Below are 144,179 nucleotides of genomic sequence, written 5' to 3' on the forward strand. Positions count from 1 at the left end.
CATCCCAGAAACCTGGATGAATGCCATCTCGGCTCCTGACATCGCCATAGCTATCCCCGACGGCTACAAGATCGCCCGGAAGGACCGCATCAACCAAAACGGTGGAGGAATCGCCATCATCTACAGGAACTCCATCAACATCACGACCACCACCGAAGACATCCCCCTCGCCGCCGAACACGTACACTTCCAGATCCACACCGACCCCAGAACCACCCTCAGAGGAACTCTCTTCTACAGACCCCCAGGCCCACGCGCCCAATTCAGCGAAACCATCACAGATTTCATCAGCCCGAACGCCCTAGCCTCACCAGACTACATCCTCCTCGGGGACCTGAACTTCCACCTGGAGAAAAACAACGACAACAACTCCGCCACCCTGCTCGACAACCTCGGACTCAAGCAACTGGTGAACACCCACACCGCTGGCCACACGCTCGACCCCATCTTCTCCGCCAGCAACCACATATCCTTCAGCCACTTCTCTGAACTACACTGTACCGACCACAGATGCGTCGACTTAACCTTCAAACAGGAGACCCACCACCACCGCACACAACAAATCCCCTGCAGACACTGGAGAAAAATCTCCACAGAGCAGCTCCTCTCAACACTGAACCAAAACCCACCAGCCATCACCACTGATGCCAACAACGTAGCCCTCAGCCTCACACAGTGGATCACCAACTGTGCCGAAAACCTCGCTCCACTTAAAAGCCACCCAAGCGGGACCAGCATCAGGAAACCCCCGCGGTTCATGGACGCCCTCAAAGAATGCAAGAAATCCTGCCGTACCCTAAAAAAAACCTGGCGCAGAGAACGCACCACAGAAAACATGACAGCCCTCAAGATCGCCACCCGTGAACAACACCAGCTGATCCGCTCCACCAAAAGGACGTCATTCAAAGAGCGACTAGACAACAACACCCACAACAGCAAAGAACTCTTCAACATCGTCAACGAGCTCTCCAACCCCAGCTCCAACGTCATCACGCCCTCACAAGAACTCTGCAACTCCCTCTCTACGTTCTTCCACCAAAAGATCGCAAACCTACATGACAGCTTCGGACCCCAGACCCCGCCGCCCAACACCGAACCAACAGCCCCCACCACTACACTCAACGCCTGGACCCCCATCAGCTCTGAGGAGACCAGAATCACCATGAACACCATCCACTCCGGCTCCCCCTCGGACCTGTGCCCCCATCACATCTTCAACAAAGCCGACTCCGTCATCGCCCCCTATCTCCGGAGCATCATCAACAGCTCGTTCTCATCTGCCACCTTCCCCGAGAGCTGGAAACACGCGTAAGTCAACCGGTGTAAACTGGTTTATGCACGTAGGGCACCAAATGTACCCTTCAAAGCATACCATTGGCTGGGGGGGGCTACCCCTCCCCTGCCATATAGCACCTATTTCCAAAGGGAGATGGATTAACACCCCTCTCCTAAAGGAAATCCTTTGTTCTGCCTTCCTGGGCTTGAGCTGCTTAAGCAACAGGAGGGCAGAAACCTGTCTGTGAGGTGGCAGCAGCTGGGGCTGCCTAGAAAACCTCAGAAGGCTGTGGAAGCAATGCTAGCTGTCTTTTAAGGAGCCCCCAGAGTGTATGGAATCATACAACCAATACTTTCAAAAGTTTTGGGGTATGATTCCAACATGTTTGATACAAAACCTGCCTAGGTTCGGAGTTACCATTATGTAGCTGGACATAGGTAGTGACCTATGTCCAGTACACGGATAAAATGGCATACCTGCACTTACAAAGTCCAAAGGCTTGCAGAACCCCTTGCATGGGCTCCTTATGGGTGGCAGAATAGCTGCTGCAGCCCATAGAGATCCCCTAATGCCCTGGGTACGTTATACTCGAGTATTCCATGGGGGCACCAGTATGCGAATTGTGGGATGAAATAGGTTCCAGCAACCAAGTTTTAAAGGAGAGAGCATAATCATGGGATCCTGGTTAGCAGGAACCCAGTGAACCCAGTCAAACACACTGACAAACAGGCCAAAAGTGGGGGTAACCATGCTAGAAAGAGGCTACTTTCCTAAACTGACTCATGTTGTCCTGCAATTGGTCAAATTTGTAGGAGGTGTAAGGATAAGGGATTCTTTGCAAGAGTATGCAATGTAAGACAATTTCGGGGAAAAAAAGCTAAGGGGGTGATCAATTCTGTGGGAAGTGACAATGATGAAGTGGTTGGTCAAGAATTTATTTTGCAAATTGTGGATGTTTGTTATGCCATTAATTGTGTTTGACCAATGACTTTGTGTTTCACCACTGCGCATATTAGTTGTTCAATGTTCACCGGTAGCACATAACATGTTGTATTCAAGTTAGCTGCCTATTGGCTTTAACATGGCATTAGACATTACATTCTGTATTCAGTTTAGCTGCATAATGGCTTTAACGTGGCATTAGATATTACATTTGGTATTTAGGTTAGCTGCCCATGGGCTTTAACGTGGCATTAGACATTACATTTTGCATTCAGTTTAGCTGCCTATTGGCTTTATCGTGGAGTTTGACATTGCAGTTGAGACATTGCAGATGAGCTGTGTTTTTCCAAATGGTAGACCAAGCTGTGTTTTTCGTATTGTGTTTACACTTAACCCTAGTGTGATAAGTGAGTGTATATTTTGTGTTTTCCTCTCTACTCAGCCTTGGGAAGCTTCGAGGTTTAGGAGATCAGGCCAATCTCCAATGGCTTGTTTACTTCCCAACTCTGCATGTTTTGCACAATGAGACGGTGTCCCTGGGCAGGTGCAAGGGGGAATTTTCCAGGACTTCAGTCAGGAGCGGACATCAGCTGCCTGACCTCCCGTTTGGGTGGAAAATCTCTTTCACGCAGTTGAATAGGAGTCATCAACTTGCAGGCATGAGAAAGATGACGAGCAGTGATGGGCCCTACGGTGATGAATTTTGACTTTTATTCTTTGCTTTGAAGTTATGCTATAATATAATCACATGTATTTGCTGTGTACATTGCATTTGAGAAGTACTTTGACATATTTTGCTTTCATTGCTGTGACTACTTTCAAACATGTGCTTCCAATCTACTAATCTCGTCTCTCAGGAACCTCGTGGTGAAGTAATAATTAATGTCTTCTTTAAACTAAGAAGTGCATTAGAGAGAAGTTTTGTCAGCTCGGTCATATAAAGGAAAGCAAAACAATGTTGGAAGTGTAAATATGGATGCCCGTTACTTTATCATCAGTATTGATGGTGTTGATGTGAGAGTGATGGCTGATTCGGGCACACAATACACTTTGATTGGGAAAGAGTATGTGTCAAGTTCTCCTGAATGCGAAATCAAGCCTCCTGATGTGCGTTTGGTAGCGGTTGGAAATAAGCCCATAGATTTGGAAAGCAAGTTAGAGTTCCAGGGTGTGGGTGTGACATCCAAAGTGTTTTTTATTGAAGATGGAGCCAGTCTTTTGGGTTGGCTACAGCAAAAAGATCTTGGTACAGGTTTGGATCCTAATCATCCTGAACAAGTCCTGGGAGCATGCACGAATGTGAGTATTGTACAGAAATCCACTTTTGTGGAACAATATCCGCAGGTATTGAGGAAGGGGTTGGAAAAACTGAAGGATTTATGCACAAGATCATTCTTAAACAAGGTGCTGTTCCCATAGCTCCTGTGGTGATTGCCCAAAAAATCAGTAGGGAGTTCTGTTTATGTGTGGAACTCTGAGATCTTAATGCAGCCATCTGAGTAGATAGGCATCCTTTGCCAAATATTGGTGAAATGTTGCCTACATTGGGAGGGTGCGAAAGTATTTTCCACATTGGGTCTGTCATCTGCTTATCAGATAATACTACATCCTGATTCTCGAGCGCTAACATCTTTCATTACACCAGAAGGTGCTTTTAGATTTGAGCATGTACCTTTTGGTTTGGCCTCGGTGTCTGCTGTTTTCTAGAGGGCCATGCATCACTTGTTTAAGGAAGTTCCATCTGTGATGTGTTTTCATGATGACATTTTGGGAAAAGCCGTAGTGATCACAATCATGCTATGAGAACAGTTCTTGATATTTTGAGGGAGAGCGGCGTGACTATCAAACAAGAGAAGTGTACGTTTGAGGTACCTGGGGTGTTATCAGTGGATAGACCAAAATGGTATGTCTCCAAAATTAAAATAGGTGTCGGTTATTGAAAATGCACCCTCTCCAAGCAGCAAAGATCAGCTCAGATCTTTTTTGGGTTTAGACAAGAATTATTTGAGATTCATCTGAATGTTTGCAGGCAAAACTAAGTGTATGCGAAAATTGATGTGCAAAAAAAGAGAAATTTGTGTGGTGTGAAGAGTGGGAATCAGAATTCATGAAACTGAAAAGACTTATAGCTTCTGCGGCTGCACTTGAGCCATTTGACACCAAGGATCAAACCATCATTAACACGAATGCCAGTTCTGTCTAGGTGCACTGCTGTTCCAAGGGAGGGAGGGCGGACAAGGAAGTAACTATTACATATGTGTCCAGAACCCTGAAGGAAGCAGAGAAAAACTACTCCACCATAGAAAGAGAAGCCCTTGCTTGTTGGTGGGGTGTTAATTATTTTAGGAAGTATGTTTGATGAACGAATTGTGTGATAAGGTCAGATCATCAACCTTTAAATGATATTTTCTCTACCAGAGGTGCTGGTAGGGCCACTCCTAGAATAGCCCGCAGTATATGCCAGGGCAAAAAAATGAATTAGCCGATTGTTTATCTAGATTGCCTTCAAAGGGTGAAGTAGAGGATAATAAGGAACCTGAAGAGTTAATATTTGCTGTGGATATGGAGATAAGTAGTATTACTGAAGGTAGAATTCTTCATGACAAGTAGTTAATGAATACCACGGTGATTCTGTTCTGCAAGAAGTTATGAACTACATGCGAGATGGGTGGCCATCGAGGTGAGTTGCTTCCATGGAAGCAGGGTATTTCTGTTAAGTAAGTATGAGTTATCTATGGTAGGTGGCATAGTGATGAGAGGGGAACAATTGGTGGTTCCTGTTACACTGCGTGAACGAGTGATGAACCTTGCTCACAAAGGCCATTTAGGCATGAGTGCGATCAGGAGGCGCATCAGGTCAGAGTACTGGAGGCCTGGCATGGACAGAGATGGAAAACATCATGTCAGGAAATGCGTTTTGTGTGAGTGACAAATCTCTGAAGGTGGTGAAAAAGCCTTCTATAGAATCAAACAAGTCTGACGAACCGTGGAAGAAAATAGCCATAAATGTTATGGGACCATTTTATGTTTTGGGTGAGATAACTACGTTTGCTTTAGTGGTGGTTGATTGTTTTTCAAGATGGCCGTTGATAACGTTTGTTGAAAGTGCCACAGCTAAAATGATAGTGGAGTTTTTAATTGATTTATATGAATTTGAAGGCGTACCCAAAGCTATTGTGTCTGATAATGGGGTACAGTTTGTGTCAAATGTCATGACTGGCTTTTTGAAAAGGTATGACATTGAACACATAAGAACATCAGTTTACTATACCCAAAGCAATGGACTAGTTGAGAGGTGGAACAGAACTTTGAAGGTTAGTCTGCAGTTGGCAATGAGCAATGGTGAGGGTTGGCCTAAAGCTGTTAATGATCTTATTTGGTCATACTGCACAACTCCTTACAGTGTGACTGGTAAATCTCCATTTGAAGTCATGAGGGGAAGGAAGCATAGGGCTTTACTTTCGAAGGAGGTGGAGAGAAAAAAAGTAAAGAGAGAAAACGTAGATGGTGATTACGTGGGTAGTGATTGGGTTTGTGCTTTGAAGGGGCCAGGGTCAATCAAATGTGAATCCAGATTTTCTGAGCCTTTGAAAGTTGCAAAACTGCACAAATATTCTTTGTTGTTAAGTGATGGAAATATGTGGAATCATGGCAAGGTGATAAAAGTTCCAAAGTGTATTGATCAAAAAATTATTGCAGGTATTCCTTCCAAATCTATTCTTCCGGAAGACAGAGGACGTGTACCACATCTGCGAGACAAGGCAATGATAAGGTTGCCAAAAAGATTAGAAGCTTTTAAAATGTAAGATTGATTTAATGATTTACATTATTGCTCTGTATTGTGATATTTACTTCAACACTATGTTTTTGTAAAATAATGATGGAAAGGGATGTGTGATGCTTGCCTGGAACATATGTGTAGCCTCATGCTATAGAGCATATGATTTGGTTTGATTGTGGAACTGTGCTGATGGCAGTTGCTGTGAGTCTCCCTCAGGGTAGCACATACTATTAAACTCATTTTCATATTCTTTGGTGCACGGCCTCCAGTTCATTTCAGTCACCCCTTCACTTCCCATCTAATAGGTTCACAAGATGTTTTACATGAGCTGAATAATCACAACTTCATCCAATTGGAGAGGTCACTCAACTCCAAAACCTGTCAATACTCACAACGTTCTGTAGTTTGCATTAGCCACTCATATCAGTTATTTCACAATCTCCCGAAACACTGCTGGGTATAATTCCCAATGCCAAGTATCAATGCTGCAATGCCTCTGGTCAATTCCCTTTCTTCTTTGTTTCATGTGATCCCTTGGTCAGTCCAAGAGATTTACACGCAGTTTACAATTATAAATAATTGTGTACCTGGCTCATAAAGGACCTATTCCTAATAGCATTGATGCCTATTTTGAAATAAATGACCAATCAACTTTATCTGGGATAGAGGTGGAGGCCAGTTTTGTTTTATTATTCAATCTCTTTTAATCTACAAAGACATTTCAAGCCTTATTTAGAGTTTAACAGATGAAATACTCCATCACAAATGTGGAGAATGTCCCGTTTACCATATTACAAGTGCATTGTAGCCTTTGCCAAACACTAAATAAGGCCCTTTGTGACTCAGCTTTACAAAACCCCCAGCAATGGCAACTGCCACACTTGATAAAGAAAATGTAGTAATGTGGGCTGGGACTTACTATTCGATTTACTGAAGGATGCTGGTGTTGTTCCATGTTCTTATCACACAGATAATGAAAGTTTATTAATCCCTGTAGATTCTTCTAAGCCATACACCGTTTCAGATAACTGCCTATGCATGTTTATTAGACTCTCCAATCATGATTTGACCATGGGTGCTCCATAACCTTGGTCTCAATAATTATTACTCATCAGCTTTGCCGTTTTGGGATAATCCAGTTTTTCTTTCCCTTAGAGATAATGTGGCCATTGTTCAGATTCAGCCTTTATAAAAAGAGTCAATATTAATATCTGTTCCACGTCTTTGTTAGTAGTGAAGCATACCTGACTTTTGTAAAATACAAACACTGTAATTTCCACTTGAAATCAAAACATAATATGCAGCAATACTTCATATGAAAAACATATTATTTCTCACTAAACTCCTCCTACAAGATAAACGTCCAAGGATCAAACCATCATTAACACGAATGCCAGTTCTGTCTAGGTGCACTGCTGTTCCAAGGGAGGGAGGGCGGACAAGGAAGTAACTATTACATATGTGTACAGAACCCTGAAGGAAGCAGAGAAAAACTACTCCACCATAGAAAGAGAAGCCCTTACTTGTTGGTGGGGTGTTAATTATTTTAGGAAGTATGTTTGATGAACGAATTGTGTGATAAGGTCAGATCATCAACCTTTAAATGATATTTTCTCTACCAGAGGTGCTGGTAGGGCCACTCCTAGAATAGCCCGCAGTATATGCCAGGGCAAAAAAATGAATTAGCCGATTGTTTATCTAGATTGCCTTCAATGGGTGAAGTAGAGGATAATAAGGAACCTGAAGAGTTAATATCTGCTGTGGATATGGAGATAAGTAGTATTACTGAAGGTAGAATTCTTCATGACAAGTAGTTAATGGATACGCACGGTGATTCTGTTCTGCAAGAAGTTATGAACTACATGCGAGATGGGTGGCCATCGAGGGGAGTTGCTTCCATGGAAGCAGGGTATTTCTGTCAAGTAAGTATGAGTTATCTATGGTAGGTGGCATAGTGATGAGAGGGGAACAATTGGTGGTTCCTGTTACACTGCGTGAACGAGTGATGAACCTTGCTCACAAAGGCCATTTAGGCATGAGTGCGACCAGGAGGCGCATCAGGTCAGAGTACTGGAGGCCTGGCATGGACAGAGATGGAAAACATCATGTCAGGAAATGCGTTTTGTGTGAGTGACAAATCTCTGAAGGTGGTGAAAAAGCCTTCTATAGAATCAAACAAGTCTGACGGACCGTGGAAGAAAATAGCCATAAATGTTATGGGACCATTGTATGTTTTGGGTGAGATAACTACGTTTACGTTAGTGGTGGTTGATTGTTTTTCAAGATGGCCGTTGATAACGTTTGTTGAAAGTGCCACAGCTAAAATGATAGTGGAGTTTTTAATTGATTTATATGAATTTGAAGGCGTACCCAAAGCTATTGTGTCTGATAATGGGGTACAGTTTGTGTCAAATGTCATGACTGGCTTTTTGAAAAGGTATGACATTGAACACATAAGAACATCAGTTTACTATACCCAAAGCAATGGACTAGTTGAGAGGTGGAACAGAACTTTGAAGGTTAGTCTGCAGTTGGCAATGAGCAATGGTGTGGATTGGCCTAAAGCTGTTAAGGATATTATTTGGTCATACTGCACAACTCTTTATAGTGTGACTGGTAAATCTCCATTTGAAGTAATGAGGGGAAGGAAGTATAGGGCTTTACTTTCGAAGGAGGTGGAGAGAAAAAAAGTAAAGAGAGAAAACGTAGATGGTGATTACGTGGGTAGTGATTGGGTTTGTGCTTTGAAGGGGCCAGGGTCAAGCAAATGTGAATCCAGATTTTCTGAGCCTTTGAAAGTTGCAAAACTGCACAAATATTCTTTGTTGTTAAGTGATGGAAATATGTGGAATCATGGCAAGGTGATGAAAGTTCCAAAGTGTATTGATCAAAAAATTATTGCAGGTATTCCCTCCAAATCTATTGTTCCGGAAGACAGAGGACGTGTACCACATCTGCGAGACAAGGCAATGATAAGGTTGCCAAAAAGATTAGAAGCTTTTAAAATGTAAGATTGATTTAATGATTTACATTATTGCTCATTATTGTGATATTTACTTCAACACTATGTTTTTGTAAAATAATGATGGAAAGGGATGAGTGATGCTTGCCTGGAACATATGTGTAGCCTCATGCTACAGAGCATATGATTTGGTTTGATTGTGGAACTGTGCTGATGGCAGTTGCTGTGAGTCTCCCTCAGGGTAGCACATACTATTAAACTCATTTTCATATTCTTTGGTGCACGGCCTCCAGTTCATTTCAGTCACCCCTTCACTTCCCATATAATAGGTTCACAAGATGTTTTACATGAGCTGAATAATCACAACTTTATCCAATTGGAGAGGTCACTCAACTCCAAAACCTGTCAATACTCACAACGTTCTGTAGTTTGCATTAGCCACTCATATCAGTTATTTCACAATCTCCCGAAACACTGCTGGGTATAATTCCCAATGCCAAGTATCAATGCTGCAATGCCTCTGGTCAATTCCCTTTCTTCTTTGTTTCATGTGATCCCTTGGTCAGTCCAAGAGATTTACACGCAGTTTACAATTATAAATAATTGTGTACCTGGCTCATAAAGGACCTATTCCTAATAGCATTGATGCCTATTTTGAAATAAATGACCAATCAACTTTATCTGGGATAGAGGTGGAGGCCAGTTTTGTTTTATTATTCAATCTCTTTTAATCTACAAAGACATTTCAAGCCTTATTTAGAGTTTAACAGATGAAATTCTCCATCACAAATGTGGAGAATGTCCTGTTTACCATATTACAAGTGCATTGTAGCCTTTGCCAAACACTAAATAAGGCCCTTTGTGACTCAGCTTTACAAAACCCCCAGCAATGGCAACTGCCACACTTGATAAAGAAAATGTAGTAATGTGGGCTGGGACTTACTATTCGATTTACTGAAGGATGCTGGTGTTCCACGTTCTTATCACACAGATAATGAAAGTTTATTAATCCCTGTAGATTCTTCTATGCCATACACCCTTTCAGATAACTGCCTATGCATGTTTATTAGACTCTCCAATCATGATTTGACCATGGGTGCTCCATAACCTTGGTCTCAAAAATGATTACTCATCAGCTTTGCCGTTTTGGGTTAATCCAGTTTTTCTTTCCCTTAGAGATAATGTGGCCATTGTTCAGGTTCAGCGTTTATAAAAAGAGTCAATATTAATATCTGTTCCACGTCTTTGTTAGTAGTGAAGCATACCTGACTTTTGTAAAATACAAACACTGTAATTTCCACTTGAAATCAAAACATAATATGCAGCAATACTTCATATGAAAAACATATTATTTCTCACTAAACTCCTCCTACAAGTTAAACGTCCAAGGATCAAACCATCATTAACACGAATGCCAGTTCTGTCTAGGTGCACTGCTGTTCCAAGGGAGGGAGGGCGGACAAGGAAGTAACTATTACATATGTGTCTAGAACCCTGAAGGAAGCAGAGAAAAACTACTCCACCATAGAAAGAGAAGCCCTTGCTTGTTGGTGGGGTGTTAATTATTTTAGGAAGTATGTTTGATGAACAAATTGTGTGATAAGGTCAGATCATCAACCTTTAAATGATATTTTCTCTACCAGAGGTGCTGGTAGGGCCACTCCTAGAATAGCCCGCAGTATATGCCAGGGCAAAAAAATGAATTAGCCGATTGTTTATCTAGATTGCCTTCAAAGGGTGAAGTAGAGGATAATAAGGAACCTGAAGAGTTAATATCTGCTGTGGATATGGAGATAAGTAGTATTACTGAAGGTAGAATTCTTCATGACAAGTAGTTAATGGATACGCACGGTGATTCTGTTCTGCAAGAAGTTATGAACTACATGCGAGATGGGTGGCCATCGAGAGGAGTTGCTTCCAGGGAAGCAAGGTATTTCTGTCAAGTAAGTATGACTTATCTATGGCAGGTGGCATTGTGATGAGAAGGGAACGATTGGTGGTTCCTGTTACACTGCGTCAACGAGTGATGAACCTTGCTCACAAAGGCCATTTAGGCATGAGTGCGACCAGGAGGCGCATCAGGTCAGAGTACTGGAGGCCTGGCATGGACAGAGATGGAAAACATCATGTCAGGAAATGCGTTTTGTGTGAGTGACAAATCTCTGAAGGTGGTGAAAAAGCCTTCTATAGAATCAAACAAGTCTGACGGACCGTGGAAGAAAATAGCCATAAATGTTATGGGACCATTTTATGTTTTGGGTGAGATAACTACGTTTGCTTTAGTGGTGGTTGATTGTTTTTCAAGATGGCCGTTGATAACATTTGTTGAAAGTGCCACAGCTAAAATGATAGTGGAGTTTTTAATTGATTTATATGAATTTGAAGGCGTACCCAAAGCTATTGTGTCTGATAATGGGGTACAGTTTGTGTCAAATGTCATGACTGGCTTTTTGAAAAGGTATGACATTGAACACATAAGAACATCAGTTTACTATACCCAAAGCAATGGACTAGTTGAGAGGTGGAACAGAACTTTGAAGGTTAGTCTGCAGTTGGCAATGAGCAATGGTGTGGATTGGCCTAAAGCTGTTAAGGATATTATTTGGTCATACTGCACAACTCCTTATAGTGTGACTGGTAAATCTCCATTTGAAGTAATGAGGGGAAGGAAGCATAGGGCTTTACTATCGAAGGAGGTGGAGAGAAAAAAAGTAAAGAGAGAAAACGTAGATGGTGATTACGTGGGTAGTGATTGGGTTTGTGCTTTGAAGGGGCCAGGGTCAAGCAAATGTGAATCCAGATTTTCTGAGCCTTTGAAAGTTGCAAAACTGCACAAATATTCTTTGTTGTTAAGTGATGGAAATATGTGGAATCATGGCAAGGTGATGAAAGTTCCAAAGTGTATAGATCAAAATATTATTGCAGGTATTCCCTCCAAATCTATTGTTCCGGAAGACAGAGGACTTGTACCACATCTGCGAGACAAGGCAATGATAAGTTTGCCAAAAAGATTAGAAGCTTTTAAAATGTAAGATTGATTTAATGATTTACATTATTGCTCATTATTGTGATATTTACTTCAACACTATGTTTGTGTAAAATAATGATGGAAAGGGATGTGTGATGCTTGCCTGGAACATATGTGTAGCCTCATGCTACAGAGCATATGATTTGGTTTGATTGTGGAACTGTGCTGATGGCAGTTGCTGTGAGTCTCCCTCAGGGTAGCACATACTATTAAACTCATTTTCATATTCTTTGGTGCACGGCCTCCAGTTCATTTCAGTCACCCCTTCACTTCCCATCTAATAGGTTCACAAGATGTTTTACATGAGCTGAATAATCACAACTTTATCCAATTGGAGAGGTCACTCAACTCCAAAACCTGTCAATACTCACAACGTTCTGTAGTTTGCATTAGCCACTCATATCAGTTATTTCACAATCTCCCGAAACACTGCTGGGTATAATTCCCAATGCCAAGTATCAATGCTGCAATGCCTCTGGTCAATTCCCTTTCTTCTTTGTTTCATGTGATCCCTTGGTCAGTCCAAGAGATTTACACGCAGTTTACAATTATAAATAATTGTGTACCTGGCTCATAAAGGACCTATTCCTAATAGCATTGATGCCTATTTTGAAATAAATGACCAATCAACTTTATCTGGGATAGAGGTGGAGGCCAGTTTGGTTTTATTATTCAATCTCTTTTAATCTACAAAGACATTTCAAGCCTTATTTAGAGTTTAACAGATGAAATACTCCATCACAAATGTGGAGAATGTCCTGTTTACCATATTACAAGTGCATTGTAGCCTTTGCCAAACACTAAATAAGGCCCTTTGTGACTCAGCTTTACAAAACCCCCAGAAATGGCATCTGCCACACTTGATAAAGAAAATGTAGTAATGTGGGCTGGGACTTACTATTCGATTTACTGAAGGATGCTGGTGTTGTTCCACGTTCTTATCACACAGATAATGAAAGTTTATTAATCCCTGTAGATTCTTCTATGCCATACACCCTTTCAGATAACTGCCTATGCATGTTTATTAGACTCTCCAATCATGATTTGACCATGGGTGCTCCATAACCTTGGTCTCAAAAATTATTACTCATCAGCTTTGCCGTTTTGGGTTAATCCAGTTTTTCTTTCCCTTAGAGATAATGTGGCCATTGTTCAGGTTCAGCGTTTATAAAAAGAGTCAATATTAATATCTGTTCCACGTCTTTGTTAGTAGTGAAGCATACCTGACTTTTGTAAAATACAAACACTGTAATTTCCACTTGAAATCAAAACATAATATGCAGCAATACTTCATATGAAAAACATATTATTTCTCACTAAACTCCTCCTACAAGATAAACGTCCAAGGATCAAACCATCATTAACACGAATGCCAGTTCTGTCTTGGTGCACTGCTGTTCCAAGGGAGGGAGGGCGGACAAGGAAGTAACTATTACATATGTGTCCAGAACCCTGAAGGAAGCAGAGAAAAACTACTCCACCATAGAAAGAGAAGCCCTTGCTTGTTGGTGGGGTGTTAATTATTTTAGGAAGTATGTTTGATGAACAAATTGTGTGATAAGGTCAGATCATCAACCTTTAAATGATATTTTCTCTACCAGAGGTGCTGGTAGGGCCACTCCTAGAATAGCCCGCAGTATATGCCAGGGCAAAAAAATGAATTAGCCGATTGTTTATCTAGATTGCCTTCAAAGGGTGAAGTAGAGGATAATAAGGAACCTGAAGAGTTAATATCTGCTGTGGATATGGAGATAAGTAGTATTACTGAAGGTAGAATTCTTCATGACAAGTAGTTAATGGATACGCACGGTGATTCTGTTCTGCAAGAAGTTATGAACTACATGCAAGATGGGTGGCCATCGAGGGGAGTTGCTTCCATGGAAGCAGGGTATTTCTGTCAAGTAAGTATGACTTATCTATGGCAGGTGGCATAGTGATGAGAGGGAAACAATTGGTGGTTCCTGTTACACTGCGTGAACGAGTGATGAACCTTGCTCACAAAGGCCATTTAGGCATGAGTGCGACCAGGAGGCGCATCAGGTCAGAGTACTGGAGGCCTGGCATGGACAGAGATGGAAAACATCATGTCAGGAAATGCGTTTTTTGTGAGTGACAAATCTCTGAAGGTGGTGAAAAAGCCTTCTATAGAATCAAACAAGTCTGACGGACCGTGGAAGAAAATAGCCATAAATGTTATGGGACCATTTTATGTTTTGGGTGAGATAACTACGTTTGCTTTAGTGGTGGTTGATTGTTTTCCAAGATGGCCGTTAATAACGTTTGTTGAAAGTGCCACAGCTAAAATGATAGTGGAGTTTTTAATTGATTTATATGAATTTGAAGACGTACCCAAAGCTATTGTGTCTGATAATGGGGTACAGTTTGTGTCAAATGTCATGACTGGCTTTTTGAAAAGGTATGACATTGAACACATAAGAACATCAGTTTACTATACCCAAAGCAATGGACTAGTTGAGAGGTGGAACAGAACTTTGAAGGTTAGTCTGCAGTTGGCAATGAGCAATGGTGTGGGTTGGCCTAAAGCTGTTAAGGATCTTATTTGGTCATACTGCACAACTCTTTATAGTGTGACTGGTAAATCTCCATTTGAAGTAATGAGGGGAAGGAAGTATAGGGCTTTACTTTCGAAGGAGGTGGAGAGAAAAAAAGTAAAGAGAGAAAACGTAGATGGTGATTACGTGGGTAGTGATTGGGTTTGTGCTTTGAAGGGGCCAGGGTCAAGCAAATGTGAATCCAGATTTTCTGAGCCTTTGAAAGTTGCAAAACTGCACAAATATTCTTTGTTGTTAAGTGATGGAAATATGTGGAATCATGGCAAGGTGATGAAAGTTCCAAAGTGTATTGATCAAAAAATTATTGCAGGTATTCCCTCCAAATCTATTGTTCCGGAAGACAGAGGACGTGTACCACATCTGCGAGACAAGGCAATGATAAGGTTGCCAAAAAGATTAGAAGCTTTTAAAATGTAAGATTGATTTAATGATTTACATTATTGCTCTGTATTGTGATATTTACTTCAACACTATGTTTTTGTAAAATAATGATGGAAAGGGATGTGTGATGCTTGCCTGGAACATATGTGTAGCCTCATGCTACAGAGCATATGATTTGGTTTGATTGTGGAACTGTGCTGATGGCAGTTGCTGTGAGTCTCCCTCAGGGTAGCACATACTATTAAACTCATTTTCATATTGTTTGGTGCACGGCCTCCAGTTCATTTCAGTCACCCCTTCACTTCCCATCTAATAGGTTCACAAGATGTTTTACATGAGCTGAATAATCACAACTTTATCCAATTGGAGAGGTCACTCAACTCCAAAACCTGTCAATACTCACAACGTTCTGTAGTTTGCATTAGCCACTCATATCAGTTATTTCACAATCTCCCGAAACACTGCTGGGTATAATTCCCAATGCCAAGTATCAATGCTGCAATGCCTCTGGTCAATTCCCTTTCTTCTTTGTTTCATGTGATCCCTTGGTCAGTCCAAGAGATTTACACGCAGTTTACAATTATAAATAATTGTGTACCTGGCTCATAAAGGACCTTTTCCTAATAGCATTGATGCCTATTTTGAAATAAATGACCAATCAACTTTATCTGGGATAGAGGTGGAGGCCAGTTTTGTTTTATTATTCAATCTCTTTTAATCTACAAAGACATTTCAAGCCTTATTTAGAGTTTAACAGCACAATCCTATGCTTAAAGATTTTGCTGTACAAATGGCAAAAGACTTTGTCACTATCTAGCTCGGCGAGGATAGCACTGTGCTGATCCTATGCTTAAAGACTTTGCTAGATAAGCAGACATTTGAGGTGAGCAAATATAGAGTGTCGCTGGTGTTGCAGGGTGCTTCTTACTAGAGCAGCTCTCCACCTAAAATTGGGAACTTCCCAGAGTTCTCCTTTGTTTTTTGGATAATTTATGCGTCGCTCTATCCCTGAAAGGGTTTTGGTTTGACTTATACTGGGTGCTCCCTTGTGTCTGGACAAAGCTATACTCCTCTGAAGAGCTCTAATGAGAGCGAAACACGTGTCAGGGGTTGCTTTACTCATTCCAGGTTGGCTTGGATGGTATTTGACCAGTCCAAAGCTGTAATACTGTGCCTGGAGTGGTAAATGGCTTTTGTCATTTTACAGCTCGGCAAGGATGACACTATGTCAATCCTATGCTTAAAGATTTTGCTGTACAAATGGCAAAAGACTTTGTCACTATCTAGCTCGGCGAGGATAGCACTGTGCTGATCCTATGCTTAAAGACTTTGCTAGATAAGCAGACATTTCAGGTGAGCAAATCTAGAGTGTCGCTGGTGTTGCAGGGTGCTTCTTACTAGAACAGCTCTCCACCTAAAATTGGGAACTTCCCAGAGTTCTCCTTTGTTTTTTTTATATATATATATATATATAAACTTCTGGCAGTTGCAAGTAGGTAGTTATAGTTTGGACCTAGTTTTGATAGAAAAATCATTATTTGACTTGCTTGTATCTTTGACACTCTTTGATGAATCTTCACAAACGTTTCCAAAAAAAGTGTCAATTGGGTCTTTTTGTGCATGAAAAGTTTTGGGATGAACTATCAAGCCGGGGCTGAGAAAAAGGGAGGAAGTCAAAAAAGTGTATTTACCATGTTAATTTCCATAGACTTTTTAGACACGACTGCAGCCTGAACCGCTAGACAGAATTACACCAAATTTAGCAAAAAGATCCACAGATCACCCTTTTTTTACTTGGTGTAAATCCATTCAGTAGTTTTTTAGATAATAAAGGGAAGATACATTTGTATATCTAGGCCTACCGCTCCAGGGTGATCTCCTGCTGAGATCTGATTGGCTGCCAATGCTTCAAACAAGAAGTGTTAGCAGCCGCTTTTGGGACTCAGTTTCAGCCGTGTCCCAAAAAAAAAACATAAAAAAAATAAGAGTGGCAGGGTATGCATTTCGTAATCCCCTAGCCTTGGTCCAGGCTAGGAGATCCCAAGGGTTAAAAGTATTTTTTGTTTAAATGTCAGAGAAATCCGTGGCTGGATCATCGTAATTTAAACAAAAAGTGCTGTCCTGCAGTTCTCATTTATTTTGCCCCTTGCTGGGCCAGATCTCAGGGGGATAATAGAGTTAAAATAAGAGGGAGAGCACAGGCCCCCCTCCTAGGGCTTTTAGAAGCCCTGGGGACCACCATCTCCCGGAGCTAATCCTAATAAGTATGTGGGGGGCGCCCGACTCCCCCGTTTCCCAAGAACCGCCTTGTTCTCCAGGGACTGACACCTTCTTGGGGCTAGTTGTAAAATAACATAATGGGGGATCCTGGGGACCCCCAGCACTCCGGGGATCACCACCTCCCCAGGGATGCATATCATAAAATTATTGCGGGGGTCATGCAGACCTTCCTGGGACTGCCACTTTCGACTGGCTATGTCTGAAAGGTATGCCGGGCCACGGCCCACACTTCCCAAGGACCACCACCTCGTCCAGGCAACATGGGGGGCACCCAGGAACATGTGACCAGGCCCCAGGGATGGCAACTCTGGGGCCTATGTCAGACTAGGGAGGGAGGGCACGTGGCCCTCTCTTTTAAAAAATAATATTTGGCCCTGGGGAAGTGGTGGTTCCTGGGAACGGGGGGGGGGTCCTTGCAGCTCCCCCATAAATGTTTTTAATGTTGTTCTGGGGAGGGGATTGTCCCCAGGACCTAGGGGGGATTAGCACAGCCTCCCCTAAGTTATTTTTATTATGTAGCCTCAGGGAGGTGGTAGTCTGGGGGAATCTGCGCGGCCCCCAATATGTTTTTTAATGTTTCCCAGGAAGGTGGTGGTCCCTGCGACCCAGGGTGTCTGTGCAGCCCCCCTAAGTTTCTTTTATTTTGTTGGCCTAGGAAGTGGTGTTCCCTAGGGCACAGAGGGGTCCATGCGGGCCCCTCATATTTTTTTAATGTTGACCTAGAGAGGTGGTGGTGTCCGGGACCTAGGGGGCTACACAGCCCCCCTAAGTTTTTTTTCTTTTAATTATGTGGCCCCCCCAATTTTTTATAAGATAGCCCTCAGGGAGGTCCTGTGAGCCAGTACAGGCCTGTGCAGCCCCTCTAAATACATATATTTAAAGTTGCCCTCCTTAAGCTCCCATCCCTTTCAGCCGTGCATTGCCCAGGGTTTGGGGCTTAAAGAGGGTTGACTGCAGGGCCGGCCACAGTCCCGGCACTGTGGTCAACCCCCCAGCGTGCAAGGCCAATGGTTTTGCACGGCGCAGGGTTGGGTGGTTATATGGGGTTGGCCACAGGACCTGCGGCCAATCTCCGCCGTGCACTGCTGATGGCCATGCACAGCAGTGGTTGGATTCACACATATTAGTTAGTAGTTAAAATTACTTTATGTAAACAATACATTGACATTCACTGAAAAAATCAAAGGTTACAGGGACGTTGTTGTTAGGAAATAGAATTTTTTAAAAAACCCATAGAAATTCACTGAAAAAAACAAAGGTTACAGGAACGTTATAGTTAGGTTCACATTTTAAACATTCAAAACCATAGAAACTCAGCTGTTATAGTAAGGTAACTATAACTCATGCCATCGACATGCACTGCTATTTACCCCACGTTACAGCACTCATGACATCTTTGATAACATCATTGATATTATGAATGTAATATTTGCAGTCAAATTTGTGATGAAAAAACTGTGCTTGGTGGGGGTATATATATATTCACTTAAAAAAACAAAGGTTACAGGGCTGTGGACTGTTATAGTTATATATATATATATATATATATATTTATAGATACATATATAGGTTTTTTTCAGTGAAAAGCCAAAGGTTAAAATAAGGTTATAGTTGTTGTGAGAAAGTAGTCCTAGGGTATGGGCTCCCCGGGGTCGAGATCTGCCTTGGGGGGATTCCCCAAAAAATAATAATTATAAGTCAGGGCCCTGGGAGATGGGGTCCCCAGGGCAGAAATCGTGCAAGGAGAAGAGCTGCATGGGTCCCCTCCCCAAAATTATGAAATAAATTATAAGTCTGGACCCCAGGTGATGGGGTCCCTGGGATGAAATCGGCTAGGGGAGGGGTCTGCACAGCCACACACCCCTACACAATGCACATTTAACCAACAAGGTAGCACTTACCAACTGACCAGTAGAAAGTTCTCCAGTTGAATAGACATTGTGTAAACAATGCACTCTTGTTGGATAAACGAGCAGGTGAACTTACTTTCTGGCCATTATGCTCATTTCACAGAAACTAAGCCTCAACAAGAAACACTTACAAATATGAAAGTAGCAGGTGACCCAGTTGAAACTCCACTTCTGGAAAGGACAAATGATCCTAACTCCTGGGATTTTTGAAGGCAAAGCAAGTTTGCTAACTCAGCGATTCCATATTGAAAAACAATCTGAAATCCTTTGTGGAGGTGAATGCATTTTCATCTACTGGAGCACAATCAGACACTCTCACACCCCTCCCACACTCTCATAGACCCTCTCACAGCCACTCTTACCCAGACAGACATTCCCACAGCCACTCTCACAGCCAGTGACACCCACTCACACCTATTTTCACACTCAGAGAAAGGCCCTGCAGCCAACTCCTGCTTTGCATGACCAGAGACCATGGGGTTGGGTGGATAGGGGGGTTAGCCACAGGGACTGGCCGCAGGCCAGGCACTGCCACCAACTGCCTTTAAACATCCAACCCCATGCTGCGCACAGCCTTCAGTGGTACACGGCGGGGTTTGGCCACAGGACCTGGTCAGACGAGCCAGTCCCTGCGACCGCGACCAACTCCCCCATCCACCCAACCCCACGGCCTTTGGCTGGATTAATGTATAGTCATGAATATTGCTTTACTTTTTAAAAAAACATAGAAATTCAATCAAAAAACCTAAATTTACGTGGATGTTATAGTTAGGAAATAGAATTGAAAACAAACTAGAAATTCACTTGAAAAACAAAGGTAACAAGGATGGTATAGTTAGTCTCAGATTTCACCCATACAAAACAATTGAAATTCAGAAGCTATAGGGTAGGCCACGAGGTATAGATAACTTTTTTAACGTCAATAAAAATATCAGAGAAACATTAGAAGTCAAATTATTGAAGAAAAAAACTGAGCATGGTGGGGGCGCAAGCTATCGTTACCTTAGGGCGTGAGTTATAGTTACTTGAATTAACTATAACTATAACTGCTGAATTTCATTGTTTTTGTACAAGTGAAATCTGAGCCTAACTATAATGCCTCTGTAAGCTTTGGCTTTTTAAGTGAAAATATATATATCTATACCTATATCTATAGCCTTACCTTACCTATATAAATATATATATATATATATATATATATTTTCCCTTAAAAAAATCAAGGTTACAGGGACGTTATAATTAGGCTCACATTTTAAATGTACAAAACCGTAGAAATTCACTAGTTATACTTAGTTACCTCAAGTAACTATAACTTGTGCCCTATGGGAACTATAACTCGCACCCACGGTTGTACAGTTTAAAAAAATGTTTACAGCAAATATTACATTGATATTATCAATGTTTACAGCCCATTTTACATTGATATTGTAATTTGTGGGTTAGTTAGCAGTGCATGGCGATTTCGCCTGAACTTTGCCATGTGGATTTTGTCTTAATAGACACATCCAAGTTTTTGGTTGTAATTTGCGTTGATGGCAATCGTTTTGCTGATTGCCCTGTTGCATCCAACAAATTCCATGCCTTCGTAAACTGTTGTAATTGCATACTTGATGCATTGCATGTAATAGAATGAGGAATCATTTTCAACTATCCAGCCTGCTACTTTTCGTATTTCCTATTTTGTGCTATTTGTAGAGAATATCTACTTATCCCTGACAATAGACTTAAACTATGCTAAACAAAGATGGTCAGAGTGTTTTTTTATCAATTTATCACGTGGTATAGGACAGAAATGGCCAAGGTATTTTTTTTTCCCCAACAGTGGAAAGTAAAGTCAAATTATAAAAGATAAAAATCGTTCAAGTTGACAGCCATATCTCTATGCGAACTGCAAGCATATCATTCATGTATATATATATATATATATATATATATATATATATATATATATATATATATATATATATATATATATAACTTGGTATCGTATGGCGTGGGCCCATTGATAGAGCAATGAATTACTATGAACTAATCGGAAATCAGAGAACGGCTCAGTATTGTGAACAACAGGTGGTGCGTGGAAGTCAATTTGAGAAAAGATAAATAGGGGAAAGGAGGCTGTTTATCGGTGTATCATGAGGTATTATTTCGAGAAAGTTATTTCAAGGACTTTGCTATGAGTGGTGCACAGGGTGAAGTGACCCCGGGGCCCAAGGGAAGGAGAGGGGTTCAGCCAGTCCTGTACCGTGTGCAGATAGATTACGTCATCGCTCTGAGTGATTTAAAGTTTGCGAGAGTTTAGGGCCTTGCGTGAACACAGCAGGCTGGGAGATTAGGAAGCAGTGGATAAGGGGCAAATAGAGAAGAATAAAAGTAGACTGTGGGGGGTGAGGTAGAAAGGACAGAAAAAAGAAAGATGCAAAGAAATAAGGATGGCAGTGAGAGTACACGAGGCAGGAGATGGAAAAGTGAGAAGACAAGTTCTAGCTGTCAGAGACTGGAAGGAAGGAGGTAGAGCGAACATGCAGATTAAGAGGAGGTTGAGAGGGAGAAGGTTAGGGCACAGATAAAAGATAGGAAATAGAGAAGGATAGGGCACAGATAAAATTTAGGTATGGAGAATTGGTGAAGAGAGGAAAGAGCAAAAGGAGAGGATATAAGGAGAGCAAGGACAGAGAAGGTGGAGGAATGAAGAAGGAGATAAGGACGTGTGTGGCAGAAGCAGAAGATACAAGAAGGAATAGTGAAAAGAGAGGGTGAACGGAGGGCAAAGATAAAGAGAGAACGAAAAAGGTAGAATTAATAAAGGGAGGACCTGCGGCTACCAGTGGTGCTGCAGGTTCAGTGGCACTCTGGTACAAAGAGAATATCTACATATCCCTGGCAATAGACTTAAACTGTGCTAAACAAAGGTGGTCAGTGTATTTTATCAATTCTAATCTGCACTCTGGTACAAAGATGTGAGGACCCCCTACACTCTTTCTAGCATTAGGGCCCGCGGCACCCTATTTATGCCATTGGGCCTTTAAACTACACGTGGGCTGGTACAAGCCTGATGAGCAGAGGGATGCCATTCTTGATTTGTGTTCTAAACTTTGGGAAGGTTTTTAACCTTATGCATCAGTCATTGTACAGTGCGTGGTAATTACTGATAAGCTATTAATTTCAGACCTTGTCTTAATGACATTTCACTGCATAAATTTTACAATGTGCAATGCATTTACGACTGCAACGTTCCATACCCAACTTTTTAATAAAATTGAAAATAAAATACGTTGTTTAAAAGCATGTTTGTGCACACTGTGATAGACCACTCTATACAGACTTTAGCAGCTTGACTGCAGCTGTTTAAAAAATCATATTATTTATAATTAAGTTGATGATTTTTGGGGGTTTTTCATCCGCACATCTTATTTAGTCCATATGTCCAGCCAGACACATGCCCACCTGTAACATCTGAGAAATGAATGAAAGCAATGACTTTTTGTAGACAATCGATACCTTACGGATGTGAACATCTTCTTTGCCCTCGAACGAGTCCAGGAGACTCGGCTCGTGTCCCGCCAGGAACAATGCTGTAAAATCTCTGTGCTGAAAATGTACTTTTAATGGCAGCCTTGAGTCATTAATACACTTTAGGTCAGCAAACCCTTTTAAAAGATCCCCGAATCCCCTGCAACCTATTCACATTAATTTGAAATGCATTAAAGAGTGTAATTACCATCTGCTTTTCTGAAATTTCCCAGCAGGCACCAAGCAAAACTTTCTGTGGAAAGCCTATTTTGTTTTTTTATTTAACGTCTATAAAAGATCTTGAGAATTCTCTTCGTTTTCAAGGGCTCGCAATGTCACTACCTTGACACGTAACACTAAAGGGCACCCAAAATAAAAATATAATTTGATGAGACAGATTTACCGAAATTGACAAGTGTCTTTGTGGGCATATGATGTCACAGTCAATTTATTATGCGTGGAGAGTTTTATGTTAAGTCAGCAACAATAGTTCTCAAGTTCTATGAAAGTAAACAATGAAAATGAAGTCCTCAAGATAGAGGGGTTTTAAATGCATGACCAGGGAGCTGGGTCAGAACGAGTTTCGAATGGTTCCGCTATTGATGTTTTTCACTCAGATTCAGCCAATTAACAATATGCTTGTCAAATAAAAGGAATATAAGGGAATTCTGTTTTGACTTTTAGCATAAATATATCACTCCTCTTACCGTTACTGCAAAGGGACAAGAGGCATCTTGTTTATCAAATCTGCATTCAACTAATAATGTTAACAAAGAAACATTTATTATAGACATGCATCTTTAATGACATCACTGATGACATAATACAATTAGTGTGCTTTTTTTTACAGTTTGCATTGTGCCAAGTAACTACCATATTACTTCTACGAAATGTTGTACAGCATAGGTGTAGCTAATGGGTGTATGTTTTACAAAACATGTGTGCTGCTAATGCTTCTTAACTGTGTAGAGGTGTCCAACACATAAATGTTGAGTGACTCTGTGTGTGAGTGACAGTTGACTTGTGTTGGTTATTCTCCACACAGCTTTTTGGTTCTGCAGAAAGAGTTTGCAACAGAGGAAAGATTCTACGAAGTAGATATTAACTTCTGTAAGCAGCCTTGAGTTATTAGAGAGAATCATGTCATCATGATAATTATTGTTAACATGGAAGAGGTTGTGCACCAGATACTAACCTATGTACAAGTGCTTGTTTTGTTTCAGAAAAAGGGCTAGCTGTCAAGTTTTTACCAGAGTATGAAGGCTGCAGGTAGTATGATCTTCAGCATCTTCAGATCTTGGTTATTTTTAACAAATCATTTTTGTTTTCTTTTTTTGACAACTGTTGCGTAGAATGTACATGTTCTTAGTAGTTTCTTTTCAATACACTATGGTCTTTTTTCAATGTTTAAAGAGAAATCGCTCCATAGAGTAAACACTGTTTACAGTACTCACTTCTTTACTGATGTTAACTTTATTTCTTAATGTACATTCTTTGTGTGTCAGGGGATTTATACAAATAAAAGCTGTCAATAGTAGGGCATTTGTTTTGGAATTGGCATTCACTATTTTGGCTTCTTCTGAACTGTTGTATACAGATTGACTACTGTACATAGGGTTTCCAATATATCTGTGGTTGATTTTAAATGTGACGGGCAAAGCCACAGCAATTTATGCAGCAATTTGTGTGATGATGTCATCAGTGATGTCATAAATGATATCATAGAACATATCACGAGTGATGTCATATGTGAGGTCATAAGCAGTGCATGGCAGGGTTCAAGTAATAGTACTGTTAACTATAACTAGTGAATTTCTGTGGGTTTATAGTTCAAAGCATTGACAGTGTCACTGGAAAATTCACCTAACTATAATGGTACTTTATCTTCTAATTTTTCACAAAATTTCTAGGTTTAAAAAAAAAATGTATAAAAATGAATGGACACTAACACTCCAACAATATTTGTGTTCAGAATGTTTACCTTCTTAGGCCCTTATTTATACTTTTTTTGCGCCACATTTGCGCCGCTTTTTGATGCAAAAGCGGCGCAAACTTACAAAGTACACTTGTATTTTGTACGTTTGTACGTTTGTGCCGTTTTTGCTTCAAAAGATGACACAAATGTGGCGCTAAAAATGTATAAATAAGGGCCTTAGGGCCAGATGTGGCAAGGCATTAGCATCTCGCAAATGGCAAAAAACGCCGTTTGCGAGGCGCTAATGCCCGCACGCGATGCAGAAACACATCTTGCGAGTCGGAACCGACTCGCAAAATGTGTTTCCGACTCGCAAATAGGAAGGGGTGTTCCCTTCCTATTTGCAACTCACAGTTACCATCCACTTGAAGTGGATGGTAGCTCATTCGCAAACGGGAAGGGGTCCCCATGGGACCCCTTCCCCTTTGTGAATGATCACAAAATTATTTTTTCAGAGCAGGCAGTGGTCCTATGGACCACTGCCTACTCTGAAGAAAACCGAAACAAAAGGTTTCGGTATTTTTTTCTATTTGCAGCTCGTTTTCCTTTAAGGAAAACGGGCTGCAGATAGAAAAAAAATAACTGCTTTATTTAAAAGCAGTCACGGACATGGTGGTCTGCTGTCTCCAGCAGGCCACCATCCCCGTGAGTGCCTAGACTCACTATGGGGTCGCAAACTGCGACCCACCTCATTAATATTAATGAGGTGGGTCTTTGCGACCCCATAGTGAGTCGCAGAAGGTGTCTGAGACACCTTTCTGCATAGCACATTGCGAGTTGCAAATTGCGAGTTGGAAGGACTCTCAATTTGCAAGTCGCAATTTGCTTTCTACCTACATCTGGCCCTTAGTTTTTCTAACTCACATACAGAGAAATAGTCCTAGCGTTGTTTTATAGTCTTTGTATGTAATTTTACATAAACTTCATATTCATATTTCAAAAACAAACTGACCAGTTTTTTGTATAGTATAAGCTATGTATTTTCACTATGTAGATCTATTTTTAAGGTGTATGATTGCTCTTGCAGGAGACTCACATTTTGTTCTAATGTGACGTACAGAGTGCTTTTTTACCTAGTCAGTTATGCTAATGTTTAATAATGCCAGTGCAGTATGTAGAATGTATTAATGATTTTGTCACTCTCTCTCGATGATCGCAGGAGCTGAACACACAAGCCCCTGCATGGACTTTGAGGTGGGTTTACTTCTTGTCTGGCTCTCACGCTCAACTTGCAAGACTGGACATTTGCGCTCAAGTTCAAAGGAGTGTATTATTTATTATTTTGAAGAAAGGAAGACATGAGATGTGTTTCAAATAGAGAAACATTTGATGTATTGTTGCGGTTGGGATTTTAGGAGAGTTCTCTGTATTTGTTGATCTTGTGGGGCTATGACAAGACAGCCATAAGATGCCCAGAAGGGGGAAAACATCCCAAGGCAGGATTGCCATTGGCTCATAAGGATGTTTTATTGAACAAATAGAGATTCCTTCCTTGTTGCTCTATTTGCGTACTGGATTTTCCTGTGATTAAACCTTTTTTCTTAGCTCTCTGACTTTGCTCATTGTCTGTGATCCTCTGTTTCAGATGAGAACCCTACTCCTGTAAGTCAGCCACCTCAGCCACCCAGGGAGTCCTGGGTCTGGCAGTTTTTTCACATGAGGCCTGGTGGGAAGAATGTGTCTACTAAATATGTAATTTGTAACATTTGCAAAACAGAGCTCAGCAGAGGCAGCTGGAACAAGCAGTATTCCATGAGTTCCACTGAGATGTGTCCACATTTGAGAGCTATGCACCATGAACGCATTGCTCGGACTGAGTTAGCAGTGCTGCGAGCTTGATAAGTCCACAGGGGTGTACACATCTTTTCAACCTTTTGACAGTGTGCCTGCCTAGGTACACACGTCAGAAGCAGAAAACAACCTGGCTTATATGAGCAAAACCCTTTTTTGCTGCTTATGCAATTAGATCATTTTGTCTTCTGAAACAAGCAGTGGTGCACAAGACAGGCTTGTCCAGGATCAGAAATGGGTACCTAGGCAGCAGTTTTTTAAACATTATTGTATACATTTTTCTCCTCTTTGATATGAAGGAGATGTTTTTTACTCCCAGTTTCCTGTTTTTGTTCTGTCCTTTTTTCAAAAACAAAAACACAAAAATGTTAAAAATGTTGAAAAACACACAAAAAACAGTTGTTCAAAATGTTACTTAAGAAAGCTCTTTTCAGAGGAACCCTGTACTGTTTGTACTATGTAGCCCTTTTTTTTCTTTTGATGACTCTCGCAAGACACAAGTGGAAGCCATGAATCTCACATACATAGCATGGGTGATCCTAGCAAGCGTCTTGTGAGAGTCAGCTTCATAGTCCTCCCCGTCCACTGTGATGGGGCACTGTTTGCCTTTGTATGTTTCTCGTGAGACCATACTTTTATAATGAAATTTGCATGTTCACAGAACATATCCTGTTGTAAAAGGTCTAATTTGTATGCACCAGATTTTCGCTACCCTTTTTTAATGTGATCTTACAAGACTTTCACAATATTGTAATGTTTTTTTTTAAGTTACATATTGTACAGTCTCCTTCATTACAATACTCACAACATTTACTTCCTTCTCCTAGGATTTTAGGAAAAAGGTACCACTCCAGTCCCATCTGTCCACAGTATGGCAGTAGTATATAGTAGGGAGTAAGGAAAGACTGGACTCTTCAAAAACACCTCTCCACAAAATACCTACTCTACAGTGTTTGATATAATAGGGACTGGCCATTCCACTAAGACCTCTCCCCAGGATAATAAGGATTTACAATACAGTGTGAAAAAGGACTGTGCTCAACACTGATAACTCTCTTTTGCTGAAGAGTGTGTGTACTAGGGTGTAGGAAGGAACTGGCCTTTCTCAGATCACATGTGCTCAGTAGGATGTGGGGAGGTAATTAGGCCCAGGCACAGAACTCGGCTCCACTGGCAAAGTAGTGCGGAGTTCCCGAATTCCACCTTCTGGCACGGAGAGGAGTTCATTTGTGTGCGCGAGATTTGGTTTTGGCACTCGTTTGAGAGTGCCACAATACTGTCACTCTTGGGCTGCTAGTGTGTGTGTGCATTTCATCACAGCGTGCTGCTTCCTGCAGCATGTGCAAGACTTTGGGCCTCATTATGAGTTTGGCAGTCTGCCGGTAAGACTGCCGCAGTGGCGGCCACCAAAATCCTGTCATGTTGCCAGTTAAACATACTGAAATATTCTGAGTTACAGAGGAAGGACCACCAAAACCTAGTCATAATTCCAACACTGCCAGGACTCTGAAGGGCAGGAAAGAGGCGGCTCCACCACCACCACCGCCAGACCATCAAAAATCCTTCAATCCAATTACGACCCACAAATCACGAAAGCGTTTTTTCCCATGGCAGAAAACCAATGGCAGTGTGAACCTCGGCGGTCTACACAGTAATACACTCCACCACATTGGACAGTTTGAATTCCACACACCTGACACACATCCATACACCCGGCACACCTACAAGCAGCACTATTAAACACACCCCTTCACACTGCACAATCCTTTGCATCAAAAACTCCATACACAGCAAGATAGAGCCCTAATACCGAATTCAGGAACCATAGATTAGGCACCTCTCACCACTCCAAATAGCACTCGTGCCACACCTGCACATCATACAAATCACACTAATTTTTCCCCACACCTCAGACACCACTTGTCACCTACTCACAACACAGCACCACACCTCTTCACCTGTTTTTTCACCTTATCGAGTTATCCACCACTACCATGTCCCCACAAAAGCATCCCCACTTTACAGATGATTTGAGGGTCATGGTGGTTGAAATCATCAGAGTGGAGCCACACCTATTTAGAGCCCAAGTCCAACAAACCTCTATTGCCAGGAAAATGGAGATGTGGCACAAATAGTCGACAGGGTAAATTCTGTCGGCAGCTATCCATGCAAAAGGGAGGACATCAAGAAGAGGTGGAAAGACCTCAGGGGGAAAGTACATTCCATAGCTGCCAGGCACCAGCGGTCCATAAGACTGGCGGTCGACCCCCACCTCCTCCCCCAACGTTCACATCATGGGAGGAGAAGGTCTTAGACATCCTGTATCCTGAGGGCTTGAGAGGAATAGCTGGGGTAGAGGAGTTTGGTAAGTAACAACACTGAAAATGCCACCCTAAAGTTCTGTCTTGCATGCTCACTGATCACCTATTGACATCTTAACGGCCAATACACTCACCACAGCTGTGTCCAACTGTCCAAGTAACCCTTGCTGCCTTACTGCATGTCAACTAAACTCACCTGGGGACACAATGTCTGTGTATGGCATGGGTAGTACAGGGACAGACAGCACTGCAACTCCCAGCAGGCACTGTTCTACCATCAAGAAAACTAGAACAGTATACCATAATGAAAATAGCCCTGCATGTCAATTACACAATCGACTCAGCCCACCGGAATGACCCACATTTATATAGTCTAGGTGCAATGACAGCAACACTTTTGGTATCTTCCGGTACAATACCACCAACACACAGCCACTGCTGTGCCCTCTGCTAAAATGGCCATTTTACTTCCCCTCACCCATTGAAAGATACTCACCTGGCGGAGCACACATATCTGCAGTGAGAAGTACTATCAGGGGATCAAGCAAATCCTTTCCGTACATGGCTCAGAGCACATCTACCTGTCAAAGTTTGATACCACATGTTGCATTACAATCTGTAACAGTCTGTTCCACTTCTTCAACAGGTCACCCACCCATTGTGACCATCAAGACGACACCTGAGACAGCCACCACCCCCTGGGTGAAGCTGTCAGTGAGGACAACACCCCTGGATGTGAGGACAATGAGGATGTCTCTGGCCCTTCTGGGATACCTGGTCAGTCTACAACTGTCAGCCTCACCATATCCACATCGACTCCTCCCAGCCCTGTTGCTTCTACATCCCAGACAACCATTTGCCCCAAACCTGTGTCCTAAGGACAGTTAATACCATCATGTGCCATCCAGCAGAGGTACCAGAGTTACCACTCGAGGACTCAGACAACAAAGGACCTGGCACCAGTGGAAGTGGGCAAACTGTACCAAGGGCACAGGCACATGGGGGTAGTGTGCATGGGTGGGATGGTGTGGGTCAGCAGATTGAGGCGGCTAGGAATACAGCTGGCCAGGACACCATCTTCCAAGTCTTGGAAGCCTACCAACAGTCCCAAGGTGTGATGGGTCAGGTACTTGCCATGACAGGGGAGATAAAGCAGCTGCAGAGGGACAACCATCAGGAAGTCAAAAGTGGGAGGCCCACAATGCCAACATGGCCTTCCTAACAGGGGTGCTGAGAGACATCACTACCACCCTGAGTAGGTTATGTCCAGCAGACCCCATCCATTGGCCATGTTACACCAGGCCCTTCTACATCTGTGGCAGCCAGTGGAATGGAGGCTCTGCAAGAGGAAGAACATGCTTGAGACACCCATCCCTCTGTAGCTGAAGAGCACCCCGCAAACGTGGACATCCACCAAAACATCCAGGAGGAGCAGATTTCAAGACTTCAGACACCGCCAGGTAGTGATCCTCTACTCTTTGGTTACCCTTGTGTGTCACAGATACACCCTGTTGACTGTTTTACAATCACTCTCCATTTTACAATGGCACAATGACACTGGGTTTGAGACTCCAAATGTTTTAGCAGCTACCCTGATGATTAAATCCATCATGACTAAACCCTTCACTGGTTCCATTTCATGATTTGATCCCATTCCTTTAATTTACCTGTGCACTTGTAAGTAAACACAACTGAACTACATATCGTGTTTGAGAGTAATTCGGCAGCTATATTGAATAGTTAACTGTGACAATTGTTGCATACACATGCTAGCCACATATGTTCCAAATCTGTTAAGTCCCATCTCACATGTACTGTTGAATTTGGTCTGATATATGTGCAATTATACAAATGGACACGCTCCTATTTCCATTTAGTGTACTTTCCAGCACATAGATTGACAGCATGCCAAATATCACACAGTGCAGTAGAGCTTCACAATTTAATGCTTCAGCATAGGTGTGAATAACGAGCACCCCACAGACTACTGAAGTTAGGGAAATGTCAGTGTATTTCTATCCAAATAGGTGAACAGATTGGTTCAATGTTTCATCAGCTGAAGCCTTACCACATACCCATAGCATACCTCTCAAATGACCATACCCCATATTACTGATAGAGGTCAGTACAACTGTTCCCAGTCATGGAACCTTCCACTTACCATGGTCAGGTATCTGTAGGCATGCTACTAATCTATGTCAGTATTGAAACACATGCACAGTGGCCTTCAATGAGGAAACACAGTGACAGCTACATACAAGTTAAATAGTATCATTATCAAACCAATGAGAAGGTTGAGGTGATGAAGTTTACGGGGTAACATGTCAGAGACACAAGAGCGACCCTTGACCCAAGGGTAGGTCGCTCCCCCTGCCGCTGCCGCTCCTCCAGGTTCCTGAGTTCCTGAGACCCACCCCACAGTAAGTACCCCCCACCTCCCAGCCCCTCGTTCTGCCCCGCGCTACTCACCGTCTCTCCTGCTCCTGCTTCTTTTCCTCTTTCCTTCTTCTCTGTTCTTCCTCCTCGCTCCTCGTCTGTATTCTTCTTCTGTACTCCTCTTCTCCCCGTCTTCTCTCCTCTTCTCTTCTTCCTCATCTTCTGCTGTGGTATTCTGCACTCTGTTTCTTCGTTTTTTGTGTCTCCCTCCGTGTTCTTCTGTGTTCTTCTGTGTTCCTCTGTCTTCTTCTGTGTTCCTCTGTCTTCTTCTGTCTTCCTCTGTGTTTTTCTGTCTTCCTCGGTGTTCTTCTGTCTCCCTCTGTGTTCTTCTGTATTCTTCTCTGTTCTTCTGTCTTCCTCTGTCTTCTTCTGTCTTCCTCTGTGTTCTTCTGTATTCTTCTCTGTTCTTCTGTACTCCTCTCTGTTCTTCTGTGTTCTTCTGTGTGTCTTCTGCTCTTCCGGTCTTCTGCTCTTCCGGTCTTCAGTCCTTCCGGTCTTCTGCTCTTCTGTTCTTCTTTTCTTCTGTTCTTCTTTTCTTCTTGTCTTCTTGTCTTCTGCCTTCGGCTCTTCTGCCTCCTCCGTCCTCTTCTCCCCGCGCCTGCCCTCCTGCTCCTGCCTCATCCCCCTCCCCCACTCGCATCCCCCCCTCTACCTCCCCTATCTAACCCGTTCACTTTCTACCTCCCTTACTCCTCCTATCTACCTATCTCTCCATCTCTCTATCCCACTATCCAACTCCCTCACTCTCCACCTCCTCCTATCTTCCTATCTCTCTATCTTTTTCCCTATCTATCGATTTCTCTATCTACCTTTTCTCTCTACCTATTTCTCTATCTCTCCCCCCCTCCCGCCACCCCCTCTATTACCTATCTTCCTATCCCCTCACTCTACCTCTCACCCTCACCCACCTCTACAACCCCCCCTCCCCTATCTTCACAACCCTATACCTATCTTTCTCCCTAATCTCCTAAACCTCCTAACACTCTCCCCCCTCCACCCTTAAACCCCCCTCCCCCAGCTCTTCTCACTCTACCTGTCCCCCCTCCCTCGCGCTTTCCCGCCACGACCTCCTGCACGCCCCCGCCCCCCAGCTCCCATTCGCCCCCAGCTGACCCCTCCCCCCCTCCTACCTCATATGGCGGCCGCTGCGCGACAGTGGTAGCGACCCTTGACCCATGGGTAGGTCGCTCCCCCTGCCGCTGCAGCTCCTCCAGGTTCCTGAGTTCCTGAGACCCACCCCACAGTAAGTACCCCCCACCTCCCAGCCCCTCGTTCTGCCCCGCGCTACTCACCCTCTCTCCTGCTCCTGCTTCTTTTCCTCTTTCCTTCTTCTCTGTTCTTCCTCCTCGCTCCTCGTCTGTATTCTTCTTCTGTACTCCTCTTCTCCCCGTCTTCTCTCCTCTTCTCTTCTTCCTCATCTTCTGCTGTGGTATTCTGCACTCTGTTTCTTCGTTTTTTGTATCTCCCTCCGTGTTCTTCTGTGTTCTTCTGTGTTCCTCTGTCTTCTTCTGTCTTCCTCTGTCTTCTTTTGTCTTCCTCTGTGTTTTTCTGTCTTCCTCGGTGTTCTTCTGTCTCCCTCTGTGTTCTTCTGTGTTCTTCTGTCTTCCTCTGTCTTCTTCTGTCTTCCTCTGTCTTCTTCTGTCTTCCTCTGTGTTTTTCTGTCTTCCTCGGTGCTCTTCTGTCTCCCTCTGTGTTCTTCTGTATTCTTCTCTGTTCTTCTGTCTTCCTCTGTCTTCTTCTGTCTTCCTCTGTCTTCTTCTGTCTTCCTCTGTGTTTTTCTGTCTTCCTCTGTCTTCTTCTGTCTTCCTCTGTGTTCTTCTGTATTCTTCTCTGTTCTTCTGTACTCCTCTCTGTTCTTCTGTGTTCTTCTGTGTTCTTCTGTGTGTCTTCTGCTCTTCCGGTCTTCAGTCCTTCCGGTCTTCTGCTCTTCTGTTCTTCTTTTCTTCTGTTCTTCTTTTCTTCTTGTCTTCTTGTCTTCTGCCTTCGGCTCTTCTGCCTCCTCCGTCCTCTTCTCCCCGCGCCTGCCCTCCTGCCTCATCCCCCTCCCCCACTCGCATCCCCCCCTATATCTCCCCTATCTAACCCGTTCACTTTCTACCTCCCTCACTCCTCCTATCTACCTATCTCTCCATCTCTCTATCCCACTATCCAACTCCCTCACTCTCCACCTCCTCCTATCTTCCTATCTCTCTATCTTTTTCCCTATCTATCGATTTCTCTATCTACCTTTTCTCTCTACCTATTTCTCTATCTCTCCCCCCCTCCCGCCACCCCCTCTATTACCTATCTTCCTATCCCCTCACTCTACCTCTCACCCTCACCCACCTCTACAACCCCCCCTCCCCTATCTTCACAACCCTACACCTATCTTTCTCCCTAATCTCCTAAACCTCCTAACACTCTCCCCCCTCCACCCTTAAACCCCCTCCCCCAGCTCTTCTCACTCTACCTGTCCCCCCTCCCTCGCGCTTTCCCGCCGCGACCTCCTGCACGCCCCCGCCCCCCAGCTCCCATTCGCCCCCAGCTGACCCCTCCCCCCCTTCCTACCTCATATGGCGGCCGCTGCGCGACTGCGCCGTTGGCGCGCTGGAGGCGCGCCAGAGGCAAGCCCGTCTGCGCCCGTCTGCGCCTGGCCCGCACCCAGCGCCATGACCCCTGGTCCCCAGCGCTCCCAAGCCCCGATGATCCGCTATGACCCCACCACCCTCCATGCCCTCAACCCAGGACGCTCCAACACCTGCTTCCAAGCTCACCCCAAACGCACCCATGGACCCTTCGCCTGCAACTCCTGCAAACGCATCTTCCACCACGCAACAACTACGACCACAAGCCCACGCGCCATCAACCACCTCAAGTGCATCCTAGTCAACGCTCGCTCCGTTCACAAACACGCCGTTGAACTCTGGGACCTCCTAGACTCCACAGCACCGGACGTCGCCTTCATCACGGAGACCTGGATGAATGCCTCCTCTGCTCCAGACATCGCCACTGCCATCCCCGAAGGCTACAAGATCTCCAGGAAAGACCGCACCAACCAAGTAGGAGGAGGTATCGCCATCGTCTTCAAAGACTCCATCAGCGTCACCACCTCCACTGAAGACTCCCCTCTTGCCGCTGAACACCTGCATTTTCAGATTCGCACCGACCCGAGGACCACCCTCAGAGGATCCCTCGTCTACCGTCCTCCCGGACCTCGCGCCCCTTTCAGCGACACCATCGCCGACTTCATCTCTCCGCACGCCCTCTCCTCACCGGACTACATCCTCCTAGGCGACCTCAACTTCCATCTGGAACAAAACAACGACCCCAACACCACCACCCTGCTCGACAACCTCGCCAACCTCGGCCTCAAACAACTGGTGAACACTGCCACCCACATCGCCGGACACACACTCGACCCTATCTTCTCCGCCAGCAAACACGTCTTCTTCAGCCACGCCTCCGCCCTTCATTGGACCGACCACAGCTGCGTCCACTTCACATTCCGACGCGAGACCCGCCACCTCCGCACTCAACCCATCCCTCGCCGACAGTGGAACACGATCCCTGAAGAGCAACTCTTCGCCGCACTCGCCGCCAACCAACCCACCCTCACCACCGACCCCAACGTCGCAGCCCTCAACCTCACAAACTGGATCTCCAACTGCGCAGACAACCTTGCTCCCCTCAAACGCTCGCAGCGACAGAACAACACCAAGAAACCCCTCTGGTTCTCTGACACCCTCAAAGAATCAAAGAAAACTTGTCGCACACTTGAGAAAGCCTGGCGCAAGGACCGCACCGCTGACAACATGACCGCCCTCAAGAACGCTACCCGCAAACACCACCACCTGATCCGCACTGGCAAAAGGAATTTTTTCACCGACAGACTGGACAAAAACAGCCACAACAGCAGAGAACTCTTCAGCATCGTCAAGGAGTTCTCCAACCCCAGCGCCAACGCCAACGCAGTCACGCCCTCACAGGATCTATGCAAATCCCTCGCCACTTTCTTCCATCGCAAGATCAGCGACCTCCACGACAGCTTCGGACACCAGACCCAACCTAACACCACCGAACCCACATCCCCGACCATCACCCTCAACAACTGGACCCACATCAGCACGGAAGAAACCAAATCCATCATGAACTCTATACACTCCGGCGCCCCTTCGGACCCCTGCCCGCACTTCATCTTTAACAAAGCCGACAACATCATCGCCCCGCACCTCCAGACCGTCATCAACTCTTCTTTTTCTTCTGCTACCTTCCCCGAATGCTGGAAACACGCCGAAGTCAACGCCCTACTAAAGAAACCTACGGCTGACCCGAGCGACCTGAAAAACTTCCGCCCCATCTCCCTTCTGCCTTTCCCAGCCAAAGTAATAGAGAAGACCGTCAACAAACAGCTGACCACCTTCCTGGAAGACAACAACCTGCTCGACCCCTCACAGACCGGATTCCGAACCAACCACAGCACTGAAACCGCCCTCATCTCAGTCACAGACGACATCAGAACCCTGATGGACAACGGTGAAACAGTCGCCCTCATTCTTCTCGACCTCTCGGCTGCCTTTGACACCGTCTGTCACCGCACCCTAATCACCCGCCTCCGCTCCACCGGGATCCAAGACCAGGCCCTGGACTGGATCGCCTCCTTCCTCGTAAACCGCTCCCAAAGAGTCTACCTCCCTCCGTTTCGCTCAGAACCCACTGAGATCATCTGCGGCGTACCTCAAGGCTCATCACTCAGCCCGACACTCTTCAATGTCTACATGAGCCCCCTCGCTAACATCGTACGCAAGCGCGACATCATCATCACCTCCTACGCCGACGACACCCAACTTATACTCTCCCTCACCAAGGACCCCGCCAGCGCCAAGACCAACCTACAAGAGGGTATGAAGGACGTCGCAGATTGGATGAGGCTCAGCCGCCTAAAGCTGAACTCTGAAAAAACTGAAGTCCTCATCCTCGGCAACACCCCGTCCGCCTGGGACGACTCCTGGTGGCCCACGGCCCTCGGCACCGCACCGACCCCCGCAGACCACGCCCGCAACCTCGGCTTCATCTTGGACCCCCTTCTCACCATGACCAAGCAAGTCAACGCCGTGTCCTCCGCCTGCTTCCTCACCCTCCGCATGCTCCGCAAGATCTTCCGCTGGATCCCCGCCGACACCAGAAAAACCGTGACCCACGCCCTCGTCACGAGCCGCCTGGACTACTGCAACACCCTCTACGCTGGGACCACCGCCAAACTCCAAAATCGCCTGCAACGCATTCAAAACGCCTCAGCCCGCCTCATCCTCGACGTACCCCGCAACAGCCACATCTCCGCACACCTGAGACACCTGCATTGGCTCCCAGTCAGCAAAAGGATCACCTTCCGACTTCTCACCCACGCACACAAAGCCCTCCACGACAAGGGACCGGAATACCTCAACAGACACCTCAACTTCTACGTCCCCACCCGCCCCCTCCGCTCCTCTGGCCTCGCACTCTCCGCCGTCCCTCGCATCCGACGCTCCACGGCGGGTGGGAGATCTTTCTCCTTCCTGGCGGCCAAGACCTGGAACTCCCTCCCCACCAGCCTCAGGACCACCCAGGACCACTCCGCTTTCCGGAGACTCCTAAAGACCTGGCTGTTCGAGCAGCGATAACCACCCCCTTTGTCCCTAGCGCCTTGAGACCCGCACGGGTGAGTAGCGCGCTTTATAAATGCTAATGATTTGATTTGATTTGACATATGACACCATTGGACCCCGCGAACATGGCACACAGGTCTATTATATGGAACAGTACACTACCATCCAACTGTCCTGACAGTGTGGGCATGGAACTCAGACACCACCAATATGATGTCACGCAGTACCTGGATCTATCTATGTTCACTTCATATTTGAGACCTACAAATCCCACCTGCCTCTGACACAATTGACTAATTGACTATGAGGATAACCTTGTGAAGAAATCTGCAAAGTAAAAATGTAATACAAAAGGTATAGACAGGTACTGGTCATGAAGATCCATAAAGATATGTCCTAAATGCAATAGTTGCACTGACTGTGCAGTGTGACAAACATTAACAAAGGAGATCATCATAATAGTCACAACTCCATATACAATTTTGCATGCACACCTGATCTATGTACTGCTAAGCAACTAATAACCTGTCTGATGATCATACAAAGACCCTTCACAAACATCTCTAAGCCCCCTAAATACCCATTGAGTCAAGTATTTTGCAGAACAACACATATCTACAGTCAGTTGAAGTACTGATATATAACATCTGCACTGCTGTCTCCACCTTCATCTTGATTACCGTCATCCTCACTTGGCAATTCTGCATTCTCACCCGCTGGAACTGCTGGCTCCCCCTCATCTGGTATATATGGTATCTGACATCTCAGGGCGAGGTTGTGGAACAATGATTTCACCCACTTTGGCGGGTTAGTAGAAGAGGGCTCTACCAGACTTTATCAGTGCAATGAAATCTAACTGTTAGGATCACAAAAGTCCACTACATGACACTCCTTGACCTTCAGTGGGCCTCACTGAAGTGAACATCCCCAGGCGTGGTTGGGTACCACACTGGTGTCAACAATCAGGGACAGTTTGGGTAACCTGAGTCCCCTGTAAGGAATTGTTACATGTGTGCAAACATAAATATTGGACATCCTTACATTTGGCAGCAGACATTAGATACTCACCTATATGAATTACCAACCAGCCAGGCCCTCTATTTATACTGTTGTGTCATCATCTGTGGGATATTGCTATTCTGCATTATGAAGATATTATAAACTGAACCGAGGTACTTTGCACATACATGGGAAATGTAGAGGTCCGCCAAAACAGACTATTTGGGCATTTATGGAGTGGAAGTTTTTCCTGTTTTGATAAACCTGTTCATTGCCACTTGGGGGGACCAAGGCTACATGGGTGCCATCAATGGCTCCCAAAACGTGGGATTTGTGCCAAAGCATAAAAATCAGTATTCACATGTGCCAAATCCTCATGTTGTGGAAATCAGATGTAGCAGTCCAGGTGTTTCAACAGGGCCTAGAGGACATCCTTCAAGACCAAACTGAACATAGACTGAGAAATCCCTGCACTTATGGCCATGGTATTTTGAAAGGAGCCTGTGGCCAGGAAGTGCAGCACTGACATGACTTGTACAATGGGCGGGAATGCTATTGGGATGACAAATGGCAAGCATCAGATCTGGCTCCAACTGACAACAGAGATCCGTGATTGTCTGCCTATTCAGGCAGTAGATCTGGATGGCATGTCGATCCTCCATTGTCTGCAGGTTTGCTAGTGGATGGTACACTGGAGACTGTGTGACCCTTCTCATTCCGGGGTAACTAGATGAAGGAACATAAGAAGGTATGACTATCAGTCATTGAGTCCATTGTAAGTGTGAAAATACATGTCACACATGATGCCTGGACATGCCATGTGAAATAGCAAGAACATGGTACACATGACATACCTAGGGAAATAATGGCTTATTGCTGCAATGTCATCCGCTTACCTCAATAGTGACTTGGAAAAGGATAGGCATGTCACTGAAAGTCTGTGATAATGATATTCTTACCATGTTTCACATATAATAGACACAAATACCATCTATCTAATTGCCATGAGAGTGCAGCTTATGCCACTAATGATAAATTACTCACATATCTTCAATATTACAATCGGATTTAAAAAACTCCAACACTGAAAACTATGGCGTAAATATGTTTCTGACCCCATGATGCATCTTTAATTTAACTTTCCTGATCATCTAAAGACCTTAAAATGGCAGCTGGCTGACCTACTGTACTGGACATCAGGAAATGACCTATGTCTCCAGCAGAGGTCATCATGGTGGTAGGCGGATACTAGCGCAGTGGATATTGTCATTCAAACACATAGCTGCATTTGGCAGTCCTGGTCCAATGACCACTGGTGGGATCACCGCACCGGAACAAATTTCTTACCACCCAACATTCCCCTCAGTCTCCTGGTAAAAATGATACCTCACTTGTGTAGGTGGGCCAAGTGCCTGTGATCTCTAACGTGACGGACGTGACTGCCATTTCATACTTCATCTCTCACTTGACTGCTGATACTGCTGTCAACCAAACCTCCACTACTTGAGCTGCAGTGTACTGCTTCTAGGAGCAATCGCGCCACGTCTTACAGGTGATAGGGCACCAGCCTTCTCACCCGAGGAGCTGGAGAAGCTGGTGGAGGAGGTGATGCCCCTGTATGAACAGCTCTATGGTGCACAAGAGGAGCAGGTAAGTGCACCATGTATACAAATATTTCAGTAAATCAACTATACTTTGTTTTACTAAGCAAAGGCTGATGGGCAATGTTTCAGATTGTGTCCTTAAAGACTGTAGGGTGCCAAAGTTGGAATAGAATGGTATTAGTTCCTGGTTATGTACTTATGTTTGGTGACAGAGTTTGAGTTTTGAGACATTGTGGAGAGTGTTTGTTGTCTTTTCCCTGTCCCAATTTGTGACTGTTGCACAAGGTTAGTAAAATTGGTATACCAGACCCCTCCTGAAATACAGCTGGTGCTGGAGATGCATGTTGTCTGCCTGTTTCCACCTCACATCTAGCATGACTGCAAATGCTTCTCTATCAGTGGAAGGGATGGTAAAGACAGTCTGTGTTTGGCTTGTTGTACTAACTACTTAGTAACCCTGCCTGGTTTAGCATGGTACATGCGGACATGACATACTTTTTTATCTATGTCATCCATGCAGGTCAACTCCCATCAGAAGAAGGGGTTCTGGCATGCCATCACCAAGAAAGTGAGGACCCTGGGGGTCCACAAACGATGGAGCACCCACTGTCAGAGGAGGTAGAAGGACCTGAGATGCCGCGTCCAGAAGATCGCAGAGGACAGTTGGGGATGTCCTCCCAAAGAGGACAAGGTGTCCGTTGGACTATGACCCCCCTAACGACATGCATTTTGGCGGTGGCCTACCCTGAGTTGGATGGGTGTTTGAAGGCAACACAGCAGCCCCAGCAGGGGTAAGTACAGAACTAACTCATGTTTGTCCCTTCATCAGATGATTGAGTGAGGGAACCAAATGTCAGCTCTGACAATGTTGTAAGTGCAAAGTGGCACAGGTCTCCTGTGTACACATTGATGTAGCTTATCCATCTATAACACACAGGTGTGCACATACAATTGTATTTAGAGGCATGCTACTCAACTATGTTGTCCCCTGAGTACAATTGCATATTATGGCGCACATATGACTGGGAGGATTGACCTTTTGTTGGGTATTAATTATCAGATATGAAAATGCTGTGTATTGGTACACATATGACACAATGTCATGGTGGTAAGGTGTGTAGGTCCTTGATCTCTGTCCTCTGCAATGTCTCAAGATTCCTGTCTATGTGCAAAGCAGAGTCAGACCTTCAAGTCATCTCTAGTTATCTAATGCTATCTGATGAGTGAAAGCAGCAGGCTGTGATGTCCATCTGGCATGTCACATAGCATACAAGGTTAACATCTTCACACCTGTTACAAGGTAATCCCCCTTGGTAAGTGAAGAATGTGCATTGAGAATTATGAAGTCTCATCAGCGTAGACAACATGCATGTTGGATAACATTGAGGTGGTGCAACATTTCTATGGGCACACATATATTGGTATCAGAGGCACGGAATGTTACTACTGTGCTAATTTTCTGTTAGTGGAAAGTGGCCACACAGCATTGTTGTTGGGCATACTGTCTGTAGGCATGACACATAGGCAATGGTAGCCTATTCACAGTTACATTCTTGACAGATATGTATCAACATCAAGTATCAATTGAAAAGTTCAGAAATGTATCAACATTGTAAATAGTTATGTCTACTTGCTGTTGCTATGAGGGATGTGGCAAATGAGTCCTGGCTGTATGGGAACCTAATGTTGGCAATGACACCTTTGTGGTGCAGGTGTAGTAGTTCACATACACATGAGTAGTATTGTAAGTGTATGCAGGCTTATGGCTTGCATCATGGTAGGTGTACCTGTCATGTTAGCAACACATGTGCTTTGACCCTGAGAATCCTCCACAGAAAGATATAAGGCTTACCATGTCTGATGTGTGTGTACCAGTGTACTCACTCATTCAGTGGGCCATTGAGGACTAATTGCATGAATTTGTAGTTCCGATTGTCATCTTTCTGCAGAGTATGTTAGTCCATGTGTAAGGTACACTCTTTTTGACATCTTGTAGTTGTGTGTGGGACATAGGTATGATCTTAAGGTGGCTCTTTTTTTATTTATAAAGTGTGTTTTCAGAAGATAAATGACCTAGATGACTTGATCCACATTGTGTTTTCAATCCTTGATACATCACTATTGATGCATGTGTGTGTGTGTGTGACTTGTGTTCTGAGTCCTTTACGTAAAATTGGATTGTATGTCCCTGAGTTGTTTCAAGTTTGCAAATGTCCATTGTGTATGCTGTAAGTATGTGACATGAAGAAGGTATTGCTTGTCTACACTAGGCTTGCTTGCCTTTAGTTTACAATACATGCCATTACCCGGTACATGACATTAGAGTGAAATATTTGTATATGTAAAGTATGTGCTTTTGATTAGTGATAAGCAATTTCACATTCCTAAACTATTGGTTGATTGGCGCTTGACTATGTTGTTGTGGATAGGGAGCCTGTATCATGTGGCAAAGTCACCTTGTCATGGTATGGTCAGTGTGATTGGTCAGCTCCATTCATGGTATTGAAGGTGTCAGTTAGGTAGCTTAGCTGGTGTTTAACAATGTTCATATTGCGGGACATACATCATACTTTGTTGTGACATGATGTTGGTACTTTTCTGGCACTACCTGGGGGTGTTGGTGACCAGGATGCAATGAGACATGTGTACTGTATGATGGAAGTGTTATCTTGTGAATGTGATGACCATACCTGATGTTCTGTTTTTCAGCATCAGCAGGCGAAGGAGATGGGGCACAGCCAGGTGGAGAAGCTTCTGGCCACAAGACCTCCAGTCACGAGAACAACAACAGCGAGGGACACTGTGGCCCGGAGGGTGAGAGGAGTGCCACAGGGTAGATTGGATCCACCACATCTTCTTCTGAATCATCCTCCAGTGGCCACTCCCTAGTGGTTGCAGAACCGTCTGGGACCACCCCAGTACCATATCTGTCCGCCACCCCCATTCTATCACCGAACCCCCCTAAAGCTCCCCACCCAGTTGGCCTCACCTGTCCATCCAAGAAGAAGGCATCTCCTTCACCACAGGCACCTCTGCCACAGCCCCTCTTAGCCCTGCTGCCCTCAGTGAGGAGGCTATTGAACTCCTGAGTTCAATCTCTGAGGGTCAGTCGACCATCGTGAATGCCATCCAGAGACTGGCAACTCAAATCCAACAGAGCAATGCGTTCCTGGAGGGCATTCACAGTACACTGGCTGGCCTACAGAGATAATTTCAGGCTCGGGCATCTACAGTGATGGCAGCCAGTCACCCCTTGTCTACCATTCCCCTGCTACCTTCCTCTTCCCAGTCTGAAAACCCCCTTTCCCAACTCAGCCAAAGCACAGAAACAGACAGGGATGCATCCACATCAACATCCAAGGGTAGCGCAGACACACATAAGCACCACAAGACACACCACCATCACTCACACAGACAACATCTACCTGCAGACACAGCATCAGTCACGACCTGCCCTGACACCCCCCACCGCTCCCAGCATCAGAGACACAACACCTGAGACCTGCAGCCACCAAACCAATATTCACTGATACAGCCACCACACCTATCCTGCCTGAAGACAGCAACCCAGCAGACTCTCAGACTTCCACCCCAGTCACCACACCCGCAAACACCACAACCACTGACACGCCTACATGCAGCACATCCACCATACCTTTAGTCACCACCCCAACAGACTGCCACCCACCCATCATTGCATCCCCCAGCACTGCTATCCCTCCTCAGCCCAAGACACATAAATGTGTTCACTCAACCACCCAACAGAGACCAGCAAGGACACTTCCCACAAACATGGACCCAAAACATCCACTACTAAATGTCATACAACCACTCCCTCTCCCTCCACACACAACCCCACCTTCTCGGCTGACCATCCCTGTGTGTCTAAGAAATGTTTCCTTTCTGAGTTTGACCTTTTCCCAACTCCTTCCCCATGACACCCTTAAGAGATTTGGGGCCAGATGTAGCAAAGGTTTTTCACCATTCTGTGTCTATGGGAAAAAGTGTTCGTACATATGGCCCTTGTTTCTCTCCCCATGGCCATCCCTTCTACTTCAAAGGCATCCCCTACCCCCCCACCAGCAACAATGCTCCTCCCTGCTGAAAAGAAGTCCACCCCTCCCAAAAAGGTCCAACCCCCTCCCAAGCAAAAACACCCCCCAAACCTAGGTTCAAACTCCCCCTTCCCCACCACCCCCTAAGGATCCCTGAGTTACCTGCCTGTCCCCTTGATGCACCTACCTGTGGAGGTTACAAGGCATTCAGGAGTCAAGTTGGGGCACCACATTGTGCCTTTTGTACAACATTATGCATATATGGACTTCTATTTTTTTTATTAACATTGTTATAATACATTATAACCAACCAGTTTGTTTTCTGGGTACATCTTTGTCCTGCATTTCCTTTCCTAGGTTTGAGTTGTTCCTGACTGACATTGGGTGTGTGTCAGTATTTGTGTGTATGTGCTGCTTGATGTTTCCGGTATTCTCTGAGCAGTTTGTGAGTTTGTGTGCAGTGCATTTATCCCCCAGGGACAGGGTGTGTTTTGTGTGATGGGAAGATGGATGTAGCTGAAATGTTTTTTTAATGGTGGTGTTGTGTTTTTGTTGATACACGTTTGTTGTAGTGCTGTGTTGCTTTGTGTGTTTGGACTGTTTGAGTCAATGTGTATTGTGCATGGCATAATCGGCTTGGTATAATGTGTGTGTGTGTGTGATGTGTATGTCGATCCCTAGGTTGTGTGATGGTGTAATTGTGTGTGTTTCATCACAGATGGTTGTATATTGTGCTGTATGTGTGTGGAGTCCCTATCCAGTGTTGGTTGTGAGTGTTTGACATGTGTTTATATTTTTGCGGTTGTGGTGGTGTTGTTACAAGGTTGTGTAATGTATGTGAATATGTGAGGCTCGGTCTGTGCTGTGTTGCTGTGCATAAGTGTGTGTTATTGACATCTGGTGTGTGTGTGCACTGGCTGCAGTGTATGTGCTATGTATGTTTGGCTATATTTGTTATTGTATGTGAGTGTGTGTATCACTGTACTATTACGTGTGAGTATAACCCTCGCACCTCCCTCCTTATGTTATGTTACGTAAGAGTTCCGAATTATAAATTTTACAACTTTAACAGGTAAGTCTGTGTACTTATGGTTCTTGTCTTCCTCGTCAGCAATGATTCTGTTGTCTTTCTGCGAGCAGGAGCAGCAGGATAATTTCCAGTTGTGGTTCCATGATGGCTCTGGACGAGTATGGCTTCCTGGATGCGAGTGACTGCTTTTAAACTGTTAGTTTCTGCCTGGTGTTCTGTGGTGGTCCGACTTGGTGGTGTGCAACCTCAAAATGAGTCCGGTGGAAACATGGTCCCTGCCGGAGAGGTGGTGGCTGCAATCAACCGTGGCTGTCTGACCACACTGGCGGTGGCAGCGGTGCTTTGGCGGAATTCTGTGTGCACCAACGCCAATATCATAATTTGTCAGTCTTCTCCACCAGCCTGTTGGCGTTTGGTCCGCCACCACAAATATGACGGTCCTTGGACCTTCAAAGTCGTAATGAGGCCCTTAGTGTTCAGTGACGTTGCTTCTGGCCACTTGCAAGAGACTTCGGGGGTCATTACGACCTCGGCGGTCTTGTAAAAAGACCGCCGGGGCCGCAGGAGACAGAATACCGCCATTGCCGGTGGTATTCCTGGCTCCATATTATGATATTTCCTCTGGGCCAGCGGACGGTAACAGTGTTACCATCCGTTGGCCCAGCGGAAATGTCACATCATCATTGCTGCCGGCTCGTAATAGAGCCGGAGGCAATGCTGATGTGCAGTGGGTGCAGTAGCACCCGTCGCGCATTTCACTGCCCGAAATTCATGGTGCATGGGCAGTGCAGGGGCCCCCAGGGGCACCCCAAGTCCCCTTACCCCCATCCTTTCAATGGAGGTGTCTACCGCCATGGACAGGCTGGCGGTCAGGGACTCATAATCCCCAGGGCAGCAGTGCTTGCACCGCTGCCCTGGGGATTATGACCGCCAGGCGGAATCCTGGCGGGATATTGGAGGGGCCGGCGGTATGGCTGTGGCAATTCCGCCACAGTCATAATTGCTGGCGGAACACCGCCAGCCTGTTGGCGGTGTTACCGCCACCTTACCGCCGGCCGCCAGGGTCGTAATGACCCGCTTCATGTTTTCTGGTGCTGGTTCCAGCTGTAATGGCGGCCAAAACAGTGCTGCAAGCAAGTGTAAATGCACCTGGAGTAGATTTCCAACTCGATGTGCATCTAAATCTAGTCAAAAAGAGTTTTTTGAGTGGATTTTCTTCTCCAATGAACCCTTCAAGTTGCTTTTTAGTGCGAGAAGCCTTTTTTTCCAAACAGGCAGGAAATGTCTCAGAGACACCAACTACTTCCTGTTCCTTTCAAACAGGCTCCTCCCAGTGCTTTGTCCATCTCCTAGTAACTTTCCACTTAGATTTCGAGGTGGAAGGATCACTCTTTGTCTCCTGGATATACCATTGTGTTGAAAAACTGTAAAATTAGGACTGTACAATCACACAGGTAAGTTAAAAAACTGCTTGGACCTGCACCAGAATTTCTTTGCACTTTAATTTGTTTTGTACATTTTATAGTGGTGCATGGCCTGGAGTTTAAATATGGGCCTATTTATTATTTATTTTGCATTTCTTTGATATTTCATCTTTTGTGTTAAGGAAAAATGTTGGGCAGCTCATTACCTTTTCTACATATTTGAAACATTTGCAGTATTCGTTTCCTATGTGGCCTAGAATTCCAAAGGGCCAACTAGCAAGCAGGCCCAGTACTAGTAGTCATCAGTGCATGAAATAAATGTTTCAGTGGTATTTGTTTTTAAAAGTTCATTTAAGGCAGGGATGGCAGTAGATTAAATTAAAAATATGGCTATTGTTTGCATTTCATTTTTGTTGCAAAAACTGTATGTGATGTGGAGTAATACTTGATGGCATAGGAGGATATGTGTTGTGAAATTTGTATTGCTCAGTTAATTTGTGTGTTTTGCATTGCAGAATTAATGCTACTGTTTTCTTCAGTGTTATCACCAAGCCTTGTTATGGCCTGTGTGTATGTGTGTGTGTGTGTGTGGTTCCACGTGTGTGTTTTTTGTTGTCCACCATTTGTGTCTGTTCTCCATGCCGTGTGGCCAGGGGCCATTTTGTGTAATGTATGTCCATAGGCTTACATGTGTTTTTTATTCTCCATGCCTCCTTGTTCCCAGTTATTGTTTAACCATGTGGCCGCTGGCCATTTTCTGCATCCAGCCAGTGCCTCTTTGCCATAGGCTTTCCTATGTCTTTGTTCCCCATGCCTCGTTGCTCCTTGTTGTTGTTTGACCATGTGGCCGGTGGCCATTTTGTGCATCCAGCCAGTGTGACTTTGCCATAGGCTGTCATGTCTATGCTCCCTCGTATTGTTCCTGATTGTCTCCCAGAACCCACATACCCTCAAGTACTATATACCTCTGAACACTGCATGCTCTGTAATATTGCATGCCCCTGAGCCTGTGTGCTCTGTAATACTGTACACCCCTGAGCACTGCGTGCTCTGTATTACTGTATGACCCTGAGCATTGCATGTTCCCTTGTCCTGGTAATTTGTAAACAGTATAGTGATAACCGTTGGAGAAACACTTTGTTTCCTATTGTTTTCTTCATTTTTTTCTGTTTGCCATGATTGTCATAAGCGTTGATTATTGGGCCGAATGCTGCTCCGTTTTTGAGATTGTCGGCCCAGATCTCATGAAATCTCTGTATTCTTGGTGGCCATCTTCGAGTGTGGCTGGGGTGCCGTCAGGTGTGGCAGACTATTTAAACCACACCTGTGCACTCGCACATGCTTTGCCTCAGGAATCCACCACTGCGAAGGAGTGCCATGCTGTAGTCTCCATCCAGGAGTGGTAACTTTCTGCTACACTTGCACAAGAATTCCTACTACTCATCTGATGAAGATACTAGAAGTCCAGCTTGACAGCTCCAAGTTCAGGCTCACTCATTTACAACCTGTAAGAGAACAAAGAACAAGAATAACAGAGTGGAAGCAGGGACAGCACGTAGTGCGGTTAGCATGCTCAACGTGTCATAAACCCAAAGGCATAGACAATTCCCCTTCAAAATCATAGACTAATGCTCATGAGAAACCACAGACTAATGCTCCTGCAAACAGCCTAAATGTAGGATTAATCCTGCCACGTAACTACTAACATTTCTACACTTGTCTACTTGTCAGTGACTAATCAGTCTATTTAGTGTTCCTGCAGAGAACTGAAAAAGCAAAAAGCAAACAAGGTGAGTGTGCAAAACTTTGTGTATTGATTATGTGTATTATTTGCTAAGAGTGTATAGTATTTAATGTTGGGTCTTGACTGCAACACGCTGCTGTTTCTTCCCTTCATAGATAATATAAATCTCTGTGCATTAATCAGAGATCGATAATACCCTGGTGAGAAGTATCACCACTCATTGTGGATAAGCGGCGCACTCCTTCTAGTGAAAAGTCTAGTTGAATCACAGGTATTTCTTTATTACAACTAGAGACCATCACAGTTAGGGAAAAAACAAGGGGAACTAAAAAATCATAGAGAGATTGGAAGTCACATGAGTGTTTTGTTGTGTTTCCTGACGGTACGACAACAATAGAAGTGGATTTTGCACCTAAGCCTCATTTCCACAATCAGTATCTCCACCCTCAGTCCCATCTGTCATTCTTGCAGTACCCTTACAGTAGTAAGCGGTAGTGCTATGGGGTTGTGTCCCTATTAATTGTGATTTTAATCTTTCAGGTGTCGCTTCAGGATAAATATAGAAGAGTCTATCAGACTGAACAAAAGAAGCGGACCTCTGAGGCAGTCTCTCTTTAGCACACTTCCCTTTCCCCTTCCAGGTTGCTCAAAACGAGGAACTATTTGTTGCGAGTTGCCTGGGCAGTAAGGAAAGGAAGCTTGACTTACTCTACTGCAGGGTAAGGTAGCGAGATTATAGCGGGCAAGTGTAGCTTTTGCTGTAGAATAGAGGGATGTCAATGATCATTGATTTGTCTTGTGCCTAAGTTTTGGCTTATTCAGTCACTGTAACAGTTGAAAGTCAGAAGGGAAAATTCTGAAAAAACATAAAATAAATCTGTTATGGGAACCCATGAAATAGATTTTAGAATCAATTCACATGGCTATGTAAATGTGGCACATGCCAGGATTTGATTATTATTATTTCTTTTTTTTTTATAGGCTGGGACGGAACAACTTAGGGAAGAATAAAGGAGTGAAGTACTAAGAAGTGACTGAGTGGGCAAAGGGAAGCACACCCTGTGTGTTCAGTTTGCAATGCATTGAAAACTTTGTAAATGGTGCATTATTGAAGAAGATGCACATTGTTCAGCCAACACTACAGCACAAATTGAACTATACTGCACTTCTTCGGCCATGGGTGGTGAAATGTCATGAGTAGGGAGGAGGTTGATGAATGATCATGGGTGAGATACATATCTGCCTCACTTAAATTCAATGAGTCAAGGGATTTGAACAAAAATTTGAATACCCCCCACTTTGAACCATCGATTGATAACCATAAAACAAAGTACGCAAAGTAGGTGAGCAGCATGCCGCTTTCCAGAAGAATTCCCTAGTTTATTCATCTGAGCAGTTATTCAGTCATCCATGTACCTAATACATGCCAGCGCATCCTTTCTTCCACACATGCATCCCTACCTTTAACTCATTTCACCCATCCTTTCTTTTTTTGCCTTCTGTTCTTTCCCGTTTCTATCAAGCCATCATCTTTTAGCATTCATTATGAGAGCTTTTGTGGAGTTGCAGATAGAAGAGGCCATGACTCAACCACCGTTGTAGCTGGTAAAGGAGGGGTTTCACAATCACAGATCACGACAACACCCTTGTAGCTAGTGAGTATAATAGTAATCGACAATAAGCAAGCAATGTGACTTACTACCCCCAGTCCCTGCGGCCGCTTCTCCCCCTCCAACCATATCTCTTCCTACATCGGTACTTGAGCTGGAACCACTTTGTGTGGCTAGATAAAAAATATACATTTTTTAGATGCAAGATAAACCTACCCTTCATTTTTTTAATAAAAAAAAATAAAACCACAATACATCACAACAGTTTGGTAAGCACTGCAGTATCTTCCATCAAAATCACTCAGCATTTTGTTGGTTCACATTGTTAGAAAAGCCGGGTAGTCAAGCCAACCAAAAACATTTTGTAATCGAGGGGTGGAGCTGTGCATTATGATTATGATGATGACCGAATCATCATCAGATGGCTCAGGGTGGGGTGAAGAAAAGAAACAGGAGAAGGAAGGAACAAATAAGGAAAGGAAGGAATAAGGAAATAAAGGGAAAAATAAACAAAAATAAAAAATCATGAAAAACAAGAAAAAAATTAAAAAATATAAAACGCATAGACACAAAAATACACACTGATAACATTTAAAAAAAGTGGGAGTAGATTATTTAGGAGGGCGGAGAGTTGAAAAGATTAGGAAGGAATTCAAAAACAGGCCCAGCACCATGAACAGAGTAAGAAAACAAGCTGGTCGCACCCTTGCAAACTGTGTGGTGCCGGTTGCGCATGATTTTGAAGTGAGGACGTACTCTGCATTGTGTTTGCTGTAAAGCACAACATGAACATGCACAACGGGAAACTCCACCCATCCGTGTAACTCTGTGTAGCATGGCAGAGTTTTTTAACCACTTTGCTGAGTTGCAAGTAGCGTGACTCTACAAACTTGGAGGTATTGGCCTCTTCGCTGAGATGCCTCTCTGGGCTGTCGGCTGCATGAAGTAGGGTGTGGGGAGTGACTGGCCCGACCATTATATCTCTCTCTTGGATGATTGGTATTCATAGTTGGTGGTTGGTAGGAACTAGCCTATCTGCTGAGACATCTCTGCTCAGTCATCTCTGTTGAATGGCAGATCTATAGGTATGGTGCAGAGACAAAATAAGCTCTATACCGAGAAGTTTCTCTTGGATGACAAACAGACAGACTAAGGTCTAGACTGACTACCGGGTCAGCTCAGACATCTCTGCAGAGTAGCACATGTGCAAAATAGGCTGCAAGGTAGAGTTTGCTCTCTCTGCTTGTTAGACCTGACAGCCTTAGGGTGGTCTTTCCCCAAACCGTTTGCCTGCTTATCTCCAATTTTTCTGAATTAGTTTTTGTTGGTCTTAGGACTCTGTGCACTGTACACCGCTAACCAGTGCTAAAGTGCTTGTGCCCTCTTCCTAAAACATGGTTTGAATGGTGTATACTAATTGGCACATTTCATGTACTAATAAGTCCCTAGTAAAGTGCACCACAAGTGACCAGGGACTGTAAATAAATGCTATTAGTGGGTCCGCACCAGTGCCTCACACTTAAGTAGGTCTTTAAAACATGTCCCAGGCCTGCCATTACAGCCTGAATTGGGTGTTACACTGAAATGTCGATTTGGCATTTAAAACTCCTTGCCAACCTTTAAACTCCTCTTTTATTACATATACGTCACACCTTAGGTAGATCCTAAGTTGCCCATAGGGCAGGGTGGTGTGTGAATAAAAGGCAGGACATATACTTTTTAGTTTTATATGTCTTGGTAGTGAAAAACTCTCAAATTCATTTTTCACTACTGTGAGATCTACCCCTCTCATAGGATAGCATTGGGGGTTACTGATTACTTTTAATAGGCTGTAATTCCTAGTTGAGAAGAGATGGATGTGTTATGTTTAGACAACGGGGAATTGCAATGATAAATCTTCTTTGATGGTAAAGTCAGATTTATTGTTACAATTCTGAAAATGCCACTTTCAGAAAGTTGGCATTTTCCTGCTTTTAGCCCTATGTGTCTTCAGCCTGTCTCCAATACACATCTGGGGTAGGCAGCAGCTGAGTTCTGTGCATTCCTTCTAGACAGCCACACACAAAGGGAGCTCAGGTGTGACTGATGAGCCATCCATATTCTGATGGGCTATCCTAGGCAGGATGGGAGGGAGGAGCTAGACACCTACTCATACTTACATCCAAAAAGACTGTCCAGCGACCTTCACACTAAGCTATTTATTTTTTCTTTTTTTTTCTCAAGGGCTCCCCTGAGGTCCCTGAATATGTATTTATGTATTTTTTCATTTTTATTTATATTTTATAAAAATGCCCTTACGGGGCTACCTGGCACTGCGGAGGAAACCTTAAGACTTCCCTCGCAGTGGCATTGCTTCAGCAAGCATGCTTTGACAGCAGCTCCGTGCTTGCTGAAGCATTTTATCTCTGTCCCCTGCACATGTGCAGGGGACAGAGATGAAAGCTTTGGATTGGGACAGCAGGACCTGCTTTACAGGACCCGCTGTCAAAACCTGAAGTTTTTTCTTTTGGCTTGGCTGCAGCTGGAGAGCTGCAACCAAGCCATAGCAAACAGCTATATCCCGTGGATGGACACCCCGGGACATATGGGACATAGCAGGAGCTGGCCCTACAGGGTGGCAGTCTCCAGGGCCATCAGAGGCTCCTTGAGGGGGGGCTTGGCCACCCTCCAACGACGGTATAGTCCCCGGGCGTGGTGATCCCTAGGGTGCGGGGGTCCAGAAGGGACTCCCTTTCTTTTTTAATTATTTGCCCTGGGGAGGTGGTGATCCTCAGGATGGGAGAGGCTCACGCCCCGCGCAAATCAATGACATTTTGCCCTGGGGAGGTGGTGGGCCCAAGGGCAGCGGGAGGGCACGTGGCCCCTGGCAAATTTATCACTAGCCCCAGGGATATTAAATCACAGCCCTGGGGAGGTGGTGGTCCCCCCACATATAAATTCTAAGCCCTGGGAGGTGGCAGTAACCAGGGCAGCGGGAAGGGGTGAGGAGCACCCCCGCATTTACAAGCAAATGCCCCAGGACTTGCCCACCCAGGAGCTTTACAGAAACGAAGCGTGGGAGACCGCTGCTTCACCATGACTCTGCTCGTAACATTTTTAAAAAAAATCCTTTTAGCCTGGGGGGGGGGGGGGTGAAACCCTTTGGGACCCCACCACCAGAGCTAAGGGGGTCAGGGTGTTTGTACCCTGGTCCATTTTCTTTATTTATTTTTTTACTTTTGTACTTTTCTTGGGGACTCTGCTTCAGTCAGGTATGGCCTCTCCACACTGACCTCTGTCTCAGATGGCATGTGTATGTAGTAGTGTGTATGGTGGGACAGGCATCTCCAGTAAGACCCCTCTCATGTATGATGGGTGTACATAGTATGGTTTGAGGTGAGGTTGGCCTGAGATTGGCCTTTTCGCTCAGACCTCTCTGTTACATGAAAGGTGTGCATGTTAGGGTTCTGCATTGACTGCCATCTCTTTCCACACCTCTTTCTTAGATAACAAAGTGTATGGTAAGGTGTTACATTGACTGCCCTATCCTTCCACACCTCTCTCTCAGATGACAGATTTGAGTAGTAGGGTGTATATAGAGAGACTGCCTTTCCACTAAATCCTCTCTCATAGATGACTGTGTACTGTGATGAGTAGATGGTTAATTCCTATTTTCAAAAAACGTTACGATCGTGCAAAACTTTCACAGGAATGTGAACAGTGGAAAGGAAGAGGTGATCTTTGAAAAGACCTTAGTATGCATACACTAGGAAGGAGTATTAATGGAGATGGTAATTTTCAGAGATTACTTTATACACCCATCAGCTTTGTAAGAGTTGTAAGTAGGATATAGTCTTATCCCACACCCTACTATGCACAGCCAATGTCAGAGAGAGGGGTGTTAGCAGCGAGGTCAGTTCCTGGACAGAGCATACTACGCACACCTGTCATCCAGGAGAGAGGTCTCAGTGGAGAGGCCAGTCTCTCTCCACACAGCCTATTATGCAGATACATCATCTTGAGTCAGAGGGCTGACAGAAGAGACCACTCCAGGAACACACTGTACTATACACTTCAGCCATCGGAAAAAAAGACTGAGAGGAAAGGACAGTCCCTCTCCACAATAGAGCCACTTACCTGCCTCACACCTGTTTTCTTTCCGAGATCTTCGATGTAGTGTCCTTTCATCTGGAGTTGGTGTCCAGAAGAAAAAAAAAAGATCATACGAACCACTGACTTTACGTTGAAAGCATTTATGCAAAATCCTGCAAGAAATCTCAGAACACTTTAAATGGGCTATAACTATCTCTTTCTGAATAACCCCAACTCTGACATACATATACCTATGATCTGAGAGACACCAGTTTCTCTCCCTACACTCTACTACGCAAATCCGTCATATGAGACAGTGGCCTCATTACAGAGACCAGACTGTTGCCACACAAACTATTATGCACACCCGTCATCTTAGAGTGAGGTCTGGAAGGAGAGACTAGCCCATGTACACCCTACTACAGATACTGATTATCTGAGAGATGGTTTGACAGGATAGGTCAAACCACGTGCACATTCTAATATGCACATCCGCCGTCTGAGAGACAAAGGTCTGGAAGGAGAGGATAGTTCCTGTATACACCTTATTTTGCACACGCATCATCAGAAAGAAAGGTCTGACAGGAGACGCCATTCCATCTACACATTCTAATATGCACACCTGTTATCTCAGAGAGATGTCTTAGCATAGAGCCCGGCCTCTCTTCCTACATCCTACTACGCACACCTGTCACCTGAGACAGAGGTCTCAGTGAAGAGGTCAGTGTCTCAACACATCCTCCTACATTCACTTATAAACTGAGAGAGAGGTCTGACAGTAGAGGTCAGTCCATGTACACACCCTAATACAAACACCTCATCTGAGATAGAGGTCTTACTGGAGAGGCCAGTATTTCTTTGTACCCCCTACTACAGACACCCATCATCTGAAAATGAGGTCTCAAATGAGAGGCTAGTCCATGTGCACATCCTACTATGCACAGCCATCATCTGAGACAAAGGCCAGTCAATGTACACACTCAAATACATATACAATACATCTGAGAGAGAGAACTTAGTGGAGAGGCAGTATCTCTCCTTACCTGGCTCTCCCTCAGATAAACCTGTTATCTGAGGGAGAGGTCTGGAAGGAGAAGGAAGTACATGTACACACATGACTACGGACTCCTGTTATCTGTGGAAGAGGTGAGGAGAGAGAGGGCTGTCCATGCAGACACCCTGCTATGCACACTTCTCATGCAAAAGAGAGGACTAAGGGAAGTGTCTTCATCACACCCTTCTCTGTATAACCATCATCTGAGAGAGGGGTCTGTCAACAGACCATGTACACACCCTAATTACCATACCTGCAATCTGAGAGAAAGGTCTGACAGGAGAGGCCAGACCATGTACACATTCTGATAAGCACACCCATCTTCTCAGAGAGATGTCAGCAGAGAGAGTAGTCTCTCTTAGCATACCTTAACACGTACACCTGTTATCTGAGGGAGAGATCTGGGAAGAAAAGACACTTCATGTGCACACTCTACTATATCGGTGCTTATATGTTAGAGACATCTGTCATTCTAGAGAGACATCTGCGTGAAGAGGGCAGTACCCTCCCATACCCTACTATGCACAGGTATCATCCAAGAAAGGGCTATTGGCAAAGAGGGCAGTCCTTTCCTATCCTACTATGTATGGCTGACATGCAGCAGAGAGATGTCAGTGGAGAGGTCAATCCCTCTATGCACTTTTCTATCAACAGGCAACATCTAAGAGAGAGGTTTCTGTGTGGAGCACAGTTTCTTCCTACATTCTACTACATATAGGCCCTCATTATGACTCAAACCAAGACCGTCAAAGCCATGGGCTCCAGAAGACCGCCGGTGCTGGCAGTTTTCCGCCCACCACCATATGGTTGCTGCCGGATTTCTGCCACATTTAGGGTGAAAATCTGTCAGTAGCCATGCTGGCGGATGATGCGCCTGGGCTGTGCTACCACATGCAATGCCCAGCAGTAGGACGCCGCCAGCCATATTTTGACCATACAGACGGCCTGGCGGTGTCCTGCTGGCGGGGCACTGTGGCGGTAGCAGCGTCCCTTCTGGTTCCCTGCTGTATGACCTCCTTGCTGGACAAGGTAAGTTGGGCGTCCGACAGGGGAGGAGGTGCTGTGTGTGAGTTTGTGGTTTCTGCGTGTGTATGCGTCTGTGATTGTTGTGGTGTATGCGTGATTATATGCATGTCAGTGAATGCGTGTATGTATGTTACAGTGAGTGCGAATGCATGTGAGTATGTGTGAATGAATGCGTGTGAGTGAATGCGTGTGAGTATGTGTGAGTAAATGCATGTGAGTATGTGTGAGTGAATGTATGTATGGAAGTGGTGGTGCATGGGTGTATGCGTGGGACATGTAGGTGTGTGTGTGCATGATTGCGTGGAGGGGGCAGGAGGTGGGGATGGATGATTTGCGGGGTGCTCTGATTCTAGGGGGGTGGGGTCAGGGTTGGGGTGGTAGGTGATTGCTAGGGGTGTGGGGGAGCCTTCTACCAGTGACAGGGAAGGAATGGTTTTTGTGGCGGTGGTACTGCCGCAAAAACCATGGCTGTAGGCTGGCTCATAATATTGCTGGTGGTCATTGGTGTGGGCTGCCGGGTCAGAGATGCACACACTCATAATGTGGCGGCATACACCTCCAGCCTGTTAGCGGTGATACCACCCCATTAACCCTGGGTCCGCCAGGGTCGAAATGAGGGTTAAAGTCTTCATCCAAGAGCAAGTTGTTAGTGTAGGTGCCACTCCTGCACACCATGCTGGAGATCCTTGTCATCGTGGTGAGAGGTCTCAGTGAAGAGGTCAGTCCTTACCATACCCTACTATACAGACTGGTCATCTTTTGGTGACGTATTATTGAAGAGGCTAGTCTGACTTGAGTGGGCACTTTTTGCTAAACCCCTAGGAGAATTAAGTAAACGCTATACTACTGCAATGAAGGAGATGGTACATTTTTTTTAGTAAAAGAATTTACAATCTTGTGAAAGTCTTGAAGACTGTGAAAAAGGTAGGGGGTGGAAGAGGAAAGTGTTCATAGAGAAAGCTTTCAGTGCACAAGATTATGTATTGAATAGTCTACTATGCACATTGTAGGATACAAACCTGTTGTCCATGAGAGGCATATTTGACAAACGTAGCTCTGCACAGTGTGCTTCACCACTTTTCTTGAGCCCTTTACCACCCCTTACTGCCACTATGTGTACACCATATTTAAAATACGACGCACCATGGCGCAGGGAAGGGGCAATAGCGTCATTTTTCATGACGCTCTTGATGCACTCTGGAAGCCCCCATTTAACCTCTGATCAAAGCAGGCGTTAAAACAAAATGACGCAAGGAAATCTGTTAGAAATCCTTGCACAATTTTTTTCGCCAACCCTAATGGGGGAACGCCCCCTTTGCATACATTATGCCTGGAGCAGACATAATGTAGCGCAAAGGGTTACAAAGTGGCGCAATGCATGCATTCCGCCACTGTGTAAATGTGGTGCGAGGATTTTGATCTCGGCCTACATTGTGTAAAAAAAAACATGACGCTAATGTGGCATAAGGTGGTGCTAGGGGCTTATAAATATGCTCCTAAATGTTTATGCTTGTGAGATAAGGAGAACACACACCTGCAAGTAGATGTTTGAGTGCTACTGCGCTCACAAGAGTCTTGCAGGATTGTATTAAAAAAAAGTAGTGGTAGTCAAAATCTGTCCCTAGAGAGAGGTTTCAGTGCACAGTGGTATGTGTCTGTGCAGATTGTTGTACTGACACTCTATTATGCACAACTGTTAACAAAATGTTTGAGCATGTGAGCCTCTTACAAGAGGCAAATATATGAGTGGAAGAAGGCATTTGGGCGCTCCCACTCATTAGACTTGTGTGGATGTCAGTACTACAAAAGGAGTGGGGCCCATATTTATACTTTTTGACACACAACTGCGCCAACGCAGTTGTGCGTCAAAAATTTTACCGCCGGCTAACGCCATTCCAACGCACCATCGGGGCGCCTTATTAATGGAATGACGTTAGCCGGAGCTGCGGACTGGTGTGCGTTAAAAAAAATGACTCACACCAGGCAGCGCCGGCGTATGGGAAAACGGGGGTTGTGCGTCAAAAAATGGTGCAAGTCAGGTCTGAGACAAAATTCAGGCCTGAAACCGGATTTGCAACATTTTTGTTGACGCCCAACCTCCATTGACATGACTCCTGTCTTAGCAAAGACAGGAGTCATGCCCGCTTGCCCAATGGCCATGCCCAGGGGATTTATGTCCCCTGGGCATGGTCATTGGGCATAGTGGCATGTAGGGGGGCCCAAATCAGGCCCCCCTATGCCACAAAAAAAATCGGGAAAAAATACTTACCTGAACTTACCTTTACTTCCCTGGGATGGGTCCCTCCTTGGGGTGGGCAAGGGTGGCAGGGGGTGTCCCTGGGGGCAGGGGAGGGCACCTTCCTTCCGAGCCCACAGGTCCCTTAACGCCTGCCCTGACCCAGGTGTTAAAAAACGGCGCACATCAGGCTGTGCGCCGTTTTTTAAGGCCCACCCCCTCCTGTGCGTCAAAATTACGCCAGAGTATAAATAAGGTGCACAGGCCTTAAAGTCATTTTTTGGAAGGGAATGCCTACCTTGCATATAATTAACGCCAGGCTGGTTCCCCCTTCCAAAAAATGACGCACATGGTGGAATTTTGACGCCCGCGGGGTCGGGCGTCAAAGTATAAATATGGGGCAGGGTTTGCACCAATTGTGCGTCAAAAGTTTTGACGCACATTCAGCGCAAACAGAGTATAAATATGCTCCTTGGAGTTTTAACATGAAAGTATCACCTTTCATAAGCATAGGGTGGCTCTGACAAGAAGAGTTCTGTTTTTAGAGTATAGTGTATGCATAGAACTGAGTGCATCCCTTGATGTTATTAAGGAAGACCCTGTTCCCTTCTGCAGTGAAGTGCACTCCATCACTACTATGGACACCTGGCATTTCAAACTAGATCTCGTACTGATACATAGAGCCAATGCCGTAGTCACAAATGGAACTAGAATATACACAGGCAGTGTGAGGAAAGAGACAAAAATTTAGAAAAGGTCCCCTTCACTTTGATTTCAAGTGCAACACTTGTGACTGTGTCCTGATCATTGCAGTGCACTCTTATCAGGTCTGGGCGCTCACATTCCAAAATGCTCTCAAACAGTGGGAACAATTGATGCCACTTCATTCCTCTATGGCCAATCCAAGTTATGTCCAAGTTTGGAAATCCAAAATTCTTGTCAATACCACAAATACCAGCATATTCTCTAGTCCAGTGGATAAAGCTGTGCCCCAAAATGCAGAGGAAAATTGTGGTGTAGTATGGAGATCTCAGTCCCGAGAAATACTCAGCAGAATGAGTAAACTTCCAGAACAATATGGAGTTATATGAGAACAGAAAAAATGGGAGGGTGGTAATATTACAAATGTAATTGGTTGGTGTTTGCTGTTGGAAAAGTAAGTTAGGTTGTATCCAAGTGCTGTCTGTATGGTGCACAGTTACTTTATAAACAGTATGAGCTTTTCTTTTGGATGACTTGCAATGGTTTTCACAACCTCGCTAGTCATTAACAAAGTTCAGCAGCTGAAGCTTGATGAGGGGTTCCTGTTAAGATCCTGCAAGACACAATTGTGAGAGTCGCATGTAACTTGACCGGCTGGCCTTGGCACATGGTCTTTCCTTTGATCTTGCAAGAATCTTGTGATTCGGATTGTTTAGTGAAAAAAAGAGCTTATATTACCACAGTACCAGTGCCATCAACTGGTTAAATCAACCATAAAGCAACAAAAGTAAAGCACAGGTAGTCAAGATGAACTATAAAGAAAAAATGAAAGCTTAAACAAGCTATTACAGTGGATTAAAGTACATGTACAAAGTTTACTGTGAAATTGATACATTTCTTCTGTGAAGAATCCAATATTTAGGTAATATAAGGGTCAACCAATAGTTGACTTTCCCTCTTAAAAATTCAACAAAGCTTCCATGTAAGTGGCTGGAATTATATGTGCTGCATAACCTCAGACACCTGAGATTGCCCTTTGTGGTTTGGAGGTGAAGGAAGTTTAATTTATTTGACTTGTGCTCACGAGAGGTCATTTGACTTTTGATTACTAGTGATTGGTGCATTCAGCTACCTTCAAGACACAGCTTTATTTTCAGGTAAGTAAAAATATACTGCAATTTAATTAAGGAGCATGTGATTAAATATTAAAATAAAATAATATATTTAGAAACACGTTTTTATATATTTTATAAATGTGCCAGGACTAGATTATTAAAATGCTAAATAGAAATTAAAAGTGATTGCTGTTGAACCTTGGCTGCTTGTATTTTTCAGAGATTCTTCAGTTCATAGCTGCCTATGGAGATAATTTTAATTTACTATTTAAATGCTTCTCAAGTATGGGTGATATTCTAACTTCAGAATATACTGCATATATTGTTGGACAGTGGGTATCCTAAATATAGTTGAATATATAGTAGGGTGTTTGCAGTTAAGAATGTGCACTAAGTGCATTGAGCCATAATTTCAGGTGAGTCAGAGAAACTATGGCCCTCATTACAACATTGGCGGTAAAAGGTGCTTACCACCGTGCAGAAGACTGCCAAAACACCGCCGCGGGCGCGGAATTCCACCACAGCTATTATGACCCACATCTCGGAATCTGCCGAAATTCAGACACCCACACAAGACCACCACACCAAAGGTCAGTGATAAACTGGCGAAAACAAAACCTCCACCGTCACGCCAACAGAAACACGCCCATGCTATCACGACACACGAATCCACACGGCGGTCTTTCAACAGCGGTATTCCATTGGCGGTACACACCGCCGCGCTCAAAATACACACACATCTCCAAAACACCGCCACATTGGACAATTACAAATACACACACCTGATACACATACAAGCACCACTCCCACACACCAAACACAATATAAAACACACACCCCACATCACCCACAGACCCCTACGACAAAAAATTAGAGACGAAGGCCAGATAGACAGAGAGCACAGCAACTGAGAACCCCACCACACAGAGGCACACAACACCATCATCCATACAACATTACACGCACAATATACCACACACCACTACACATCACCACACACATCAACACTTACACCACCCCACACATCACCCACACCACCTCATGTCACGCCAAAGACACCCCAGGTTTTCCGAGGAGGAGCTCAGGGTCATGGTGGAGGAAATCCTACGGGTAGAGCCACAGCTATTTGGCTCGCAGGTGCAGCACACATCCATAGCCAGGAAGATGGAGCTATGGCAAAGAATCGTGGACAGGGTCAACGCTGTGGGACAGCATCCAAGAAATTGGGAAGACATCAGGAAGAGGTGGAACGACCTATGGGGGAAGGTGCGTTCAGTGGTATGCAGGCACAACATCGCAGTACAGCGGACTGGCGGCGGACCCCCAACTCCTCCCCCACAACTAACAACATGGGAGGAGCAAGTCTTGACCATCATGCATCCAGAGGGCCTCAGAAGAGTCGGTGGAGGAATGGACACTGGTAAATTAAATCTCAACTATTATATTCCCCCACCCTACCTGCATGCCATCACACCCCCCCACCCTCACCCCATCCCCTATCACTCCAACTCCTCACTAATGTGCTCATAACACAAACCACCCATCCCAACACCAAGCCCCTCATGCAAAAACAAAGCATGGTCAGCCCTCACCAAAGCATGCTCAGTGCACATACCCCTAACAACCCCCTAACCATCACCACACAAACCCACACACAGGAATGCTTGCACTGTGGTACACAAACACCCACCCATTGCACACCATTACTCACACACATGCACTAATCATGCTCTTATATCCCTGCAGGACCACTACGGAACGTCACCACACCGGAGGGTCCAGACATCTCCACTCCACCCACAGAAGAGGCCCACAGTGACGACAGCAGCTCTGCCCTACTAGACCCTGATGACCAGCCCGGACCATCGTGGGCCTCGGGACAGTCGGTTCCCCTTGCACAGGCACAGCCTTACCTTCCACCCTCTGGTAACATCAGCACAGCACCCACCCAGCAGGCCCATACCTCCGTACCCAGGACATGTCAATCAGCGGTGTGTCCACCACTACAGGAAACCTAGGATAACCCACCACCCCAACAACAACAGGGACCTGGGGGCAGTGGTAGTGGACACACGGTCCAGGGGACGGAGGCACAGGAACACAGGGGAACTGGGAGGGCTGCTGTGCGACAGGGGGCGGACAGGCCAAGGGAACCCACCCTCCACGAGGCCCTCTCCTCCATCATGGGAGCATACCACCACTCCCAGGAGACGATGGCCACGGTACTGGCCAAGTTTCAGGAGACCCAGCGCCTGCAGGACGAAATGTATTTGGGGTTCAGGGAGGAGCTCAGAACCATCAGCTCCGCCCTGGGCACCATCATAGGGGTGCTGAAGGACATACAAAAGACCATGAGGGACACCGTGGCACTCCAAGGGGCCCCTGACACTAGCATGGACGATGAACTGCCCACCACCTCCGCCGGCGCTAGTGGACAGGACGCCCCACCACAGGACCACCACACCAGCACGCCACCCCCTGCAGACGGACAACCACCCCGCAAGCAGGCCCTGAGATCCAGGAACAGGACAGAGCAAGATGGCAAGACCCCCGCCAGGAAATGAGACCACCCTGATTGTCCTCCCACTGTCTCACTTTGTTACCCTGTCCCAATTGGAACTGCCCCATCTCCACTCCCTATGCCCATATGGGCAGTGCACCTGTGTGACTAATGGACTGGACTCTGCCATGGACATTCCTCCACCGTCCCCAATCACCATATCACTACCCCCCTCCATTTTCGAGCACTGAAATAAACACCCTTGAACCACAAAACAATCTGGAGTCAGTCTGTGATTTGGTAAAAATGTATAATCAATGACAGTGTCAAGATGCTTTCCAATTTTATAGCCAACATACCTATGTCACACATCACAAGTCCTTGAAGGATGCAAGCAGATGACACATGTTGCTAACCACATCTGTGAAACCGTAATGGAAAGGTACAACTCAGTGACCAAATACTGCTATGAACTGACAGACAGGATAGAGGTAGAAGTGTGAAAGTGAATGTAATGGTAAAAAGAAAACTGTTCTCACCTGTGTGTCACTGGAAATATTGCCATATGACTGACTCCCTGTTGTCTATGTCTTCTTCCTCAGCGTCCTCCTCATCACTGTCCACAGGCTCCACAGCTGCCACAACACCGCCATCTGGACCATCCTCCTGCAGAAAAGGCACCTGGCGTCGCAAAGCAAGATTGTGAAGCATCGAGCAGGCGATGATGATCTGGCACACCTTCCTTAGTGAGTAGAATAGGGATCCACCTGTCATATGCAGGCACCTGAACCTGGCCTTCAGGAGGTCGAAGGTGCATTCGATCACCCTCCTAGTTCGCCCATGGGCCTCATTGTAGCGTTGTTCTGCCCTGGTCCTGGGATTCCTCACTGGGGTCAATAGCCAGGACAGGTTGGGGTAACCAGAGTCCCCCAATAGCCACACCCGGTGCCTCTGGAGTTGACCCATCATATAAGGGATGCTGCTATTGCGCAGGATGTAGGCGTCATGCACTGATCCAGGGAACATAGCATTTACCTGGGAGATGTACTGGTCTGCCAAACATACCATCTGTACATTCATGGAATGATAACTCTTCCTGTTCCTGTACACCTGTTCACTCCTGTGGGGGGGGGACCAGAGCTACATGGGTGCCATCAATAGCACCTATGATGTTGGGGATATGTCCAAGGGCATAGAAGTCACCTTTCACTGTTGGCAAATCCTCCACCTGAGGGAAAACGATGTAGCTTCTTACGTGTTTCAGCAGGGCAGACAACACTCTGGACAACACGTTGAAAAACATAGGCTGGGACATCCCTGATGCCATGGCCACTGTTGTCTGAAACGATCCACTTGCAAGGAAATGGTGCACTGACAGCACCTGCACTTGAGGGGGGATTCCTGTGGGATGGCGGATTGGTGACATCAGGTCTGGCTCCAACTGGGTACATAGTTCCTGGATAGTGGCACGGTCAAACCTGTAGGTGATGAGTAAATGTCACTCCTCCATTGTCAACAGGTCCACCAGCGGTCGGTACACCAGAGGATTCCGCCATCTTCTCAAATGTCCAAGCTGACGGAGTCTAGGAAGGACAACAGCGACCACAGAGTCAACAAAATCCCAGGTATGTATCAACAGATACACAGAACACGACACCAAAGACAAAAATTCTTCCTGTATGTGTGTCGAGTGTAGGCCCAGGTATGTGTGACGCAGCTGCAAATTAATCCATGTGGACCCCTGAAATGGCGGCTGCCTGACCTCTAAACTGGGACAGTGGGATGTGAGGTAACTGCACTGGCGTTGTACACCGTCGCGGTAGGCGGTCGTAGACCGCGGCGCAATGCTGCATTGGTTAATATTGGACCCTATGGGTCCCAGGAGCCAATGATGAAGTGCGCCGGCGGTGATGATACGCACCGCCGCGGACGTGACCGCCATTTTCTATCTGTTCAATCACTTGATACCTGATCTTCGACAGGAGAGGACCTACACTGCAAGTGCTGCTGTGACCTCGGTCTGGAAGAGACAATGGCTTCTGCGTCTGGGGAAAGGGCCCCTGCCTTCACTGCTCAGGAGTTGGAGAAGCTCATGGACGGGGTCCTCCCCGAGTACACGCTACCCTACGGTCCTCCAGACCAACAGGTAAGTACACAGGGAGCACGTTGTATGGGCTATACCTGGGTGGAGAGGGCTGGTTGTAAGAGGGAAGGGGGCAGAGTGCATTGAACATGAAGGACTGTGAATGCATGTGCCACATGGCAAGGGCAGGGATGGGGGCCACTCACTTCGACGGTGCTCTTGCTAATGACTTCTCTTCTTCCCCAGTGCATTTCATGTAGGTCAGCGCCCACCAGAAGAAGGACATTTGGCGTGCCAACGCCAAGGACGTCCGGACCCTGGGGGTACACCAGGGATGGGGCACCCACTGCCGTAAAAGATGGGAGGACATTCGCCGCTGGAGCAAGAAGATGGCGTAGGCTCAGCTGGGGATGGCCTCCCAATGTGGGAGGGGTGCCCGTTGCCCCATGACCCCCCTGATGTTCCGGATCCTGGCGGTGGCCTACTCTGAGTTGGATGGGCGCTTGAGGGCATCACAGCAGATACAAGGGGGTGAGTACACAATCATTCTGGGGACTTTGGGTGCAGTTGAGGGGTCTAGGTGTGGGAGGAGGGCTGTGGGTTTCCCTAGGCCAGGGCGACTTCCATAGGCTAGGCCCCTCCGTAATGCAGGCCATGTGGCACTCCACCCCACCGCAGTAGAGTGCCAATGACACGTATACATGCCCCTGTGGCATCCATGTGTGCAGATGTCCACCATAGCGATGTAGGCCATATCCCAGAAATTGCATCTGTAGAGGCCAGGAGCACGGCGTAGTGCAGGGGGCTGCTGTGTCTGTTTTGTCCGCCAACAGTAGCGGTATGCCATGCACTCAACCTGTCTTTCTTCTGCCGCCTCCCCCCCCCTTTTTCTGCTCTCCCTGTTCTTTTGTGCATCAGCATCATCAGGCGGAGGTACAGTGGCACCAGAGCACGAGGGAGCTGCGTCCCACATGGCCATGGAGGGCCACACCACAGACTCAGAATGCACCAGTGGGACGGAGGGCGAGGGGAGCGCCACCTCGGGCACCGGATCACCAACCAGCGACACGGACTCGTCCGCCGATGGGAGCTCCCTTGTGGTGGCGGCACCATCTGTGCCCCACACTTCTCCAGGTACAGCCGCCACCTCCCCTACCAGCACCGCCCTCCCAGCAGCCCCTCAGCGTTCGCCCCGTGCCCGCTCACCCAGGAGGGTGGGCATCACCTTCGACCCAGGCACCTCAGGCCCTGCCCCTGTCACCCCTGCTGCCCTCAGTGAGGAGGCCATTGACCTCCTCAGGTCACTCACTGTTGGGCAGTCTACCATTGTGAATGCCATCCAGGGTGTAGAAAGGGAGTTGCAACACGGCAATGCATTCCTGGAGGGCATTCATTCTGGTCAGGCTGCCCTTCATCGAACCCTGCCATCTTTGGCCTCAGCACTGATGGCAGCCATTGTCCCTGTGTCTAGCCTCCCCCCTCCAACTTCCTCCACCCAGACCCAGTCCCCTGTACCCCAGCCTATCCCAAGCACACCAACAGACAAGCATGAACACACCTCAACACACAAAAGTAGCTCAGGCAAACATAGGCCCCACACATCCCACAGGCACTCACACAAGCATCAGCCACATACAGACACAGCAACATCCACTGCCTCCACTGTGTCCCCCTCCTCATTGTCTCCCTCGCAGTGTCGTCTACACTCTCACCTGCATGCACTACATCTACAAGCACTAGGACTCGCACCAGAACACCCAGCACCACACCACGCTCACCTGCACTCACCACCCCCACTCCCATTTACACGTCCCCTGTGTCCTCTCCCAGTGTGTCTGTGACGCCCCCTCCCAAAGTACACAAACGCGGGCACCCACACACCCAACATCCATCCACCTCACGCCAGCCTCCAGTACCTGCACCCAAAAGACCTAAAGTGACACCTCCTACAACCACCTCCTCTTCCTCCACTCCCAGACCCCCTCCAACGACCCATCCCAGTGTTCGTCATAACTCTCCCTCAGCAACGTTGACCTCTTTGCCCCCATCCCCACCCCTCCAATTCATAAGTCCCGTAGTAGCACCTCAGACAAAAAGACTCCAGTACCAGTGGTGCGTGTTACAGGTGTGTGGAGTGCACCGGCCACCAGGGCAGGCAGTGTGACACGGAGCCAAAGCACTGCCAGTCCACCCCCTGTAAAGCATCTCAAGTTGGAAAGTGGCCGACGGGACAGGGTGAAGACTCCGGGCGGCAAAACTGCTCACAAGGGTCCCAGGGGGATTGCAGAGTCAGCAGTGACTCCTCCAAGGTGGTGAAGGGCCAGAGTAAGTCTGCACAGTCTGGTGAGAGCAGCACGGCGTGGAAGGGCGCCATCCTCCCCGGCGGCCGGGACGCCACCGCCAGCACTGTCGTCACTGGTCTGGAGACCACCGCCAGAGTGATTGCCCAGGAGTGCACGAGTATCGTCACTGGTCAGGAGACCACCGCCAGAGTCATTGCCCAGGAGGGCACGAGTATCATCACTGGTCAGGAGACCACCGCCAGAGTCACTGCCCAGGAGGGCACGAGTATCGTCACTGTTCAGGAGACCGGCCCCGGCTGCCACAGCCCCGCTGGAAAATGAGGGACCGTCATGCCACACACCAATGCACAGGTCAGAGCCCACGTGGCAAAGCCCCGCTGAACAAGGGAATCACCGCCATGGTGAAGACCGCTGAACAGGGCAGATAACCGCTGAACAGATCAGAGCCCGCCATGGCAAAACCCCGCTGAACAAGGCATTCACCGCCATGGTGAAGACCGCTGAACAGGGCACAGCACCGCTGAACAGGGCAGAGAACCGCTGAACAGATCAGAGCCTGCCATGGCAAAGCCCCGCTGAACAAGGGAATCACCGCCATGATGAAGACCGCTGAACAGGGCACAGCACCATTGAACAGGGCAGAGAACAGCTGAACAGATCAGAGACCGCCATGGCAAAGCACAGCTGAACAAGGAAACACCGCCACATCAAGCATCGTTATCCCATGTACAGCTGGGACTGTGACGGTACAGGAACCGTCACGGGGAGCTAAATGCACTGTGGGCACCATTCCCCCTCCAGAACCAGTGGAGACTGTTATCCACTTGAGAGACTGTGGATTTTCACTCCCCAGGATTGTTCAGTGGGCAAGCCACCCACTGTAGAGACTTGAGAGACTGTGGCTTTGCACTCCCCAGGATTGTTCAGTGGGCCACCCACTGTATAGACTTGAGAGACTGTGGCTTTGCACTCCCCATGATTGTTCAGTGGGCAAGCCACCCACTGTAGAGACTTGAGAGACTGTGGCTTTGCACTCCCCAGGATTGTTCAGTGGGCAAGCCACCCACTGTAGAGACTTGAGAGACTGTGACTTTGCACTCCCCAGGATACATCAATGGGCATGGAGCCCCGTTGTGGATCTGGCGTGGTGCTGTAATCCGGCTGAGGTGCCCCCCCCTTTCCCTTCCCCCCGAGGTGCCTGTTGTATTTTGATCTGATGCCCCAGCAGTGTTCTCTCCATTTGTGGACAGGTATCTATTGTGGGCCTCGCCCATGCATTTTTGGACCAGTGGTGCACGGACATTGATATGTGCATACCTGCACTGCTTCTCGTAATGTATATACTTTTGAATGTGTATATATATATATCTGTATATATTTGGTAACTGTATTTTGATACATTACAATTTATCGACTGATTTCCTTTGGTCTTTGCTTTCTTCCGGGGGGGGGGTTGTGGGTTGTTACTGTGATGTTTTGACATGCATAGCTGTGCGTGTTATAATGTGCGAGGGTGGGGGTGTTTCGTGTGTGTCCCCCTGACTTTTGCCTCCCCTATGTCGAAGGTGCAGTACTCACCGTTGTCTTCGCCGCCGCCGTTGCTGGTGTTCAGAAATTAGCAGGAAGACAAGGGCAGGTAGGATTTGTCATTCCGGCTCCATGGTGTCCTCCTTCCTCGTGGAGTGTGTAGAAGGTGAGCGTTTTCCCATTGCAAAAGCTGTTTCCGCGTTTTTTTTATCCACGGTGAATCCACCCCGGAAAACGTGGCGGATTGGCGGGTTGTGATACTGTGGGCGGTACATTGTCTTCCGCCTCTCTGTTGGCCGTGACCGCCGCGCTGCTTGTCTGTACCGTCATGATTCCCTTTTTTTGTCCTCCGGCCTGTTTACGGTATTACCGCATGTAAGGAAATGCCTGCTTGGCATGGTTGCCCCCTGACTTTTTGCCTTTGCTGATGCTATGTTTACAATTGAAAGTGTGCTGAGGCCTGCTAACCAGGCCCCAGCACCAGTGTTCTTTCCCTAACCTGTACTTTTGTATCCACAATTGGCAGACCCTGGCATCCAGATAAGTCCCTTGTAACTGGTACTTCTAGTACCAAGGGCCCTGATGCCAAGGAAGGTCTCTAAGGGCTGCAGCATGTCTTATGCCACCCTGGAGACCTCTCACTCAGCACAGACACACTGCTTGCCAGCTTGTGTGTGCTAGTGAGAACAAAACGAGTAAGTCGACATGGCACTCCCCTTAGGGTGCCATGCCAGCCTCTCACTGCCTATGCAAGTATAGGTCACTCACCCCTCTAGCAGGCCTTACAGCCCTAAGGCAGGGTGCACTATACCATAGGTGAGGGTACCAGTGCATGAGCATGGTACCCCTACAGTGTCTAAACAAAACCTTAGACATTGTAAGTGCAGGGTAGCCATAAGAGTATATGGTCTGGGAGTTTGTCAAACACGAACTCCACAGCACCATAATGGCTACACTGAAAACTGGGAAGTTTGGTATCAAACTTCTCAGCACAATAAATGCACACTGATGCCAGTGTACATTTTATTGCAAAATACACCCCAGAGGGCACCTTAGAGGTGCCCCCTGAAACTTAACCGACTGTCTGTGTAGGCTGACTAGTTCCAGCAGCCTGCCACACTAGAGACATGTTGCTGGCCCCATGGGGAGAGTGCCTTTGTCACTCTGAGGCCAGTAACAAAGCCTGCACTGGGTGGAGATGCTAACACCTCCCCCAGGCAGGAGCTGTAACACCTGGCGGTGAGCCTCAAAGGCTCACCCCTTTGTCACAGCCCAGCAGGGCACTCCAGCTTAGTGGAGTTGCCCGCCCCCTCCGGCCACGGCCCCCACTTTTGGCGGCAAGGCTGGAGGGAACAAAGAAAGCAACAAGGAGGAGTCACTGGCCAGTCAGGACAGCCCCTAAGGTGTCCTGAGCTGAGGTGACTCTAACTTTTAGAAATCCTCCATCTTGCAGATGGAGGATTCCCCCAATAGGGTTAGGATTGTGACCCCCTCCCCTTGGGAGGAGGCACAAAGAGGGTGTACCCACCCTCAGGGCTAGTAGCCATTGGCTACTAACCCCCCAGACCTAAACACGCCCTTAAATTTAGTATTTAAGGGCTACCCTGAACCCTAGAAAATCAGATTCCTGCAACAACAAGAAGAAGGACTGCCCAGCTGAAAACCCCTGTAGAGGAAGACCAGAAGACAACAACTGCCTTGGCTCCAGAAACTCACCGGCCTGTCTCCTGCCTTCCAAAGAACTCTGCTCCAGCGACGCCTTCCAAAGGGACCAGCGACCTCTGCATCCTCTGAGGACTGCCCTGCTTCGACAATGACAAGAAACTCCAGAGGACAGCGGACCTGCTCCAAAAAGACTGCAACTTTGTTTCAAGAAGCAGCTTTAAAGAACCCTGCAACTCCCCGCAAGAAGCGTGAGACTTGCAACACTGCACCCGGCGACCCCGATTCGGCTGGTGGAGAACCAACACCTCAGGGAGGACCCCCGGACTACTCTACGACTGTGAGTACCAAAACCTGTCCCCCCTGAGCCCCCACAGCGCCGCCTGCAGAGGGAATCCCGAGGCTTCCCCTGACCGCGACTCTCTGAAACCTAAGTCCCGACGCCTGGAAAAGACCCTGCACCCGCAGCCCCCAGGACCTGAAAGACCGGACTTTCACTGGAGAAGCGACCCCCAGGAGTCCCTCTCCCTTGCCCAAGTGGAGGTTTCCCCGAGGAAGCCCCCCCTTGCCTGCCTGCAGCGCTAAAGAGATCCCTTGATCTCTCATAGACTAACATTGAAAACCCGACGCTTGTTTCTACACTGCACCCGGCCGCCCCCGCGCTGCTGAGGGTGAAATTTCTGTGTGGGCTTGTGTCCCCCCCGGTGCCCTACAAAACCCCCCTGGTCTGCCCTCCGAAGACGCGGGTACTTACCTGCAAGCAGACCGGAACCGGGGCACCCCCTTCTCTCCATTATAGCCTATGCGTGTTGGGCACCACTTTGAACTCTGCACCTGACCGGCCCTGAGCTGCTGGTGTGGTGACTTTGGGGTTGCTCTGAACCCCCAACGGTGGGCTACCTTGGACCAAGAACTGAACCCTGTAAGTGTCTTACTTACCTGATAAAACTAACAAAAACTTACCTCCCCCAGGAACTGTGAAAATTGCACTGTGTCCACTTTTGAAATAGCTATTTGTGAATAACTTGAAAAGTATACATGCAATTGAAATGATTCAAAGTTCCTAATGTACTTACCTGCAATACCTTTCAAACAAGATATTACATGTTAAATTTGAACCTGTGGTTCTTAAAATAAACTAAGAAAATATATTTTTCTATAACAAAACCTATTGGCTGGATTTGTCTCTGAGTGTGTGTACCTCATTTATTGTCTATGTGAATGTACAACAAATGCTTAACACTACTCCTTGGATAAGCCTACTGCTCGACCACACTACCACAAAATAGAGCATTAGTATTATCTATTTTTACCACTATTTTACCTCTAAGGGGAACCCTTGGACTCTGTGCATGCTATTCCTTACTTTGAAATAGCACATACAGAGCCAACTTCCTACATTGGTGGATCAGCAGTGGGGTACAAGACTTTGCATTTGCTGGACTACTCAGCCAATACCTGATCACACGACAAATTCCAAAATTGTCATTAGAAATTGATTTTTGCAATTTGAAAAGTTTTCTAAATTCTTAAAAGACCTGCTAGGGCCTTGTGTTAGATCCTGTTTAGCATTTCTTTTAGAGTTTAAAAGTTTGTAAAAGTTTGAATTAGATTCTAGAACCAGTTTTAGATTCTTAAAAAGTATTCCAACTTTTAGAAGCAAAATGTCTAGCACAGATGTGGCTGTGGTGGAACTCGACACCACACCTTACCTCCATCTACAGATGAGAGAGCTAAGGTCACTCTGTAAACTAAAGAAAATAGCAATGGGCCCCAAACCTACCAAAGTACAGCTCCAGGAGCTTTTGGCAGAGTTTGAAAAGGCCAACCCCTCTGAGGGTGGCAACTCAGAGGATGAAGATAGTGACTTGGAGGGAAATTCCCCCCCTCCAGTCCTACTTAGGGAGAGCAGGGCTACTCAAGCCCTGACTCCACAAATAATAGTCAGAGATGCTGGTTCCCTCACAGGAGGGACCAACAACTCTGAAATCACTGAGGATAGCTCCAGTGAAGAGGACATCCAGTTAGCCAGGATGGCCAAAAGATTGACTTTGGAAAGACAGATCCTAGCCATAGAGAGGGAAAGACAAGAGATGGGCCTAGGACCCATCAATGGTGGCAGCAACATAAATAGGGTCAGAGATTCTCCTGACATGTTGAAAATCCCTAAAGGGATTGTAACTAAATATGAAGATGGTGATGACATCACCAAATGGTTCACAGCTTTTGAGAGGGCTTGTGTAACCAGAAAAGTGAACAGATCTCACTGGGGTGCTCTCCTTTGGGAAATGTTCACAGGAAAGTGTAGGGATAGACTCCTCACACTCTCTGGAAAAGATGCAGAATCTTATGACCTCATGAAGGGTACCCTGATTGAGGGCTTTGGATTCTCCACTGAGGAGTATAGGATTAGATTCAGGGGGGCTCAAAAATCCTCGAGCCAGACCTGGGTTGACTTTGTAGACTACTCAGTAAAAACACTAGATGGTTGGATTCAAGGCAGTGGTGTAAGTAATTATGATGGGCTGTACAATTTATTTGTGAAAGAACACCTGTTAAGTAATTGTTTCAATGATAAACTGCATCAGCATCTGGTAGACCTAGGACCAATTTCTCCCCAAGAATTGGGAAAGAAGGCGGACCATTGGGTCAAGACTAGGGTGTCCAAAACTTCCACAGGGGGTGACCAAAAGAAAGGGGTCACAAAACCTCCCCAGGGGAAAGGTGGTGAGACAGCCAAAAATAAAAATAGTAAAGAGTCTTCTACAGGCCCCCAAAAACCTGCACAGGAGGGTGGGCCCAGAGCCTCTTCACAAAACAATCCTGGGTACAAGGGTAAAAACTTTGATCCCAAAAAGGCCTGGTGTCGAAACTGTAGTCAGTCTGGACACCAAACTGGAGACAAGGCCTGTCCCAAGAAAAGTTCCACTCCAAACTCCAATCCAGGTAACACTGGAATGGCTAGTCTCCAAGTGGGATCAACAGTGTGCCCAGAGAAAATCAGGGTCCACACTGAAGCTACTCTAGTCTCTGAGGGTGGGGTGGATTTAGCCACACTAGCTGCCTGGCCGCCTAACATGCAAAAATACAGGCAGCAGCTCTTTATTAATGGGACAAGTGTAGAGGGCCTGAGGGATACAGGTGCCAGTGTCACCATGGTGACAGAGAAACTGGTTTCCCCTGGCCAATACCTGACTGGTAAAACTTATACAGTCACCAATGCTGACAATCAAACTAAAGCACATCCCATGGCAATGGTAACTTTAGAATGGGGAGGGGTCAATGGCCTGAAACAGGTGGTAGTCTCCTCAAACATCCCAGTAGACTGTCTGCTTGGAAATGACCTGGAGTCCTCAGCATGGGCTGAGGTAGAACTAAAAACCCATGCAGCCATGCTGGGTATCCCTGAACTGGTGTGTGTAAAAACAAGAGCACAGTGCAAGGCACAGGGTGAAAAAGTAGAGCTGGAGTCTGGAAAAATGGCCCAGCCTACCAAGAGAAAAGGAAAGTCAGTTGGGAAACCAACTGCAACACAGTCAGAAAAAGAGAACCTCTCTTCTCAGGAAGAAGTTCTGCCCTATGAGGGAACTGAGCCTTTGGAGCTTGAACCTTATCAGGTTGAGCTCTTAGGCCCAGGGGGACCCTCAAGGGAGGAGCTGTGTAAGGGACAAGAAACCTGTCCCTCTCTTGAAGGCCTTAGGCAGCAAGCTGCTGAAGAGTCCAAGGGCAAGAAAAATGGAACACATAGGGTCTATTGGGAAGATGGACTCCTGTACACTGAGGCCAGAGACCCCAAACCTGGTGCCACTAGGAGAGTGGTAGTGCCTCAGTCGTTCAGAGAGTTTATTCTGACCTTAGCCCATGATATTCCCCTTGCTGGGCATTTGGGACAAACCAAGACGTGGGAGAGGTTAGTCAACCACTTCTACTGGCCCAATATGTCCCAGAAGGTTAAGGAGTTTTGCCTCTCCTGCCCCACCTGTCAATCCAGTGGTAAGACAGGTGGGCACCCAAAGGCCCCCCTCATTCCACTTCCAGTGGTGGGGGTCCCCTTTGAAAGAGTGGGTGTGGACATAGTTGGTCCACTGGAACCTCCCACAGCCTCAGGAAATATGTACATCCTAGTAGTAGTGGATCATGCTACTAGGTATCCTGAAGCTATTCCCCTTAGGTCGACTACTGCCCCTGCAGTAGCCAAGGCCCTCATTGGTATCTTTACCAGAGTGGGTTTCCCTAAGGAGGTGGTGTCTGACAGAGGTACCAACTTCATGTCAGCATACCTAAAACACATGTGGAATGAGTGTGGAGTGACTTACAAATTCACTACACCATACCATCCACAAACTAATGGCTTAGTTGAGAGATTCAACAAGACATTAAAAGGCATGATCATGGGGCTCCCAGAAAAACTCAAAAGGAGATGGGATGTCCTCTTGCCATGTCTGCTTTTTGCTTACAGAGAGGTGCCACAGAAGGGAGTAGGATTCTCACCCTTTGAACTTCTGTTTGGTCATCCTGTAAGGGGACCACTTGCTCTTGTTAAAGAAGGCTGGGAGAGACCTCTTCATGAGCCTAAACAAGACATAGTGGACTATGTACTTGGCCTTCGCTCTAGAATGGCAGAGTACATGGAAAAGGCAACCAAAAACCTTGAGGCCAGCCAACAGCTCCAGAAGTTTTGGTATGACCAAAAGGCTGCACTGGTTGAGTTCCAACCAGGGCAGAAAGTCTGGGTTCTGGAGCCTGTGGCTCCCAGGGCACTCCAGGACAAATGGAGTGGCCCTTACCCAGTGCTAGAAAGGAAGAGTCAGGTCACCTACCTGGTGGACCTGGGCACAAGCAGGAGCCCCAAGAGGGTGATCCATGTGAACCGCCTTAAGCTCTTCCATGACAGGGCTGATGTGAATCTGTTGATGGTAACAGATGAGGATCAGGAGGCAGAGAGTGAACCTCTCCCTGATGTTCTGTCATCAGACCCAAAAGATGGCTCAGTAGATGGAGTGATCTACTCAGACACCCTCTCTGGCCCACAGCAAGCTGATTGTAGGAGAGTCCTACAACAGTTTCCTGAACTCTTCTCCCTAACCCCTGGTCAGACACACCTGTGTACCCATGATGTGGACACAGGAGACAGCATGCCTGTCAAAAACAAAATCTTTAGACAGTCTGACCATGTTAAGGAAAGCATTAAGGTGGAAGTCCACAAGATGCTGGAATTGGGAGTAATTGAGCGCTCTGACAGCCCCTGGGCTAGCCCAGTGGTCTTAGTCCCCAAACCTCACACCAAAGATGGAAAGAAAGAGATGAGGTTTTGTGTGGACTACAGAGGGCTCAATTCTGTCACCAAGACAGATGCTCATCCAATTCCTAGAGCTGATGAGCTCATAGATAAATTAGGTGCTGCCAAATTCTTAAGTACCTTTGACTTGACAGCAGGGTACTGGCAAATACAAATGGCACCTGGAGCAAAAGAGAAAACAGCATTCTCCACACCTGATGGGCATTATCAGTTTACTGTTATGCCCTTTGGTTTAAAGAATGCCCCTGCCACCTTCCAAAGGTTGGTGAATCAAGTCCTTGCTGGCTTGGAATCCTTTAGCACAGCTTATCTTGATGATATTGCTGTCTTTAGCTCCACCTGGCAGGATCACCTGGTCCACCTGAAGAAGGTTTTGAAGGCTCTGCAATCTGCAGGCCTCTCTATCAAGGCATCCAAATGCCAGATAGGGCAGGGAACTGTGGTTTACTTGGGACACCTTGTAGGTGGAGGCCAAGTTCAGCCACTCCAACCCAAGATCCAGACTATTCTGGACTGGGTAGCTCCAAAAACCCAGACTCAAGTCAGGGCATTCCTTGGCTTGACTGGGTACTACAGGAGGTTTGTAAAGGGATATGGATCCATTGTGACAGCCCTCACTGAACTCACCTCCAAGAAAATGCCCAAGAAAGTGAACTGGACTGTGGAATGCCAACAGGCCTTTGACACCCTGAAACAAGCAATGTGCTCAGCACCAGTTCTAAAAGCTCCAGATTATTCTAAGCAGTTCATTGTGCAGACAGATGCCTCTGAACATGGGATAGGGGCAGTTTTGTCCCAAACAAATGATGATGGCCTTGACCAGCCTGTTGCTTTCATTAGCAGGAGGTTACTCCCCAGGGAGCAGCGTTGGAGTGCCATTGAGAGGGAGGCCTTTGCTGTGGTTTGGTCCCTGAAGAAGCTGAGACCATACCTCTTTGGGACTCACTTCCTAGTTCAAACTGACCACAGACCTCTCAAATGGCTGATGCAAATGAAAGGTGAAAATCATAAACTGTTGAGGTGGTCCATCTCCCTACAGGGAATGGACTTTATAGTTGAACACAGACCTGGGACTGCCCATGCCAATGCAGATGGCCTTTCCAGGTTCTTCCACTTAGAAAATGAAGACTCTCTTGGGAAAGGTTAGTCTCATCCTCTTTCGTTTGGGGGGGGGGTTGTGTAAGGAAATGCCTCCTTGGCATGGTTGCCCCCTGACTTTTTGCCTTTGCTGATGCTATGTTTACAATTGAAAGTGTGCTGAGGCCTGCTAACCAGGCCCCAGCACCAGTGTTCTTTCCCTAACCTGTACTTTTGTATCCACAATTGGCAGACCCTGACATCCAGATAAGTCCCTTGTAACTGGTACTTCTAGTACCAAGGGCCCTGATGCCAAGGAAGGTCTCTAAGGGCTGCAGCATGTCTTATGCCACCCTGGAGACCTCTCACTCAGCACAGACACACTGCTTGCCAGCTTGTGTGTGCTAGTGAGAACAAAACGAGTAAGTCGACATGGCACTCCCCTTAGGGTGCCATGCCAGCCTCTCACTGCCTATGCAAGTATAGGTCAGTCACCCCTCTAGCAGGCCTTACAGCCCTAAGGCAGGGTGCACTATACCATAGGTGAGGGTACCAGTGCATGAGCATGGTACCCCTACAGTGTCTAAACAAAACCTTAGACATTGTAAGTGCAGGGTAGCCATAAGAGTATATGGTCTGGGAGTTTGTCAAACACGAACTCCACAGCACCATAATGGCTACACTGAAAACTGGGAAGTTTGGTATCAAACTTCTCAGCACAATAAATGCACACTGATGCCAGTGTACATTTTATTGCAAAATACACCCCAGAGGGCACCTTAGAGGTGCCCCCTGAAACTTAACCGACTGTCTGTGTAGGCTGACTAGTTCCAGCAGCCTGCCACACTAGAGACATGTTGCTGGCCCCATGGGGAGAGTGCCTTTGTCACTCTGAGGCCAGTAACAAAGCCTGCACTGGGTGGAGATGCTAACACCTCCCCCAGGCAGGAGCTGTAACACCTGGCGGTGAGCCTCAAAGGCTCACCCCTTTGTCACAGCCCAGCAGGGCACTCCAGCTTAGTGGAGTTGCCCGCCCCCTCCGGCCACGGCCCCCACTTTTGGCGGCAAGGCTGGAGGGAACAAAGAAAGCAACAAGGAGGAGTCACTGGCCAGTCAGGACAGCCCCTAAGGTGTCCTGAGCTGAGGTGACTCTAACTTTTAGAAATCCTCCATCTTGCAGATGGAGGATTCCCCCAATAGGGTTAGGATTGTGACCCCCTCCCCTTGGGAGGAGGCACAAAGAGGGTGTACCCACCCTCAGGGCTAGTAGCCATTGGCTACTAACCCCCCAGACCTAAACACGCCCTTAAATTTAGTATTTAAGGGCTACCCTGAACCCTAGAAAATCAGATTCCTGCAACAACAAGAAGAAGGACTGCCCAGCTGAAAACCCCTGCAGAGGAAGACCAGAAGACAACAATTGCCTTGGCTCCAGAAACTCACCGGCCTGTCTCCTGCCTTCCAAAGAACTCTGCTCCAGCGACGCCTTCCAAAGGGACCAGCGACCTCTGCATCCTCTGAGGACTGCCCTGCTTCGACAATGACAAGAAACTCCAGAGGACAGCGGACCTGCTCCAAAAAGACTGCAACTTTGTTTCAAGAAGCAGCTTTAAAGAACCCTGCAACTCCCCGCAAGAAGCGTGAGACTTGCAACACTGCACCTGGCGACCCCGATTCGGCTGGTGGAGAACCAACACCTCAGGGAGGACCCCCGGACTACTCTACGACTGTGAGTACCAAAACCTGTCCCCCCTGAGCCCCCACAGCGCCGCCTGCAGAGGGAATCCCGAGGCTTCCCCTGACCGCGACTCTCTGAAACCTAAGTCCCGACGCCTGGAAAAGACCCTGCACCCGCAGCCCCCAGGACCTGAAGGACCGGACTTTCACTGGAGAAGCGACCCCCAGGAGTCCCTCTCCCTTGCCCAAGTGGAGGTTTCCCCGAGGAAGCCCCCCCTTGCCTGCCTGCAGCGCTAAAGAGATCCCTTGATCTCTCATAGACTAACATTGAAAACCCGACGCTTGTTTCTACACTGCACCCGGCCGCCCCCGCGCTGCTGAGGGTGAAATTTCTGTGTGGGCTTGTGTCCCCCCCGGTGCCCTACAAAACCCCCCTGGTCTTCCCTCCGAAGACGCGGGTACTTACCTGCAAGCAGACCGGAACCGGGGCACCCCCTTCTCTCCATTATAGCCTATGCGTTTTGGGCACCACTTTGAACTCTGCACCTGACCGGCCCTGAGCTGCTGGTGTGGTGACTTTGGGGTTGCTCTGAACCCCCAACGGTGGGCTCCCTTGGACCAAGAACTGAACCCTGTAAGTGTCTTACTTACCTGGTAAAACTAACAAAAACTTACCTCCCCCAGGAACTGTGAAAATTGCACTGTGTCCACTTTTGAAATAGCTATTTGTGAATAACTTGAAAAGTATACATGCAATTGAAATGATTCAAAGTTCCTAATGTACTTACCTGCAATACCTTTCAAACAAGATATTACATGTTAAATTTGAACCTGTGGTTCTTAAAATAAACTAAGAAAAGATATTTTTCTATAACAAAACCTATTGGCTGGATTTGTCTCTGAGTGTGTGTACCTCATTTATTGTCTATGTGTATGTACAACAAATGCTTAACACTACTCCTTGGATAAGCCTACTGCTCGACCACACTACCACAAAATAGAGCATTAGTATTATCTATTTTTACCACTATTTTACCTCTAAGGGGAACCCTTGGACTCTGTGCATGCTATTCCTTACTTTGAAATAGCACATACAGAGCCAACTTCCTACACCGCACCTTTAACACCATCCGCCAGGGTTGTAATGACCCCCTATGTTTGGACATTTAATGCATTGGTTTCTTAAGTGTTTAACACTGAAACGTCATGCTGTACAAAGGTATTTTGTACAGAGTGCAATAAAGTGAAGCATTGATACACTATAATGTTTTATGATGCACATTGAAGGTTTTATCAAATTTCACTTTATTTATTCTTATGGTTGGTAAAATGTATTTTATTCTACAGTGTGATTAAAGAGGGCACTCATTCATAAACCACATATACATGAGGTTTTCTGACAGAATTTGTTTTATTAGAGTGATGGGTTTATACTAAACGTTTTAGAATCAGCATTTAATATGGTGAAAGTTTTCAGTTTGGAGGCCATTTCATTAGAGTAGTATTTGACTGGTACTGTTTTTAATTATAGAGAGGTGTTGTGCATGCAGTATTTAACATGCGCTGAGGTGTCAGCAGAGATGTGATTTTGTTAGTAAAGTGTTTTACTGTTGTGAGTTAATGCATTTAGACGGTGTACACTTTTAAGAAAGACTATACACTTTTAAGAAAAGGTGTTTTTTCTCTCTTGAAAATGAATGATACAAAATGTGAGACTTGTTAAGGTGTGATAATAGAGGCATCATTGTCCATAGATCCTTGCACATGCATCTCTTATTTTGTTCAGAAGTGTCAGCACATAGATGCTCTTTCTGAACTGAACCTCTCCGTTCACTAGAGAAAACAACTGTTGAGAGACATGGGTCTGTTGCTAAATCCCTTCACACCCAGTGTCTAACTTGTACAGGGCTGTCAGGAGATGTGGTGTGCTGTTTTTAATGTGAACCATTCACGCTGTATGGGATTGTTTAAGAGAGAGGGCATGTTCTTAGAAAAGTGAGCCATTCACTCTGCATAAAAGTGTATTACAAACCTCTCTGTGTAGATCAAACTTCACTATACCTCATCTCCCCTCTTGTAAAAAGTATTAGTACAGGGGTACTGTTTGTCTAAGGCCTTTTGCAATAACTGTTTCTCTGTTCACAAAAGTGAGTACATAGCTTGCTGTTTCTAAAGCCATATAACAAAGGAGGTACTACCTTTCAAAGGACATGAGCACAAAACATTAGCTCCCTGTAGCAGTTAGAGAGACTTCTATTACAGGGTAGTATGAGATAGGATCACTTTTGCTTCCAAATGTAACATGCAGAAGGTATAGCATGCTGAAATGACCTTGCCCAGGGCTTACCTGTTCTGTTAATGCTCCTAAAGAGACTAACTATTCTTCTCAGAGGAATAATCTGCAATGGTGCTGTGACTGTACTGAACTAAATACCCTATTCACTCAGAGAAAAAATCTCTAGAGAGGGATGACTCTCAGTAAAGCCTTTTTACAGGCAGCCCTCACTGTGAACAGATGTGTCAACAGTGAGGCTATGTTGTCATAAAAGAGAAAGAAGCATTTGGCTGCCTATACTTATAAGAAAAAGAGCTGCTCACACCTGAAACTGAACAATAGAGAATCTGTGGATTGTTAAACTGAGCTAATACTCGGCCTACTGTTTGCATTCAACTTTCTACATACATCCTTTTCCACTTCAGAAATGTTAGTACACAAGTTGGCCTCCATCATCAAAACCGAACAGTGTTTCTGTGAGAAAACTTCTATTGAGATAGATGGGTCTATTACTAAAACCCTTCACACTCAGTGTCTAACCTGTACAGGACTGCAAGGAGAGGTGTGGGCTGTTTTGAATGTCAACCAATTCTATATGGGTTGCATACGAGGGAGTTACTCTTTCATGACAGAATACCACAACCAAAGTGCACCATGCTTAAATCTGTTAGAGGGCCTTATGCTTGTCTAAAACCTTCTACAGTAACCCTTTACTCTCTTTAGAGATATCAGTAGTGACCTTCCTCTCTGTAAACCCATTTATACACCATGTTCTCTACCAGACATAACTTTGTACACAGGTGAACTTCTCAGTAAACTGTTTTACATGCAACTAACAGCCCCTGTAGACCATTAGTAGAGAGTTAGAATGTTCTGATATCAAAGAGGTAATCACTCTCTACAAAATTATGTTACGAAGCTTTGGTTATGTATGAAGCCTTAATATCCCTGATATCACTTCTGGTGAAATGTAGTTGCACAGAGACTAGTGGTTGTCTGAGTATGGGGCTGTTTGGACACATCCTTTACGGTGGTCAGATATATTAGTAGACACATTGCTGTTATAAAGCCATGTAGTACAGGAGGCACTATCTCTCAAAAGCCTTCTATGTTAAGCAGTTGGTGTTTGTTGAGTTGTGACTTAGAGAGACTGCTGTTACCGGGCAGTATGAGATAGGACCAGTGTTTGATTAAACTGTACAATGGAGAATGTGTAACATGCTGATATGTAGTGCCACTAAGCCTACCTTTAATGTACTAGTAAGTACTCTTTAAAAGCATAAATAAGTAATATGTATTGTTTATTGTTCCTATACGGTTTCTAAACAGACCAAGATGCCAACAAAGCAACAAAAGAGGAAGAAGACAAAACAACAGTACTACAAAGTATTCTCCAAACATGAAGCACACACAGAGAAAGAAAGTGATGCTAAAGAAAAATTCAAATCTAGCAAGAGTACCAAATGTTTTTAAAAAAAAGATTAATACCATCATGTAACTTTTCTTCCAAAGGTGTGAGTAGAATGCAAACTGTGTTAACATCTGACAAAAAATTGTATTAGTCTTCAAAAAAAGATAATGCCACAAAATAAGGGCCCAGCCAGACAGGTTTAAGAAAAAGAAATTTAAAGAACAGTGGGCCAGATGTATGAACCATTTGACCAGACACAAACGGGCATGCACAAAAGGCACAAGCAATTCAATAACTTGTTATTGAATTGCATTTTGCTTTTGTGACTAGTTATTTGGAAGGGGCATCTTTAGGGTGTCCCTTCCTAAAACTAAATAGCAATGGCATGTATGAATGTTTTGCAACTGTGAATGCAGTTGCAATACATTTGCAGTTCAACTTCAAAATGGTAGTAACCATTCGCAAACGGGAAGGTGTCCCCAAAGGAACACTTATCCTTTATGAATGGGGGGGCAAAATGTTTCTCAGAGCAGGCAGTGGAAAATAAAAAAATATATATTTTTGTTTAATGCATCCCGTTTTCCTTTAAGGAAAACGGGATGCATTAGAAAAAAAACCTGCTTTATTTAAAAAGCAGTCACAGACATGGTTGTCTGCTGTACCCAGCAGACAAACATCCCTGTGAGTGCGGCCATTCCCAATGGGGTTGCAAATTGCGACATACCTCATGAATATTGATGAGGTAGGTCATTTGCCACCCTATTGGGAATCACAGACAGTGTGCTTTACTTTGTTGTACATTTTGTTTTGCAACTCACATTTTGCGATTACTAAAAGGATCACAAATTGCGAGTCGCAAAACAAAATGTCATACATCTGGTCCTATATCAGAAGTTGATTCATAGATCAGTAGTATGTAATCTTCATGAGAAGCATGAAAACAGTAAAAAGCAAAAGAGCTTTGCAAATTCAGAGAAATGTTATTGAGTGTCTAGTTGACAATGTATTTGTAGTAAAAAGAAAGCTATTCATTCTTATTTTGCAGAGAATGAGATGTTTAGAAAAACTGGTAAATTCACTGAAGAAAATTTTTCGTCAGAATGTTCATGTGGGTGAAGCCAACTTCTGCATTATTTTCCAGGGAAACACACCTCCAGTACTGAGGCATATTTTTAATGAGAAGAGTCACCTGTTCTTGATTAAGGAAATTTACAAACATTCAAGGCCATTCATTGGCTTTCTTATCACAGCAGATCTGTGACAGAAATTTCCATTAAATACAGATGCTGTCTGTGCACCACACCAAAATGCACAATCTAGTAACAAGATTGTATTTTGTAAAAAGGCTATCTCTGCAGCTTCAGAAACTAAAGGATATGCTATTAATAGCTACTCATTCTCAAGTCAGTCCTGTAATAGACGACATTCAGATGAAATGCTTTGGGCCTAAAAGGCCAAGAGATGAGACTGAGATGGTTGTTGAGAACAACACTGAAAATGCTGATAGTAGCACATTATTGGGTTATTTTTAAAAAGGGAATTGATGCATTTACAAGAACAACTGCAGACATTTTAGTTAAGGCGTGCCTTGTTGCAGGGTAATTCACTACAAATTGGAATAAAAAAATGTTATTTGTGAAAGAATAGAAGACAATGATTTAGTGCAGTAATTTAAACTTTCTCTTAATTTGATTGCTGAAGATAGATTTGCCTTATGTGTAAGCCAGCTTGTCTGTAATACTGTATTGACAAACTGGATGATAATAAAATGCTTACAAGTAGAATTCATAACAGATGGAAAGTTTTGCAATTCCTCCTCAACTTCAAAATCTGAATGTGTATACCGCTATTCTCATACCAACAGTTCATCCCTTTCAAGCCATTGCTAGAATGGAAACTAAAAATAAAAAATAATCTCTTTCTGAACTACTAAAAGGTTTGAAACCATGCTTCATTTAATCTGCAATAAAAAGAATCCACCACTAGGTGAGGTTGTAGACTTCTTCTCTAGAAAAGAATTCCAAGATAGAGGAGTATCACATATAGATATTGTATTGTGGGTGAAAGATGCACCGAAGTTTGGTCAAGAACTAATGACTCAGCAATACCACTCATTGAGCAATATGTAACATGACATTCCAGAAAAGTCTCAGAACAGAACTCCTAGGCAACAAATCCTGCAATTCCAAGCCCATAAATGTGGCAAATATTGTCAATGGAGATACACAGCAAAATGAAACCACTACACTGAGGGCCTTATTACGAACTTGGCTGATGGGATACTCTGTCACAAATGTGATGGATAATCCCGTCCACCATCCTACAAGTTCCATTATATCCTATGGAACTTGTAAAACGACAGGCGGGATATCCGTCACCATAGTGACGGAGTATCCCATCCGCCAAGGTCGTATTCAGGCCCTAAGTGTTGTTTGAATTCCCTAGGCCTGTAATCTCAAAAGGAGAGTAAACATTTTGATGTCTGCTTTCAGACACAGTGTTGAAAAGAAGCGAGGCTTCAAAACCTGTCAGTGATTACAGTCCAGTAATCCTGTCCATATGGAATGCTGACATGGCTAGTTTGTGGCAGACAATTCTATTGCTGTAGCTCAATACATCACTTCATATATAAAAAAGCCAGAAAAGACAAAAATGTATGGGAGGAGATAGCAGCAGAGAAGTCTTTAGGAAAAAGCTACATAGTTTCAGTTTAAAAATGCTCTCACACATGGAAATCAGATACTATGAAAGTTGCAATTGTCTTTGTCCTTCTAGCTTTTATGGGAAGTCCAAAGCAATGATTTGGGCTAGTTCAGGCCTGGCATCAATACGAAACGCGTGTTGAGACCTCTTCCAGAGTTTGAGCATCTTGCTGAGTTTAACCCAGAAATTACTGAGCTTCATAAAACCAATATGATGGACACTTATTATCCTAACTGAAGTGTCCATGTAGAAAACATGTGTTTGTATGAAGTACTGCAGCACTATGCATACTGAAATACCATAGATGAGAACATTGAGCAAGGAAAGTTTGCAGTTACTGGCTGTAACACATGTTTAGTGAAACATGCCAAACCAAGTCATATTAACCATTGGAAAACTGAGCTCTCAAACAGCACAGAAAAGAGAATTATTTTATCTGGCTCTCTTGCAACTTTTTAAACGTTGGCCTTGAGAGATCGAACTTCCCAGTGCTTATGACTGCTATGAAGATACTGTCAATGCTGTCAAAGATAGCATCCAATGTGAATTATTTCTTACAGAAAATGTTAAATGATGAAATCCAACAGATAGGAAACAATTGCTATAGAAGTTGCAAAGGACAGCTAACAGACAGTCAGAGCTCAGGGCCTAATAGTCAGTACACCCCTTGACCAGCCTATCATTGAAAAAGAGATGTCCATAATCAACATGAAGTAGAAAATGCTATGGGTCAATTGAAGGACTGAGAACACTGATTTAGAAAGTTTGACCACACAACTAAATGAAAAACAGCAGAAGATTTTTCAGCAAATAACAAAATCTAAAGAGCATTAACTCCTACATAAGTCTCAATGTAGTTGCATAACATTCAAGCCTACACTTCTCTGTGTTAGTGGTTAGACAGGTACACAGGTACAGGGAAAGGTTTTCTAATTAAAGTGCTCACTGAATTTTTTTAGGGAAAGACTAGCTCTCATCTTGTGATTGCTCCTAAATGACTAGCTGCTCACAACTCTAAAGGAATTGCATTGCACAGACTACTTGTGTTTTGCCTGTAAAGCATGACAACAAACTAGAATACCAAAGGTTATCTGGTGATGCTTGTTATGAAGCATCCATAAGTATAAAGAAATTCAAAGTTCTGGTTATTGATGAAGTTGGCATGATATCAAACCTTATGCTAGCTTTTATTTATCTAAGGATGTAAGAGGTCCTCAGAACTAATTATGACATTCTGCTTGGGGGTAAATATGTCAAAGTTTTTGGTGACCTTTTACAGTTGACATCAGTCAAAGGTCAACCAGTTTTTTAAAAAAACTTGAGCATAAAGAAACTAAAAAATCATTAGGCAGTAGTGGAAAAGTTAACATCTGGTTAAATAAGTTAACACAAAGTATGGAAAATGTGGCAGATCCAGAGTATGATAAAATATTGTAATAGGTATAATTATCAAAGAATCTAAAAAAAACTATTGCTTCCTGCATAAATACATCTCTATTCTCACACTAGAAGTGTCAGGAAAACTATTGCCAGCGTTGTTAAGTTCTTCCCTCAGCAAAAACGATTCCCCTTTTCCTTGTGCCCACTTTGCTTGCAGCAGCGTCCCCACTTTCAGTGGATCTTGCGGAGGCTGTTCTTAGAACTAGCTTCTTCAGGTTTAACTGCCAATCAAGATGGTGGCTGCAAATCCGTGTGAGTTCAGCGCTCTAGTGTTTCTACCTTAGTCTTGTGCTGAAGCTTCCCTCCAGCTGTTTCTCTGTGGGAGCCCTGCACTTCAACTGTCCTCCTGAGGAGAATGAGCAGTGTTCCTGAGGTTCTTTGCTTCATAGAGAATTCTTCCAGTTTTGAGTAATTAATTATTTTTCTTGTTACGGTGTGCACACCAGCTACTTTTTCCCTTTTGTAGAAGGTGATTTTTTTTCTTCTTCCACCAACTGGCTATTGGCTTTTTTGTCTTAACAGAACTTCAAGCAACTGCAGTAAGGAATCCTTTTGCATGACTTCCAGACTTGCCAATATATATATGTACATATGTATTCAAGAACTCTTTGCTTTGCAGACTTGTCAGTCTTAGAGACAAACCTCAGTGTTCAGACTAATTCCTAGAATATTGAGAAGGAGTTTTCGTTCCCTGTAAAAGACATTAGTAGTTTGTATATTTGTGAACTTTTGAAATGCTCTCCAGAGAACCTTGGAAACCTCTGACTCCTGGAGAAAAGAAGATATTAATTTAAAATTGTTCTCTTCAAGAGTGGATAGTCTCTCAAAAGATCTAGGTTAGGAGAACTATAGAATTGGGTGAATGTGAATGGCTGAACAGTTGAATGCGCAGAAGGAATGTACTTATCTATTCTCTTATCACCCAACTGCAGGTCCTTCCTTTAAAGAAATCCCAATAAGAAGAAAGGTGCTGGTTTTCAGAGATACACACTGAATATCCTATCTTCAAGTGGGAAACACAGGCTGGAACTGGATCTGGAGGCTGTCTCTCTTTTTCTATTCCCATTCCCCTTTCCCCTTAGCGGATATAGGGTTCAGATAATCAGTTAGTCTGAGCGCGCATCTGTTGGAGGGAGTTGAGTAAAAGGCATCTTCTCCTGTGATTGATTTAATGGGTAATCTCCTGACAAGAAGTCACCGACTTTCATAATGCAAAACATAATGAAAACTCCAAAACTGATTGTGTGCCCAGTGCCATCATTGGACGAGTGTACACTAATTAACTTAGAAATGTTTCATTTGGAGCAAGAGGAAATAGTGACTCTTAACGGAACATCAAGGTTTAAACTTACCACTATGTCAATCATTGATAAATAAACTGGAATCTTTAGAGAAAGCAGTTTCACATGCTGCTGATTTACAGAAGATTCCTAACCTCTGTGAAAAAACAATGCTGAATCATTTTGCAATGTTGAGGAGGGATTAGTGAATGGTACAATTAGCAATGTAATAGATTTAATTAAATATCCCAATGGAACAGAGAATGTTATATTCTCATTAAATCTGACCACTTTGAGGGAGGAAAAAAATAGGAAGGTACACTGCCATATTTGTCTTGGTAAAAGATCTGTATGTGAAAAGACAACAGTTCCTCTGTGTTTGACCTATGCTATCATCATTCACAAATCTCAAGGATTAAGTTTGGATGCAGCAATGATGAATAAAGGCCACACAGTCTTTAAAGAAGGAAAGTCTTATGTGGCTTTTTTCACAGTTGAGGACTTGGTCAGGGCTGTATTGTCTTGATTTTGATGACAGCAGAGCAAATGCAGACTCATCATGTGTGATAGAGTATAATTTATGTGAGAGACCTATGCTCCTCATCTAAGCTTCTAACCCATTGTTGACAGGTATCCAACGTGCAGAAAGCAAAATTGTTCTCAGATTGTGGCTTTCACAAAAGTTTAAAAACAAACTGAAGTATCTACAAAGAGTACAAAAAAGATTACATTTAATGAAGACAGTAAGGCAGTGGTCTTCAAACGTTTTAATGTCTTGCCCCCAGTGAAAAACAAATATTGCCCCCCGACAAATTTAACACTATTATTGTATTAAATTGGCAATGCGTAGACTTATTTAAACATTGCAGTTTTTAAAAAAGTAATCAAATGCATGATGCCAATCATATTATTCTGGATAGGTAGTCCTTACTAGCATGTAAAAGTATTCACAGTGTAAATATTAGAATTGGAGGTGAGTGGTTGAAGAATATTTTGAGACCCTTCTCTTTTAACACATACTCAGAGGTTGGAAATAAATAACAAAAACATGTTAGTGATGGCCCATTACATAGTGGGTTACTGCTGCTCATTTTTTCAGCTTAAAATAAAGCCCTGTTACCAGCATAATGCTTGTTTAGACGAGAGTCTGCCCTCCTCCCAGGGATCGCTTGAGGCAGTAAGGTAATAGGTTTTCAATTTTCGAACACTTCTGGAGTTTCATGTTACTAAAATGTAATACTTAGGGGGTCATTCTGACCGCGGCGGACGGCAGTCGCCGCCCGCCACGCGGTTCCCGCCGAAAGACAGATCCGCGGTCAAAAGACCGCGGCGGTCATTCTGGCTTTCCCACTGGGCTGGCGGGCGACCGCCGAAAGTCCGCCCGCCAGCCCAGCGGGAAACACCCTTCCCACGAGGACGCCGGCTCAGAATTGAGCCGGCGGTGTGGGAAGGTGCGACGGGTGCAGTTGCACCCGTCGCGAATTTCAGTGTCTGCTAGGCAGACACTGAAATTCTTTTTGGGGCCCTCTTACGGGGGCCCCTGCAGTGCCCATGCCTTTGGCATGGGCACTGCAGGGGCCCACAGGGGCCCCGCGGCACCCCCTACCGCCATCCTGTTCCCGGCGGGAGAACCGCCAGGAACTGGATGGCGGTAGGGGGTGTCAGAATCCCCATGGCGGCGGAGCGCGCTCCGCCGCCATGGAGGATTCTCAAGGGCAGCGGAAAGTCGGCGGGACACCGCCGACTTTCCGTTTCTGGCCGCGGCTGAACCGCCGCGGTCAGAATGCCCAGCGGTGCACTGCCAGCCTGTTGGCGGTGCTACCGCTGCCCTCCGCCATGGCGGTAATTACCGCCAGGGTCAGAATGACCCCCTTAATGTTTTGTTCCTGCTACAGCTGGTGGTTGAAAACACTGTTGAACAAAAAGAGAAACCTTTCTGTCAAGGTTTGCCAATTTTTAATTTACTATACACTGAAAAACACAGATGTAATTCTATTGCATTTAGACGTGAAATGGTTGAACACTGTAATGGTGGTACACAGTCCACTTTAAACTTGCAGCAAGACGTGCAAGAGTTCTTAATGGTAGTGCCAAATGTGTTAGAGGATGAGGAAATTCCAATTAATGATTTCTTTGGAACAAACTATTCATGGAACTATGAAAAGCTATTTGTAAAATCCCCTGTCCTGTCTGCACATCAGAACTGTTGTCTACATTGGGGAACAGGGTCAAGACTGATTTGCATATGGCTGGGTCCAAACACTCCATCCATCACCAGTTCTCTTAGTATTTGTCACCCCAAGTGGGAAGGGTATGTCCAGACGTGGGTCCCGTGCTCACAATGCTACCAGATTTAAGCTTGCCTGGCTGAAGCGGGGTAATACCCGGAACCGGTCCCAGAATGCTTGTTTCTGGTCCAGGGAGGACCTGGCCTGGCAGTTCGGACTGGACTGTTCCCATGGGGACAGGGTCAAGCATGGGTCCAAACTGGAATAGCATGTTGAGCAAAACAACTGATGGATTGAACCCAGATCTGTGACTGGGGGTGAATGTTTGATTTGGTCTACATTCCGTCGATCAACTGTTCTTTTAGTACATTACTTGTAAGACACAGTTCAAAATATCTTATTGTCATTTTACAAAGATGCAGAGCTGATTTAGCAACATCAATACTGATAACACCAACAACTTTTAAGCTGGTCAAATATCAATTTATAAGAAACACTACTATTGCTATTATTTTCCATCATGGATACTCAATCAACTCTGGTCAGTACACAGTCTATCTTAAAAATTCTTCTGGCTGGACTGAATGTGATGATCCTTCTCTTACAGTAAAGCAGATATTACCCTGGAAACTTCCAAATTCCTATCTCATATTTCTGTAACCAAAGTTCTAGAACAAACAATATTTACAAATATATATGTAGATATGAATAGGCAAAAAAATATTTGTTTGTTTTTATTGTTGCTGTGTGGCCCACTAAGGATAACACCTATAAAATGAAGGTTCTAAACCAAACAAATAACTATGAATGTATGCTTTGTACCAATGTTGGTTTTGTGCACATAAACTTTGTGTTTCTTTTTTCATAAAACTAAGTGATTCACTTTTCCCCAAAATTATATAATGAATTACATTTCATTACAACAAACACAATGTTACTATTCTGGTGTACATACATTGTTCATACTACATCAGGATGTAGTCAGTGTAAATTCAAATTTCATTACAAAAAAGTATGATCTCGCAAGAGGCTTGCAAGAGCAAAGTAGGATGCGGTTCTCTGGCTTTTGGAAAAGTCTCATGAATAAGTTTAAGAGCAACAAAAAACAAAAAGGGAAACAGTACACAACAATACATATGATAAAACCAGAGACTAGCTCAGAAAAGACCTGTTTTAGTTAACAGGTCATAGACTCTTTTGTGAGTAATGTCACTTTAAAAATAGATTGCTGGTTTCATATATAGTTATGAGAGTTACAAGAGCTAAGTAAATAAACATTTCATTCGGAAATATTGAATATTTATCTTTTTAATACACACACTTTTACAAACATTTTGAAAAGTAGAAAACATACCCTGCTATGTTGCAACAACCCCCCTTTTTTTTACAAAATATCTGAGCTCTACATATATTACAAAATTATTCTATCATATGCAGACACACATAAATAATTATTTACTTAAAGAAAAATAGCAAATTCACTATAAAAACAAAGGTTTAAAGTAATGTTATATTTAGGTGTAATTAAAATTTCTCTTTTTGATTTAAAAAAAAAAATACAAATTCACTGCAAAAACCAAAGGTTATAGTAATGTTATAGTTCGGTGAATTTCTCAGCAACAGTGTTAATGTTTTGAAGTAAAAAAAACACAGAAATTCACCAGTAATAGTTAGCAGCACTAAATATGACTTACATCCCTGCCCTACACTGATTATGACCTCACATATGACATCACTCAGGACATGCTCTAGGACATCATTTATGACATCACTGATGACATCTCAAATTAGGTATTTGCTCAAATGACATAATTGATAACATCACTGATGACATCTTTGATAACATCATCCAAACCCCTCTTTCCTGCATACAGGTGTATACATTATTATACCATTACAGGTCCAATGGTAAGTGCAACATAGCTCAGGGCAAGATTAGGCATCATTTCTACAAACACAGAAACAACCCCCTTAGGTGCTGAAAGTAAGCATTATGTGCAACATTGATCCTGTACCATAAACTTTACACAAATCATAGATCACAATATGAATCAACCGATATATAGGAAATCCTTATTGCACAAGTTGTTCAATAGCTATATAACTGGTGAAAGAAAGCTAATATATTGAAAACCAATTTCAAACCAATTTCCCTACTAGGGACAGCTTTTATCTATATCAAACCTCGGACACACACTGAATGTACATTAAGAAATAAAGTTCATATCAGTAGAGAACCAAGTAATATAAACAGTGTTTACTCTATAAACAGATTTGATTATATACCACACTGTTTGCAAAATTGTTTTGGGTGATACACCACAAAGTATTCAAAGGAATCTACCAAAAACAATGTACATTGTATTCAACAGTTGTCAAAAAATGACACTACTTATTAGAAGAAAAAACAACGTGCACCCTTCATGCTATATATTTTACAGGTATACTGTACACATTACAGGTATGCCATTTTCTGAAGCAAAACAAGCAAATGTACAAAGATTACTATCCGGTGCACACACTCCTCTAAGTTAAGTATAATTTATTATCCTGACACAATTCTCCCTAATAACACAAGGATGCTTACAAAAGTAAGTATTGACTACGTATAGAGTTTTTCCTGTTGAAAACGTTTTCTGCAGAACCAAAATATTGTGTGGGCCATAATGAATGCAACTCAACTGTGCCTTGCCCGCTTAGTTACTCTCAATGCAAAGACTTCTAACATGCTCAGTACCTCTATATCTATGGTGCATTAGCTATACATGCCTTTTGTACATACTTACAACTATTAGTCTAGACGTATGCTGCACACAATTAGGTAGAAAACTGCTATTGTATTCACCTTCTACAGTAAACTGCAAAACAAACACTCATTGGACAATCATCAGTGATGTCATCAATTATGTCATTTGAGATGTCATCAGTGAGGTCATCAGTGATGTCATTTGAGACATCATTACTGATGTCATAAATGATCCCATTGAACATACTTTGAGTGATGCCATATGTGATATCATAAGCAGTGAATGGCAGGGGCACAAGTTATAGTTAGTGCTGCTAGCTATAACTGGTAAATTTCTGTGTTTTTTACATGAAAACATTAACATTGTCACTGAGAAATTCACTTAACTATAACGTTACCTTAACCTTTGGGTTTTTTTCTGTGAATTTGTACTTTTTTTAATATCGAAAACAGATAGTAGGTGTGTTTATATATATATTCAATGAAAAAACAAAGGTTACAGGGACGTCATAGTTAGGAAATAGAATTAAAAAAGCATAGATATTGATTGAAAAATCCAAAGTTTACAGGGACGTTCTAGTTAGATTCTGAATTTACTTGTAAGAAACCTTAAAAATTTACCAGTTATAGTTATTTCAAGTAACTGTAGCTCATGCCCTAAGATAACTATAACTCATGCCCCCGCCATGCACATTTTTGTTATGAAGAATTTTACAAGTGTTAGGGATGTTATTAATGATGTTATAAAAGATGTCATGATTGCTGTAATATCTGAGTAATTAGCAATGCATAGTGAGGGCACAAGTTATAGTTACCTTAGGGCACCCAAGATGGCTGTCAACACTTCCTAGTTGAAGTGTTAGCAGCCAATCAGAGCTCTGCACTTCCCTGCATGAGCTCATTATTATTTGCAAATCCTTCACGCCTCTAGATACCTATCTTTCTGTCTCTTTCAATATCTTAAAAACTACGGAACAGATTTACACCAAATAACAAAAAGCAACCTTTCTGGACCAAGAGCTACCTTTCTACCAAATTTGGTGTAATTCCATCCAGCTGTTTGGACTTTAGTCGTGCCTAAAATCCCTATTAGCATTATAATGGGAAACAACTGTTTTAGACCCCTCTTTTTCTCTGCCCCTGCTTAATGGATCACTCTGAATCTTCCCATGTACAACAAGATGCAGGGGAACACTCTTTCTTGAAAGATTTCTTTAGAAGTTGTCAAATGGTGCCAAAGATAAAGGCAAGTCAGAAAACGCTTTTTTTTAATGGAACCATGGCGACCGCCAGTAGGTAGTGTTTTTTTTTATAAATGTTTTTATTAACATTTTACTATTGTGTAAGTACAGAAAGTAATATGGCATTGACAGGTTCTTCACTTCACATCACTGGACAACATTGTTTGCTTCTCCTGTACACACTTTAGGGTCTATTATTTGTAACACCTTATCCCTATATCAGTGCCTCGCTTTTATACACCCTCCACTGTGTGCTTTGGGTGCAGCCTTCCATGAGGGCGTCTGTCATGTACCATGTTATCATTTACTTCCCCATTCAATAATCTTAACCAAACTTTGAATAACCTAATAACATGATGGCATGCTTGGGGGCATGCTAGGGTTAGTTACTGGGAGATGTTTGGGTATACCAACGCCAGGGAAGGGGCCCTGCTCCTAACTCCATCTCCATCATTTGATTTGCATGTCAGTGTGTCAGGGGCCACTCTGATTGATGCTTAGCTACTCTCCCAACCCGTTCAGTACGAGGTCTTTGAAGGCTTGTGTCTCATTCTGTATGTATGTATGTATGGAGGTATTTATAGAGTGCATTCCGGCCCGGGGGCATCGAAGCGCTGACTGGGGAGAGGCAGCAATGTCTGTGAAAGAGAAGGAGAAGTCTATCAAGGAAACAGCCAGGTCTTAACCTGTTTCCTAAAGCTGAGATAATTATGCTCTTTTCTAAGATCCAGCGGGAGAGAATTCCAAGTCCTAGCGGCCGCTATAGTGAAGGCTTTATCCCCCCACTTCACCTTCTTCGTGCGGGGAACCTGGATGAGAAAGGTACTAGCAGATCGCAACAGCCGTGTAGTTCGGTACCATTGAAGTTTTGTAGTCAGATACTTGGGCCCAATCCCGTGCATGGCTTTATGAGAGATACATAGAGCCTTAATGGATATCCGTTGGGCTATGGGAAGCCAATGAAGATTACTAAAGCTATCCATAGCGGAGGCAGATTGTGGCAGATTCAATATTAATCTAGCAGCTGTGTTCTGTATCAGCTGCAGTTTTTTAAGAGTTTTATTGTACACGTTGAGCAAGAGGGCATTACTATAGTCCAGTCTGGACATGACCAGAGCCAGAGTGGCAGTAACTCTCCATTCTTTTGATAGAAAGGGGAACATTTTCTTCAGTTTCCTCAGAGTCCACATGCAGGTTTTTGTGGTCAAATTGACCTGAGGTTGGAAAGATAAGTGGTCGTCGAAAAGAAATCCTAGATTCCTAGACGTGGAACCCGGTAGGGGCATAGTACTGCATGCTTTAGGCCACCAATTAGGGGACCACAGTACCCTACCTATCCCAAAACAGAGAACTTCTGTCTTATCACAGTTCAATTTTAACCAATTGGACTTCATCCAACTGCTTACCGCCGACATACAGGCGTTCAACCGAGCCCCGACTATCTCCACATCATTATTGATAGGAATATTAATCTGCGTATCATCTGCATATGAGGTAGGGGTGAAGCCAAAAGAACGTATTAGTTCTGCCAGAGGGGCCACGTAAACATTAAACAAAGTGGGGCTAAGTGAGGAACCCTGAAGGACCCCACAAGGCAGAAGGTTGGCAGGGGACCTGAAGTCTCTGCAGCTTACCATAGACCACCTGTCAGTAAGAAAGGACTCGAGAAGCTTCAGGGCCTGGTCCCTAATACCCACATGATGTAAACGCTCTAACAGAGTTTGGGGGGCAATGGTGTTGAACGCCGCTAAAAGTTCTAATAGGACCAAAACAGCACCCTGTCCCTCATCAACCAACCTCCGAATAGTATCTGATGAGGATATGAGGGCAGATTCCGTGCTATGGAACTTCCGAAATCCATGTTGAGACATATCAAAACCCTCTGAGGCTGATATAAAAGTGACCAGTTCTTTGTTGATAAACTTCTCAAACATTCTAGCCAACAGAGGAAGCAGAGCTATGGGACGGAGATTGGTTAAATCATCATATTTCCCCGTTTCCTTCTTTTTTAAATGAATAATGGTAGTTTTCTTCCAAGCAGAGGGATAGATGCTGGAAGCGAGAACTTCTTGGAAGACGGGGACCAGCACAGATGCTGCCAACTCCGGGACCAGTTGCAGAATAGCCGGAGGACAAGGGTCTAATGGTGACCCAGATTTGCATTTGTGAAGCAGCTTACAAATAATATCTTGGGAGGGCATATTGAACTTGGAAAGTAGCCTACAGTTATCGAGTGTGGCTGAAAGAAGAGTAGAGAAGGGCCCAGCTGGGGTAGTGGCCAAGGAGGAGAGCCCCTGAGTCTTAGGTATGGTAAAGCTTGAATAAATGTTTAGAATTTTATTTTCACAGAAATCTGCAACATTATTGCAAAAATCTTGAGAGTTGTCCAGCTTAGGTGCACAAGGGGGGGTGGTGAGGGCATTAATAACTCTGAATAACTCTCTAAAGGAATTAGGGGCATGCTAGGGTTAGTTACTGGGAGATGTTTGGGTATACCCACGCCAGGGAAGGGGCCCTGCCCCTAACTCCATCTCCATCATTTGGTTTGCATGTCAGTGTGTCAAGGGCCACTCTGATTGATGCTTAGCTACTCTCCTAACCCGTTCAGTACGAGGTCTTTGAAGGCTTGTGTCTCATTCTGTATGTATGTATGTATGTATGGAGGTATTTACACACTTTAGGGTCTATTATTTGTAACACCTTATCCCTATATCAGTGCCTCGCTTTTATACGCCCTCCGCTGTGTGCTTTGGGTGCAGCCTTCCATGAGGGCGTCTGTCATGTACCATGTTATCATTTACTTCCCCATTCAATAATCTTAACCAAACTTTGAATAACCTAATAACATGATGGCACGCTTTGGGGCATGCTAGGGTTAGTTACTGGGAGATGTTTGGGTATACCCACGCCAGGGAAGGGGCCCTGCTCCTAACTCCATCTCCATCTCCATCTTTTGGTTTGCATGTCAGTGTGTCAGGGGCCACTCTGATTGATGCTTAGCTACTCTCCCAACCCGTTCAGTAATAGGTCTTTGAAGGATTGTGTCTCATTCTGGCCTCCCATTACCCCACCCCACGTCTATCATTGGTCCTGGTCCTTTCCTCACAGTTCATGTGACCCACATTACGGCTTTGAGTCTCCTATATCCCCACATCTTACCTTACGTACCAACCGTCCCCACCTCAGTGTCTCCCTCTCCCTTCACTATACGTTCCCATTTCATCAGTATCTCTTCCCACACCGGAGCAATGGGTGTCTGTCGTAGGCCCCCGCCTCTTCGCACTTCAGGGCTTGTAGTTCAGCTCCGGCCCATTTCAATCCATCTTGTCTACATTCAGTCAAGGAGGGGCCCTTGGGTGATCCCCAGCCCTGTGCAACTAATCTCCTGAATAGGACCAGCACCAGGTCCAGGAAGCGTTCACTTACCCTCCGAATTGCTAAGCCCGTTTTCAAGCCTAGTAGGCACATAGTTGGGGTCTGGGTCGTCTCCATCTCAAGCAGTTCTATCAATTCGGTCCCCACCGCCCCCCAGCCCCTCTGAATATCGGACAGTGCCATACCATGTGGTCAAAGTCAGCATCCAGTTCGCCACATTTGGGGCAGACCTTGGGGACTCCTCCGTATATTAGAGTCAGACAATGTGGAGTAAGGTACGTCCTATGTATGTAATTGTATTGGATATATCTTAAGCGTGTGTTCCTCGAGACCCCTGTGGGTGTGCCAGTACCTTCCGCCATTCCGTTTCAGAGAGATCCCTGCCCAATGTCCTCTCCCATCTTTCCCTTTGGGGCTGTAGTGGGTCCAATATACTTTCTACTTGTGTTCTGTATAGTTTAGTTATTAAGTGAGCATCGTCTCCCGCTGTCAGCAGGAGGTGCAGCACTTGGTGTGTGATTGCCCCACGTTTACCGTGTCCCAATGCCCTTTTAAGTTATGAGTCAACCTCTGATACAGGAGGGACTGTCCACGCAGTACCCCGCCGTTATCCATCAAGTCAGTGAATGACCTAAACACCCCATCGCGGAAGAGGCCTCCTATTGTCTCCACTCCCTCTTTCGTACAAGCTCCCAGTCCGGCGCCCACTCAGCTCCCGTCCACAGTGTCTAACGTTAGTACCAACAATGGTAGTGCAAGATAGTAAGTCGGTCCTACACCCAACCGTCGCATACATCTCCTCCAGCAGGCCAAAGCAACTTTCGTCATTATGCTTTTTTCTTGGGGTTCCACCCTCCGGTGTATCATTTGTGCTATGATCTCATCGCGGTTCGTCTCGCCGCTGGTGGTGCATCTGTCTAGGCGGTCTCTTCCCACAAACCACCTGGAGGCCCATTGTAACTGGCATGCTAGGTAATAGAATTCAAAGTCTGGGGCACCAAGCCCTCCCTCAAGCGTTGGCCTACAGAGAATCAAGAGCGCTGTGCGCCTTCGACCTCCATCCCACACCAGGTCCCTGAGCAAAGTATTAAGCTCCCTAAACCACGACGCAGGGATCAGCACTGGAAGGTTAACGAAATAGTAAAGGAGGCGGGGCAACATAATCATCTTAGATAATGATATTCTGGCCTTTATCGGCAACTTCAGTGACCACCAGAACCTAACTGAGGTCCGGAGGGAGGAGTGGGTCCTCCCTATGTTCCCATCTCAGAGGTCTTTAACGTCGTGGAACACCTGTGTACCCAGGTACTTAAAGGTATGTGGTGCCCACACCACATCCCCAGGGCACGAGGAGGGGCGGTCATATCCCGCTGTCACAGGGAAATGTCTTACTCCTATTGAGGCGCAGTCCCAAGAGACCCCTGAAGCAGTCCAGAATTTGTAGGGCCCAAGGTATTCCAGATTCCCCATCTCTGACATAGATTAGGATATCTTCAGCATAGAGTGAAATTATGTGTTCGGTTTGTCCCCATTCCACTCCCTTGCCCGTGCCTTCCATCAGTAACTGGGCCGCCAGGAGATCAATAGCCAGGGCAAATAATAGTGGTGACAACAGGCAACCCTGCCTGGTACCTCTGTATATGGGGTAGGGCTCAGAAATCGTCTTACCTGTTCTCACTCGCGCTAGTGGGGTTGCATACAGTAGGTACACCCATCTTACCCATCCTTCCCCCAGTCCCATCCTGAGCATTACTGCCTGCAAATAATCCCATCGAATTGAGTCAAAGGCTTCCTTGAAATCAATTGCTAGCAGCGTTCCGGCTGGGCGTCTCTCTGCCATAGGTGTTTGTAATATGGCAAAGAGGGGTCTGAGATTCAGCGATGTGCTACTGTTCGGGACAAACCCATTCTGGTCAGTATGGACTAACATGAGTACATGTTGAAGCAATCGATTAGCTAGGATCTTACTAAGGATTTTAAAATCATTGTTCAGCATGGATAGCGGGCGGAAATCAATGACGGATGCCTAACCCGACTTCAATTTGGGCAAGGGCACCACCGGGGCCTTTCTAAGCAAGTCTGGTAATTGGCGCGGTGTAACGCTTCTGCATATAAGTCCACCAACTGGGGCGCCAACAGCACCATGCACTTTTTGTAAAAGTCCATTGGGAGACCGTCTGTGCCAGGTGTCTTCCCTGGGGCTAGCTGCGTGATGGCCTCCCGCACCTCCTCCACCGTCACCGGACCCCCCTGTTCGATCCTTTCCTCGTGTGTCAGAGTAGTCAGTGGGAGCGGTCGTAAAAATCTATCTAGTTGTCCTTCCTAAACATTATCGGTACTCTGGTACAGGTAGGTATAGTAATCCCTAAAAGCATCATTTATGGGACCTGGCCTGAATCTGTGCTTGCCTTTCGTATCCCGTACACTCACAATGGGTGACCCCTCCCCATCCGACCTCACCAACCAGGCCAGAAGCTTACTAGGCCTACCTTCCTCAGCATGTACCGATGCTAAATATCTCTGCGTGCAGAGGCATCTAAGCTGTTCCTCTACCTGAAAGTGGGACCTCCTTGCTTGCATGTATTCCTCTTGGTACGATGTGCCATTGCTCCCTTTCTTTTCTGCCCCATGTATGGTTTTCTCTAGCTTGATCAATTCACGTTCTAGAGTGCGCCTTATCCCTACTGTTTGCCCTATACTGTGTCCTTTCGTCGCTACCTTAAGCGTTTCCCATTCTATGGGTCTGGAAGTGGCAGATCCCTTGTTGATTTTAATGTGGTCTGTCAAGAATGTGCGGAGCGCTTCTCTGTATGCCTGATCCTCCAGTGCAGCTGGAGAAAATCTCCACTGCGTATGGGAGGCCTGTCCTCAGCCACTCTCCAAGCGAGCAATAGGGGATTGTGGTCGGATAATATGCGACCCAAGTATTCTGAGTGGATCATCCCTCGTGCTAGGTTGGTGGATCATGCCACCCTGTCTATTCTAGTGTATATGTGGTGTAGCCCTGAGTAATATGAGTAGTCCTTATCATCAGGGTGCTGCTCACGCCAGACATCAATCAGTCCCCAGTCATGCATCCATTCTTTCAATTTTTGGGCTACTTTGTGGACTACTGCTTCCGGCAACGGCGGGGTACAGCGGTCCATTTCTATGTCCGTTATGCTATTGAAGTCCCCCCCCTCCAGTAATAACTCTCCGTGTTGTTGGCGCGTGAGGCGGCTCGACAAACACTGTAGGAAGGGAATCTGGTCCTGGTTAGGAGCATAAATACTTCCCAGTACCACTGGGACCCCATGGAGTTTCCCCTCCACCAGCACAAACCTACCCTCCTGATACATGTCAGTCGATACCACTTCGAAGGGGTCACCTGCCCGCACCCAGACCAATGCTCCTCTAGCGCAGGTGGAATATTTAGTAGCGAACACCTGCCCTCTCCATCTGCACCTTAGCTTTTCCACCTCACTTGCTATTAGATGGGTCTCCTGCAGCTTTGCTACATGTATGCCTCTCCTTTTTAGATGGGACAATATTCTGTGTCTTTTAGCTGGTGAGCCCATCCCTCGTATGTTCCACATTAGGAAACTATAGTCTGTCATGCAATAACATCAAAAGAATTGCGACCAGCCCGCCTCCCACGGCATCCCACTCCCTTCTATCCGATATCCTGTGCTGCATACAAGCAATCCGCAGTCCCCAGGTGCCATCAAAACTCAAAATTGAAAACCCCAACTCCCTCTCCCCAGGGTGCCTTCCGAAATGCAGGCTGCCCAAGTAAACTGTGCAACAGTGCAACTTTGTCAACCAAGTGAATATAGTTCTCGCCAGTCTGATTGAGTGGACGAGAAGCCAGTAAGGGAGTGGGACCTTGTCCGTCGGGGCCTGTTACGTACACAGTGCACCTCACCTCGGGACCAGTTTGTGTACAGCTACCCCAGGTCATCCGCCGTCTATGGGGTCACCCTCGGGGTCGCCCGGAGCAGCCAGAACCATCTACCGACGAGACTGTTGTGCCATCCGAGTCCCTCTCGTTGCTCTCCATGGGAGATACTTCTCTGCCCATGGAGGCTGCCACTCTCAGGTCCTCTGTTCTCCCAGACTCCTTCAGGGATCGTGATGGCTCGGTCTGGAGGCTGGCCCGAAGGCGCCGCCCCCGGAGGCCCCCATGGTCCTCTCCCAGCAACACCCGATCTCGTGGGCCACCCTGCCCGTCCTCCGCAGGCCTCCAGCCACTCCCATGCCTCCTCCGGGTTCTGGAAGAATGTGGCCTTGTCCTCCACTATCACTCTTAGTCTTGCAGGGAAGAGGAGTGAGTATTGGATCCCTTTGTTCCTGAGGGCCCTCTTCACTGCCATAAATGACGCTCTCTTAGTTTGGACGTCCATAGTAAAGTCCGGAAAGAGAGTTAGTTCTCCATTCGCAACTCTAAATGGACCTGACTCTCTGGCCCTCTGGAGCAGGATGTCTCTATATTTATAGTGGAATAAACTGGCAACACCGCCCGGGGTGGTCTCCCATGTGCCAGGGGTATGGAGGGGACCCGGTGCACTCTCTCCAGTGTAAAGAATGGTGTCAATTGTCCCGGTGCTACAACTGTGCGCAGCTATTCTTCAAGGAACTCCATCATATTCGTGCCTTCCGCGCCTCCCGGGAGACCTACCACCAGTACATTGTTCCTTCGATTTCTCCCCTCCGCGTCCTCTGCCCTGCACTCCAGGCGTATCACTCTATCTGTGAGGCTCAATACTGTGGCTTCTAGGTCCTTTTTTCTTGGTGTGAGGTCCGCTAGCGTGGTCTCTGTCTCCTTGACTCTGTCTGCAAGCTTTTGGTGGTCCGCTCGTAGAAGGTCCACTTCCACTGCAACCTGGTTAATATAGTGTTGTAAAGTTGCTTTTGTGTCCTCAATTGCACCCAGTATTTTGTCCAGGGTGTCTTGTACTTTGGTCTGCGTGAGGTCTCGCAAGTCCCCTCCACTACGGTCAGCGGGTGTGGTGCGTTCCATTGCTTTACTCCTGCGTTGGTTCCTGGAGGTCATCGGCACAGGACGGCCCGGTACCTGGGATTTCAAAGAGGCTTGGGGCCCCCGGCTGTGACCCCGCCCGCTCCTGCCACTCCAGGCTCTGATGTGCCCAGTTCAAGCTACTTTGCCGGAGTGGCAGCGTCCTGGCATCCCACGACTGGTTCCTCCGGTTGGTTATGCAATGGCGTGTTCTCATGCGTCCACTGCCCCCAGGCGGGGCACTCCGGGACCTACTGCGCCCGTTCCCCAGGGCCAGTTCCAGGATCAACGCAGGACTCCGCTCAGCACAGCCCCACAGGTCCAGCCGGCATCACCCCTCTCCCGGGGCCCCAGGGTTTGTCCACCGGTAACCTCAGGCCCTTCCCGGCACCCCGCCGGTGAGCCAAGTATCTCAACAGATCAGCGCGGTCAGCAGCCGCCGGGCCCCGCGGTCGATTCGGTCCTGCGGCGGTGTCTTGGGTGTCCGGGCGTCCGGCCCACTCTTCCTTGGTGCCCTGGCTCAGCCAGGAGGGCCCAGAGCATCCAGGGGTCCTCTCACCTCTCTGCCAGGGCCAAATCTGGGGCCTCCAGGCCCAGCGCCGCCCGCGCGGTCGGCTCAAGCCGGCAGTCCGCTCCAGACCGGCCGCCCCATCGCTCTCTTCCAGGAGCGGTCTCGGGGTTCGGAAATCAGTGCAGCCGCTCGACCTCAGCCCCCGTCAAGTCCCGCGTGCAGCACACACGTGATGGTCCCGGGTTGGGGCTCGTTTATCCGGATAATAGGAGGCCCCACGGGAGCCGATAGATTATGCGGCCGCCATCTTGGCCGGTCCAGCCACGCCCGACTGCCAGTAGGTGGTTATAGTGAGGACCATGTTTCCATAGTTGTAGCCAGGACTGTCACAGGGTCACAGTAATGGAGACTCGCAGGTGATTATTATAGTTTATATGCTTTATTAGGTTTTGGTGATCAATAACAGTTCTATGGTTCTTTTCCTTTGGTTTAATTCTCTTTGTTTTCTGTCTTCTCTGAGGTCTCATGTGGTCTTCATCCTCTTCCTTCTTCTTCCAGATGGTGACTCAGGAGGCGCATGGGGAAAAAGAATACAAGACCATTGGTGGACAGGTAAGTATTAATACTGCTCTTTCCCTGGTCTGTCTGGGTCTCCTCTCTTTCCTTTCCTTTCTAATCTTCTTTTATTTCTCTTACTGGTTTCGCTTCTCTTTATTTAAACTTCTTTTCCAGTTATCAAGGTTCCTTTCTCTTCTTTCTCCCTTCCTTTTCTTTGCTGTCTTTTCTCCTGCCTTTGCTGTCCCTCTTCTCTTTTTATATGTAGATGTGAACGAGGCTGCCCTCTATGTGGTATTTCTTTTCTACTCCCCTGGTACCCCTTAGACAATCTGCATCGAAGTCAAAACAGAAAACGACAGAAATCCTTAACCCGATTCTCCTACCCATACAGGGCCGCCGCACAGCTAGGGTGTTTCTACTCCATTTCAACCAGCACAATAAATGGAACCACTCAAAAAAACAAAAACAAAAAACAATTGTCTTCCCGTAATTGGATTTCCCTCCTCCCTCTGTTCCTGATTTCCTCCCCCCCCGTCCCGTTATAGGACCGTACCTGGAAGGGCCACCCTCTCCCCAGAGCGTGGCCGGTCTGCTTGCCTCGCCAACTCCTGCTCCTCCACCTGGATGTCGGAAAGGTTGTCGGGCAGACACCCTCAGTTTTCTCCTTGTCTGGGCGGCTTCTCCTCTTCTTCGCTTCGCACTGGAATCCGCCTGCCGGTGCTGTCACTGCCGCAGTTCTCCTCTGCTCTGCTTTGCACTATGATTCCCCTGCCGGTGCTGTCACTGCTAAAGTTCTTCTCTGCTCTGCTTCGCACTGAGATTCCCCTGCCGGTGCTGTCACTGCCGAAGTTCTTTTCCTTGGAGAATAACAAGGTGGGTTCAAAAACCACTCTGTTTGCTGCAGACGTCACTGGATTGGCAGGTGGAAGATGCACATCCGGGTCACCCACTCCAGACCTGATGGTGCCCCCCAGATACTGCTATGCCGGATCTCCGATGGTCGGTTCGGCACAAGGACACAGTCTAGGGCTGAAAATAGAAATAATAAGTGGCATAAGGGGTATGATATAGGAGTCTTTGTAGGTCAAATTATTACCTTACAATGTTTTTTATTTCACAGCGCACAATATCCGCAAATTTGTCGCAACACTCAGCACGGCCCCCGTGTAGCATCACATTGGATTCACAAATATAGGCAACAACAACAAAAATTGACAGTGATGCACACACTAATTCATTCACTCATAGCAGTGCACAAAAACTCATGCCCCACTCACTGACCCACTCAGACACTCATGCACTCACTGAGACCCCCACACACCCACTCACTGACCCACTCAGACCCACATGCTTGAACTCACAGACCCAGTAAACACTTATGCACCCACTCACAGACCCACTCAGCCCCACATGCATGAACCCAGTCAGACCCTAACATACCCACTTATAGGCCCATGCGTACACTGATGTACCCACTTACAGATCAACTCATACGTGCATGCAGCCACTCAAATACCCATCGAGAACCACATGCACCCACTCATAGACCCACTGAGACAATGACGTATCCACTCCCTGAATCACAAATACACTGATGTAGGGACTCAGACACTGATGCACTGACTTACAGACCCAGTCAAGCATCCACTCAGAAACTTACTCAGACCCTCATGTACCCACTTACAAACCCACTTAGACACAGACGCACCCACCCTCAGAACTACTCAGACTGTCAGACATTCACTCACATACCCCATGATACCCTCATGCACCCACTCACATTCCCACTCAGACCACCATGCGCCCACCCACTCACAGGCCCACTCAGACTCTAATGTACTCACTCACAGACCCATTTGTACACTCATGCACCCACTTACAAACCCACTCAGGCCTTCATGGACCCTCTCACAGTCACACTTGGACTCACATGCACCCCTCACAGACCCACTGAGACACTGATGCACCTACTCACATGCCCACTGAGACACTCATGTACCATCTCAGAGACCCAGTTGGACGAACTTTCTAAAACTCACTGAACAAGGTTGTAAGACAGTTATGAACTGAATGACAGACCACTGAAAGTCTGTTACACGCAGTGACAGTCAGAGAGTTTAGAGAGTCATTTTGAAGGCGATCTTCGTTCTCTGTTGTAAAGAATTCCTCATATGTATAGCTATAAATTTGAATGGGATGGTGTGTTTTGAAAAACTGCTTTTGTTGTGCGTCGTCGTGACTCTGTTACACCAATTGCAACGTTATTGTGAAGATGTTAAAAAATGTTTAAAAAATGCTAAAGATAATTACCTAGAGTTTTAGACAATAGGGTGACCCTGAGAAGAGCCTTTGTGTTACTTGTGAGTATGTGCCAGCTACATGTAAGACCGGATGCAGAGTTTGAGGCTGGAAAGAAACACTTCTTTGTCTGTGAAGTGCACACTGTCACATCGTTATGTACCATTCATGTCAAAACACAGGTTGTTGTAGATACAGCCCATATTATGGTCTCTGAGGAATGCAGACACAGTTTTATTAACTTGTTTCCTGGCTTTGGCAGTACGTGGACAGAACTGATTTTACCACTTCCATTTCTACCTTTGGCAAATGATGGAGTACACCAAGACAGTGTGAGGGAAAGGTGTAATGAATTTTTCAAAGGATTTCCAGTCGTATCCCATTCAGTGTGCCCAGGTCAGTACCACCACAATGCACAAACATGAGGCCAGGGGTTTGGCAATCTCTAATGCTTTTAACCAAAGGCAGCAATTAATGCCACTTTGACCATCTCTGACCTATCCAATTAATGTCCACATTAGTAAAATTCAAGTCTCTGTCAATAACATACTTTCTAGCAGCCTCTGTAGCCCAAAACACAGAGTTGTGCCCAACAATACACACACTACCCATTTTGAATGTGAAAGTGCAGTAGCAGACAGGAGAAGGCTGGAGCTGAATGAGGCAGTTTTCAAAATGGGATGAAGTTAAAACGGAGGTGTGCTCTTGATTTACAAAAAACTACTTTTCACTGGATGCTGTGAATATGCAGTTGAATTAAATTAGGTAGTATCTTGAAAGGATTAATAAATAGATCTGTGATTGGCTCTGATAAAAATAAAAACATGTAATACAGACTTGTATATGGTTTTGATTCTGTACAGTAAACCACACCTGCTGCAGCTCATTTGGTAACTAGTATGCCCTTCTTGAATGTCCTGCGAACTTTTGACCTAATGGTTCTAAGGGGTTGCTGTGGAGACTGTGCTAAGAGTGTAGTGGGGGAAGGGTTGAAGTACTGGGTTTTTCAGAACCCAGTGGTGCCAGGGAACACACCCTAAGACTTCGAGTCCTTCCTGTTTCAGACTACAGAAACACAGAGTCTTCTTGGTGAAGTCAAAGATCTTGTTTATTGGCTGCAGCCAGCAACAGGTATCCTAGAAGTACAACACAGTGTATATTCTCAGGAGACTGCTCCCCTTGCAAACCTAACCTTCTCTTTTATTCAAAATATTATGCTTTAGGCAAACATTCCTTATTTTACAGTTGACCATTCACATATTTTCACTACAAAGAAATAGCAGGGTTATGATGACAAGCCCATATTTCAGTTTGTCCAGCCCTCAATCAATTACCCGGAAAGGCTCAGTACTTTCATCAGATATCGACGGACCCCCAATATAAACAGGCACCTCCTCCTTGTAAAGCAAGTCATAAAGAAAGAAACAGGGACAGGTGCGTGTAAGATTAGGCATGGTTTGTGTGTGATGAAAGGTTTTATGATGTGTTGTGCCTTGATACTAATCTCATTCGGCCACTGGGAAAGAAACTGGGTGAACAGGTTTGGCTTCAGGCAGTGGAGTCAGCTTGCCCAGGTCACAGAGGAGTCAGCAAAGATGTACGTGTCCTTCAGAATCGTTTTCGGCATTAGTCATTGGCCTATGTGAGGGCAATCACAAAATGGCTGTCGTTTAAATGGAACCCGAGGGTTCAGGATGGAAACTCTGATATCCGGGTGATTTCGTCACCCGAATATGAATACAATGCTTGTGTATACTATTCTAATCATTCTCGTCTGCTGATACCAAAATCGTTGTGATACGACGATGTTTATAACACGGGTCCAGAATTTCCAGTACCACAGACCCTCCTTTTGCCCTTACATAGGCAATACTCATGCTAATCTGAGTCCAGGTCTATATTCATAAAGTCGTTGAGATGTTGCTGTAGCATCATCCTATTACCTAGCTCGTCCCTTGATACAGGTTTTCTTACACACGATGTAGCACAGAGGCCACATATTGCAGGAGCACACTGTACACACAGACAGGACAGGAAAAGAATGGCTAAGATCATCCCAATGACTACCAGAGTCTTCCATCCCCAGGCGGATATCAGCTCCCAGAACCACCCCATCAATGACCAATCTCCTTTATCCACGTGAATAGATTCGGAGATCTTATGCAGTTTGGAAATGGCCTGGTAGACTGTCGTAGCATTATCTGGGATGAAAACACAGCAACTTGATTGGATCACTTTACATACCCCACCTCGGTCTGCAAGTATGACGTCTAATGCAACCCTGTTCTGAAGAGTCATAAGGCGATCCGACTGGAGCTCAGCAGTCAAATTACCAAGGGCACCGGCGGTTTCAACTACCGTGGATTCAACCACCTTTGTCAATTGCCTTATGTTCCTGCTGTTAACCATCGGACCCCAAAACGGCAGAATACCCTTTACGAAATCTCCAAATTCTTGTCCTGTAGTGTCTTCTTTACTTATGACACCTCTAACTATCCTTGTCTTATGGTAATCTGCCGTGGCCGTGTAGGTGGGAGGTAACAGAAACTAAACAAAACATGTGCCTGAGAAGTCAGGGGGCAACCATGTATAGGCTCTATTATGGCAGATGAAATAGGTACCCTTAGCTGCTAAGAACGAAGGAGAAGTCTGAGACGCAAAAACATATGTTTCAGTGCAGATACTTTTCCCTAACTGAGCTCTGGGATTCTTGCCATTACCTTGCAGACATAGGTGACCCTGATGGGGTACAATCCAAATCAGGGAGGATCTCTTTGCTCGCTGGTTCCCACTCAGAGTAACTCCATATCCTGTTATGTTCCATCCAATATATGCTAGTGTCTCATCTCTCGGGATAGTCTCATAGGAAATATCTTCCCTAATCATATCTACTATACCCTTAGCTAGAGCACTATTCTTAGGATTATCTTTCACAGAACGTAGGGGGTTGGCTTCATACGCGTATTTGAACACCGTTCTATATGCCCATACAGAACCATTATGGCTGAAAGGCAGGACCAGATAAGGGATACCTTTATCAGTAGTATGAGGCATAAGACCACACACCCAACAGTTAGTTGTGTTCACTACTAATTGGTGTTGGTGTAGAAGCTTAATGAATGAATTGTTGACAAATTCTAATCTTCTGGCAGACTCTTGTTCAGGCAGGGGGTGAAAAGAATGCGAGGAAACAGTAGAAGGAGGTATGGGCTGTGTAATGGGTGCAAATGTCACTTGAAAAGAGAATAAAACATATCCTATTAAAAACGTCATTACACTAAGCAACATGAAAATACATAATATCAAAAATCGTTTCTTTGTCATTATTATACACATTCTGGCTTTAAAGTCCATCTGTCTGGCAGGTCTCTCATTCTTGAAAAACTCCATCCTCTCTAATTGCTGCTCGTGGTGGTAGGGTGTTCTATGCTAGGGAATGCTTCTGTCAGTCCAGGGCAACTCCCTTAGACCGACCAGATCTGTCGACCTAAAGTCTTCAGCTGCACTCCAAAGACTTGGGCAACCACGACCCTACAGCTGAACCCGGATGGCGGTTCGAAAAGAAAAAAACAAAAATAAGAAAGTTTCTGAGATGAGAGAGCCGCACTTTTAAAAAAAATAGCAAAGGAATGGGAAAAAAATTATTTGTCCTTAGTTCTTGGTCTCAAATTATAACGGCTTTTTCCAGATACTGTCTGGTTCTGGAACAAGAGTTCAGGCTCTGTAGTGTTCAATCGAATTGACGGTGGCACAGCTTCTTGCAAATTATTGTCACTTTCTCGTTCAGAAATTGTTCCTTTTACATGTGCATCGCTAAATGGCAAAAAACGAGGCACAGTCTCAGAGTCAGCGATCCCCTCCTGGACCCACCGGTCGTACGGTAGAGGAAAAGGGACCCTCTTGCAGTGTACGCCGTGGATCCAGTTCTTTTTCCCTTCCACTCAAACAGCTGATCTTGTTGAGAGAAGGACGAGGTGGGGGCCGGTCCAATGGAGCTGGTCATTCTTTGTCCGCTGGAAGTTCTTGACCAGTACCCATGATCCAGGATCGATAAGATGTCCTGGAGCTTCAGAGACCTGAGGCAGAGTATCATGAACCTGTTGGTGTAGAACACGCAATTTAGCCGTCAAGTCATACAAATAATCAAGCAGTACAGGGTGTTCGATCTCACTGAATTTTGTTGGTCTTGGCACTCCCCATATGTTGGCCGGGCGGCCGAACACAATTTCATAGGGACTAAGTCCCACTTGCGAATGCACAGTCATTCTTGTTGATAGGAGTGCTAGAGGCAGAGCGTCAGGCCATTTAAGACCAGAGCTCGCTTGTATCTTTGCCAACTTCAGTTTTAGCGTACCATTAGAGCACTCTACTAGTCCAGCTGATTGGGGGTGATTTGCAGCGTGGAATTTTTGCTAGATACCTAGCCCCTCACATACTTTTTTCATCACTCGACCCACAAATTCACTCCCATTATCACTCCAGACCATTCTCGGCATTCCAAACCTAGGGAAGAATTCTTTGGCAAGGGCTTTAGCTGTGGATAAGGCAGTGTTGTCTTTTAAGGGATATGCTTCTACCCATCTTGAAAAAGCACAAACAACAACGAGTACGTATTTCAGATTGTTGCACCTTTCCATGTGGATGAAATCTAGCTGCAAAACCTCGAACGGATACGTTGGAGGCGCAAAATGACCAGCTGGAGTTGGGGTTCCCCTACCAGGATTGTATTTCAGACACACCATGCAATTCTTGACAACATTCTCTGCACATTTAGGAATTCCAGCATTTTGCCATACTGGAGCCAACAACTTACAAATCCCTTTCACACTGATATGGGCCATTCCATGAGCCATTGTCACCACTGCAAGCACATACGCATCGGGTAACAGCCATCGCTGATTTTCTGACAAGTCAACCCAACAACCATTTTCATCCAATTTACCCGTACTTTCTTTCCACACACTCAACTCTTTCTCTGAAGCTTCAGCTTGAAGAGACTTCACACCCTCTATCGTATCTTCACATATTCCAATGTCACCAACCCATCTTGCGGGACCTGCAACATACATTCGATTCATCACATCTTTTGCTGTTTCTTTTGCGATTTCGTCAGCAAATGCATTGCCACGACCCACATCATCAGTAACCTTCTTGTGTGCACTGCATTTCACAATTGCAACTTGTAATGGCAAGGTCAGTGACTCAAGAAGCTCATTCACCAAAAGACCATGCTGAATTTTAGCTCCATGCGAAGTCAGGAACCCACGTTCTTTCCACAATCGTCCAAAACTATGGGCCACACCAAACGCATACTGGCTGTCGGTATATATGGTCACTTTCATTCCTTTCGATAACACACACGCTCTCGTAAGTGCAATCAGCTCTGCTGCTTGAGCTGAATTATGTGGTATACGTGCAGCTTCAACTATCGTATGCAAAGTTGTGACAGCATATGCTGCAGTCGTATCACCATTCGGAAGCTTGAAGCATGAACCATCCACCCATAAGGTACCATCACACTTTACAAGAGGAGTATCTTTAAGATCTACTCTCCCTTTCGTTTCTTCTTCTGTCCTAAGAAAACAATCATGTTGTTCAACATCATCTGTCTCTACTGAAATCGGCAATAACGTGGCTGGATTCAACGTATTGCACGTCTTTATGTGCACATGACTCGCTAACAGTGTCAACTCGTAACCTGACAATCGAGCACTAGTTAAATGCTGTGTCTTGGTCCTGTTTAACAACGTGTCCACTGCATGTGGAACCATCACAATCAACATATTATTCATCACTAACCCAGCAGACTGTCGAATAGAAACAGCTGCTGACGCTGTGGCTCTCAAGCAACTCGGCAATGCTTTAGCTACCGGATCCAAAATTGACGAAAAATATGCGCATGGGCGCTGCTTGTCTCCAAAAGACTGTGTCTGCACTGACAATGCACAACCCTCTTTCTCATGGACATACAGTGTAAAGGGCTTACTGTAGTCGGGGGTACCCAACACAGGAGCCGAACACAATGCATTACGCAATTCGGAAAAACTTTTCTGACAATCTTCAGACCACGGAACGGGGTTCGGTGTATCTTTATAGGTCAATGCTACCAAAGGTTTGGCCAGCAAAGAAAAAATTGGTATCCATTGTCTGCAGTATGATGTAATGCCCAAGAAAGCACGTACTTCTCTCTGTGTCCTTGGCACACTCAATTTTGCAATTCCCTGAATTCTTTCTGAGGTCAGTTTCCTTCCCTCCTTCGATAAGAGATGACCTAAGTAGGTCACTTCTTGTCGACAATATTGCAGTTTTGAAAAGGACACTTTGTGATGTAAATCAGATAAATGACGCAACAACGACAAGGTGGCTTCTTTACAAATCTCTTCAGTATCTGTAGCGACTAGCAAATCATCGACGTACTGAATAAGGGTAGCGCCGTCAGGTAAAACAATTGCATCAAGCTGTGTTTTTAAAGCCTGACTATATATTGATGGACTTTCACAGTAGCCTTGTGGAGCGCGTTTGAAGCGGAAACTTCGGCCTCCTTAACTGAAGCCAAAAATATCCCTGCTCTCCTCTGCAATCGGGATGCTGAAGAAAGCATTCTTTAAGTCAATCACCGAGAACCAGGTGGCGGAAGCTGGAATCATAGTCAATAGGGCAGTGATATTAGGAACAACTGGAAACTGTGGCACAACTATTTTATTTACCTCTCTAAGATCAATCACGAGCCTGTAAACAGGTGGCTTAGAGGGGTCAGTACATTTCAAGACAGGCAGAACAGGACTATTACAAACGTTGCCTCTTGTCTCTTCAATTACATCTTTTTCAATTAAATCATAAATGATCGCTAGCAACGCCTTTTCACCTTCACTAGAGATCTTGTATTGTTGAATGCGTGGTAATTTAACATTGGCTTTCAATGTCACAACATAAGGCGGTATTTCCAACAGACCCACATCATTAGGACCAGTAGCCCAAATGGTATCAGGAAGAAACGACAATTCGGTCGGAAGTTTATCCTTCGACAAATACATTGGAGAGACCATTTTCCTACTCAGTGTAAGTTGTACTCCCGAAGGAGAACAATATAATGTTGCATACAATCTTTTCAACAAATCCAATCCTAACAAGTTTTCACCACAACCTGTCGTCAGAATAAGGGGTGCTTCCAATTCACAAGGTCCAACAGAAAGGGACATAGGACTAGAAATCGGGTTCCTAACCGGGGCGCCAGAAAAACCTACTGAAACATTCATCTCGCCAGACAAAGGTGTGCCAGGGAGTTTTGAGTGCATAATAGAACTCTTTGTAGCACCAGTATCCAACAGAAAAGGCTCCGACACACCTGATGTAATCACCTTAACATAAGGTCCATTCTGATTTACTGGAACAAAAAAAACTCCCTCTCTTCGTCTATGGCTGTCCTAGCAATTATTACCTTCCAGGTTCTCATCTTCTGCATAGTAGTCGTCAGCATAGTACTGAGCCGTCCTACCAGACGCGTTATGTTGCTGGTCAAAACTATTCATTGAGTTTTGAGACGGAAAGGAACGCGTGTTCTGGGGGAAACTTCCACGTCCTCTACCTCTAGGAGCTTGTTGAACACCTCGACCTCTTGCGCCAGAAGCACCATTCGTACGCTGTAACAAAATAGGACAACTATACTTGAAATGACCCTCTTCTTTACAATATGAACACTGATTGGGACCTACAGGAACACGTGGTTGAGAAAACTCAAACCTTTGCGAGTTTCTCTGGAACTGTTGAGGTTGCTGATAGTTACTCTGACCACCACGTGGCGGATACGCCTGTTGTAAAAGAACCTTTGTCTTTAATTCTTTAGTTTTCTTGTCTGCTCTATCCTTCTCCTCTTTATCCCTATTTTCGTAGTGCTGTGCAGTAGCCAATATTTGTGCTGAAGAGGAAACGGCCCAAGAACTCTCTGAATCCTTCAATTTCTTACACAGCTCGGCAAGCAAATTGTGCACAAACTTGTCGACGAACAACCGTTGACCACCTTCTGTACTCATATCTTGACCACTGTGGTCGATAAACGTTTCCTCAAACCTGGTGAAGAAATCAGACACTGTTTCATCTTTCTTCTGCTTACACGCAGACAATTTATCTCAATTCACACGCATCGCAGGCATTAAAGACTTCATGTAAGTAATGATCCTAGCAGGCAGTTCTGCTACCAAAGGCTCAGGCTTGGCACCACCAACTTGTCTATCATTTGCAGCACTAATATTAGCCCATGAGTCACCTAACTCTTGTGCATGATCTGTATGGCGAATCAATCCCCACAAAGGCTGTGGAACAACATTCCCAAATAACATGTCTATGTCGGCTAAATTCATAATGCATGAGTCTGCAGTCTGTGATAATTCCTTCTAATACCCTGCAGGGTTTTTACGGGGATCAGGCAAAGTCTGCTTAAGGGCTAAAACTTCAGCTCGCTTCCATGGAACATGTACCCAAACATGCTGAAAATTAGCTGGGACAGCATCAATTTGATTAGCAACATCAGCCGCAACGGCGTCCTTTCATACCGGAGGGACTTCTCTCATTGGGTACTGTCGCACTTTTTTTTTAACAGAGGAGTCATGTTGGAACAATGACTGAGAAGGATCCTTATTCCTAAAGGACAACAACGTCGCAACTGCTTTCTCAACATCGGGACCCACAATCGTGCCCTTTTCAAACTCAAACCGTACACGGCACAAATCAGGCGGATTTGTTTCCAAATCATTATCCTCCAATTCCTCACAAAGGAAAGCACACATTTTCTCAAAAATGTATCTTTGTTTCGGTGCTTCCTATTGACGGAAGACATCCATAACAGACTCTACATCGTATCTTAAAGGGTAAACAACCCATTTACGCGCCATACGGTCAAACATTTCTCTCTCTTGAGAATTAGGCAGTTGACTACGCGACTGCTTACGCTCCGAATCTGGGGTCACACCAGACGACCCAAAGAGAGGAAATATAAGGCTGGCAACAGTATCTGTCATTCTCTGTCGGACAGAAGCAGAAGTTGATGAAAGAACAGGAGGAAAAACAGAGGGAGGCAAGGCAGACGCAGAAGCAGACGCAGAGGCAGTATCAGGAAGAACACCAGAAGAGGCAGTCGATGTAGTACATAAAGTCGTAGGAGGTACAGATGGAGCAGGTAGCGAAGTCGGCGGCCCTTGAAGGGGCTGCGCCATAGTAGTAGGAGCCAACTGAAGAGGAGCTGGCGGCTGTGGAAGAACCTGAGGCACAATAACCGGAGGTTGCACAGCTAAAGGTTGCGGGGGTGCTGAAGCATTCTGCGCATAAGGGGGTGGCGAACTCAACAAGTGTGACATTAAAGGATCTTTCTCAAGTTCTTTTGCTGCATCTTGCTGAAGAAGCGGAAAATCTGGATAACATTTATCGGTCACCATTTTACGTTGCCTGTGCAACTGCTCATTCATCTGTTCTTCTTCATCATCTTTAAACTGCATGGCAGCTTGCATTATCGAGATACCCTCTTCCCTCTTATTTCTCTTTGCTAATTTAATTTCCTTCTGTTTGGCTTCCTTACGCCATAGGCGGAAAGAGTCAAACATCGCCGGCCGGGCTTTCTTCTTAAAAAGTTTAACCTCCAGATTATCCAGAATCTGTGTGTCAAAACTACCATATTGGGGCCATTTTAAAACACCATCTTTCCTGGTGTATCGGATCCATACTTCATTATATGTGAGGGGGCCTATGCCTTGTTTCACATATAGTTCATAGGTTGGAGTTCCAATCGGAGGAACCGGACACGAGTCCTCCAATCGGGAATCCCTATTATAACCAAGACAAAACAAATTTCCATGTCTGCTAAGACCAGGCATCTTCGCTCTCCAGTCTAGCTTCAAACTTCAAAGGATTATCGAATACGATAGTCTCATGAATACACGAATCCCTCGGCTTTGTTACTTGCAAGTTCCAAATCAAAGATCCCAAGGGGATACCAAACTAAGAACCAAACTAAGGACTGGGAGACGCTCCACTTATACTTAACTGAGGTATCGATGGCGTCACCAGAAGACTCGTTTATCGTTTCGCTCTACCAAACCATCAAGGGTCCAAAACAGGGCGATAGTCAGGGCAGCAGTCCTTCGTAGCCGTCGGGAAGCGGGGAACCTCGCAGCAAAGACTTTCGGACCACGTCGACATACAGGGGTCGATGAAGTGGCGGCCTCCCTCGGGAATTTTCACACGAAGCTCCTCACGAACCTCTGGCTTGGACTGGTACCGCTGAAATCGCCCCACGTTGGGCGCCAACTGAAGTACTGGGTTTTTCAGAACCCAGTGGTGCCAGGGAACACACCCTAAGACTTCGAGTCCTTCCTGTTTCAGACTACAGAAACACAGAGTCTTCTTGGTGAAGTCAAAGATCTTGTTTATTGGCTGCAGCCAGTAACAGGTATCCTAGAAGTACAACACAGTGTATATTCTCAGGAGACTGCTCCCCTTGCAAAGCTAACCTTCTCTTTTATACAAAATATTATGCTTTAGGCAAACATTCCTTATTTTACAGTTGACCTTTCACATATTTTCAATACAAAGAAATAGCAGGGTTATGATGACAAGCCCATATTTCAGTTTGTCCAGCCCTCAATCAATTACCCGGCAAGGCTCAGTACTTTCATCAGATATCGACGGACCCCCAATATAAACAGGCACCTCCTCCTTGTAAAGCAAGTCATAAAGAAAGAAACAGGGACAGGTGCGTGTAAGATTAGGCATGGTTTGTGTGTGATGAAATGTTTTATGATGTGTTGTTCCTTGATACTAATCTCATTCGGCCACTGGGAAAGAAACTGGCCGAACAGGTTTGGCTTCAGGCAGTGGAGTCAGCTTGCCCAGGTCACAGAGGAGTCAGCAAAGATGTACGTGTCCTTCAGACTCGTTTTTGGCATTAGCCATTGGCCTATGTGAGGGCAATCACAAAATGGCTGTCGTTTAAATGGAACCCGAGGGTTCAGGACGGAAACTCTGATATTCGGGTGATTTCGTCACCCGAATATGAATACAATGCTTGTGTATACTATTCTAATCATTCTCGGTCTGCTGATACCAAAATCGTTGTGATACGACGATGTTTATAACACGGGTCCAGAATTTCCAGTACCACAGGGTGGTAAAGAGTTTTTTTTTCTAAACATTAAAGGTTTTTATACTCATTTATTGTTTAATATGGGTTTAATTTCCTAGTGAGAGATTGCTAATAAAGTGTACTATACTCCTAAAGTCATAAAACTACCAAGCTAAATATGTTTTTGAATGCCTTTTTTTGTGAATTTGCCGTGGTGATTTCGATAAAGAAGCAAATATGGACAAAAAGCCCACCGTATTGGACTTCTTTAGAAAAGTTCATAAAAGCATTAACACATGCTAACCATTCATAAGAAGAGTTACAAAATCAAAATATGATAGGTATGTTTTTATTCGCTATTTTCCTTGGTATCAGACAGTGCAAAGTTGAAAAGGTTGCCAATTATAGTTGCTATGAATGAAAGTCCCGAGCCATTCTTATACTTAGTTTTCACAATTACTAAGAGCATTGAATCTATCTAATATGAGAAAAAAAACTATTTCACCAACAAAGTCAATCTACAGGTATGTGACTTACTAATTTTGAGGCAAAAAAAAGATTTAAAAGGTATTTGTCTTGTGAGATTGTTAAAAGAGAGTATAAAATATATAGTGAATGTTGAACTTGGCATCCTTGGCGTGGTCTCTCCTAACCTTTTGCCTCTGTTCTCCAGGTTGTTGATGTGTGTTGGACTCTGTTTTTGCTGTTTTTGATACTATGGGCACTTTAGCACTGCTATCCAGTGCTAAGGTGCAAGTGCTCCTATGTAAATTGTATGTGTAATTAGCTTTCCGTGATTGACAATTTTTTTTTACTAGTAAGTCCCTAGTAAAGTGCACTAGAGGTGCCCAGGCGCTGTAAATCAAATGTTACTATTGGGCTTCTGCACTGATTGTGCCACCCACATAAGTTACCCTGTAAACATGTCTCAGTCCTGCCACTGTAGAGTATGTGTGTGCAGTCTTGAACTGCCAATTCAACTTGGAAAGTGTACCCACTTGCCAGTCTTAAACCTTCTCTTTTAACACATGTAAGGCACCCTTAAGGTAAGCCATGGGTAGCACCAGTGGCAGGGTGCACTGTGTGTTAAAGGTGGGACATGTACTTATGTGGTTTACATGTCCTGACAGTGAAATACTGCCAAAATAGTTTTTCACTGTTTGAAGGCCTATCTCTCATAGGTTAACATGGGGGCTGCCTTTAAATGTTATTAAGGTGCAGATTCCCTTTGGGAGCAAATAGAAATTTGAAGTTTAGGGTCTCTGAGCTCACAATTTAAAAAAGACATCTTTTAGTGAAGTTGTTTTTTAGATTGTGTGTTTGAAAGTGCCGCTTTTAGATAGTAGGCATTTTCTTGCTTAAACCATTCTGTTACTCTGCCTGTTTGGGGTTTTCCTGTCTGGTTCAGTTTGACAGTTGGGCTGGTTGCACCTCTCTCTAGACAGTGGCACAAACGGAGCTGGAGTGTAGCCCACATGTCCTGATGAGCCATCTGTGCTGGAAGGTAGGGGAGGAGTGGTCACTCACACATGAATGGGCTTTGTCTGCCCTCACACAGTGCAGTCTCCAACCCCCTGGGGTGTGGCTGGGTCCTGGCCTGGACAAGGAAGGATCTTACAAACACTTGAAACTTTGATTTGAAGTTTGCCAACTTCAAAGGCAGAAAGGGGTATAAGTATTGGACCCAAAACCCCAGACTTTAGATTACTTCAAGGATTCAAGAAGAAGCTCTGCCTGGAGAAGAGCTGAGGAGAAGTGTTGCCCTTGCATGTGACTGCACTGTGTTGGGCGATCCTGCAGTTGGTGCTCCTGCCTTTGCAAGGGGACAGAGACTGGACTTTATTGCATTCCTGCTTGAGAAGTGACTCCAAGGGCTTGGAGCCTCCTGTTTTGAAGCCTCAGTGACAGCAAAGTCTTCACCAACCAGGCCTAAATCTACTTGCTGTAGACTCTAGCTTGCCAGAAGGTGCTGTTCCAGTTCCTGGGACCCTGAAGTAAATTGCTGGAGAAAAAACAGTCTAACAATGCCAGTGTGACTCCACAAAGGACGCTGCTGCCCGGAACCACAACATTGTTTGCCCCGAAGCTGTGGACCTCGCTGAGTGCAATTAATCCGACAACCGTGTGAGCTGACGCCGCTACCCCAGACCCATGACGCCACCTGCGACCCTTTGACGTCATCGTGACCCTGTTAGGTTTCCCCGCATCATCATGACACCGCTGGCATTCGCATCTGCCGGAAACAACGGACCAACTTCGCATCTGATACCGCTTCACCTCAACGGCTCTGCAGTAAGAACCCGATGTTGATTTCCATATTTGTGCCTCAAGGCACCGTTTTCATGCTTTTAAGTGCTAAAATCATATTTTTAACTGTATATTGTGGATTTTTATCGTATTTGGTCTTGTTTATTTAATTAAAATAATTACTATTTTTCTAAACCTGTGTCGTTTTGTAGTAGTTCACTGTATTACTGTGTGTGTTTATACAACTACTTAACACATGGTCTCTTGTGTTAAGCCTGCCTGCTTGTGCCAGGCTACCAAATGTGTGAGCGGGGGTTAATTGAGTGTGATTCTCCTTTACCATGTCTAGTGTGAAGATACTTGCTTGGACAGGGGGTAACTTGACTGCCAACCAAAGACCCCATTTCTAACAGTAAAGTATTGAGTATACTGGAGATGATGTATACGTGCGTGTGTAACTGCTTGTATATATTTATTAAAAGATGACTATGACAGTTTGTCTGAGGCACAGAGTAGCTGTGTGAGAAGTTGATTCACAATGTGTTGCCATGGAACTGTGTATTCTAAATGTGCTGTTTTAATGCATGCTCTACTTGCTCTCTAAGGGTTAAACTTATGTTTAAGAATGTATAAGAAGATGTGAAAGATTTATGTCTATACATGATGTGCTGATCACAAACATTGTTTTTCTTCGAATTCTGTGGCTTGTAGGCCTATTTATTCCATTTTAAAAACAGACTACATCACTCAGAATGGAAAGGGAACAACATTTACTACAGGTGTATGTGAAGCATTAATCTGTGAAAGTTGACAACTATGTATTAGATACCCTTTAGGGTAGGTCTTGGTAAATTATAGAGCAAATATGCATGCGCTTAGATGGTAAAATATGTTTTTTAGGCTAATACTGGGTCAGATGTGTACTACAAGGCTGCTAGGCATAGCAAACATGCTGAGGGTCATTACGAGCCTGGCAGTCTACTGACCACCAAGCTCACAGATGGCTGTGGTCCGACTGCCAAATTATGACCTTGGCGGTTGTGCCGCGGTTGGACCGCCAGCACCGCCAGGATTAGTTCTCTCGGCGGTCTGGCGATCATGGCGGTCCTAATCTACCAGGGCAGTGCTGCAAGCAGATTATTACTTTGTTTTCTGCCATCGATTTCATGGTGGTAACACTGCCATAAAAAAGCTGGCAGGAAACGGGTGAAGGGGGACCCATGGGGGCCCCTGCACTTGCCATGGGCAGTGCAGGCCCCCCCAGCCAACACTGCCGCAATGTTCACTGTCTGTTCTGCAGACAGTGAGCATTGTGAGGGTGCTGGTGCACCCTGCGCTCTACAGCATTGCCGCTGGCATAATTATGAACCGGAGACAATACTGTAGGCAGTTTTCCACTAGACCTGTGGGCGGAAACTAAGTTTTCCACCCGCAGACCTAGTGAGAACCTTGTAATTGGCCTGGCTAGAAGGTAGCCACAACAGAGGCAACCTCCCCGTAGGAAGTTCGGCGGGCGGGTAAAACCGTGTTTAAACATGTCAGGTCTCTGTCTGTGGTCTTATACTGCCAGCTTCACATGGCTCATACAACCTATTTGTAGCAAACCCATGTCATGTACTTACAGGTCCCTATGCGAAGTACTACAAAGATTATTCCACCCAGAACGTAAGTGACATACATGTTCTCAAAAAGATAGACCCTCTATCATAGGCAGTCAGACAGGCACAGAAAGACTTATACATTCAGGCACATGCTCAGAAAGTACTTATGTATGCAGCAGTATCAAAGGCTGTTCGAGACACCTATATACTTCTCCATTCCCTATCACTGGTACTAAAGCATTTGTTCAGCCACTTACATACATATTTAGTGGCCATAGAGATACTAAGACAGGCAGTCACATAGCGGCAGATGTACTACAACAACTCTACAGGTGGACACCTATATTCATTCTGATCTACTGTATAGGCAAGTACTGACACAATCTTTACTTATATCCAGACAAATAGTGCTTTAATCATGGGTGAGGCCTACCAATACAGTGAGTGTGTGTGCTCTGTCACTGACCACTTAAATTGGCCTGTAAAACCTCTTTGTCAAGTCTTAAAGTCACATTTTAGTACAAATAACTCATCTCTATGATACGCTGTAGGTATGCCATTAAGCATGGTGCATTGTGCTTAAGTGATTAAGAAATGTACTTTTCAATTTTAGAAACGTACAAGATAAACAGACATTAATATAAACTTCATAAATAATAGAACAATGTTATTGATATTATAAGACAACTGTTTACATTGGTACTCACATATTTAAAATATTTATTGTGCAAATATATAGTTAAAACAAAAATCTACTTTTTCTGTTTTTTCAGATAACAATTTCTACTTAACTACACACACTTACAATGCCGTTACAAAAGACTATCTTCTCACAACTGGGAAACAAAAGGGGCAAAATGCAGAAAAAGTAGTGAAAGAAAGAAGAACTGCTGGTAAGAGAACAAAAAAATTCTTAAAATAGTATGTGGTCAACTTGAAAGACAGTAAAATGAAGAACATAAGAAGCAAAGTTTGAAATCACCTAAGAAAGGAGTAAATGTACATGATGTGACAAGTAAAAAATCCTACAATGAACCACAGAGTTAAACTAAAGGGCAGCACCAATTCAAGGAAATACAAGTTAGAATGTTCCACAGAAGAAGCCGGAATCTAATGAGAAGTGTGAAGAAGTACAAAAGGAGAGAAGCTGTCAGACAAAAGGAACGTGTTGAGGGTATAGTTGATAAGGCCTTTGCTTTTAAAAGGAAGCTATTTATTTTGATTTTAAACAGAATGAAAACACTAGATAAAATAGTGTTAAGTATAAGGAGAAAAAGCCAAAACAAAAGACTTATGAACAGAACTAACTTTTGCAGAGATTTTAGTGGTGATTGGAGACATACTGCTAGTACTGAGTCTTTCTTTAATGAAGAAAGCTACTTGCAAAAGAACAGACTAATGCATGCAGCTGATGAATCTGGACAAAGGTATGAGATAAAAGGTGGTTCTCCTATTGAGAAAGAGGTAATGGTATCTAGAAATGTAGAAGAAGTCATAGCTGAAGAGGTACAGGGAGGGTGTCGACAGGCCTCTGTATATAACTGGAATTATAGCAGTATTTGTAGTGTTCACCAGCAATCAATTGACTTACTGAGAAGGTTTCATTGTGAAATGTGTAATTTTGTTTCTTTGGCCCTGAAGAGGAATGCAGAGAAAATGAACACTTGGGATCTGCAGGTGTGGCAGAACAGGAGATAGGAATTACTGTTGATGACTTTCATGAAGAGATTATAAAGGGTAAAACGTTCTGTTCAGAGAAAACGGACTGTATATGTTGTTGACACACTCACAAAAAAGCGGAAGCTTGTTATGTTATTGTGTCTCAAAAAAATGAAGAAGACAACAGAGGTAAATGGTGAGAATTTGCAGCCTATTTATTTTGCAGATGAACACTTTGATTGTTCCACACTGCAAGTTATATGTAAGTATTGTTATAATAAATTAGAGGACAAAATAATGCCAGTTAGAGAACTGTACAACAAGTTAGAAGTAGTTTCTATTCCACAAGAACTTCAGGATTTTAATATTTATGCATCAATACTTATACAATATAAACATCCATTTTAACATCCATTTTATGCTATAGTCAACTGAGCTCCAGAAGAGTCTAAAAGGTAGAGTTGTGTACTTACTATTAGATTGTAAGCACCATGTTGAAAATGTAGGTGTGCAAAGAGATTTGGAAGAAGGAATTGTAATTCTAGTCAACGGTGTTGCCTACCAAGAGTAAAATGATATAGCAAGAGATAGTAGATGTTAGTAAAGTAAAAAAATTAACATTATATATGGTACAAAATAACATTACTATAGAAATGTAGATGTTCTTCAAGATATTACACATATGGTGGATGACTCACTACCATCAAGAGGGCAGATTAAAAAGGTGGATAGATCCAGAATGGAAGAAATTTACAAACACTACAGCATTCCTCCTCTACATTCTAAAAGGATTATTGGAGATGCTATAGATCTATTTCAAGTGAAAGGAGTTGCATTAGTTTTGAGGGAGAAAAGCTTAGAAGCTTGATGTTTTCCACATCTGTTTCCTACTGGAATAGGTGGTAGGTATGATGATCAGCCTTTACAAATACCAGCTGCCAAATACAGATCAACTTGGCTTTATTCAGAGGACCCTAGATTTCACCAGTGTATTCCTTATATATTTCACCTACTATTTGAGAATGACTTGTCTGGATTATTTTATGCAGTAAATCACATTCTCAAAACAGAAGTAAATCTGCAGAATCTGTCAGCATGGGAATTTGTTGACAGAGTTCATGGAATGGTAACTGGTACAAAATGTTTTGGTAGCCTTGTTATGGTGAGTTGAAATGCAGGTTGAGAAACCTAGGATCACCTACTTGGTTTCTGACACTAAGTTCTGCTGAGTATACATGGGATGACCTACTTCGATTCTTAAGAGAAGCAAACGCCAACATAAAAGATGATGATCTCATGAGGAAGAGTGAACAGCATTTTATCTGCAGTGAGACACACCCTGATACGGAAATCACCGAAAAATACATACAACCTCAGAAGAACAGAAGCTTCAAAATATATTAACAATGACAACCCTATAATTCTGAAGATGTAGAATGCCAATATGGATACACAATTTGTTGCAGATAACTCAGTTGCTGTAGCTCGCTATGTGACTTTATACATAACAAACTCAGAGAACACAGAGATGAAGGAGATGTGTGAGGAGATTTCAGCAGAAAAAAGTCTTACCAAGAAATTATACAGCTTTAGCTTTGGCACACGTACATTGGATTTTATGAATGTGCAGATAGGTTGAGCTCAGCAAGTTTGTTCTCAAAGTCTAGAGGAATCGTTTGAACAAGCTTAAGCCTTGCAAGCAGTTATAATAGAGTTTTGAAGTCTATCTCAGAAATACAGTCCCTTCCAGAATTTGATCCCAAGAGTACATACATTCTAAAGACTAACATGCTGGATGCATACTAACCGAGAAGGAGTCCACATCTTGAAAACATATGTCTTTATGAAATAGTTCAGCATTATACATATAAAACTAATGTAACTGAAAACATAGACGAATTAACATTTGCAGACATTGGATGTCATGGTTGTTTGGTAAGATGCTACAAAGGAATTCTAATTAATCACTGGAAGCTTTTTTGCCAAACTCCAGACAGAACAGAGTTTTTCTACTTGGCACTTTTACAACTGTTCAAACTATGGCGAGCTGAAACAGATGTACATGGTCACTATGAGTATTATGAAGACTCATTCAATCTTTAAAAGACAGTATTCAGTGTTCTGTCTTTTCAACGTAATTGCAGATGTTGAAGGATGAGGTTGAACAGGAAGAAACCATTGCAGCTAAAATAGCAAGGGAGAGTTCGAAAAGCAGATGAAGTCCTGGACCAGCAAGTCAAAATCCTCTTGGAGAACCAGTAATTTAAAATGAAGCAGTTATAACTATGAATGAAGTGGAGATTTCAATGCAGCAATCAGGAGAAGAAACTGGATTTCAAACATTTAGTGGAGCAATTGAACAATGAACAAAGAGAGATTTTTAATGAAGTTAAAGATAAAATATAGCATGGATTTCTCCACAAGACAAAACTATGTGAATGATCTTCATACATACATCAGTGGGCAAACTGGGACTGGAAAAAGCTTACTAATTAAAGTTCTCACCAGTTATCTACAGAAGACTACAGATTTGACTTTGTCATGTGTAGTGACAGCACGAACAGGATTAGCTGCACACAACATTAAAGGAGTTACTCTGCATCGACTCCTAATGCTACCTGTAGAACATAACAATAAACTAGAATATCAGAAATGATCTGGTGACAGTTGCCATGAGGTATCACGAGAATTGAAAAAAAGAAGCTACTAATCATTGATGAAATAAGCATGGTATTAAACATAATGCTTGCATTCATACACTTAACAATACAGCAGATTGTAAGAACAAACTATGATGTATTATTTGGAGGAAAGCATTTATTTGTTTTTGATGACCTACTCCAACTTACCTCTGTAAAAGGACAACCTGTTTTCAAAACACTTTTGCATAATGAAACAAGGAGTTCCCTGGGAAATATTGGCAACATGATCATTTGATTAAACTTTGAATACAAAGAATAAGTGAATACATGCACTAAGCAGTTGATATGGAATATGGAGATATACTAAAAGACATTAGAGTCGGAGTCCAGGTGAAATAGGGAACACATACTTTGGGAAGTCACCTTATCAAGAGTCTATTCCTATCTAACACTGCAGCACCAGAACTAATGTTCAATATCATTAAAGAAGAAAAATTGCTAGTTTGTTTAATGCCAATACAAGAGTGATCAAACTTCAATGTAAAATTACTACAACTGGAGAAGGAATGTATTTTGAAAATTACAGCTATTGATAAAATGGAACATCAGGGGGTCACAACTACAAGCAAAATTGGATTCTTTGGAGAAATCAGTATCCAAGACAGCAGGAATAGAAAAGCATTTACGTCCTGCAAAAATTATTGAGTTATTTTGTGTCATAATTTAAATGTTGAGGAAGTGTTAGTAAATAGTGTAATGGGTAAAGTTGTTAATTTCAATTATTTTCCAAGCAGAGATGAGGTTGAATATTTGGCAATACATTTTGATCGGATAGATGATGTGAAGAAGATTGGCCAATGTATTGTATTGTTTTTGTTTGTGAAAGATGTACATATCCAATGGCAACAGTTTCCTCTCTCTTTAGTATATGCTGTAACCATTCATAAATCACAAGATTATGTGTAGATGCAGCTTTGGTTTATATTGGAAGTTCTGTATTCAAAGAAGGAATGTCATATGTAGCATTGTTGTGAATTAGAACATTATCAGGTTTGTTTTTGATTGACTTTGATGAGGACTAAATTAGTGTTGATGTAAGCTATATAAGAGAATACGATCGGTTAAGGAGTCTATACGCTCCTCATTTAGGCTAGTACCCTGTATATGAGAAACAGATACTCTGCCCGAACTGGAAGATAAAAAAACAGTTGTTGGACCCTCAAGAAAAAGAAAGGGCAAAAGGACAACACAGAGAGTACTAAGAAGAGAAACTGGCAAATGATGGTGAAATTGTAGGTTACCACATGGAAAACAGTTCAGGTGTCAACTGCTATGCGAAAGTTGTTTTCAATATACTGTTACGTTTACCCCAAATAATAAACCAAATTGAACAAAAATCAGATAAGAGAATGACTTCTGCACTATATCATTTTCTACAACATTTAGTAAGTGACAGAACTGTAATAATACATTCTGCTTCAGGGCTGCAACATCTTTTGGATACATGTACCTGATTACTAATGTTTACTGTTAACACTCAATATGATGCACAAGAATTTATTATGGTCATCCTTGGAGTCTTAGAACAAGAAGAAGTAACTATTGATGTTCTATTTGGACTCAGTTATAAGTGGAGCCATGACGTCGTAGACTGCTCTTTTATATCTAGCACTCAAATCAATTCTGAATGATGTCTTTACTTAACATTATCAGATTCTAAAACTGTGCATTTTGACAAATTGTACAGGAATGTTACCAAAAATATGACCTGCCCAAGTTGCATATCTGACCTTATTTCTACATTGTTTCTACAAAGAACAGGAAAATATCTTATAGTAATACTACAATGATGCAGACCAGATGGTTCCAAATTGGAATCTCAAACTACAAACTTCATAGCTTTTCAAATATCACTTTCAGGAAGAACATTTATTACTTTTGCTGTCATCTTTCACAAAGGAGTTAATTCAACCTCTGGACACTAAACTGTATATCTAAAAAGTGAAACTGGATGGACAGAATATGGATGGACATAATGCAATGACATCAACCTGAAATATAAACCACAACTTCCCTTCAAATTACCAAACTCACATCTTTTCTTTCTTCAATCAAAGTTCTAAGGAAAATTATGGTTATAAAAGTGGTGTACAATATTTCTTCTACGTGGTTCATGGGGTTTGTTTTTTTAGAAATTATTCGGCCTGTTAAGGAGTCAATATATCAAGTCCATACAACGCTTTTTAATTAGAGTCTGAAACTGTAAGAACATACTTCAATTACAGCAGCCCGAAGTTGAAAGAATACAATTCCTTCAAAACTAAAAAAAGTCACTTTTTGTTTAATTAATTAAGGATGGGATTTTGTATACATGGATTGTCAGCAGTTTAATCTTTATTTTGCCTACCAGGGATGATGTTTTTCAGAAAGATCTCTAAAATTGAAAAGTACTTCACATTTATTTCTGATAATATACCAGATATAATTATTCAAGAACAGATTTAAAATCTGCTTGTTTAGATTACTGTTGTAACTATAGAGAAAGCCACTAATTAATTAATTGTAGTGAGTGCAATGCATAGTGTCAATTATTAGTAGTGATCTACTGTGCAGCTTTAGGTTTTTTTTTTTTGCAATCCATTGATTGTTTTTTCCCCACTGTTCGTAGATGAAGCTTAATGCAAACATTTGTTTACTGTTTTTATATTTGTATAACTGTGATGAATAAATACAAATATATCTTTATCTTTTTTTCCAGTAGAGGCTGCAGTTGAACAACGTTAGATGTCTCAAAACTGTTCTGAAGCATAGACATATTGTTCAGAGATACCATATAGAGGGGGTCACCAGGGCCAGGGTTGGCGGGAGCACCGCCAACAGGCTGGCGGTGCCCCGCAGGGCATTCTGACCGTGGCGGTTTGGCCGCGGTCAGATGCGGAAAGCCGGCGGTCTCCCGCCGGTTTTCCGCTGCCCTTTAGAATCCTCCATGGGGGGATTCTGACAGCCCATACCGCCATCCTGTTCCTGGCGGTTCTCCCGCCAGGAACAGGATGGCGGTATGGGTTGTCGTGGGGCCCCTGGGGGCCCCTGCAGTGCCCATGCCAATGGCATGGGCACTGCAGGGGCCCCCGTAAGAGGGCCCCACTTTGTATTTCAGTGTCTGCTTTGCAGACACTGAAATACGCGACGGGTGCCACTGCACCCGTCGCACCTTCCCCTCCGCCGGCTCAATTCTGAGCCGGCGTCCTCGTGGGAAGGCTATTTTGCACTGGGCTGGCGGGCGGCCTTTTGGCGGCCGCCCGCCAGCCCAGTGCAAAAGCCAGAATCACCGCAGCGGTCTTATGACCGCGGAGCGGTGTTCTGGAGGGGGGAACTCTGGCGGGCGGCCTCCGCCGCCCGTCAGGGTTAGAATCACCCCCAGAGTGTTCTTAAACATAAATTGCTCTTGTCATACCTTACCATTAGTTTATTTTGCTTATTTCATACTTAAACTTTCGGTCTACTACAACTGATTTTCAAGTAGTCACACAAAAATGTAATCAATCATTCAAGCACTTGCTTATACAGGCAGTCACACAACCATTCACTCACACATACAGCCACCCATACTACCATTCACTCACCCATAGAGCTATATACTCAACCCAACAGCCACTCACACAGGCACTACCTCACTCATAAAGCCACTCATACACCCTCTCACTCACTTACACAAGCTCTCACATAGTCAGTCACACAGCCATTCTCATACATACCAACTCACTCACAAATGCTGTTATTCCCACTACCACTCACTCACTTATTGAACCACTCAAACTAGCAATCACTCATGCATAGAGCCAGGGAGATAAACACTCACTCTCTCATATGGTACTTGCACAACCATTGACACACCCATACAGCCACTCACACAACCATTCACTCACCCATTCACACCCTCATGCACTCAGTCACCCATACACCAGTTATGTAGTCACTGACTCACCAATTCATGCACTCACTCTTTCACCCATACACCACTCACACAGTCAATCACTTGCCCATACACACCCTCATCCACTTCTACATTCATTCAGTCAAACATATAGCACTCATGGCCTCACTCACCCATGCACCAGTCACATCACTCACTCATACATGCACTCATACACTCACACATACACACACTCGTGCACTCAGTCAATAGCCCAAATACCACACACATGCAGTCACATACCCATACATGCACTCATACACTCAGTTAATCTCCAGAACAACACTCATACACTCACTCACCCATACAACCACTCACTCACACATAGAGCACTTTTCATCTTTTTTAACCATAAAAGGTGGTTGTGAAAAGAATACATTTTTTCTGATTTTTTTTTTAGATTTCTAAAATTGTCTATTGTTTGGTATTTTTAATCAAATAAAATGGCAACAGAGAAAAAATTGAAAAAAGTAACATAAATACTGTTACAAAAAATTAGGAGAAATGAAACAAAATTAATATTTTTGTTGGCTTGAAGCTTTAACAGTGGCATCAAAGACATTCCTACCAGCTGTGAGGTAGTGCTGCAGTCTAGGCTATAAGTGCCAAACACCTCAACACAGGGGCTATTCAGGTACGGCGTTTCTCCACCTCACTTGGGACTTTCTCTTCTGGGACAGATGGAGTACTTAATGATGCAGAAGGTTCCTCCCCTTCTCTCTCTCTCTCTCCGCAAGCTGTTTGAGTGGTATGGTTTGAAATGGTACAACATAGAAGCTGAATGAATACTTTTTATTTATGCCTCTTGGGAGGGTCTTCCCACACGAGCTGCATTTCACCAATCTGGCAAATGTATTTGATTCCCCTGAGGGAATTGAGAAGAATTCCCAAGCAATGCTTTGCCTTTTTATTGCAGTTCTTCGTCAGCACACTCTTTATCCACCTCCTGTTGCCCTGACTGCTGTAGAACCTCTTCCTGCTGACCTACATCTGTTGCCATTTTGTTTGCAAAAATAGCAAAAAAACAAAACAAAATACACTGCACCTAGTAAAGCACACACCTGCTCCTATGAGCAAACCACAAATGAATGGAAGCTTCAAGCTTCAAGAACTCAAAAACGGGTGGAAACTTCCTATGAACATAACTGAAAGCTGTTTTCTCCAATCAAATATTTTCTACATGGTCACATGTTTTTCGCGGCTTCCAACGTCATTGCGGCTACCAACTTTGACATGAAAACAGGAAATACAATTTAAAAGTGTTTTTTTATTTAAAACGATTATAGAAAATAAAGTAAAAACACTATCTTAGTAAACACCTGTTGACAAACATTGCTTACAAAATGTGTAAGTGTGTTATCTACAAATACAGAACGACATAGCGACGCCGATGACATCGCGAATAACAGAGGCTTCGCAATTACGTAAACTGCAATTAAAAAGTGCATTTCATTAATATGTTAGTGCAGAATTTGAAGTTTAAACACTATATAAACATGTTACTGTCATAAATTGTTCATAATATATGTATATATTTTTTCATACATTATCGTAAATACGCTATAATCGCCAATTCTGCAAAACCATACACACTCTTCATTATAGTTTCCAACTAATTTGCCCCCAAAAAAATAGAGAAACAAATATTTATGAATAACTAACTAAAATAACACTAAAATAAATGATAACCAGACATGGTGGAATTAGTTAAATGGGAGTTTCCGCATATATATATATATATATATACATATATATATATATATATATATATCCCAATGGATAAGGGCTCAGGAATCAAAATTAGCCAACGGACAGGGCTGCATAGGCCCCTCTACCAATATAAAATAATACACTGGATTAGCCCTGCCCTGATCTAGGTCTTCTTAATACCCCTTGTGTATGTTTACTACAATAGAAACTACTCTCACATTCACAATGGCAAAGAACACACCATATAAAATATGTAATACATATATTTAAAGTGGACACATTCACGCACTATGCTATCTTACTCAAACACTCACCAACCCATACAACCACTCACGCATCCACTAACAGACCCATTCAGACACTCTCACACCAACCCACCGACCAACATAGTCACTCACAGAACCATTATGAAACGTTTTAAATGCCGTTAAGAAATAAAAATTAAAAAACCTCTGAAAATCAAAAAAAATATAGGTTACATGGATATTATAGTTAGTACAATTTTAAGAAAACCTTAGAAATTCACTGAACAAAGGGATGTTTTATTTAGGCTCTTATTTCACAAAAACAAAACCATAAAAATTCAGCAGTTATAGTTAACCGAGCTAACAATAATTTGCGTCCTCGTAATGCACTGCTTATGACCTCACATATTACATCACTCATGAGATAGTGACATCACTGATGACATCTCAAATGACATTGCTGATGACATCAGAACCAGTCACACACACACTCACACCCCTAAAAGCACCTCATCCATCCACTCACACACAAATACATACCCATTCATAGATCCATAAAACTATTGACACACACCCACTCACTCTCACAATCACTCACTCTCACATACCCACTTACAAACCCACACAGCCACTGAGACCTGAATGTAGGGCCACAGGCTGTGTGCTGCTGTGGGTTGAGCACCCACAGGGGGCTAACCACATGGCCTGTGCCCTTCCCTCTCCTTGCATGGAGATGGGTATCTTACTTTACATTAAAAACAGAGAAATTCACTGAAAAGTTAAAATGATGTTATAGTCAGGTGAAAATGACAGTTAAAACATACCATTTTAAACAAAACCACTGCATTTCAAGTCATAGTTATCGTAAGAAAATATTACTCATGCTGTACAGTAACAATATCTTGCTCTCTCGCCATAGATGGCTTATTACCTCACCTATTATGTCATTCCTGACATCTTCCTGACTATAACCTACTAACCTACCAATGACTGTGTTCTAAGATATGATGTCCTGTCAGATGTCAAAAGTCTTTGTGTATCAAACTAGGCTTCTTTGCAGATGCCCTCTGACCTTTTTGCCCGATTTGAACTGCTAGATGCTAGTTTTTCAATCTGCTAATTAGGCCCCAGTGCTCTTTCCCCTAAAAAGGTACTTTGGTTTGGTAAATCCAATTGGCAAGGACTTTACCACCCCTGCAAGACCCTAGTAAATGGTACCAGTGGTAACCAGGACAGGGATGGTAAATGGGTCACCAGGGCTGAAGCACTGACAGGTGCCACCCTGTGTGTCCCAAGTAGAAGCAAAGCCTGCAGAGCTGCCATGTCAGCCTGCATGAGCAACTTGTCTGGCTGATTTAGACTCTGCCCACACCAAATGCTGGCAGAGTCCAGTCACTACCATGGAACAGGTCAGTCACCCCAAAGACAGACCTTCAATAGCCCAGGAGGCGGGGTTCACTGTGTTATGACTGTGGACATATATGCACAGGCATATATGGCCCTGTGGGAGCTTTCAAAACTCAATGCTACCACAAGTGACTGTGGTCCATAGGATGACATCCCAGGGCAATCCCCAGATGTCGCGCTCCATGATGGCCCAACCGATTTTCCTCGTGTTTGGTGTCAAACATTGTGCTTTCTAGCCCTGAGCACGATTAACATGCCAAGAATTAGCTAGTGTTGGAAAAGGTGTTTCTGGTTGGCTAGGGTATGCATCTAAGCCAGACAGAACCCACCCACTCTAGTCAGGGAGCTAACCCCTGCTCACCCCCTTTGTAGCTTGGCACGAGCAGTCAGGCCTATCCCAGAGGCAATGTGTTACGCGTTTGCACAACACACATAATACACGTGGCACACTATCCCCACCACAAAGGAAACACAAGACTAAGTTATATAAAAATAAACTGTATTGTACACAATATTATTAGACCAAACTCAACATGTCAGTAATACCCTGCAACCCAAGCCTTTGTCAGAACATTACACAGTACTGTTACTCTGCAGTAGTCACACATAACACACAGGTTATTTCTTATTCTGCAACAATAGCAGTAATCAGGAACCACGTTACTAAAGAAATGCCCTTTTCATAAAAATATCATAAACGCCCATACCAGGAACATTATAAGACATATGGCAAGTCAAAAAACATATTAGCATGTCATGCCCATAAAAGGAACAACAGCACATATATGTTGCATCACATAGAAAACAGGCTGCCTACAAGTCCCAGCATGCCCCCCCCAAGAACATCTGAAAGTGTATTTCCTGAAAGAGTACCTGTTTTTATGAAGAGAAGGCACCTCTAGTGCCATGAAGTAAAATAAGGGGGCCCCCGGTGCTCCTCTGCGCAAAATAGTGGCCTTGTGGTGATTTTATGGGAGGCGGGCGGCAAGCACCCCCTCTGGTTTTTCTATTGGGGCCCCTCCTGGGACCTGGGATCTCTGGGGCCTCCCTCAGGACCACTATGGGCCCTCCTGTGGGGTCAAGCCAAAACAACAAGGGGACCATGTGGTTTGGGGGGCATCTGGCGCGGCTTCCGCCCTGCCCACAGTCTCTCAGGGCAAAATCAGGGCTCCGATGGGTCTGGGGGAACCTCCAATGAGGCTTCCTCCCCCCCACTTGTCCTACAAGACATAGATGAGGTTAAGGGTGGTGCAGGGAGCCTCTGATGAGGCTTCCTCCCATGTCCATCCTCCAGCGAGGAGAGAGTCTGCCCTGGCTGCAGCGGTGAGCAGGCAGGAGTCGGAGCCAGTAAGTGCCCCTGCGGTGCTCTTCGGAGCGTGCTTTGCCCTGGGGGCACTGATAGGAGCATGGTCACTCATTTCTTTGCATTGGGGTACCCTGAGGGCACGGGGAGAAGCGCACTTCAGTCACGCTCACAGCTTCGGACAGATAAGGCGTCCGGGTCGTGGCAGTGAGTTTTAAGAGCAGAAGAGCTCTCAGGGCGCGTAATTAGATAAAACAGAAGCTCTCGCGAGGAGCTCCCTGAAAGAAGCAAAGGTGCTGAGATCCAGCACCTCAAAGAAAAAGGGGCACTCTCACAGCACGAAAGGGGTGCCCAGCAGAGTGCTGTTCCATCAAACAACAGAAAGCTCCTCACGCTGGAAAGATATCGGTTGCAGAGATCAGGGGCCACAGCCCCCAGCCACTGGAGACACAAAAAGAAGCACAGGACGGTAGGGCCCAGCAACAGCCCAGCACAAAGGGATGCAGACAGTAGCAGTTTTTCCTAGTGACCCAACAGGTCACAGGTCATAACAGCAGCAACAGTCTAAGGCGATTCCTGGTGAGTCCCTCCAGCAGCATTCAGTGTCCCCTTCCATAAAAGTTCCTGGTATGTTTTAATGGAGAAAAATCCCCTGTATTTATACTCAGTTTTGCAGCGGCTTTAACAAAGAAGGGAAGATGAGGTTCCAACCTGTTACAATTGGTTCTGGATTGCTCCCTCTATCTTCCAGCACAGGCTTCAAACATCAGTTGGGGGTAAATGACCCTTTTTTTGTGAGGCCAGGGAACTGCCTTTACAGATGCATGTGTGCCCCGCTCCCCCTTGTCTCAGCCCAGGAAGACCATTCAAAATGCAGATGCACCTCCGTGACACCTCCACCCTCCCTGTGTACAGGCTCTCTGAAAGGTATGCCCAAAGCCCAACTGTCACTCTGCCCAGATGTGGATTGGAGTCAAGCTGCAAGACACCAGAGTCATAAGCACACAGAAATGCTCACTTTCGAGAAGTGGCATTTCTGCTATGACAATAAAAAAGTCACCTATAGTAGTAAGCAGCATTTCTCATTAATATTACAACCATACCAAACATGCCTACACTACCCTTCATAAATCAGACAATACCCCCTAGACATAAGGCTGGGCATTTCCAATGAAATCTTATGAGAAGGCAGCATTCAAAGCAGTGAAAAACTAAATAGGCTGTTTGTCACTACCAGGACAGGCCACGCTACCAGGCACATGTCCTGCCTTCTACACAGCACCCTACCCATAGGGCTAGCTAGGGCTGATTTTAGGGGTGACTTACACGTAGTAAAAGGGGAGTTCTGGGACTGGAAAGTAAATTTAGATGCCAGGTCCCTGTGGCAGAAAACTGTGCACGCAAGCCCTGCACTAGCCGGTCTGAGACAGGTTTGTAAGGTGAAGGCTACTTCAGTGGGAGGTGCAAGCAGTGCTGCAGGCCCACTAGTAGCATTTAATTACATGCCCTGAGCATATGGATACCACTGTACAAGGGACTTACATGTAAATTGAATATGCCAATTAGGTGTAAGCCAATCATACCGACTTTAGAAGGGGAAAGCACCTGCACGTTAGCACTGATCGGCAGTGATAAAGTGCTCAGAGTCCTAGAGCCAACAGCAAGAAGTCAGAAAAAATAAGGGGAAGGAGGCAAAAAGTCTTGCGATGAACCTGCAAAAAGGGCCAGGTCCAACAGCTAGCATGTACCCTGGTGGCATCCTCAGAGGATGGCCGAAGACACAAGCTTTTCCCTGCCTTGGCAGGCTCTCCTGAGCCATTTGTCGCCACAACAAGAGTCTGCCCTCCCTCTGGTTATGCTAACACTTCCCCCAGGACAGAGACAAAGGACCTGGGCAGGACGGAAATCACACCTCCGCCCACCCGGGATGGATAATATTTACAGTAACTAAGGGGTGAGCCTCAAAGGCTTAACCACCCTTGATATGTAATCTTTTGTCCTACACTCAAGGACAAAGCCCTTCCCACCCTGACCAAGCTGGCATGTGATAAAATTTGTTATTCAGGAGGCGTACACCTCCCACTGACTAGTCACACCATATACTGGGACTGTGTGACCAACGTGTGACCGTGGTGAAAACATATTGCTCCAGTGGAAGTCAGAAAGTAAAGCAGACTCCCCTGACTGTTGGTTTCAGTCACCTGCACCTGAAGAAGTAACTATGTGCTGTGTCCAGAAAACTGCAACCTGCTGGGCTCCCCGTGAGTGATCCCAAAGAAGATTGGTGACCTGTACCCTGGCAGTGGCAGTAAGGCTCTCACCAAGTTTCAAGTCGCTAGGCCCTTCCGGGTGACCTCCAGCCACCAAAGTACTTGTGGACTACTTTTGCCACTGCCAAGGCTTGTCTGTCACCACCCCGTTAACCAACAGTTTCTCTGACATCACTGACTCCAGAGCAGTTCCCAGCATAATGACCGTTGTCTGCAATGACCCCACTCCTGAGATCGTGCATCCTGAAGGAGGTGACCTTGAGAGGAGCAGCAAAGCATCTTTTGCCATCAGTCCAGTGATTGACAGCTACAAGGCCACATCTGCAACCGTAGGCGCTGGAACTGGTGGTGAAATTCCAGCTGTGGAATCCAGGCCTGGGGACCCCAAAGGCCTCTACTGTCTGAGGGTAGTATGTGAGTCCACTCCAAGAGTGCTTTTGTCAAGTGCTGAAATTTTCACAGCTCCTGTGGATCCATTCAGCACCGAGCACAGCCAGAGCACATCTCCACACGGACTCTGTGGGCAAGGTAACTATGAACTGACTGTTGAGGCTTGGTCTAGGGACTCGCAACACCTTAACTCCAAGGGGGTTCCCCAAAGCTTACCCTACAAGTGACCAATTGCACACTGTGATATTCCCCATTGATTTCAATGATAATCATTTGACCATTAAAAGTGCTCTATTTTTCAAAGCTCTAAAAATTCATAATTCCAGTTGTATGTAAGATACAAAGTTCATTTTGGTATCTAAATTAAGATAAAACTCTGCTTTATTTTCCTAAATTGGTGTTAGATTTCTTTAGAGTTGTGTCAGTTACTTGAAAAGCTTTTCACATGTTCCTCGAATTAGCCTGACTGTTTATTTCCACACTAGAATGACTGATCTAAGGTTTACTGGTGTAAACCCGAGGAACACATTGGGTAACATGTTAGTATTACCTGGTACGTTTCCCCAGTCATATCACACAATAGTGCCACCTTGCTACACTTTGCATGACTGCTACGATTGCACATGTACTAAGTCTAATTTGCGAGGATATAATCAATGCACGGAGAAACAGTGCATTATCAGTGATGTAGTGTGGTGATTGATGCAAGAGCAATGTGTATAAAGGTGCACAACATATAGGCCCTCATTATGACACGGGTGGTAAATCCCGCTTACCACAACGCTGACGGCCGCTAACTTGCCGCCGCGGTGGCGGATATCCATTCACCATATTATGACACACACACACACCAATCTGACAGAATTCAGCCACATACACAAATCCGCCAGACCAAAGGTCAGTGATGAAGTAGCGGTCCCAAAACCCATACTGTTATGCCAACAAAACCACGCCCATCACATTATGATCCACGAATCACCACAGCAGACATTTAACAGTGGTAAAACCATTGGCGGTACATATCGCCGCACTCAGAATGAACACCCACATACAAAAAAACGCTACATTGGCCAATACCAAAAACACACACCTGACAACCATACACACACCACACCCACTCAACCACAGTGCTATAAAGCACACACCCACAATACTCACAACCCTTTACAAACAACAATTACTGCCAGGAGACTGAGAAGAAAATCACAGAAACAACTAGACACACACAGCGCTTACACCCATATACCCCTCACGCACTCCACATCACACACCCCACAACATTCCCAACACACTCTCACCAACACACATCACACAACATCCAGGGCACCACATAAGCACCCCCGTTTCACTGAGGTGGAGTTAAGGGTAATGGTGGATGAAATTGTCAAGGTAGTGCCGCAGCTGTTTGGAGCACAGGTACAGCAGATATCTATAGCAAGGTAGATGGTGCTATGGCAGAGAATCGTGGACAGGGTGAACGCCGTGGGACAGCACCCAAGAACAAGGGACAACATCGGGACTGGGGAAGGTATGTTCCATAGCAGCAAGACACCAGCTTGCCATACAGAGGACTGGCGGTGTGCCCCCACCTCCTCCTCTACAGCTCATAGAATGGGAGAAGCAGTACTGGCAATACTGTATCCTGAGCGACTCGCTGGAGTAGTCGGATGACTGGACACTGGTAAGTCAACATTTACTACTTAGCACTCCCATCACTCCACACCTTCCCAAACACTGCACCTATACATATGACTAACCCCAATGCCAATCCCTGCATGCATTACCAATGCATGGACAGCCTCCCCAGCCCTGCATTGACACCCATCACTAAAGCATACACAGCATAGGGAAACTAACATAACCACAATATCGCCATACACAAGCAAAAGCTGGCAGGGCAACACTGACCATAGAGGGGAAGCTACGAAAGTATAAATGTCATGCACCTGAAGAATAATACATCATTTAAATCCCCACAGGTACCTCAGCCAATGTCAGTGGAGAGGAGGTGCCACCACTATCCAGTCCCCCAACAGAAGAGGCCCCCAGTGATGACAGTAACTCTGGACTTCTGGATCTGGAGGACCTACCTGGCCCATCAGGGACCACTGGACATCTGGTCAACCAAGCCCACTCACAGACCACCACAGAGCCTCCCCCATCAGAAACCAACACCACAGCACCCACCCAGCATACCCACACCTCTGTCCCCAGGACACGTCAATCAGCAGTGTGACCACCTGTTCAGGGACCCCTGTCCACACCTCATCCCCAAGACAATCTGGGACCAGGGGTCAGTGGCAGTGTGCACACCATTCAGGAGACAGGGGCACAGGCCAACAGGGACACTGGGAGGACTGGTGTGCCCCAGGGGGAGGACAGGAGCAGGGAACCGACTCTCCAGGAGGCACTCTCCGAGATCCTAGGAGCCTACCAAGATGCCCAAGATACAATGGGCCAGATCCTTGACAACGTGCAGGAGAACAAGTGGCTGCAGGAGTGACAGTACCAGGGGATCAGGGAGGATTTGAAGGCCGTAAACACCACCCTGATCTCCATAGCAGGGGTGCCTGCAGACATGGCCAACATCATGAGGGAGGCAGTGTCACACCAGCGGGCCCCTACCACTAGCCAGTCAACTAAAAAGCCCTCCACTTTCACTGCTGCTAATGGCCAGGAGGCCCCCCACAGGACCCACAGGCCACCAGCATCTCTCTGCCTGCAGAGGGTGAACCACCCCACAACCATTCCCTGCCACCCAGACAGAAGCCAGAGACACTTGCCAAGACCACCGCCAGGACATAAAACTCTCCTGATTGTCCCCCTTGTGTCCCACACTGTCACCTTGTCCACCTTGAACTACCATTGCTCCCCTTCCTATGTGACATTGGACACTGCACCTGTGCTACAAAAATGACTGGAAAAATACACTGGACTTTCCTCCATCATCACTCCATTCGATTGCACTTTCCCCTCAGTTTATTAGCACTACAATAAACACCCTTGGATAAAACTCGAGTACTAGTATTTCATGCATTGCAAATTGGTATTGATTGAAACGGCTGCATCCACTACAAATGACCTGTACATAATGAGAGCATAGAATGCATGACCTGTTGCTGGCTGTACTGATCACATCACAACATTGTTGTCATATCACCAACATCTGTAACATGATAATCCATAGGTGACAGTCAGTAGAGGAAACAAGTGGGTAATGCCAGCATGCCAATGCCACACAGAATACAATATTCAAAGAAATGTGAAGTTGCACTGTCTCACCTGTGTGTCATTGGAAGTACTGACGGATCACTAATGTTCTGTTGTCCAAATCGTCATCCACTGCCTCCTGTTCTCAGGGTCCACTGCTGCCACAGGGGTATCACCAGTCTCCTCCTCCTGCAGCAAAGGTACATGGCATCTGAGGGCCAGGTTGTGCAACATGCAGCATGCAACTACTACCTGGCAGACCTTCTCAGGTGAGTAGCACAGGGATCCACCTGTCAGATGGAGGCACCTGAACCTGGCCTTCAGGAGGCCAAAGATCCTATGAATTATCTGGTTCGCCCATGTGCAGCATTATAATGTTCTTCAGCCCTTGTTCTGGTATTCCTCACAGGGATCAGCAGCCACAACAAGTTTGGGTAGCCAGAGTCACCTGCAAGTACTGAGGGACACCATTTAGCCCCACACTATCCTATTTGGCGGATAGCAGAGGCATTCACCTACATACACTGGGTGGGGACCAATGCTCACTTATAAGCTGCACCCTGTGCCTCTGTAGTTGGGCCATCAAATTTGGGATGCTGTTATTCCCCAGGGTAAAGGCATCATGCACGACCCGGGATATTTAGCATTAACGTGGGGGATCTACTGGTCCGCCAGGCACACCATCTGCACATTCATGGCGTGGAAACTCTTACGATTCCTGTACACCCATTCTTTCTGCCAGGGGGGGACAAACACAATGGGGGTCATTCTGACCCTGGCGGCCGGTGACCGCCAGGGTCACCGACCACGGGAGCACCGCCAACAGGCTGGCGGTGCTCCCAAGGGCATTCTGACCGCGGCGGTTCAGCCGCAGTCAGAAAGGGTAAACCGGCGGTCTCCCGACGGTTTACCGCTGTCCCATTGAATCCTCCATGGCGGCGGAGCGCGCTCCGCCGCCATGGGGATTCAGACACCCCCTACCGCCATCCTGTTCATGGCGGGAAACCCGCCAATGGCATGGGCACTGCAGGGGCCCCCGTAAGAGGGCCCCACAAACTATTTCAGTGTCTGCTTTGCAGACACTGAAATACGCGACGGGTGCAACTGCACCCGTCGCACCCCTGCAACTACGCCGGCTCAATTCTGAGCCGGCGTCCTCGTTGCAGGGGCATTTCCGCTGGGCCGGCAGGCGCTCTTTTGGAGAGCACCCGCCGGCCCAGCGGAAATGTTTGAATGGCCGCCGCGGTCTTTTGACCGCGGTGCGGTCATTTGTCGGCGGTACCTTGGCGGACGGCCTCCGCCGTCCGCCAAGGTCTGAATGACCCCCAATATGTCTACCATCAATCCCCCAAGATTATTGGGGATATGTCCCATTGCATAAAATCTGGCATTCACAATGGCCAAATCTTCCACCTGGGGAAAGCAATGTAGCTGCACATGTGCCGTGCCAGGGCGGACAAGACTCTTGCCAGCACGATTTCGAACATTGGCAGTGACGTTCCTGCTGCCAAGCCCACTGTCACTTGGAAAGAACCAACCTGTTGACAGGAAATGGAGCACTGATAGAACCTGCACAAGAGGGGGGATCCCAGTGGAATGACGGATAGCTGATATCAGGTCAGGCTCCAACTGCGCACACAGCTCTGTGACTGTGGCCCTATCCAGTCTACAGGTGAGTACAATGTGCCTGTCCTCCAGTGTAGCTATGTCGCCGCAGGGGTCTGTACATGGGGGTATTTCTCCATCTCCTAGTCATCCGCAGCGGTAGGTATCTAAGGGACACAAGAGTGAGTAGGTTGTCACAATTTGAACACAATTTGAACAACTATACCACAACAGCAGTCCACATCGTGCAATCATCTTTTGGGACTATTTATCCTGTGACCCTGGGGGGTCTATGAAAGACGGAGCACTCACTGTCGGAAACGGTGGGAGGACCTGAGACGCTGGGCACAGAAGACCGCTGAGGCCCAGCTGGGGATTTCCTCCCAATGAGGAAGGGGTGCCCGTTGGACCCTGACCCCCTCATGGCCCGCATACTGGCGGTGGTGTACCCTGAGCTGGATGGGCACTTGAGGGAATCACAGCAGCAGCAAGGGGTGAGTACAGTGGGTATCATTACAGCTTATGGCTGGTGGGGTGGTATCCGGGTGGTTGTTGTGTGTTAGTGGGTGCCCCTAAGGCCAGGCCAGACATAGCAGCGTAAGTCCTCTGAAGGGTAATGGTTGCATGGCAAATACAGGTAACCTAGCTTGTTAGTATTCACTTCTAGGCAGGGCTGCATGGGTCCCAGGTGTGCTGCAGTTGGCAGTTTGTGCTCCTCCTCATGCCTTGGTGACTAGCCATTTCAGTGGTAGTGTAATGCATAGTGAGTATGCATGTTCCCTGTGTGTGAGGGTGGTGTGTACGCCAACAGTGGTGTTGGTGCAGTCATTGACCCAGTGTATCCTTTGTCTCTCTCCCACCTTTCTTGTTTTGTCATCCTGTCCTTGTGTGCATTAGTATCATCTGACAGAGGAACAGAGGCACCAGCGACAGAGGGAGCTGCTTCCCACAGGACCCTGGAGGCAGAGTCCACCGATGCCGAGGGAACAAGTGGGACAGAGGGTGAGGGGAGCATCACGGTGGATACTGGATGGGACAACACAGACTCTGATATCTCCTCCAATGAGAGCTCCCTGGTGGTGGCGGACAGCTCTGTGACCACCCCAGCTGCAGGTACAGCCGCCACCCCCATACCAGCACTGCCCTCCCAGTAGCTCATCAGTGAGTTACCTGTTCCCACTCACTCAGGCCCTGCCCCAGTGAGATCTGCTGCCCTGAGTGAGAAGGCTATTGACCTCCTGAGATCCATCTCTGTAGGGCAGTCAACCATTGTGGCATCTCAGATGCAGCAATGCAATGCATTCCTGGAGGGCATTCATACTGGTTTGGCAGCCCAACAGAGATCGATTGAAGCTCTGACCTCCTCTCTGATGGCAGCCAACTTCCACATCCCAGTCCCATTCTCCTCAACCCCAACCCATCCCAGGCTCACAGACAGACGAGCATGCACACAAGGCAACACAAAAGAGTGGCACAGGCAAACACAAGCACCACACTTCATCCCACAGGCACTCATACAAACACCATACCATTGCAAACATGACAACATCCACAGCCTCCACTGTCTCCTACTCCTCCTCCACCTCCCTCCCAGTTACGTCCACACCCACACCTGCATGCACTACATCTACATCCACTATCAGCATCACCACACCACACCAAGCAGAACACACACCACACTGGCAGACACCACCACAACATCCATGCACGCATCCCCTTTGTCCTCTCCCCCCATGTCTGTCCCCCCTCCTAAAGGACACAAATGCAAGCACTCAAACACCCAACAGCCATCCACCTCACATCAGCATACAGCCCATGCACCTGCACCCAAATCCAGCAGACATATACCTTAAACAACCACTACCTCATCCTCCACTTCCCATTACTCCTCCTCCCACCCCAACATACCTAAAAAGCTTTTTCTTTCCCAACTTGACCTCTTCCCTACCCCTCCCCCATTCTGCATGTATGGGCAGGGTACCAAGGACACAGCACAGCACCTCAGCCAAACAGTCCCCAGGGACAGTAGTAGCACCACCTACTTGTTGTGGTAAGGATACCAGACCTACGACACTGAAGGGGAAGGAGCCAGCACCACCAGGGATGAGAGTGAAGAGTCCTGCACTAGCTTTGAGGAAGGGGAAGGGGCCTGCACCAGCTGTTAGAAAGGGGAAGGAGCCTGCACCAGCTGTGTGGAAGGGGAAGAAGCCTGCACCAGCTGTGAAGAAGGGGAAGGAGCCTGCACCACATGTGAAGAAGGGAAAGGAACCTGCACCATCTGTGAAGAAGCGAAGGAGCCTGCACCACCGGGCAGAGTAGGGAAGAGCCCATCCACCTCTGCCAGGAAGGGTAACGGATTCCCAACCCATGAACAGGAGGGGGCAAGTCACTCTATGCCAGCGGAAGCTGTCAGGATAACACCGCCACCACCACCTGCTGTCATGGGGCCTGAATTGCCAGCTGTGGATGTGCAGCCATCAGTGAGTGCAGGGGCTGCCCAGGACCCTCCTCCAACAACCACTACAATGCAGCCATCAGTGAGTGCAGGGGCTGTCCAGGAGCCTCTTCCAACAACCACCACCATGCAGCCATCAGTGAGTGCAGGGACTGCCCAGGAGCCTCCTCCAACAACCACCATCTTGCAGCCATCAGTGAGTGCAGGGACTGCCCAGGAGCCTCCTCCAACAACCACCACCATGCAGCCATCAGTGAGTGCAGGGACTTCCCAGGAGCCTCTTCCAACCACCACCACAGTGCAGCCATCACCGCCGGCAGACGCCATGTACTCCACACTCCAAGGGCTACTGTGCAGGCTGCCTCCTCCAGAACCAGTGGGAAAGACTTCCACTCCAGAGACTGTGGCCTTGCATTCCCCGGGACAAAGCAATGGGCATGTTGTCCCCTCCAGAACCAGTGGGAAAAACACCCACTCCAGAGACTGGCCTTGCACTTTCCAGGACAAAGCAATGGGCATGTTTCCCCCTCCAGAATCAGTGGGCTTGTTCCTGCATCTGGTTGAGGTGCCCCCCCACCCCCTGAGGTGCCTGCCTATTTGCAAACTGATGCCCCTGCAGTGTATTGTCCGGATGTGGTCCGGGTTCAGGTTGGGCCTTAGACTGTGCCCTGTGTCCATGTTGGCCCTTTGAACATTGGACTGGGCAGTGTCCTTTGTGTACAAGTGTACATATCTGTTTCATTGACAAATCGAAATATTAATTTTGATGTTGATCTGATTACAATCACTTTAGTCAAATCCTGTTGTCCTTGCATCTTTCTGCCATTTTTCTGATACAAATTGTATTTCTTGTGCAGCTGGTTGTGTGTCTGGTGTGTGTGTCGGGTGTGTGTGGTGTGTGTCACTCTCGTTTTCATCCCACCCTCCCTGTACTCACCGTTGTTGTCTTCGCTGGTGTTCCAGGTGGAGCATAACGTTGAAGATCATCTGGAAAACATGCAGTTCGGGTTCAATGGCGGTGTACTTCTTCCCTGTGTCTCCAATGGTGAGTCCTTTCCCTTCTGAGCTCTATTTCCGCCAGGCTCTTGTTGGCATTGGTACCGCCCCAGAGAAGGTGGTGGATTGCAGTGTCAAAATATGGTGGGCGGTACTTTGTCTTCCACCTGGCTGTTGCTGGCTACCGCTGTGGTGGCTGTTGTTTCCACCCTGGTTGTTGGTGTGGTACATTGACTGTCTATGGGAGTTATCACCGCCATGGTCATAATTCAGCTAAACTTACCGCCAGCCTGTTGGCGTTATTACCGCCACTTTATCACCCACTGCCAGGGTCGTAATGAGGACCATAGTAAATTAAAAGAGGTTCTTAAATTATAAATGTCATTCGTAACTAGTGGTTCGTAAATTAGAAATTTAAGTTAGAATTAAAACTGTAACTATATATTTCTCCAGTTTTTATCATTTAAGTTGCATTTGGAGATAAAGAATATGTAAAGAATAAAAAAAGTTTGCTAAGTGTAACTTAGCTTAGACCTTTGCTTTTTTATTACATTTAAATGGTTTTTATTTTTTTATAAAATATTTTTCAAATCAAAGTGTTGAGTGTCATCAAATTGAGCGTTGTTAAGTGTAGTGTTGTAGACTATAGTCAAGGACAGCATCGTGCAGTGAGTCTAGTTTTGTGGAGTGGAATACAGTGGAG

This window comes from Pleurodeles waltl, chromosome 7 (genome assembly GCF_031143425.1).
Source record: "Pleurodeles waltl isolate 20211129_DDA chromosome 7, aPleWal1.hap1.20221129, whole genome shotgun sequence".
Taxonomy (NCBI): domain Eukaryota; kingdom Metazoa; phylum Chordata; class Amphibia; order Caudata; family Salamandridae; genus Pleurodeles; species Pleurodeles waltl.